The sequence below is a fragment of the Atractosteus spatula genome, chromosome 5 (genome assembly GCF_055471065.1).
Source record: "Atractosteus spatula isolate fAtrSpa1 chromosome 5, fAtrSpa1.hap1, whole genome shotgun sequence".
NCBI classification, from domain to species: domain Eukaryota; kingdom Metazoa; phylum Chordata; class Actinopteri; order Semionotiformes; family Lepisosteidae; genus Atractosteus; species Atractosteus spatula.
This window is the reverse complement of record NC_142710.1, coordinates 38944043-39065938: the sequence shown is the minus strand read 5'-3', so window position 1 is coordinate 39065938 and position 121896 is coordinate 38944043. Positions and strand designations below refer to the sequence as shown.

The 121896-nt window shown below is 36.5% G+C and overlaps 1 protein-coding gene across 4 annotated transcripts; it reads left to right on the top strand.

Annotated features, from left to right (window-relative positions):
* Nucleotides 1-1875: 1875 nt before the first annotated feature.
* afap1l2 (actin filament associated protein 1 like 2) lies at nucleotides 1876-86323 on the top strand. 4 transcript variants are annotated; one of them, XM_088917725.1, is made up of 19 exons: nucleotides 1876-2069; nucleotides 36457-36585; nucleotides 38997-39074; nucleotides 42427-42518; nucleotides 56745-56835; nucleotides 59799-60004; nucleotides 61523-61702; nucleotides 64166-64249; nucleotides 64500-64584; nucleotides 66818-66922; nucleotides 67211-67422; nucleotides 76374-76519; nucleotides 76919-77027; nucleotides 77660-77884; nucleotides 78789-79026; nucleotides 79752-79916; nucleotides 82059-82240; nucleotides 83723-83863; nucleotides 84694-86323. In XM_088917725.1, the coding sequence occupies exons 1-19, from the start codon at nucleotides 2054-2056 to the stop codon at nucleotides 84718-84720; spliced, it is 2511 nt and encodes an 836-aa protein (XP_088773851.1). In that variant the 5' UTR covers nucleotides 1876-2053; the 3' UTR covers nucleotides 84721-86323. The 4 variants fall into 4 exon arrangements, with proteins under 4 accessions (XP_088773851.1, XP_088773849.1, XP_088773850.1 ...); XM_088917723.1 differs by having other exon boundaries at nucleotides 1877-2069; nucleotides 82059-82261; XM_088917724.1 differs by having other exon boundaries at nucleotides 1884-2075.
* Nucleotides 86324-121896: the final 35573 nt, after the last annotated feature.

Sequence of the window (121896 nt, the reverse complement as noted above, 5' to 3'; positions counted from 1 at the left end):
TACTGCTTTCAGAAATTTAAAATGCAATGTGTTCAGAAGCAGAATGGAAAAAAAGATAGGAAAACTTGTTCGACCTTTGGCCTTTTAACCACAAACACAAGTAAAATGGGTTTGCAATTCCAGAGCTTAAATGGGAACAATCTTTGAATGTGTAAAACAAAAGATGTTGCTAGACTATGAGGTAGAGAAAATATCCAAGTTCTGAGATTCAACACAGAAAGACCAATTGGACAGCACTAATCTGTAATTTGAAACAATACATCAATGTTATGTACTGTATTACTATAGCAGACATAATTTACTAAGCACACAAATCCTTTTCTACGGACTGGTGAAATAGAACTTCTGAGCAATACTATCTTTTTAGACATAATATTTAAATACATATGGGTAATGAGGTTGAGGCGAGACCATATAGGGGAACAGTTCAGAACAGATTAGAAACTTCTAATCATTAGAAATCTCCATTATAAGGGATCAGCATTGAGGTTATAAACCATTATGGATGTGAAACAGTGACATCAAGGCCCCCTGTTAGCAGGAGGGTCCAGAATAAATACTCAGATGCTTCTGCACACATGAATGACTGCATTTTAAATAAGAATGGGAGTTTTTGTCTATGGACTACAGGCCAAGAGATGCTCTGTTGTTCCAAGCTTCCACTGATGCCAAAGACTAGAATCAATAGAAAGCTGTTTTATGTGATCTTTGCTGAGTCTGAATTCAAGACTCCAAAGGAGATTACTGTATGTCTAATAATTAGCTTAATGTACATGCCCATGCTCCTCTGTCACTTCCACACTAAAATATTACATTTAAAATATAAGTGAGATTCCTGTCTAACCTCTGTAATTAACACAAGCCAAAAATAGCATATGACGTGACATCATGTTACCTGTTTTTAGTCTGTGGTCATGTAATTATCAGACATCTTCAGCTAGTCTGAAGTCACTGCTTGGAAATCCCAGCTTTATGTATAAAATCTTACATTCAGCATGCAGAAGCTTGTAACTGTGGAAGAGTTCAGACTGAACACTGTATACTGTACATTATGATTCAGACAAATCGTTTTTCAATATTTTTTTTGTGAAATTTGGTGTTAAGCACCTTTTCAGTGTGCAGTGAAGGTTTGTAGTACTGCAATAAATTTGGTTTATAGAATACTTCCACTTGTATTATGTTTGTGTAGCATTCTTACCATGTTTTCTCAAGCTAAAAAAAAATCCCCAAGGGCCATTCATCGAGAAGCCAAGACTTTTTTATTTGGCAGAGAAAGAGAAAGACTCATTTCTGGGAATGTTTTTTTACTAATCAAAACAATTAAAGTACAATAAAAAGTCCTTAAGAAACATTTTTTATTTACAGTATTACGTTCCCTCACCCTCCTTGTTTTTCTGAATGTTTATCCAATCTGAGATACCATCAGATCTCAATATTAAATATACTGTACCAGCTAATAAAAACTTTTGGTACTGGTAACAGCAACAACAATAAAAACAACAATAATACTCTACTTCCTATTATTTGGTAACAGTAAAGTTTACTTTAAATGCATTCAGTACTGTCTAGCTCTCGGTTCCTGTAACACTTTACATTACTTTCGGATACTATTGTATTTTTATGAGGTTCTTGCTAATGCGATATTATCCTGAAGTTCTCTTAGTTAGGTATTGTATCACGTATTATATCGATTACCTCTCACATTAGAGAGAAAAAGAATAAATACAATTGTGATTATAACTTGAGAACTAACTTATCCAAATTAACACTGCAACTGGGAAGAGAGGACTAGCCGACGGACCAGCTGTAGCAGATGCAGAGATGACGCTCAGAGAAGGAGGGGCGGTAAATGTGAAACCCTGAGAAAACACAGCCCAGTGTTAGTGAGGGTTTTCTGAGAGCGAACAGCTATATTGCACAGACAGTACAGCATCAAGCGGTGTTCCAGGACGGACAGTCTGACAGAGACTTCAGGCTTGTTCTAAAAAAAGAGGCAAAAGAAGAAAGCCTTGAACTCTGACTGGAACAGGGATTCTTCTTCGTGTCTGTCCATATGGAGAAGCATAAAGGTAACGGTAAGAAAATGTTAAAAATGTTCCTGTCTTCCCCAAGTTTTAAGAACTTCAATACTCCACCCCCTTGCTAGTTCTGTTTTGAGAATACCACCTCTCACTGCTGTCTACCGTGAAATGTAAAAGATCTTGATCAACTGATAACATTGCGACATAATTACTAATGACCAACAACGGGACAGCACATGAGCTGATTGTTTGATTCATTCGGTGACTGCAGAAGAACGTGAGGATTGTAAAACAAGTCACTAATGTGCGTTTTCAAAAAATGTTCGCTGAATGCAGCCATTCAATATATTACTCTACTGTTGCAGTGCACCGTTTCTGTGGAGAAGAGATGGGTGACTCCTTTCTTGAAAGAGTGATTTAAAATGCTTGTAGAATGCATTGTCACCGGTGCACTTAGACGCTGCTTGTTCTGAATATGTTTCTGGCACGCCCCCATCCCCGTATCTTGTTGACTGCTTTTATTTAGATTCCCTGCAATTCTAGACGTAGGCATATTCATCGTGTATAATTTTAAAGCATCCAAAGTTACTGGGTGGGAAGTGAGTAGAAAGTAAATTGGTGTACTGCACGACAAGAATTGGAATTATTTCTCTAAAAATATTTTTGAGTGCAAATGTTCAGATGTTTCGCATGTATAATCACCCTTTGGAATTTGGAAGCGTGGGAGTGCGTGGTGCATAAGTTTTGTTTCTGTTAAAACTCAAAACGGTATGAGATTCAGATGCAACTGCAATAGCAAATGTCAGCTACGGGGGCAGCTGGTGTAGCCTTTTCTGTTCAGCACATTATAGATCCTTCATGAACAGCAACCGCAAAACATTGCTATCTGTAACTTGATACATACAGTACTGTATGATATTTGCTGAACATGCCACATTTATGGTGCCTATCCCAAAGACATTTTGGTATTTCCCTGGTTTTCATTTTTTTTCTTTAATTTGTTGTGTTTTGTTGCAATAATAAGAATGCTTTTCTTCTGTACTGTCCTTTTATGTTAGTGGTCTTACTTTTTGTTACTGGTCCTGTTAACTTGGTGTGTTTATTCATACTCCCACAAAATTATACTTACAGTAACACCATCAGAGAAGCATTATATTTCATAATAAGATAGCAAGGTTGTTGTCACTATCATATACGGTATTGAAAAAATATTTAGTTTATGTCTGGCCTTTGAATATTTAGTTTATGTCTGGCCTTTGCTTTGAAATGTTACACCATTTTACAGTACATGTTCTGTTGTGATTTGTCCTTCTGCACATGAACAATGCTTTTCTTAGTTCTGCCTGGCTTTGTTGTGTCTGTTGCTCTTTGGAAGGAATATGGTTGATATTGGATGGGTTTTTTTTTTTATTGGACTGGACTTTCAGTATGCATTTAAATCTGGGTACATGTTAGTAATTGTTAAACTTCAGGTAATTGGTAATTATTTACCGATGAATGTAAGAATTAAGGCTGTGAGGGTTGCGATTAGAGTTAAATTACAGATTTGAACACCTTTATGTACAGATTGTCAGTGTGAGGTGTCAACTCTTTTAATGGTTTTACTCATTTTCAGTGAGGAAACCTATACAGTATCTCTTCAGAGATTCAAGGATGATCCATGTTTTTCTATGAGCAGTATATTTAGTGAGGTAATACTCGTCACTGGTTTTACTGTCATCCTTGAAATAGGTAGAACAATTGAATACTTTATGAAGCACTTTCTCATTCATATTCTAAAACAGGAGATGATACAGTATATGGACATAACTTACTAGTTTATCGTGTATCCTTGAATATGATCAAGTGTAACATATAGTACAAGAAACCCTTGCTGCTTCATCTTTAGGTCATTTGTTGTTCAGATACAGTGTCTTGTGAAGGGCAGTGTATGCAATCCATTGTAAATCCTTAAGCAAGAAGGCTTGGCTCAGACCTGACCTTATTGATTGCATTAAGAGAAGACTTAGTAGTTTATCTCGAACTCAGCTCTGGCTGTTAATGGTAATTTATTGGTGCTTTTGAAGACCAGAGGCTTTCCCTTGGATGTTGGAATGAACTTGTATTTAGGGACACAATCCCCAGAAAAAAATTAAGTTAATGCTGAAGGTCTGATTCTTAATATTAAGATGATTAATAACACTGATTCCTTGACAAGGTTATACTGTATATTCTTAGTTATTTTGTCGTAGTTTGAATGTATACAAATAAAAATAAATAATCATTTCATCATTGCTACTGTACATCACTATGATAAATACCAGTTAGAAATTAAGTGTTACTGAAATTTTGCTTTTTTTCAGTTTGCACATTAATATCCTTATTTATTAGATACTGTATTTAGTTATTTCATTGATTAATGAAAATTATTTTTCCGCTTCATTGGGATTAGAGAATAACCTCTGAAAACATGGTTGTCTCTGAAGAAGTCCTTTCTTCCCTAGGAAGGTGGATCAGTCTCACACAGTGGTGATTCATCAAGTCTTGCAACCTGTCTTCAGTTTTAATTTTCAATCACATTTCCCCTCAAGAAAACTCAATCCAAATAACTTGTTTGTTGAAATCTCATATAATGATATTCACCTTGGGTATCCAAAGGTTGTGTATTTCATTGTATCAATGTCATTAATATTTAACTGAAGACTGACAAGAACAAAGACTTTTAGGCAGGAGACAGCAGTCAATAGACAGAAGCATATTTACAGTATAATTAGCATTAAAGGCAGTTGTACCTTTTACTTATTATTATTAAAAGTGAGATGAGATTATTACTATTTACTTGATTTATGTCAAACTTTCTTGATAAATGAAACTATTAGTGATTGAGTCACAAAATATTAGTTTTTTGGTGAGTTTTGTTATTTACTTAGAGGCAGAGCAAAGTCATTTTAATGGTTAAACTTAACTCTAACACCAACCAACATCTGTGTCTACTTGAGAACTACTTGAAGGTGTTGCCAAATGTCTAGTGGAAGGAAAGAGAACTGTTAGCTCTCCTGAAAGTACAAAAAAGTACTGTCACAAATTACTTGAACTTGATACAGTATCTGGGATCTGATCTGTCCAGTTTCCTCTTCTTTGTTTCTAAAATTAAATCCTCCTGGTTGTTCAGGTTATGGTACAAAGAGACTATAAGCACAAACAAAAAAGGGGGTTGCGTTATTCTGAGTTATTTTTAATACGAATTGAAAAACAGAAGCAAACATTCCTTACATTTTTAATATCTACAGATACAGTATACGGTACCATACATCTTAACAGTGATTTAAAATGAGTAGTTTTCTACTTCATTATAGTCCTAAATACAATCTTGGCAAAAAATGCAGGAAGTTCAAGTAATTAACAAAGATTATTTTTAATCATATTCTGGCAGTCAAATCTATAGACCAAATTATTTGTTTTCATTTTGCAGTTTAGAATGCATTTTGACATTTTTTTTGCTTCCAAAAACAATAAAATTTGGAAACATTTGGTATTTACCAAAAAACATTTTAATATTGGGCATTATTTTAATAATAGGAAATTGTTTTGAAACAGAGATCTGTGTTTGGGGAAAGGCTAAGAGTTTGTTGAATTGAAGAAAATAATCAGGCCTAATATTTAAAATGCAAGTTTCTTTCTAGGTTTTGATTAACTTCAGATGGGGTCTGGCTTGCTATTGAATCTTGTCAACATGTAAACTTATATTTGTTTTTGAGAGCTCTTTTCAAATATGTTGTTTAAGTTTAGATACATTTCTCGAGTAAGTGAACTTATCTGGTTGCTATACTTGAAGGCACCTTGAAGAAAGGCAGACTAGCACGCGCAAGCCATAGATGAGTCTCTTGATGATGCTGCTTCTTTTTCCAAACAGATAACAGCATCCTCATGCAGTCAGCGATGGGTTAGAGAGGAGAGACTAATAGGAAACAGGGGGGCAAAAGTATTTGAACTAGGGAGCGACACACGGTGATATCCTCTGCATTAATTCCAGGAAACAGATGACTATAAAAATGATGAAAAGAAACTTTATCCTGGTTTCTGGTGTGGGTCATTTACTTTTCACTCCGAGCAGCGTCCTACAGGTTTCATCAAGCTTTTATGCATTTAAAACTCAGCAGGTTTCGCAGTCTAGCATCTCAAGACTTAAGATGGTGGGATTTTTTTTTCATTTTTACTCCCCCTGGGGGAGAAACAAGCCAAGTTCACAGGCAGTGAAATCCAGCGTGTGGGCAGGGGCCTCATACGTCTTGGGCTTACTACCTCATTACAGGGTTTGTGAAACAATGCTACCATCTTAAAATCTGAGCTTCTCATTAGTCACTCTCGTTAATAGTGTTTCTTTATTTCTGTGTTTGTTTTGCCGGGATTATCCTTCATGTCTTTAAGAACTGTGAAAGGCAAATTGATAGGACAGGTTTTTGAGGGCTTTATTAACATGTAATTCACATGTGGGGCGTACAACATTTTACACATACAGTACAGTACTGTATAACAGTGCCTTAGTTTACCTGTACATGTTGTGTCATATTACAATTTCACTTGATGTAAAGCCACTTTAACAAATCCTAAGTTGGGTCACAGATGTCACAACAATGACTTAGAGTTTCTTTATACCCATTCCCCTTCTCATAACATTATAGTGATGTTTATGCTAGTTAAGGGGGCAGTACAGTGGCACAGTGGTTAGCATTGCTGCCTAGCAACACTTGGGTTCAATTCCCGACCTGAGGTGCTGTCTGTGTGGAGTTTGCATGTTCACCCCGGCTTTGCTTGGGTTTCCTATGGGTGCTCTGGTGTCCTCTTACATTCCAAAAACATACTGGTAGGTTAAATGGCTTCTGGGAAAATGGGTCCTAGTGTGTGAGTGTGTCTGTGTTTGAATCTGTGTGCCTGTCCTGCAATCAACTGGTGTCCCATCCAGGGCGTATCTTGCCCTGCCCCATTGTTTGCCAGAATAGACTCTGGGTCGGCTGCGACACTGAATTGGAAGAAGCAGTTATGTATTATGAAGCAGGAAGAATTATGCCAGTTACAGTATGTGCCATTGTCACTACTATTGCACAAGACTAGCCTGCCAGCTAGCATAGGTGCCTCAGTCCCTGGGTTATGGGTTTCATTTTGGCCTCTTGTACCTGTCTATGTGGAGCTTGAATGTTCTCCCTGTGTCAACATTCTCCCTGTGTCAACTCCCTGTGATTTTTTTGGGTGCTTCTGTTGTCTCCACCTTACAAAAACTTGTTGATTAGATTTGATTGAATTTTTCCTCTTCTCCATGATTATGCAATGCAATGGAGTCGCTTGGGTTGGGGTGCGCAGTCATTGTTTCTCAGTCACACCTTTGAACAACCCTCATTAGGATAAGTGACTTGTAGATAAGAGATGGATTGCCAGGCTAGTGGATAGTTTTTTTCAGTAGTTAAACCCTTTAAATTAAATAGTCATATCTGCAGATTCAAAGTGAAACATTTTATATCATTAGCTCACCAAGAACGTGCATAACAATATTTACATTTTAAATTGTGGGCTTGTTGCTCATTCCGTGGGATCACAAAATACTCTGGGTAGCACATAATTAGGAATACAAATATTTAAAAAAATATTTAAAAATATGCTGAAAACATATGATTTAATAATAATTCTAGGTGGTCAGTATTTTGTGAACTGAGCTAAACTTGCAGATTGATTTGATAAAGCATCTCTTTTAAATCATCATTCAAGAACCTGGGATTTTAATTCATGCAAAAATATAACCACGAGCTGCTTCAGTAATGAAGATTGCCTGGTTGGCATCAACATGAGTCACAGTGACCTGTGTGTGAGGAACGTGGCCTAGAAAATGAGACCTTCCACATCAACAATCAGGCGGTTAGAAAAGAGGAAAGTCCAAAATGCTGGATGGAAGAGACTCACTACACCAGCTCAGGACCATTACACCTGTCTGATTCCTCTGCTTAACCACTTCAGATTCAGTGACTATGGCATGAGAAAATAGGAAGGAAGAAATAATTTGTACATTATGAAATGCTGATGATTCTATTAAGCAGTGATTTGCCTTTGATAGACATCATGGAAAGTAATGTGTAGAGATGTCATGTTGAATGTTATGCTAGCTGTTTCTGTGCATTTTTCAGATCAACTTGTAGGCCCATGGATGTGTGATGCACAATTGCTTTTGGTGCAGATTGAGGACAAATTTACCACAATAGATTGACAAGTCGTAGAGCCAACAGTTATTCTTGAAGGTCAATCTGAAAATGACATTTTTCGTGCTTTCACAGTAATACATGGTCTCTTTGAAGATAATACAGATGTTCCTTATTCTGATATTGATTAAGTCCAATTTATCAATGTCCCTCCCTAAGTATGTATGCCAGAGGTCACCTGATGCAGTCATGTGACCCAACAAATGTGTCATGAGACTCTGCTTTATTCAATGTGTGTACGTGTATGTGTTTTTTTGTGGAGGTGGGAGGGTGGGCTCTTAATAATTTGTAATTATATCCCAGATGTGAACCATCATCTTTTGGAAAACCAAGTCGCACAGTCCAATGAAATCTCATACTTATTGCTCAAAAATACCTGTTCCCCAATACTGTACATGTGATTTGACCATTCTTGAATGCTCAGGGGAATTAAGTCACTGCAATAGTTCACTGTATTCTAAAAATCCTGTGACTTGTGTTCCAGGTAGTTTTGACATGTTCCATTACTATTACCAGCATTCTCCTGGGGCATCCTCTGATGAAATAAAATAAAGTCCAGTTTGAAATATAATGTCTCAGTTTGCATATAATGTTTTACTTTAACTGCAAGTTTCAGTCATTTCAAACATGATGTTTTTCTTCAATTAGGTATTGAAAAGAAGACAAAATATTTTATTCCGTCAAAGTCATTTAAAAACAGCACCAATTTCAAGTCCTCCTTTCAATTTGGCCATATGTTTTGTATAAATTATGTAAAATAAGACTTAACTTCAGGAAACTATTCAGTGGCCAGTCTAAAATCTACAATCTACATACCCGAAGAAGGCTCCACAGCTGCAACGTTATTTTCTTTCTTCTCTTTTCAGCATGGAATAAACCTATTACGTGTTCCTTTGCAGCCTACGCATGCTGATGCAGCTACCCACCTGAGATAAAACCTACAATACTATACATTTGGTACACATGACTTTCCTGCACGTTTGTGAATGCCAACCCCCTATCCCCACTGCAGTGCCTCTCTGTCACTATACTGTACCTTATTTAATTGTTTTCAGTGAAAGTTGTCTGATGCTGGCATTGTACAGGATCATGGCTTATGCTGTCGGCAGGCAATTCACCTTGTGAAATACTCTCTTGCACTGCTTGTGCGCTCTCTGTACAGTAAGTGGGACATAATTAATATAACTTCATGTTCAAGGGCCAGTGCATGGATGATGAACAATAGAGAACAGAGGAATAACCAGTCTTTGGTATTTCAGTACTCAGACTCAGATCTCCAACTTTCTTTTTTCTTTTTTCATTTTAAATTAATGCTTTTTCGGCAAATCATTTGGCTCAGAAGAAGGGAAGGCCCATACTTATTCTCAAGTGCGTATTAGCAGAAATAGTTTGGCACTGTTATAGAAAAACAGGGGCCTTCATCCCTTTTTCTCATGCACAAAGAGCCAAGTTATAAATTAAAGTACTAGGACAAAATAAATATGGGGCAATGTGTGTTGTGGAAATATGAACAAAGGAATTCTGCTACCACACATCAGAAAAGTGCTGTGGTTAAAAGCTTGTATTTCCTTAATGCCTTCTTTGAGCACAGAGAAACCATGATTTTTCAGTGTTCTTGATTTTATCCTAGTATTAAGTAGTAGCTACTGTAGGTTCTCACCCAGGTTTTGCAGAACTAATGCCTTAACTTTATAGCTGTTCCATTTGTCTACCATCCCAATTGTCCACACTCATAAATGACAAAAGTGCTGTTCTTTTATCACATCCAGTTTAGTAAAAAAGCAAGTTTTTTTTCTTTTAAACCTCTGAGACTGAACAATAAAGGCAATACAATGTTTTGCAGATCTGGTATTGATATGTGACAATTTCTGGGATGGCGGAAATTTTGTATTGGTTGTATTTGGTTTAATCAATTTCCCTACGGGATCAATAAAGTCTTATCTATCTATCTAGCTCAGACTTAAAGACTAGCTTAAAACACAGGTACCTGCAAAAAATGAAAAATGTTCTCTAATAAAAGAATACAGTATGTCCCATTGGTTTTTACTTTTGCAGCTTAAGGGAAATAAATTGAGATCTTTTTTATATAACACTATTGAACTTTGTTCCTGTATAGCATTTATATTATTTTAGCATTGTACTCAGTGGTCTTTTTTTAGTATTGTTTTCTTTGTTCAATCCCATGATTCAGCAGTAAGACCTGCTAAGCAGGAGCTCAGGCCTTTTATTTCACTTCCTTGAGGAAGGAACAGGTGTCGATCTGACGACAAAAAAGTCTGTATTTGTGCCAGTAACATTTTATAATTAACATTTTTTTTTAAAAGCTGGTTGTCATACGTTAAATTTTGATATGTAGTCAAATTAATAAAGTGCTTAAGGAAGTCAGTTCCTAATTGTCTAAGTCCCCTTAAAGAAGAACAAGCAGAACTGTTGGTGACTTGATACACAATCAGTTTAATGCCTTATATTTCTATTCCTGGTCTGAAAGTGAAAGTGAATTTTGGGAACTAATACCTGAAAGGTCCCCACTCACTCTTTGGCCTGATTTTATGCAAGTGGGATGCATCTGAAACTACTGAACATGTGATAAATGGCTGTATTTGAAGCCACATCTGCTCATTTGTGCTGAATGGAGCCTGTAAAGTTTTTAACGCCTATAACACAAAGCTTTATGTGTTGGTATTGATTGACTATAATATTTAGACCATAGTTTTTATTCAAAAACCCACTGTCAACAAATTATTTTCATTTAATCTTTTCCGATGATGTTGGTGTTGGTGGCGTAGGGAAAGAAAACTACAGTAATTATCACTCGTACAGTACTTCTTAAAAATTAAATGTCGCTTCAGTTTTAAGGAAGCTGGACCTGTTTTTACGTTTGAATACAAGGATTTTGACAAAGCTGGTTTTACATATGGATATACAAATGCATACTTTTTCAAATGTAAGCATTTTAGAATTATGCAAAAACAGCTCTTGTGTTGCCATCAGTTCTTAGTACACTAAGAAAATAAGTGAGGTATTTATGCTAAATTTGTAATTTAGCATTTACAGACATTTGTGCTGTGTTCTAGAGGTCATGTAAGATCTTTTATTCCCTTAGAGGTGAGTTTCCTTTCCATGAGTGTCGTTATGTGTTACATTGCTTTTGTAAAATATTGGTTGCAGTTTGAAGGGTTTAGCAATTTTTAGACACTCATTGGCAATGCAGACCAGAGCACAAGTGACACCAAGTACTGAGATACACCTACTCTAGAACACAATTGATTTAATTGAGGTCAAAACATCCTGCAAAACCGAAAAGAATGACAAATACATTATTCATGTTTTAGCTTTTTTCTCTTCCTGTCAAGCTGTGAAAAATTCAGAAAAAGAACGAAAGAATGTAAACATTCAAGGATTTCTTTGTTCAGACATTGAAAACTATTCACAGTTGATTGTTGACTTAGACTTACCGCTTGATAATGTCTTGTGTTTAGACAGCAAGTGTTTTTTGTCTGTACGGGTATTAATGGCCACTGACTTGACCGTGTGATAAAGGAAGATGGGACAGTGCCTCGGAAGCAAGAATTTTTTGTATTTTTCTTTCTCAAACACAAGATAAGGTACTGTAATGCAGTGTGTGAATGGGTGTACAGTATGTCTGTTTCACACAGAGGCCTGTCAAAGTGATTCTTCAGATGAGCAGACAGTTAACAAGGAAAGTGCCTCAGTTTCAGTTTTTCTTGTTCTATTCTGTTTTTTGTCTTCCAAGGCAAACATATTTTCAGTATCAACCAAACAGCAGGAGCATGTACTGTTTAAATCAGATGTTTTTTAATAAAGATTTTATAATGCAGACCCTATTATGATGAATTATCAAAGTTTGTACTCCCTGGCAAACATTTTGTGAGTAATTCACTGCCTCTTTACTTGATTGAATGAGAATTTGTTTTAGCCTTGTCCCTGGCTACAAGTAATAAACTGTTATTAATGATGTATATAAAATAACTTGGTACATGCTGGAGGCTGCTGTAGTTTGTTACTGCAACAACAACATTGACATCGACCCTTTGGCAAAGTTTGAGCTTCCCCTGCATTGCTGGCCAGATTCAGATAATAAAACAAGGAAATAAATTATAAATAAGCATAATTTAACTACTTGACAACAAACTTGTTTTTATAAAGGGAGGTCTCAATACTTAAGTTGATGACAAACTAGAGGAAAGGCCACACTTTTACTGAACACTTAAGTGGAAAATGATCAGCCTTGCAACATAAAACCTAAAGCAAGTAACTCAGGCAGTGCACTTGTTAAATTTCTGATCTTTAAATATAAACAGTTTAGCGGATGGAAACGAACACTGGTTTGTTAAAACCACAGAGGATTAGCCTCCGGTTTTACAAAGGACATCTGTTTTTGGAAAATGAAAGTGTTACCAAACCCAGATTATAGATTTTCAGAAATTTAGAAATGTAAAAGTTCTTGTGTTTTTATTACTTGTAGGGCTGCTGTGCTTGTGTTTACATTGCAGCAAGAAAAGCCGCTTATAGCCTCTCCCAACAGCTGCCTGGAAATAGACCTAAAAAGGCATCTTGCTGGGATGACTATGAGGAATGCTGAAAACTTGCCGATTTGAAAAGGTCAGCTGATTGAGATATTGTCAAGAAGAGAGCTGCGTAAGAACACTGCTGGGATCCTGAAATGTTGAATACATCATGATGAGTCACAGTTCAAAACTCCACATCATCGGGCCTATGTTTTTTGTAGCCAGGCACTTTCTTGTGGGCGTTATCTTAGTTTAATTAGTGTATAACCTGTCTGCAAGTTTTCCCAGTGATATCTTCATTCCATTCACTTCTTAAAAAAAGGCCTTCTGAGCAGCTGGTTGCTCACTATTGCTTCAGGGTGAGTTTGGTAATTGCAATCGGTAGCATTAGGCAGATTGTCACAGAATTATTTACTCTAATACTGTGGGCAAAACTGTTTACAGTTTTGCAAGTTTTTCAGGGGGCGCACTTTGATAAAGGCACTTGGTGTTTATTATTTTCACAGTCTTGGCAATGTTTCTAATCCTAATTTAGATGTATGTTTGAGTCATTGAATGCAGGGCAGAACTAAACGATTTCTTTTTTCCCATAATAAATGCTAAACTGCTATGGCAATACAAAGACAGACATTCCCAGAAATAAACACAAGCATACAGTAAGTAAAAATTGGTTGGCTGTTAATGGATGATTAAAGAGTTGATCAGCAGTTTACCCCCAGTGACATGAGGTAGCATTCTGGCTGGACGGTTTCCTAATCCATTGGGGATTATTTAAGGTATTTTGATCTACAGGCTATTATGTCAAAACTGAAACTAATGCTTCATACTTCATCACTGTACCTCTAATAAATTTGCATGAAAGCATGTGCAGATATAAAAGGAGATTACTATAATTTGATGTTTTTCACTCAGTGTGCAGAACAGTCTGAAATGCATTAATATCTGAAATAGCTCAATGTGCTTTACACTGGGAGTCTTATCTTTTTCTGTCCTTATTAGAAAACAAATGTTGGAAGTCATTTGTGTGGCTCACATGTAGTGTTGGCATTTGGCTTGGTTCTGTATTACTAAGTAATATACTGTAATACAGAGTATCATACGCTCAGAGTTTCTCTGTGTGGATACCATATCCAAACTTGGTGGACCTTCGTGACATTGCTCCCAAGTTTTTTTTCTATTTGTAACTGCTGAGCATAAAACCACCTTTACAGTACCTTCATCTGCTGTATCTAACTGCTCCCTCTGGGATTAGGAGGTGCTTATCCTTATCCTCATAGCTTGGTGCATCATTTTCTGGGAGAGCACCCAGAATGTATACAGTACAGTACAGTGCATTCACAATTCTCAAGTATGTAACTGGCACAATAAAAATTGGCATTAACACTCCTCATGCTCTTCCTGCTTCACACTTTGTGTGACTACCAAACTATGGGATAAACTTCGACAAAAACAAATCAGTGCATGAAATCATAAAAAGAATACGTACTGGAACGTTGCCTCTTATGTTATAGCTCCAAATCAATGTTGTTGGTGTTGTGTGAAAGGTTTAGTAGTGTGTTCACTGGGCAGCCTTCCAAGAAGGCAAGATCGTCCATTCAAACTTTGAGGTTAAATAAGGTTTTATCGGGTCAAAGCACTACAGCAAATTAACAGCGAGTAATCAACATCAGGACCCACTTTTTTTTCTTACAATGGATACTGCAGAGTTAGAGATCAGTTAGAAAGGAAAAATAATACTCAAGTATTATCTCAAGCAGACTTACTATAACTTAGAAGACTGGAACAAAGTTACAAGAATTGTATTCCTAAATTATTTTAAAACCTGTTATGCTTACAGCTGTATATACAGTATATTGTATAAACATATGTACAGCATGTGCAAACACAAAATAAAGGAGCTGAAAAGCTTCACGTAAATCTTTTAAGAAGTTTATTTAAAAGACCTGGTGGTGACTTTAATGTTCTCTTTCATATTTTATGTAATCTTTTTTCATAACAATAAGGTGGAGAGAACTTGGTGTAGTAGAAGATTTTATATTAAAACACCCATCTGTTTTCTAACTTCTTAATTCAATACAGGGTCGCAGGGGAGCCAGAGCCTATCCCAGCAAACAACGAGGCAAGGCAGGATTCACCCTGGACCACATGCCAGTCCATAGCAGGGCACACAAAGACACACACACACTCACACCAGGGCCAGTTTTCCTAGGAGCCAATTAACCTTCCAGTCTGTCTTTTCACTGTGGGAGGAAGCTGGAGCTCTTGGAGAAAACCCACATGAACACAGGGAGCACATCCTTTACAAACCCCATGCAGATAGCATCCCGGGTTTGAACTTCAGTGCTGCAATGCAGGAATGCTAACAGCTGCACCACTAGACAGTACCACCGCGTCACTGTGTTGATGATGATCTAGTTATTTCAATCTTTTTCAATCCAGTTCCCATCAAAAACAAAAAATGCAGACTTATTTTAGTTTATTTATGGCCTGCCTTGTACTGTGCATCTAATTGCATTCCTGACTTTCTGCTGATCTTTTATTAAGTAACCATTTAATTGTGCATGAAAGTCATTAATTGAACTGTGCTGGGTATTTTTGTTTCCTCTGCTGCCCTACGCAGGGGATGTCTCAATGACGTTACCCACTTGTTGAAAGCAAAGATTCCCATTACTGAAAGGACTTCATATGGGCTGAATCACATGAATGCTAGCTTTGTTCAAGTACCATAGAGCCTGAGAAACGTACGTCATCGCTCCGAGCTTCAGAACCTTCACCAGATCATTCTTAGAGGAATGCTGCACTCTGATGTGGGTCTGGCCACTGCAATGAAGTGGTCATGTACTGTAGGGACACAGAGTGGTGGTTCCATAGTTAACTCTTGTCTTAGGCAGACAAACCCTGTCCCATATCTACTGAGCTACCACAAAGGAAGGGTGAAGTGAATATTGTAAAATAAAATCAGAAGAATGACAGAATCTATACATGGAAACTGTGAAGCTCAGGTTGTTTCCCCATGATTGCTAATGACGTCTTGCTGTCTGCAATCATCGTCACTGTTGATGATAACCACCTACAATTCATCTCCATAAATTTTATGTGCTGTACTGTGGTAGTACTGTAAATTAACATGGTATTATTTTCTTTGGTTTTTCTTTCCTTCAGTTTGTTTTTATTTGATTTGTTACACATATTTCTTTGCTATCTTATAGACCTTCATCCATAGTCATATCTTTCTGTCACAACTATTTACTGCACCTGTGTTTAGTCATATTTCATACCCTACTTGTGAACCTGAGAGTATATCCATTAGAAATTGGTGAAAAAAACAAGGAAGCGGGACCGAGGGATCTCTTGTTTGAACCCTTACTCATGCCCTTCTATTCTTAACTAGTTTGGATAGTGTTTTATGATTAATGGTAAATCATCCCATTTCCTAACTGCTTTATTATCCAATACAAGATAGCTGGGGAGCCAGAGCCTATCACAGTATGCCAGTCCATCTCAGGGCACTCACAAATACTCACACCACAGTCACTTTTCCTAGAAGCCAGTTAACCTGCCAGTATGTCTTTGGAGTGTGGGGAGGAAACTGAATCACCTGGAGGAAACCCATGCATACGCATGGAGAATATACCAACTTCACAAAGACAGTATTCCAGGAATCGAACCCAGGGCCAGTGCTGTAAGGAGGCAACACTAATCTCTGTGGCACTGTGTAATGGGAAACCAACTTACAATAAACAGAGAGGGGATTCTGTTCTGTGACAAAAAGGGTGACTTTTATTTAATTAAATTTGGCAATCCTGACCTTCTTTTGAAAGACATAAGTTACTTGTTATGTCTTTACAGAAGTTAAAAAAAAACATACACTGCATCCTATGGACTTTTCCATGCCAAGATATCATCAAACACCAAAGCAGTATGAAGCTGGAGGAGGTTCCCTTAAAACATTTTCATCATAATAATTAAAAAATACTGGTAGGAGAAGAAGAAATTATAAGGAAGCAAGTACACTTGTAGAAAGTAAAAAAATACTAACAACAAAAAACAGCTCTGAACCCAGCTGAAGAAGGTGAAAGTCTTCATGAAAATTTATATTTAAAACAAAGAAAAACAATCATTTTTGTTGGAGGGAGCTTGCCTTCAGCATCTGTTCTTGTTTTCCCAGTAGACAGTGCTGAGTTATTGGACAGAGTATAGAGAAGACCAAAGCCCCATGCTGCATTTGCCAGCTTTTATGGGGACCTGATTAAACTGAACTTGCTGGGGCTACAGATTCTGTGCCTTTGAACTTCTCACGTGAAAAACACACTTTGCCTGCAGCAGAGCGTAATTGTGCACAAAGTGGGGAAAAAAAAACACAACGATGAAGGGTACTCTGAGAAGCACTGTAAGTAGCCTTTTCAAAATAAACATTGATGAGGTTAGCTTCATTGCAGGCATTGTTTTGAGCAGCATCTCCAAATTATAGAGGAGCAGTTAGGATGAAAAGAGATACTTACGCATGACCTGCAGGTGGATTTTTTATTTTCAGGTTCTTATTTGGTGAATTCCCATGATAATGTAACATACTATTACTAACCACTATCAAAGCCGTTCAAATCCAAACTTCCTTTTTTGCTTCTCCTCACTAATATTTCCTTGCTCAAGTGGTGGGTTAGAATACACGGCATCTGTGCACGGGGTGTAATGAGGTATTAGTCTTTTCTATAGGTGCAATAGTAGAAGTTGGGTGTTATTTCTTTTTCTCAACTTAACAAGAGAAAGACAACAAATGAGAGGAGCTATTATGCACATTGTGCTATTCTTTGCAGCTTTTTTTGTTACTTCTGCTCTGTAGCCAATACTGGTTGTACTGGGATAAAATAAATTTGAAATACCTTTAATTGGTAATTTAATGTAGCCAATAGCACCTACCCTGCATGTCTTCAAGATGTGAGAAGAACCTGAAGCATCCTGAGAATATAAGTACAGTCTACATAGACAGTCTTCCTAAGCTGGAATTGATCCCAAGACCTTGGAAGTTTGAAGCCTGAAAGAATTGTGAAAAAGTGCTAACTACCAAGCTACATTGCCTGCCAAGGTCCTGCGATCTTTTTAAGAACCACAGCTATAAAGGCAAGGAGAAGCACTTTGTCAATCCTCGGGATAGGAAACAGTTATTAAAAAGTGGCAGAAGAGAGTAGAAAGAACATTTACAGCTATGGAAAAGGCTAAAGGTCATTTTTTGCTATGTGAAGAATGTGACAAAGGGGATCAGTCTTTTCACTTTAGACAATATAATTATTTTTCTTGTGTTTTCTGTACGTGAGTATGTTTATCAGAGTTGACTATAGTTTGAAGACACTGGTTAGTGTGGCTTCCTTTGTGTTTTAATGCTTTAACCTATTGCTTTTTATACCTTTTTAATATTCTGAAATCTAAGTGAAATGCTGAGTTCTTCTGTGTTATTTAAGTTGGTGCCAAGTTTTAGTTCTACTTTAATTATTGTTACTGCAGACATTTAAGTTAAATCTGGACATCAATACTCAAATAGTTTATTTGAAGCCTTCGTTCATGCCTGTTTTTTTACTGATTTTTTGTTTTGTTTTTGTGGTGGTGTTTCTTTTCTTGTAACTTTGTCTTATCTGTTGCCTTGCGGTATCTCAGGCACACAGGATGGTGGAAACTCCGCTGTAATACAACAGCACAGCATGATAAGTATTTGGGCAACACCTCATTTCCAGTGGTGATGCTTAAAATAGCACAGCAGATCAAGAAAACAAATGAATTAAGACTTTCACTTGAGTTTAGGAGGCAGTTACTGTGTGTTCTAAATTGTCAGCATGAGACTGTGTGGGTCCATATTGCTGCAAAATGTCATTGAATCTTCCTCAAATGGGAATTGCCTTCTGCTCTATATTGTTTTATCAAAGCCTTTAATAATAAGTATTAAGGAAATACAAATAAAAAGTGAGCTGAAATTATCTTTTGAACTTCATCATTTTGTACTGGCTTCCTGGCTCTTCACGGGATTCTTAAGGCTGCTGTGCAAACCCCAGTTGTGTCACCTCTATATGTAGTGGTCAAAAGTTGAATGTGGATCTATTAAGGGCCCAAATCGGTGGAAATAGAGTTGAACAACATTCAGGCTGTATTGCGGATGTGGCAGAGGCTCAAAGTGCAGTCTTCTTGTGCCAGTGGTTGCACACACATTTATGGTTTCACATTGTCATGCTGTAACAGAACACCGTGTTGTAGACTCCCAGCTTTTATTTTAATAGCTGTTTTTTGTGGTTCTCTGGCCTGTCATGGTTTATTGTATTGGTTACTTGAGTCTGAGCGTTCCTTAATAATCAAGGATCTGTCCTTGGGAGTCCCTTGACACTTTGCATTTAATGAAATGCCCTCGCATATTTGCTTTTTTGTTGAGCACACTTAGCAAAACTACTGTACCTGTTTCTTGTACCGGTATTTTTAGGGATTTGGTGAGAGATCCCTTTAAAACTTCCAGGACCCGCCCTGGGAGAACCTTGAGAAAACAGGAATATGCTGACTTCTTAAATAGTCAGTAACATTTTTGGAAATAATTATATTGCACTTTTATTATCAAATCATGTAATATGCTGTTGGAATGGCTTTTTATACCACAGACTTTCATTTGTACTTGTGTTAATTACATAGCAATGGTTAAAGCAGATTTTAGCTGTAGCAGTCTTTGTCCAATTGTATTGCACAATGGTATGTTCTACTGTATGTTTCATGTTTTTTGTTTTATTTATAGATTGTATTAATATTTTTCTTTTCAAACGGCTGCTTTATTCTTTCCATCTAAACTGTTTTCCTAAATCTATCTAAATTGTGCATTTTGTGAAGGATTTCATAGTGCTATGCAGTCTGCATTGGATGATTCCCAGGTGCATATTTTGGTTTTGCTACTTTTTGATGCGATAAGAGAAATAATACCTTTTACTGCATATTGTGCTTTCCTTCTCTTTTTATTTCAGAATACTTACAACTTAGATTTCTGCTGTGGTTTGAACAGGTTCCAGAAAACGAGGGATTTTTGTACTTTTAATATATATAGTTTGGATGCAGTGTATGCAGCTCACAGACATTTAGAGCTGTTTGTATGTTAAAACTATTTTATGAAGGATGAAGTAGTAAGTACAGTATGGTACAAGCCAATGGAATACGTCTCCACCTGTTGTGAGACAGATAAGCCTTACCATCGCGATGAGGTGTTGCTTTCTTTGCTTTGCCAGGCCTGAGGTAATGCTTTTCTTACACTTTGAGTGTGGCGACATGAATTCTCATGTAACAGCACTTCATGTTTTAAATGTTTTGAATATATTTCTGTATACACATTATGAAATACATACATGAAAAAATAATATACAGTAATATTAATATGAAGTTGAACATAATGCATAGACAATAACAAATAGCATGATGGCTATAATAGATGAGCAGTAAGGGCATTAATGTACAGGCAAATTAAGAGATATAGTAACTGAATTCCAAGTGTTATTAAAATGTGGAGATTGATTTTATAACAAGCTGTGGTCTTATCAAGTATAAGCATGTAGTCTATTAAAGGGTTTAACCATTGAAATAGTGTGATCTTGTGTCTAGTTTTGTTATGTATTGTTTTCTTTGGTCAGAGCAGTTAAATATTAACTTGGTGTTTTTGATTGTTTAGTGTAGGAGTGAGAGGTCATAAAGTACTGTAAGGGCAGAGAGAGTGGAATTCTGCAATTCATAAAAAAATATTTTTTTTAACTATTTTTTGTTCAAGAACTTTTGGATTGGACACCACAGCCACATGGCATGGAAGTACAGTAATTGTCAGAGGACCCTAATATGCATTGTATACATCTGTGCGATTCAATACATTCAATTTTAAATATTTTGTGTTGTGTAATATGTGTTATATGGCAGTTTCAGTCATAGAAAAAGTGTTGGTACAGATTTGAGTCCAGAAGTTTGTGTCTGTGGAGATAAATAATTTCCTTAATCCTTAATGAGAAGAGATACTGTATGGTATCATCAATTATATTATTCATTTTATACAGTTTGGACATTTTTTTTAATTAGAAATTTTATCAGTGTTTTCTACTAATGGTGGTGGTTGCAGAGGGTTATTGATAATATTAATCTTGGTCTTAATTACATTTTTCAGTTGCAGATATTGCATGCAATGTTTTTCTTCAATGCCATCCTTTTGGCTCCAATCTGAGAAGCAAAGGAGGGTGTTAACCTCAAAAATGTGTCATAAATGTGAGATTCCTTTTTGTCTCAATGGAATAAAAATCAATTATATGTGTTTGTCAGGAAGTCTGGATTAAGACAAATTGGATTATATTTACAAGGTGTCATTGTAAAATCAGTCATTGGATTTATTTTCCAAACAGCCAGCAGTGCTTTTTAAGACGGTTTTTAAAAGAGTGTGATGCTTTATGGATTTGCTGAGAAAGGTTAAACCATAAATCATTATTCCTCGACATTCTGCTTGTTCAGCCTTAATCTAGGGATTATGTTGTTAGTTTGGGTGCATTGAACATTCTGTATTAAGTACTGGAGTTGATTTGTTAAGTAATAATATAAGAAATTTGGTGGATTTAGTCAACCAAATATTTTTTCTTTTTGTAACGTTGCCTGTTTAACTCAGGTTTTTTTTGTTATTCCAGTAAAATTTTATGATGAGAGAATCGAATTTTGATAACTAATTCTTTGTAGGGGTAACACGGACCATTGTGAATAAATAGTTAACCTTAGGAAATATGTTCATCTTGGTGGCCTCTATTTGTCCAATAATAGTAAGTGGCAGGTTCATCCAGCAATTAAGATTGTCTTCAGTGATTTTCAAGAGTGGGTTAAAGTTGAGGTAAAGACTGATTTTCTAGGATATACTATACTATATTTTAGATTTGTATACTGTGGATTTTATTTAGATTATTATTACAAATAATGATGGAGAATGTGGGCATCTTTGTTTGGTGCCCCTGAGCAAAGTGAAGCTTTGTGAGTGTTTAAAAGAAAAACAGAAAGCAGAGTTGTCTGAAGAGACTTCTACTGTTAGTCCACTTTTTGTATGTCAAAATCAACAGCCATTAACCCATGTTGTGCTCTTATTAAGCATCATCAATGTGGCATAGCTACACTTTGAGAACAGAAATGATTTTGCTTTGTTATGTAGCATTGTTAAATGATCAGAGGCAATTGTTATACAGTATATCCCATAAAGCATAGAGAATTATGCTTTTTGAACAAAAAGTCCCTTACACCCAATAAGTGATCCATTTTAAACCAAAAGATGAACATTTTGTCACTTCTGACACCACTGTATAATGTTAGGGGTATCCTTTTAATAAAAATGATGTCATTCTCTCAGTCATCTCATGGTCATGTAAGAAAAAAACTTTTCAGGACAGGACTTAAGTAGATATATGTATCAATATGTGAGATGTCTGTATTTATACTCAATATGAGATGTGAATAAAATGTGGGAGTATGGAGCGAGCCACCCAGCCATGTTTCTAAGGTGATACCTGGGCTTCTTTCAAGAAAGGGCTTGATCAGATCCTTGGATTGATTAACTGCAAACTTCCAAATGGGTTAGATGGAATGATTAGCTTCTCATTTGGGAGAAAATGGCTTAGATGATATAGTATCTCTGTTTTCTTTCTAAAATGCAGTGGCTATCTACAGTATAATTCCAATTTACTAGACCCAAACTGCTCGGTCAAACTTATTTTAGTCTCTTTTTTTTACTGGAAAAGCTCATTAAATGAGGCTGGCATTGCACTCCATCATTGTAAAGATGGGAATAGTATTCTGAACACAAAAAAGTGTTTGTCAAATCTCATGGCTATATTTATGTGTTATATCACAGGGCAGGAGCAACAACAAGAAATGCTAAGAGAGTTGCAAAAAAGTTAACTTTAATCTTTAGAGAAATATACAGTATACCATATATATTAATAGTATTTGTTGGAAAATTTGTAGGTTGAACTGACTTCCAGCTGGGGCACGTGTTCTGACGTTCAGAATGAAGATGGCAATCACTCGTATATGTATAATGACTTACTGTGTGCCTTTGGTCTGTCTGTATTTTTAGCCTTGGCACCCCTTAAGTGAAATGAAGCATTCCAAACAAGTCTTTTGGGATTATTATTGTTATGTTATGTAACATAGCTGGTGTTGTAATGATTTTTTGGCTCAGGGTTTTCTCACACACAGCAAAAAGCCCTACATTTTGAATTTCAATTAAGAACAATCAGAGGGAAATTTATCTTAGTAGCCTACCTTTCTGTTAAGATGTTTCCTCATCTCTGCTGTAATCTTAATGTTCCCAAGTGAGGTCAAAAGAGGAATGCAAGGAAATAGTCCCAGAAGACAAGCATCTGGTTTTGTTTAAAGTGTGACCGCTGTCATGATTTCCAGGGCTCAAGCCGCAGATATCGAAATCTGTATCATATTTACACTGAAAATACAGTTTTTACTTATTGCTTTAATGAAGGCCAAGCACAGGAACTCCAAACTTTTTTTTCTTTCCAGTGGAGCTAAAAGGGTCTTTAACATAATTACATTTTACACTAGATGGAGATCTGCAAAGTTTGCAATTAGGTAACGTCGTCTGACTGTTGTTTGGGGTCGAGTGAGTCACGCTTTTGCAGTTTTGTGGAGCGAGAGAAATTGTTGAGAGAGGCCTGCCAGATCTATTTGGTAAGGGATAATTAGCTATGTGATGCTAATGTCTAGGAAAAACTCATAACAATAATATTCACTGACAGTGTATTAAACAATGCAAAGTCTAAAACGAAAAAGACCATATGTTAGGAAGGGCTGATTTTTTAATTGCTTCACTGTCTTGACTCTGCACGTATCTACTGTTCAATAAGTATTAACATAAATGAAAGGAAATAAAGTATAACTTAGTGACTGGACTGCCTCATGTTTGTCTTGTACAACCAGATCTATTGCTGGAAAATGTTTCTTATGAGTGTTAATCATCACCTACCCATAATGTCATGTGCAGTATGTCCATTTAATTGTCTAGTGTACCTTCAATAGATATTAGCCCTTTGATTAAAAATGTCTGTTACACACTTCTTCATGTTTCTAATTAACTCATTTGCAAATGCAGCAAGGAACTGATTATCCTTAGCTACTAGAATTCTCGTAACTTGAAGTTAACACTGAGCAGCGGTGAGCTGGCTCTTTGTGAGCTATCAGTGGCTCTGTAGCGAGTCTCATTATGACTGCCATAATGACCCATAAAGGTGGTCATATACCCTTTAGCTGTTCCCTAAAGCTGTTAAAATCAATAACACATGAATGTGCACCTTATTCAGATACTGTACTAGTGCTGTTCATGGCAGCAGGTTCCTGCAACATTTATTGATCTGTTTTGTTTCTGAACGGTGAATCTCTCAGTGCTTTGCTGGTAACAGAAGGCTACTAGAAGAACAAGCTGACAGTGTCATTAAATGTTAACAAGACCTTGGTTATATTTGAGAGTTGCAAGTATTATATTTATATCTGTATATATAATAATTTGTTTCAATAATAGTCTTCAGTGGACCTCTTAATGACTGAAGAGAAAGGGAAGCACTCACAAAATATTTTAAAATGACAAAAACTTGGAAAAGTACTATAAGTGATTTATACTATAGTGTATATATAGTATACTATATACAGTTTATAGTATATATAAGTATATATACTTATAGTACTATAAGTCATTTATTTTGCTGTAAAATTGTAATAGTAAAATATTCTAAAAACTGAATTGAATAGTATAGTCTTTGTGTCAAATAAAGCTGGATTGTGCAATTTTTTTTGTGGTTCTGAGAAGAACCATTTTTGAGTGCTAAATGATGAGCAGTACCCAGAAACTGTCCTGCTTTGAGAATTTTCTTTTGTAATAATACATCTACAAAAAAGACCAAACATCTTATTTTCTCAAGCGCCATTAGTAAAACCAAAAGTGTCTGGCCAATGATGAGGCTAAATTTAGTGGTCTAGCGGTAGTTAAGAACATAGGAAAGAAATGAGAGGAGGCCATTTTGCCCATGTAGCCCATTTGGTAGTTTGTAGCTAAAGAATCCAACCAGTTGCATCTTGAAAGAATCCAGGGTGTCGGCTTCAAAACCATGATCTGGTAGCTTGCTCCGATTTTCTCACAACTTCCAGTCAGAAATTGTTGATTAGGTTCAAAATGGTGGTATATTAAGACAGTTAAAAGTACCCTTGGCCTAGTGAGGTGCAGGCCTAGGTAGATGAAACTCATTGGCTTGATTCAGCGAACTATTGAAGTGAGTCAAAGAGGCTGAAAGTATGCAATCATGAGATTCAATTCAAGACCATTCAGTTGCAGCTGCTTGCTACAGAAACAGCATAACAATTACGCTCTGCAGTGTTGTTGTCTAAAAGCCACTTTGTGCAGTGTATTTCAGTAAAGAAAAAAAAAATCATACTGTAAATAAATTGTCCTTTCACACGACGGAGCACAAAGATCTGAATAAAGCACTTAAGCAAGACATTTTGTTTGTTCTGTGGGTGTAAAGTTATTTCCAGTAGTTTCTAAGTGAAGCATTTTTGTTGAACACAAAACGTGCCAGATTCCAAAACATCTGCCCACAGCTTTGAAACCGCTTAGGATGTGTGGGTTAATTTAAAGAAATCCATAAATAATATACAATAATAGGGTGTTTCTTGGTTAGCTAAGAATGATGCATTACTGGTAGGTTTTATTTTCATGTAAGACAGGAATAGTATTCATGCTGTAGCCAAGCTAAGGCAATTTGGGAGAAGATGCAGTTTCCATGTACTGTATATACATTTATCTTGTGCATAAGTAACTTGTGCATAAGACTCCTTGCTCTGTTTTGCTGAAACCATATGTACAGTACATAAATCTAAGAATATCAATTTTCAGATTGCTGAGATATTCTGAGGATATTTGGTATCAAGTAAGAGTATTCACATTGCAGCAATAGTGGCTCAGACTTTCATGTGTGCTTTTGACAGCAGCAGAGTGAGGAAACATTGTGTTCATGAGGAAAGTCTTGATGTCCTGTGTGCTGAAGTTGTGACAGTATGTTGACTGCTTGACCTTACCTTGTATCCAGGTATTTAAATTATGGTGTATTTGGCATGTACAGTACAGTAGTTCTGCATATCACTAACTGATGTTATTGATAAAAAGCAATAAAACATAATTATACATTTGAAAAATCAACATTTTTTTGTGATGTTTTATGTCTATTCAATTTTTAATTATACAGTAATTTAGTACTGCCTTGTCAGCATGTTTACCTGCTGCATGATGTTAAGGATGACACACTTACAGTATGGGAGACATGAAGTACATAATAGCCATGCATCAGTGTGCTTCTTCAGTTTTATTAGTGATAGATACAATAGCTTATAGGCGGATTACAGATTGTGTTTTACAGAAGCACTTTATAGGGGGGTTAGTATTGTGAAAGGTATACTGAGCATAGCTTTTGACATTGAATGGTGGTGTTAAAAAATGAGTGATCACATTAGGAAGGAAGCTGGAAAATATAAAAGAGTGAAAACTTATTTATTAGAACTTTTACACCCTTGGCACTTAAACCATATTTCATTGCAAGGAAAATTATATCACTTGTATTTTATAATTTGATTGTTTTCCATTTTTTTTGTTTTTTGTTTCTTTAAGTAGAAATTCAAGTTCTTCGGTAGGAGGGGTATGGTAGCAAAATAGTCTCAGATATGTTAAGTAGTCTGTCTTATTGTAAATGTTTACATTCTTTTCAGGGTGAAGTATACCTTTTTTTTCTGCAATAGCTCCCAATAAGAATTGTAATTTAAGCCAAAAGCACATCAACATTTTTAATAATAGTAAAATTACCTATTTTCTTTTTTTTTTTAAAAAGGAAGGAAAATTGCACTTTCTCTCATACCACACAGGTGCAAATGTCTGTTGAGTCATACTGTAGTTAATGACCCAGTTTTTCTGTGTCATAGTCCTTACCACTTCCTCTGGGAATGAATGGAGTTTTTGTCTTAAAGCTGTGATGTGTCTATCAGGACTACTGTTCTGACCTAATGCAGCCATTAACAACCTCCAAAGCAACAAAAGCTTTGATGGACGGTTTTGGTTGTTTGTGCTTAAGGCAACCACAGCAATACAAATTGATTCTTATATAGAGTATGATTTCATTTCCCTAGTAGGCTTGGAATGCTGCCAAAACATTTTGGGGGAAATCCTATTCCCTTTTTTAAATGAATAACTCATTTAACATGTTTGAAACAGTACAGTATTTATTTCATGAAATTACTGGTGCCCATGTATTTAGTGCAGACTGAAAAGCATACCATACTGTAACATTTGCTTAAAATTTTTCTTTGCAAGTGATCACCTCCATGTTAAAAAGTTAAAGGTTTTTTTTGACTGCATGTTTCTTTTAAATAAATCTGTTGGAAAGTAGTTTTAAAAGCTGTTATCTGGGAAACAAGGGGAAAATTTACATTTCTAATTGATTTTTTCACGCTCCAGAGCAAAACTGGGACCTGCTCTTCCAAGTAAGTACTGTAATGTTTAAAGATATAAACTTGGCAAAAGATGATGTACAACAGGTATAGCTCTAAATAATTAAATTATATCATTAAAATCATTGGAATTAAAATGATACTTGCTCCATTCAGATATAAAGTATTTGGTCCACATGCAAACATGTGTCAAGGTTGTCCTGTCACCTTTAAAGGTTCACAAAAAAACGTTACACATCACAGAACAGTTTTTAATCCTTGAAGACGTACTATAGTGCACACTTTACTTGGCACTCTCTTACTGCTCACCTAGGTATGGCAGCTGAGCCTGCAGTTGCAGTCGGTGGTGTCTACTGTCTGTTCAAACTAAGAGACTTTCCCTTCAATACAGGAAAAAAGCAATACAATGCCAAAGCTGTTTCCTCAGGTTTTCACTGAGCCAGTGAACAGAGAACTCTGACCCCATTCAGACGTCTGCTACATGATTCTCCAAGACTCTGGTTTAGCATGAATAGAACAGGTTTCCCAGATGTACAACCTCAGTACATGGAGACCATAAATAATTCTAGTACACCCCTGTGGCACTTTTCTTTTTTTAGTTTGGTCAGCAAGCTTTTGAGAACAGACTGTATTCTCCTTAGGAAATGGTTTTAATAAATTATATTGAAACATTTAAATTAAGTTAAATTAGTGCAGGTTAATGGAAAATACACATACCGCATTCAAAATCAATTGTCTTTTTTTCTAAAGCCACTTGTTTTTCAGTAGTTTAGCTTGCGTTTTGGAGTTTATTAAAGGTTTTTGCAGTCCCCTTTTCAAGCTTTAAACAGCTAGAAAATAGCAGAGAAAATCTGAAATATAGCTTGTGGAACATACTCAGGAGAAAAACTAATATAAATAATGAATTAGTTCTCTCATGAAATGGAGAACATTTTTTCTGTGGTGAGTTTTTCAACTGGGTGTAAAAACATATACTAAAATATACTGTACAGTGTACTGTATGTTAATTCTGCCTGGTTTCTGTGTGCTTTATTCAACCCTGGTGCAAGCTTCAGAGACAGCTAGAATTTGAAGTTGCTGCTAAAGTGTAGAAAATAGTGCCTCCCATGTTTTTCAGACAGGAGAGACACTAATTTCTTATCATTGCTGAATGTTTTGGTGAGCATTGACTCGTTACTAATGGTGATTACTGAAAAAAGTGACCTGTCTATCACATAAAAGGGAATAAATTGTCTTATTGACTTTCTGTTTTCCATTAGTTTTAATATCCGGCTGTTATATCCTGGTGGTCATTTTCAACAGTACACAAAAAATAACTTTTGTCTTGGAGCAACCAAAGAAAATTGAATTACCTGGCCAGATTTGCACCATGAACATGTCTGTGATTGCATTTTATAAAAACATATTTACCTTGTTGAAAAACAAACCATTAAAGACTTGAGATAACACCTTTAAAACTTATAGGACTGTAAGTTAATTTTGCAACAGACTGTATTCCTACAGTGTGTGAAGTCAGCTGTAATGGTCATGATCAGAGCCCTTATCTCTGAATATGAAATGGAAACTTCAGATATTTTCAATAGCACAACATGTATATGCAGTAAGTGCTATTGTAAGGGTGCTTCCTTTTATCTAAGATATTTTGCTTTGTTGTGTTACAATATAAGCACATTTAAATTATGCAGAAAGTAAGAATCACATTTTGGTAATGGCAAAAACTTTAGTAAATCCGTCCTCATTTATTCCAGTAGAACAGAATCTGTGCATTTAAAAAGTGAAAAAGAGAAAGAAAAGCCTCTAAATGACTTTGAAAAAACAGTGAGAGAAACAAAGACTGCTTATCATTGTCTGGGGATGGAGCAATATGTGGTGACCTCTTCAAGATCTGTGTAGGCTGTCTTGACAGTCTGGTCAACAGTGTTCCCATTCATAGTCTGACCAGAACAACCCAAGCATCCTGAACTTGAAATCAGAAGTTTTTAAGTCAAACTGAAAAATGGAGCAGTTCAGACAGTTCAGAAGAACAACAAGGCAATGTTTTATGAGATGAAACATGGAAGCATATCCCATCCCCCTTCTCAGTATATTTTTTTTTAGATTTGCTATAATAGAGGCACTCATTTCTATGTGAGACCAGCTTCTAGCCTGTTGTGGTGATGATAAGCTTTGCGACTGGAAAGAAGTTGACTCTTTGGATCTAAGAGTTGCAGAATGCAAGTGATGATTTGAGAAGTTTCAATATACAGTATACCCTGCCTTGCTGCTTTCACAGCATAGAGGTGCTCTGGAACTTTCCGTGCATATTGTATGTGTGCCTACAAGCTTCAAAATAGTTCTCACTCGTTTTTATATTTGTTGTATACTGTACCTTATTAGTATGTGGTTAAATCTGAGTATACTTAACTTCATATAATTATAATTACTTAATTCCCTAGATATCTTGAAGTTATCCAGTAACTATCAAAGAAAGATGAAATGGTTATAGTCTGTATTGCCTTTGAAGGATTTGTTTTATCTATTGTTATTTGCACTGCCTCTTCAGTTTGATTTTATCCTGGCATGCAGCTGTGCGGATGGTTCCCTGCTGTTGCAGGTTTGTCACAATGTTATTTTTTTAACTCTGCTTTAAAAAAGCTACTCAGATACTTTTAAAGCACCGCTTTCCTGTTCAGAATTGAAAAGGGTTTACAAAGAATTGGCAAATAGTGACCTTCAAATAGAAGTTATTTTTAAAAATGGTTTTTCCCAGGATAAGGCTCAACTATCTTTTCGGATATGCAATATGGCCACAGAAAAGCAAGTAAAATTTCTTTTGCAAATTTGTTTGACCTTATTTCAGATGTTATGAGCTGCAAGTTGTTATATAAGCTCCAGGTACAATATATTAAAAGCTATGCACTGGATTTTGATTGGTTTGCACAAAAGATTATATGAAGCTCCATCAATATAAACTGTACCGATTCATCAGTGTAGTCAACGCAAGACCTGCAGCTTGATTGAAGCTGCTAAAGGTTAGATCAGCTTAGTGCTGCACTTTAAGCTAGGAGGATGCAACATCCTCAACAATACTAGAGTTCACCAGTTGCAGAGGACCCCCAAACCACATGTTTTGTTCAGACTGTTCAAACAAAGTGCCTTTGCAAATTGCAAACTGTCCAATCTGTATGATATTTACCTTCTTATACCCTTGATTGAATTTATGAAGAAGACTTGGTTATTTCAATCTAGGCTAAATTTAAGAAGCAGACATCACTTACAGTATTTGTTTCAATTTTTGTTTGACAACTGGTATGCATTTCAGTGAAAAAAGCTGAATAACAGGGCCACATCTTTGAAAAACTGTAAACACAAAGAGGAAAATAATGGCAATTGAACTTTGAATTGTCAGTTTTTCAGGTACCAAATGCTCAAATATTTATTGGACCAATTTAATGTAAAAATGTTATAGTCCGTTTTGAAACTGTGATACTGTGGAAAGCAAGCATAAAGGTGTTTTACAGAATTCTTTTGAGGACTCTGCAAATCTTCTGTGTGTGTTTTGGATGAAGCTTTTATGAGTAGGCTGAGATCTGCTTACTGTAAATATGAGCTCTGTCTTGAGGAGCTCTTTGAATGGCCCACTCAAACAAAACATGAACTAAATTCATATGAAGCAGCACGCCTTCATTCCACTGTACTGTATATGTGTGTCTCGTGATATACTGCAATGTACAGTATATCTTACTAGTGTTTAGTGTCTTTAATAACAATATTAAAGACAATAAACATCCACTGATAATTGAATATTATATGAATTGGCCATCTACAGAACTGTATTTCTCATGACAGATCCAGCATAGACTGAATATTTTACCTGAGTCGTAAGAAAACCATAATGACACAGCTTTACACGTAGACTTATCCTGAAAGTAGAGCATATTATTGTATTTTTAGGATCTTCTAGCTCTCTTCTCTTGTCTCTTGTTTTCATTATCAAATTTTATTCAAGTAGGTTGATTTAATAATTTTTCACCAACCAAGTGTGTGGAATGTACATGTAACACTTTGTATTGTCATATCTCTTGAGAATGTTTACAAGAGTGATTTCTATTGTAGTATTTTCTAGCATTGGTTTTATAATGCTATTTCTTGCCTTCCCATTATTAAATTAAACCAAACTGTGAATATAATAAATAGTAACTATCATAATAAACTTTATTATATATATAGTATTACTGCACATTTAAAGTCAGTCATCTCATGGTGCTTGCAATAGATAAAAAGCATATTACACAACATAACATTAAAGCATTTTAAGAATGTCAAGAAAGCAATGTAGATGCAGATAAAAAAAGCAATTTCTGAAAGTGTTCGTTTTTAGGCTCAACTTAAAAGAACCCAACGTGACTGAGCCCCTGATGTCTTTTGGGCTGGAGTTCCAGAGCTCTGTGCTCAGCAGTACAAGACCCTGTCACCCAAAGATTGTAGTCTGAACAGTGGAACACAGCAAACCAGAACCAACTGAGAAAAGATCACATGGAAGAGAATAAATAGATAACATGTTGGCATGGAGAGCTATATCATGTAGAGTCTAAATGTGAACACAACGATTTAAAATCAAAGTGTAAAGACTTCCAAGACAAGAGTGATTTGATCACTTTCTGACCCTATCAGGATTCTATTTGACGAATTCTGATTCTGGAGTCTTTTAACTAGTTTAGTGTAGTATTAGAGACTCCTGTGTGTCAAGTATTAGAATAATCAGGCCTTGAAGTAAACAGACAGATAGCATAAGGTATAGCCTGGCATTATTTTCAGATGGAAAACCAAATATTTGAAATTACATTCTAAAATTAATCATTAAATCACATTGATTGTTTAGAATTAATATCATTATTAATTGTTTTATTATGAATGCTATTATAAAATTCTTAATTTGGATTAAAATATCAGTTGATAAGGTCACATTATTGATTTTACATAAATGATGGGAGGAAGCCTCAGTCTTGCCACAATTAAGATGTAAATCTTTGTTGCCTCAGCTTTTATGTGAGAAATAGAATCGGAGAATATTGAAACAGCTACGTACATCAGTGTCAGGTTTAGTGCGAGGCATACTAGAGTAGAATAGTTTATTGCCATATGTACAGTACATGTACTATACATTGGAATTCTTAATCGCACTGATCTCTCCGGACATACACAGTACAACAGACAACACAGCACAATGCAGACAACAGGAACAATAAGTATGTTGTGGGTACAGTAGATTTGAGTATCCATATCATTGAAATCCATATCATTTAAGTATTTGACCAAAAGGAAATCTAAATCATGAATAGAAAAGTGCTTGGATCTGAGCTCCAGATGTAATCAACCCAACCTCAGAGCTCAAACCACCAACAGAAATAATATGTTTATGCTCAGCAAGGTAAGATTTCAATTATTAAATGGTATTATTATAATGTAGGTTCCAAGTAAACCATCTGTATAATAAAGATTTCCATTATCAAGTACAGTATAGCACTAAGATCTAAGAGAATTCAGATCCAAATCAGGAGGACAAGAGCCATTTCAGTATTATGTAACTGTAAAAAGCCAGAGGGTACATAACATTTATTTATAGCGAGATGACTGTTTAAGTGCTATGCAAAGCATAATCGAGTATCTTTACAAGAAAATTTCAATATAAACCTGGATTATTTCAGGTTGTCCAGAGCCATTATAGACTTTGCAGGCACTGGCTATTGTGCAACAGCTTCAAAAGTGGCAGGCACTACTCAGAACTCAGAGAGGCATTTATCATCTTAAATAACAAAGGTCAAAGGACAGAGAAACAGAAGCAAAGTAAAACAAAAGGAGCAACAAACAGGAAGTGGGTTTCATACTGTATGTGATCCCAATTCAGTAAGACATGAAGGAGTAGGATGTGAGAAAGAGGAGACCCAGCAAAGTCAGTTACATGCAGAGACAGTGTTGTAGAAGCATGTGAAGTGATAGGAATGTTGTGTTGGATCTTTTCAAATGTACATGTTTAAAAAAGATCCAACATATGGTAAAAGAAAAATGTTAAAAAGATTTTGCCTGAATAAAGTAAGAAAGATAATGTTATAGGGATGTTTGGCAGCCAAGTGTGAAGCACCTATTTTGGACTGTAGTGATTATTTTCAATAATATTAAAAATATATATATACAGTAAATTAATATAAAAATCCATATAGTTCCTGTATCAAGCCAGACATTGCTTCTATGGTTACATTTAAACCAGAAACTCACTACCTGCCTCCAATTTATAAGAATATGCCTGCACAGAGTGCCACTAGTTTTTACAGCAGCCAAGGTATCAAAGGAAATATAGAACAGCTGCCATTTTCCGAGTTATTGGGAACAGATTAGCACTAAAGTGAAAAAATCAGAAAACATAACGCAGTCACCTGATCACCTATAAAGCTTATAGACAATAAAAAGGTCAAATGAAACGGGCAAACTACAAAGTTCAAAGGATTTATTTTAAATGTTTCAAAATATTTATTACAGTTATCCCCAGGTAGCACAGTCGGTAGAGCATCCAACTTTTAATCTGAGAATCTAGGGCTCAAGCCCATGGAGGTCGGTAGTGATGTGGAGTAGTGAGTTAGATTTAGGGCTCTGGACTCTACCTGGAATGTTGGGAACTCAGATCCCTGGAGGGACAATGCTGTTTTAACCTTGAACAAGGTACTAAACTCATATTTCTCCAGTAAAATGGTCAGTTCTATAAATGGACACAAATGTAAGTCACTTTGGATAAAAGCGTCAGGAAAGTAAATCGATAATAATAAGGGAAGCTAATTTTATGTCTATATTGGCCTAATGGATAGAATCCTAACACTCAAAGAGAGACAACAGAGGTACAGCTGACCTACTGTATGACCCTCTTCTCTAAAGTGCTGTGGTCTTAATTATTTTATTTGTTCTTCTATTTTATTTATTTTATTCTTAAGAGACTGTTGTAATAAAAAAGTCCTGTTAAGTAAAGTATATATTCTTGATTATACAGTACAAGCAAGATAGCAAATGTACTGTATATGATCTAGGTAGCAAAAGCATGCTTTTGTAAAAATGCCAAATAGAGTTGACCATCACTGCAAGTTGTGTAGATTCTGATCAGATCAAGACCACCTGCAAATAAAAATTGAAACAAAGATATGATGTGGTTTTTAAAAATCTCCCATGTTTATCATTTAGATAAAGACCCTTCTGAGAACATAAACCACATGAAGACACAATTACACCTCCATGTGCCTTCATCTGAATTTGGTTACACAGTCAAGACAAACAAGTATAATACAGATTTATCTTATAATAAATTAGGAATGCAAAGATTATCTGCAAGTTTGGTTTTCTGTGTTTATGTATTTCCTTTATTGTTTTTTAAGACTCAATAAATGTTTGGTAGAAGATCTCATTTTCTTTTAACTAGAAGGATTTAAATATTTTGGAAGTACTGTACTGTATACTGTACTAAGTAAGCATTCATTTTCAATTTAATAATGAATGTTATTGGCAGGCTCAGTTGTTTGTTAGAGAAAATTTTGTAAAGGAGTTATTTAGTCATGTTGCATATAAATTTAAAAACAATAGCAACTGGGCATATTTATATGTACCCTTTTGATAACTTACCATATGTGCAAAACATATGAAGAATACAAGTTCTGTGTGGAAAGTTATTTACAATAGAGATACATACAGTACCTCTTGCAAGTGAACTGAAGATGTTTCGAAATACTTAAAGGAAAAAATGCCAAACGCAGAAATAGATTCTGTGATACAGTTCAAAACGGCATTTTGCAGTTTTGTTTACTTGTGCAGTGCCACAGAGAATTATAGTCAAATAATGTATATACATATATGTAGTAGAACTGCATTAAGAAAATTGTAAGAAGGTGCTCTAATTGGAAAAATATAGCTTGAGTCCTAAAGCACCAAGATACACAATGAAAAAAATACATTCAACATTGCAACAGTTAATAAGTTGCATGGCTGCAATCCAATGCACTTGTCCAGCAAACATGTTGCTGAGCAAAGAATTCAGCAAGTTAATGTTTATCAGGTACAGTTTATTGTCAATGGTGTAACACTTTTGTTTTTTGATACCCTGGCTTCTTTTAAAAACAGCTGGATGAGATCTTGAGATCAACCTACTAAAAGGGCCAGTTGGGCCAAATGGCCAGCACTGGTTTGTAACCTTTCTTATACTCCAAAGAAATCTAAACTACAAGACACATAAGATTCATAAAAGCATGCTTCTACATATTTACAAAATATGTTTGGGTTGACTTTGAGAACTAAAATATTTTCAAGGCATTATTTTGTACTTTAGGTCTGAAGGCTTGCAATTGAAAACGCATGTTTTGCTGAAGATAGTCTTTCACTTTCCAACTATTTATAGATGTTATTGAGGCCTTGCAATAGGCCGAGCTTATAATCATATCAACATCTGTCTCTTTCCTGTGTTCTCAAACAATATGCTCTCAGTACTTAAAACCTACAGCAGATTGCCTGCATGTGTTGCAGCATTCTTAATTGTGTGATGTACTGTTGTACTGTATGTTAGTGTACTACTCATTCATTACTCATTCATTGGCTGCTCCCAAACACCTGCTTCCTCAGGCTGCCACAAGCTGAACTTGCACATTTCATTCAATGTTGGCCTTTTGTAAAAGATAACTTCTTAAGTATGAGTATGAGTGCTCTACATTATTCAGACCCTAATCTTGAATCTGAATTGATGATGTCAGGATGTGTGCATTTGGACATTGCTGATGGAGAACTTTGGTCTTCCAAATGTTAAATATCAGTCCCATTATCTCTTATGCTTCATTAAACATTTTGATGTTGGCTACATTTATGGCAGCTTTTCTAGATACCTACCCAAAAAGAGGTGAGCAAACATGCTGAGTCTTGCAGATTTTCAAAGTAACAAAACAGCTCCATAGCTGACAGAATTCTCCCATACATCACTCTGTGGTGACCCTACATTACTTCTATCTGGACTTTATCAAGAAGGGATCATTGCAATTCCTGTTCCCAGTTGCACACTTCTGTTAGTCATCCTGCACAAATCAGTAAATCCACATGGCACTAAATGTCATTCGTCAGTGAGTGTATTTCAGTTGCTCCTTTCTCTCTTTTTTTCAGTGCTGAATCAGCTGTTGGCAGAACTTGATGAATTCTTGAAGATTCTTGATCGAGAAAATCTCAGCAGCAATGCCATAGTTCAAAAATGCCTCCTCTCAGAGCTTCTGCAGTCGTATATGTCATCAAATGGTAAGTTTAAAAATATATATACTTGATGCATTCCAGTTTTCTGACTTCCTCGCCAGGGACTTTCCACACATCTTCTGACAATTTGTCTTCTGTATTTAAGCTCTTAGAGTCCTCAGATATATCCGTTCACCTGCAAAATTCAACAGACATGCCCACAGTCTGCAGAGCACATGTGCAGCTGTTCTTTAGTAATACACATGATATCCATCCATCCATGATCTTCCAGTTCAGGGTCAAGGGGGAGCCAGAGATTATCCCAGCAAATAATTGGAGAAAGACAGGATGCACCTTTGGATGGGATGCCAATCCATTGCATTACACACATAGACACAGACTCGTACACCAGGACAGTTTTCCTAAAAGCCATTTAACATATCGGCTTGTCTTTGGACTACGGGTGTAAACTGGAGCACTCGGCAAAAACCCATGCAAAAGCTGGATGAACATATAAACTCCACACAGATAGCAGCCTTGGAATTGAACCCAGGGACCCAGCACTGCGAGGCAGCAATACTAACCACGGCACCACCATGCCACCTGAACAGAGAGTCAGAGACTATTGTGATCATCCACTATAAACACACATCAGCAAAATATTTCACAAAATATTTGTTTTTTTTTTACAGTAGTACAACAGTTTTAGAAGAAATGTATTTAGGTGTTTTAAAAATCATAGTTTTGACATGACATCATATAAAAAGATGGTACGTTCTGCTTCTTGTATTGTATTCCTGTTAGTTCACACACATCACACTTCTGTCATATACTGTACTGTATTTGATGACTTTTGTATATGTTATAATTGACAAATTTATTTTGACAATTTTTAGACTCCTTATACAATAAACAGATATAATATTTATTTATCATATTGAAGAATGGTAGCTGGCACAAGTCCTCTGCTGATCGATTCAAAATCAAACATTACCTACAATAAACCATCTAACTCCAATCTTGTCGTTGGGCCTGATGTCCAGCTACATGATGATGTTTTTCTCTGTCTTTTTGGACTTTTGTACAGATCCACATAAAAATTACCCAAATAGAATTTCCTAACAGAGAAAAAAGACAACTTTCAATTAACAACTCAAAAGAGAACGCTAGTTCTTAAGAAATGTGTATAATGTATGTCTACTGAGCTTCAGATCTGTGTATTGTGATTCATTGGAAGGAATATCTTGTTTACAGTTTGTTGTCTTAGTCCCTCACAAAGTAATTAAATGCTAAGTTTCCAAGTTTGGGGTCTGAACTATAGGGCTTCCTTCTCTGGCTTTCCCAGTATATCATTTTCCCAGAGTACGTTCAGTCATAGTGACGAAAACTTCCTGTAACAGCTGGAGGTTAGAAACAACATTTCCAACCTCCAAATCCTAAATATCAGTTTGCACATAAAAAATAAATCCTTTCTTCTTTCCCTCCCAATAGAGTGTTCAATTTCGTAAAACAGTTTCAAGAAAACGCCTTTGAAATGGAAATCTATTTAGTGATATTTGAAAACACCTACTTACAGTATTTCAAATACAAACCAAAATGTAAAAAAAAATGTTTCTACAATAATATAAAACATTGAATTGAATCATTCATTTTTTTCCATTAAAGGGGAAGTGTAGTGCTATTTTTTATATTTCAAGGTTAAAAAGAATCATCACTGATGAGTGCATTTCAAACCACAATCAAAGTAAAATGTACACAGTGTAAGACCTCTGATTTACATTATGAAATAGAATTTCCAGATATGCACAGTGCCATATTCTGAGATTCAGAATGAGACAAAATGATGTGAAGTGGCACTATCACAGTGTAACCAAGCAGGCTTTTGAATACATCTGTAGAAATATTACTCTCAACTTTGAGACGGTTTTGCTGACAAACACTATTTATTTGTTAACTCTGCATGCAGGTTACGTTGGAACATTTCTGTGGTGAAATGTCTGCTGCACCTGTTCTTATTTGCTCGTACATCACATTACATTAGTCTTTACAGTGACTAGTGAGCAGGAAGGACCGCTCTTTGTCACAATTCTCACAACCTTTCACTCTTGCTGCTGGTAAGACCAGCAGTTTGTGACAACGTGGTGGCTTGCAGTACTTTTACAAAGCTCGCAATTATGTGCTAAATTCAAAATTAGTACAATTTTCTATACCATCAATGAGTTTATTTTGTCACTGACATTTAATAACCAGTCAGAGAAATTGGGACTGCAATTCCCCTTTAATAACAATTCGTAGAAATATAGGGAAGGCTTGGTTTGGATCTGCCGAGAAGGTTGTCTCTAAAGTGCAGGTTTCCAGTTGCTCCTTCAGGCTGTGTGGATATTGTATTGCATTCTCACTGTGCACAAGGCATTTTTATTTTCCTAAGGTAAAATGATATAACCAAATTATATAACCTATGACGATGTTATCTCCAGGTTGTGATGAAGAATACATCTACATGAACAAGGTGGTCATCAGTGGTATTAATCAGGAGAAACACGTGTTTGATGGAGGTATGACATGCTACCTTTTCTACTGCTGCTCTTTGTTTTACATGGCAATTGTGAGAACCTCTGGAAAAGGATTTTTCATCAGAGCAATGCACAACCCATAGGACATCTGTTGTTCATTTTATTAACTTATTCGTTTAAGTCTTTGAAATTGTTTTGTCCCGTCTTTCACGTGAGATGTTAAAGAGTAGGGAGTTTTCCTGGTGTCCGAGCCAAATTTCCCCCCCATTGCCTTTACCATGGCCTCCAAATTGCCCCCATGTATGATTGGCTTGCACTTGCTCAGCGATGGACTGGTGCCCCATCCAGGGTGTACCCTGCCTTGCGCTCATTGCTTGCCAGGTAGGCTCCAGCTTCCTGCGACACCATATGCCATAAAGCAGTTTGGGAAACGACATGACATGACATATTGTTTTGGAGTTGTACTGTACCAAATGAAAGTGGAGTGGGTACTTTGGAAAAAAGAGTTTTCAGGCATAAGTATAACTTTTATACTGTACAATAACAACATTTTATTTTTGTAATCATTTTAAATTAGTTTCTTAGCCAACACTCAAGGCATAAGAAGCTCCTTTTTGCGTTACTGAGACCTGCACCTGTAAAATTACATTCTGAAAATCAGGAGGAATAAAAGCATTTTGGCATTGCTGTCTCACAGCGCTAGGGCCCTGCATGTACTGTATGTGTTTGTGTCTGTGTGTATGCCCTGCGATGGATATGAGCCTGTATTGGAAGAAGCAGTTTGAAAATGGATAGAGAAAAGCATTTTCAAATTTAGCAGGGATCATGCTACCAAACTAGTGTGCTGATCTAGTTATGAGCTAAAGTAAGTCCTGTAATGTACTAGAAGCTGATATTAAGGAAAAATGTGATGGGGTTGGTGCTTCCAATTAAGCCAGTTAAAAAATATGAGATGGCAAATCTGGTATGATGAACAGTCCCACGGACACCGGGATTCACTCACTATATGGATGTTTGGGATAAATAAACTAACAAAATACCCAAGTGAAGGAAAATAAACTCAGACATTGTTCAGTGTTTGAACTGTGAAGCTGCCACTGTCCATGGCAAGCATCTGCATTCTCAGCTGGTTTGTGAGCTACTAGGGAGAGTGAAATCGTGAAGAGTACAATTGCTTAAGGTGCTGTTAATCACAAGCTGGCTGTCGGCTGTGTTCTGTTAAGGGGTGTTAAACGGAGAAGCCCTGCCACATACTTGTTGAAAAAGTTTTGTCAATACCAAACATACCACAAATTTCACATATTTCGTCATGCTTCTTGTTTCTAACATTTGTCAGCAAACTTAAAAAGCTTTAGCTGTATCAAAGTATGTACGTGTGGTTATTTTTATGCCTGTATATTTATTTAGAGCATATACCAGCAAATGCAAACTAACCCAAGTGTAGAGAGAATTGTGTGGTCTCTGCCTTGGTATTCAAGTGGAAACTGATAAATTGACAGTAATGATAGAAGAAGAATGGACTGAGATAGTCACATTCTCTGCCTTCTCTTGCAGCGTCTCAGTTATTTACTGGCCACTTCAGCCCTCCTCTTGTTGAGCAAACGCTTGTTTGCCTGTATACTAAAGTGTGGCTTTTGAGATAATTTGATAATAAATTATGAAAGCTCTGCTGTTTTTCAAAGAAGTAGTCCCTAGTCTGGGACTCGATCTTTCAAATTCAGAACCTCAAAACCCACAGTAATCCTGCTGGGGGAAAAAAGAACACGTTTGAAGACTGGCTTTCGTGAAATGAACAGGGCTGTTACAGACAGTTTTCTTTACATTCTTTTGTGGCTGTTGTTCGTTTGTTTTCAATGTTTATGTAGTACAAATACTTTCCTCTGTGGAGAAGGAGCTTTGTTTTTTAAACAGACATGAAAGGACAGGGGAGCTCCAGGAGGCTTCCTGTCTTCTTTTGTGAGGTCTGTCGAAGTCAGTAAAAATGTAATTTTCTGATACTTGAATATACCACTTTATTCTCTTCTTAATATATTTAAATACAATATTACATTTGCTTTTTGTCATATGATTAGAAAATTAGGTGTCTTTAACATCAAAAATGTTGTGAGATAAGAGACTAAACGGTTCATTAAGTTAGATTCATTAAGTCGTTGTTAAAGAATAACAATGAGATTGTTAAAGTGTACAATGTACACTACATTTTAATAGATAAATGTTTGTCACATTCACACTGAAACAAGAGACAGTAGTGATGTGCAAAGACTTGTAAACCAGCTTGGCCAAGGTGCATAGCAGAATAGCCACCGTGTCACTCACATACTGACTGGAATGGCATTTAAAAAAACAAAAACAAATTGGGTTTCGTTCCATTTTCTCTTAAACTGCAGCCACAAGTTTCCTATAGCCTCAAGTTGTTTACACTTAATGGCTCTGGTAAAAGGTGTCAGATTAACCACAATGGACACATACGTATACCTGTAAGAGACCATTCTACATTTCCATTTGTTTTGTGTCAGTTACAGTGTGCTTGATTATTTTGCATTTTACTGTTGAGTTAATGTAGAATACATTTGTAGTAGTAATAATAATACAGTTGTATTTATGGATGTTTTTAATAACTGAATGTCCAGTGCAATAACCAATACTGTACATGATACACATACTGTAAGAGAAACAACAAGAGACAGGTACAGAAGGTACAGAAGATTAATCAGTAAGAACAATTATACTTCTTTTGCTTGCGTTACTGACGTGAATGGACTTAAGAGCATGCAGGCAGCAGGTCTTTATTTTAAAGATGTGTTCTGTTTTTGCTGTGAAGCAAAGGAAGTGATGTTGAAATTACACTTCTGACTGGACCTCACTTAGAATAGAGGCTGTAGAGGCAATGCAAAGGGTGTCAGCCTTGTCTGAAGCAAATGGCAAATTCAAACAGGATTTAAGAAGCTGAGTCTTTTATGACTGCTGAAGAAAGATTATGTTGTGACTTGATTCAGGTGTTCAGAATCCTTAAAGGCCCTGAGCAAGTCAGGCTTTCAAATCAGTTGTATTATAAGGACTGAGAAACAAAAGTTTAGTTAAACACAAGTTGAACTAAGGGGCATTCACACAGAAAAAATATATTCACACAGAGAGTTGCAGGGTCTGGAACAAGCTCTCTTGTCATGACTCCATGAGATTCTTTAAAATATAGATTGATTGCATTATTGGATCATTAGACCACAAAAGGTAAGGTGGGCTAACGATCTACTCTCATTTCTGCTTTTTAATGTGCCTTGTATTTTTTATAAGGTCTCCTCCATACTGTATGTGAATGTCTGTATGCCTGCATGTTTACATTTATATATACTTTGTCCATTCATTTTTCATTGCAATGCTGCTTTCTGCTCTGCAGATGATTCCAGTGATGCTGTGACAAATGGAAGCATGGGGAAATACATCCCTGCACCCCAGAAGAGTCTTCCAGAACTGCCTCATCCAAAATTAGTGGGTCAAAGTTTTTTCTGTTTTTTTGAGTGAAATATTTTAAAATGTTTCATAATATTCTTTAAAGTCACTCTAAATTTGTTTCTCAGATGAAATAACTGGGATTGTTTCCCCTGAACAACCACAAAACAGTCACAAAAGAGTCATGTGTATCTACTTGAAATGTACTGTATAGTTAAGCATCTGTGTGTATGGCCCTAACAGCAGTAAGGAGTTAACTATAAAAATGTGAGTTTCATTAGAACACTTCTTGTACACATTTGTTTCATCACTGCACAACCACATAATACTGTATTTTATCCAAGATGTTAATTTAAAGGGTGTTGTTTAGTATGGTCTGTTCCAAAGCTGGGAAAATGTTTTACAGTTATGTTACCATGGAAACCAGAAGATAAAACTGAGTAGGCAATAGAAACCAGAACAAAGCAATGTCATTTCCTTCAAAAGCATAAATCTGCATATGTAGGTAATTTTCAGCACTTTGTTGCCATTTCATACAGATCATTAAAGGAATTTCATAATCTGACCGATACTTTAAAACTTTAATCAACTTTGTTTAAACCTCAGTGTTACTGTATGCTTCCATTTTAACTAAGAAAACCATCTATTCAAAAACGTCCCGAAAATGTTAATACTAAGGAAAAAAAAATCCAAATTTATATTTATATTAAAAAAAGACAAAATTATATTAAAGTATTTTTTTAAATGATATAATCAAAGATGAGCAACAGTGTATAATGTGTTAATTAGAAAGGATGAAATATTTTTGCTAATGTTTAATTGATTTAAAGATTCCTTCAGATTAACACCTATGATCCTGAAAATATAATTTGTAATTAAAAAGTTGTTTAACATGACTTTGAACTTCATGCCTCTTTACAAGAATACTGGTTTTGATTTGCAACAGCTGTAATGCAGAAAATTCTGGAAGCTTTCCATTCCCAACTGCATCCGTTCCAGGGCCTAGTACTGATGTCCTCAAATGACAGCAGGCACAATGGCCCTCATTTTCCAAACTCCACAGAATGTTGCATATACACTAAGAACAAGGAGACACCAACCCCCTCCCCCCTTCCTTGTTCATTATGGTCCAAAAATCTTGTTGCTATTTTCAATCTTTCCTTAATTTTGTTGGGCCTCAGATTTTTGATCCGTGAAAATAAGAATGAGAGAAGTTGCAAACAGCACGTTTTCTTTACTTTTCATGAATAATTCATCGACTCTTTTCATGAGCTGAACAGGACAGGGTGGAGTTGAAAGGAGAGTGATGGCACTCAGATCTCTTTTTGTGTGAAGGCCTGAAGGAGTTGTCTTCTTTACAGTAAGGCTCTGGGGTGCATTTAGCTCAGAGGAGCCATTGAGAGCCTCAGAATTTGCTGATCAACAACATCCTGTCCTGCACTGTGCAGATACAGTATGCTGCTGTATTCATCTCTATTAACAGTGCTAAAAAAACAAAGAGCATCCTGTCCATGTTTCCCAGAGGATATGGAATATACAGTACTGCATTACCAAAACATGTTGCGTGGTGGTTGCTGTCTTTACTGTTTTCCAATTTCCAGAAATCAGATGATATCATGGGGCTGCTTGTGTTGAGTAAACTCTAAAGGGCACATTCAGATGACATCATGCTAACAGCCAGAATCCTCCCTTGCATTCCCAAACACTCCTGTTTCCCTCATTTTTGTTTTCATTAACTCAAGATACTGTTGATGCTGTGAAACTGCTTAAGAGCGGAATGGTGTTTAGCTTCATTCTCCCTGTGTTTTAGAAAACTGCATTTTGTCGCAGATTTATTTTAAGAAAGCATAACATAATACGACTTTCAAAAGTGACTTATCCAATTCAGGGTCAATTTTCCCAGAAGCCAATTAGCCTACCAATATGTCCTTGTGCTCTGGTTTCCTTCCAGAGTACCTGAAGGAGACCCATGCGAACACATGGAGAACATACTGTACAAATTCCGAATAGATAGCACCTCAGGAATTGAACCCAGGGCCCCAGCGGTGTAAGGCACCAATGTTAACCACTGTGCTGCCCTTTAAAGAAATAATTATTTACAGTATGTCTTCTGGAAGTCTAATGAATATTCATTCATGCTAGTGAGTTGTAGTAAAGATATCAGGTCAGTCAAATAAACCCAGATGTGGTATGCCAGTAGTTTTAAATAAGTTATTATATTAAAAATGCTCGGGCTGCCACGTTTTTTTTTTGTAGATGAGGTTGTCATATCACAAAGTGCTGTTGGGTACTGTACCATGAAATGTTACTTGGAACTAATAATATACAGTAAAACATGAATATTCTGAATTTCTCCTATTCAAGTGAATCTTTTAGTGACCACTTTTTTCACATTCGGAGTCCAGTAAGCTGATTTGGTAGTAGGAGAATAAATGCAGCCACTCACATGCACATCTTCATTTCACAGATCTACTGTACATCACCCAGCCTGCAGTGGTCTCTGTAGTAAAGGCACAGTTCGGTTAGCAAAGAGCTAACATGTTTATGTGGAAGTACATTATTTGTGTACACTAAACTTACTTTGTTATTACCTGCTATAATAAACTTTATTGTAGTCCGCTAATGCTTCATTTATAATAATAAACACAAGCTGTAAAGAGTAACCAAAATGTGCTCTACTAATAATGTAAAAATAAGCTACAGTATAATATCATAACAGTGATCTAATTTGTTTGCACATGCAGTCAAGTGAATTACAGTACAATGTTTTTTCAAACTTTCAGTATTAAATTTCATTACAGATATACTTTTTATAGTATTTTCTACCAATGAATACTAACATTATTTCTGAAATAGTTATGTTACAGGAAAAACATTACTATGGAAATACATGTTTCACAAAGCCACAGAACCTTATCGTATTTTTCCTAAAAGGTATTAAGTTTCACATTTGCAAATTCACCATTTGCAGAGATCTCAGGGTGCCTAACCCTTTCAAATACAGAGGTTTTACTGTACCTGCTATTTTGCATATTGTTTGAAATTATGCATAAGATATGCTTAACATTCCTGTCAGTACCGGGTACAGTACATGAAGTATCTTTGAAACAATTTATTCTAACATGAGTCATAACATAACAGAGTTATTTTACAGCATCATAATCGACAGTATGTTCATTGTCAGGATCTTGTTTTCAACCTGACCTACTTCACAACTTGTACATCAGCAAGAGCCTGGCTGTAGAATCATCAAATTACATGATAATGTAATACGTTTACAGAATAATAGCTGACAACAACCTTGCTCACCAGCAGGTCACTGAATGTATGGCCATTAACATTTTTCTGCTCCAATAGCCAAATTCAAAAACCTTTTATTTTTAAAAATAAACTGTCCTCTGTGTTTATTATTTTTTTTACACACTGCGCCATGTTATTATTTACTGGTGTGAAAAATATACATCCATCCATTTTCTAACCACTTCTTCCATTTCAGGGTTGCAGGAGAGCTGGAGCTTATCTAGTAAAGCAACAGGCACAAGGCAGGGTACACCCCGGATGGATCACCAATCCATCTCAGGGCACAAACACAGACATGCAGAAACTGACACCTAGAGCCAAATTTCCTATGAGAGGAAATCTGAGCCCTCAGGGAAAAGCATGTGAACATGGGGAGAACATGCAAGCTCCACACACATAGCACCTCAGGTCTGGAATTGAACACAGAGCCCCAACGCTGTGATGCAGCAATAACAACTGGCAACCGACTGCAGCTAAGCAGGTGGCAGGTGTGAGCCTGGCCAGTACCTGGATGGGAGACTTCCTGGAAAAGCTAAGGTTGCAAGTTTAGGATTTGAATCCTAATACGTGAGTACAAACCACAGCTCAAACCTGTTTTTCTTCTGTTTGATTACGGAAATATTCTGACAAGAACAAAGGTCGTTCACTTAGAGTGGCTCTGATCGTGTGTTAGGTTGGCAAAGGTGAAATTAGCGACCTATCAAAAAAGTTGTCATTTCAAAAGTAATGAGACATTGAGTGTGAGATCTGGTGTCATTAAATTAGAATTCCACATCTTAAAATGTTGACTTTTTATTTATTCACTGTTAGTGCTCCTGTTCACATTGCATCACATTTAAATGTTTAGAAATTACACTAACCATACACAGTAGCCCTGTGAACTTGTGTAACCAAAGCAGAATCCTGTTCAGACTGCAGGAAATAAAAAAAAATGTCTGTGTCAGTACTTTAGAAGAATTTAACATAAGGAGTGATTATTTTGTGCATTAAGTAGACGACCTTACCATTATGTGGACAGTATTTTCCAAAACCAGTGGATTTTGAGGTTGTGGTCTGTCAGTTTGCACTAATTCCTGTGGTCTTATCATTCCGCATGAGTGGTTTGTAATTTAGCTTACCAGTGTATACTTTTTTCCTTGCTATGCGAGATTGATAAGCAAAATAGTTAGCATAAAACCAAGCAATGGTTTTATATTCAGTGGGGGATTATAATGCCTGAGGCTTCTGAATGTGAACAAGTACCACTTAACATTAATGAAAAACATTAGCAAATAACTGGGCTTCTGTCTTATCAGTATATGTTTTGGAGGGGGGTTGAATACAATATACTGTACATGTAGACTTGTTTTTGCGACAACACTTTGTGGCAGCTGTTTTCAAAAGGAGTGTTTTGTATTTTTTTTTTCTCATGAGGTGAACATGGATGACTTTCAAAACATTTTGGTTCAGTGCACACTTTGTTGCACTCTATAAAAAAAAAGTTTCCAGAACTATTTTTTTACATCATGAGGATGCTGGCTCAGATGGCTGCTACACATTAACCAGGCGCATTATATCAGTATAGGTGTACACGCTTCCTCCTTTGTGAAAGGCTGTTTGAGATTTGAGGTGACTACTATCCAAAGTGTTATAGTATACTAATGTAATAAATTACACTAATAATTATTTTTCCTACACTTCTGCAGTCTCTTTATAAACTGGTGTCACTTGAATTGTCAATTGTAAAGGAATTGGAAGAAAAGAGATAGGAAAGTCTTCTTTGGGACCAAATAGCTTTGAAAATCATCCTATAAATGTACTGAGGACAATAGATGAATAAACTGAGTAAAGAAAACACATTGGTTACAGTAAGTGAGCTATTGAACAATGAAATGAGGGCTGTATCAACCCATGAATTTTCGCTTCAAGCTGGGAAGTGCTACTTTTCAGTCATGACTCAAATTAAATGTGCTTTTTTTTGGCAGACAAACGTATTTCACCCCTGTTGAAAACGAGAGAGTCCTCTTTTGAAATTGGTCTTTGCAGAAGTGTATTGTCCTGATATTAAACAAAATTATTTTTCTTTTTAGTGTTCTTTCTGTAATTTTATTTTCAGAAAGAAATCCTTTGTGAGTTCATCTTTTTTTAGAAAATAAACTCCCCTACCTCAACAGAAACCTCCCGTTTCTAAGAAACCAGTATTTGTGCAGCTGTTTGTGGACTTCTTGGGAATTTTGTAGAACACGATTCATGGTGTCCCTCTGGATTTGATAAGAAACAGTAGTTTGCATTCGTTTTTTTTTTTGGAGGGGGGGGCGGTGTTTCATAGATGTGTTTTTATTTCTTAACACAAGTTACAGTACAAGTTACAAGATTCTAACCACGTGGTTTCCAAAATTTGCTTTAAAAGTTATAAAAAGGTGTTTTCCACAGGTTGGTAATTGAGGTGTTTGAGTAAATGACATAGACAAGGTACGCACTTTGTGATACATCTGGGAGTTGGTGTTACTTTTTACATGGACTGGCACAGGAAATGGGTACAAAAGCTGCCGTGAGGTTCAAAACCAGTGCTCTTTATTTATAGTGCAGGAAATAAAACTTCCACAAACTAAAATAAAAGACTTAGCTCCTTTTTAGTTGCTAACTGGACTTAAACGAGTCCCTCATTATTAATATTGGTGAGAAACTAAGCTGCTTACTGGCTACTCAGCTCTCAGACACACAAGTCTCTCTCTCTGACAGGATCTCCAAAATGCTTTAGTTTTTTCAACTGACAGGTTCTTGGTCTTTTGGTTGGCCACTTCCTCCAGACATCGTCCTTTTTGCACCTCCCAAATGAACTGACCCAGGGATCCTTTGCTTTCTGCTTTTTGAACAGCCAGCTGACCTCTTGTCTTCCAACATCAGGTCAGGTAACTGGGGGCAGAAGTTCATTTCCCACAGCCCTCTTACAACAGGTAAACAACATTAACTCATGTATAATTTGGAGAATAACGCATATGGTAGAAAAACACATGAAATGCTACAAATGGAAGGAAGCAAATTGGTCTGTTGCAAGCAGCTAATTGATCCAAGGATTTCATCCAGCCATTTTTAGTATCTGTCCTAAAAACTTTACTGCATTATTTATTCAAGACTAACCTTTGTGTTATCTAGTGTCTCTGCTTTCAATGCTAAATGCTCAGGCTAATAGTTTCCACTTCTGTTGATTTTGAATAGTGGAATTTGGATACATGAACTAAGTCTGCTTATAGACTTTTTCCAAAAACAAAAGGATTGGTTCGCATTACTCCTCACAGTGTGAGTGATCTGGGATACCATCTGTGTGGAGTTTACAATTTCTGCCCGAGTTCGCATGGGATTTCTTCAGGTGCTCTGGTTTCCTCCCACAGTCCAAAGACCTACTAGATTAATTGGCTTCTGAGAAAAATTGAGAGTGTGAGTGGGTGAATGTCTGTGTTTGTATCTGTTTGTCTGCCCTGCAGTGGACTGGTGTCCCATCCAAGGTGCACCCTGGTTTGTGCCTCTTACTTGCTGGGATAACCTTCGGCTACTCTGCCACACTGAGTGTGAAGAAGCGCTTAGAAAATAGATGGTTGGAAGTATGACTACTTAATTGAACACCTTTAACATTTCATCCCTTGATTTAAATTATAGATTTTTAATTATAGAGGATATGTGTGAACATCCTGTTTGCTTCATTATTGCTTTTCCACAGTTCCTAGAAGACTAAAATAATGCATTAACATAGATACCAATCTTTACATAGTGTTACGGAATTATATTTTAGTATTTTGCTTCGGTCACCTGCAAATACCTACTGTATAGCACTGTACACTTATCTGATTTTCTCTCCATTAACCAATTCTCAGTCCACAAAGCATGTGCATTAACTTGAATGCATTTCACCTGCAATTTCAAAGTTATCAAAGGTCTTCGGAAAATCTAAATACGCTCTGTATCCATAATCACAGTTCAGATAACTAATAAACTTAGTTGAGCAAGATCCACTTTTTCTAAATCCAATGAATATTTGTTAGAAACCTATTACCACACAGGTGATTAGTTGTAATTATTGTCTCTATAACCTTGCATGTTACAGAAGTAAGACTTTTTAGTTGTTAGTTACTTAATTGCATTTTGTCACCCTTTTTATGGATGGATTCTCCATTAACAAATCAGTCACATTTCAGAGCTTTCTGCTATAATGAAACAATCGGTCTGTTTTCAAAATATAATAAAGTTTAAAATTTTGTACTGGAAAAAAAATACATTTTTTTTGTTTTCTTATATACTGCATTTTGAGCTACAGCACTTTGTGAGACCTTTCCTCTTTCTCAAGGTTCTCGGATTCTTAGATGTGCCTTTCTTTAGTAGCCTTACTACTGCCTATGGTTAGCATACTGAGTATTGCTTAGTCTCATTACAAAAATAAAACTCAGTTTATTTTTTTATTATAAAATAAATGTTGCCCCAAAGTGTCCTTTCCCAGTCTGTTTTTGTTGCGATGGATACTTGGCAGTTGAGACTGGGATTTTCCACTTGTTGAAGGCTTTTCAAAGGCTTCATTTTTATCTTTATTTATGCCTGTCTCCCTATCTGCTTCCTTGGCCTTTCACTTAAAATTCAGGGGGAAAAAAAGTCAGCCTCACTGTGTGAACTGGTGATATCTGAGGTTTTCAAGCGATATGTTTACGAGAGTTTGTGTTTTCAGAGAAAAAAAGTTAAACACATGCACATGTCACTAAACTAAATTGGTTATATCCATGTTGAATTAATAATGTCCATATTTAATGAGAATATAAAGATACAGTCTACATTTTCCAAGCATTAACCACAGACTACCACATACTGTAATTAAATTACCCTTAACTTATGTGGCTCAATCCATTGTTGATTAAATTTGGTAAAAGTTTGAGAAGTGTATGAAGTTTTCCTTGTTTAATTTTCAGAACACTGTAGAAAATATCATCTGTTTTTCTTTTTATAAGTTGTATGGCCTGTGTAATATTATTATTACTTACCTATTGACAGAGAGAAGAATTTATATTTTTGGGATTTCCTGGATGCCTTGACTTTAGCTGTAATTAGTACCAGATGCCTGAATGCAAACTCTTCAGATGTGTGAGGACATGTTACAACTGAACTTATTCAGCTGGATAAGTAGATGCAGCTTAATATTATATGTTTAAGGCAGAAAAGCCACAAAATTATTATTTAAAAATGTTCCTTAATTTGTTAAATGAGATTAAGTACTGACCAGAGACCCACTACAGCATGCGATCATGTCATATTACTTCAAGAGTGGAGAAAGAGAAAGAAAATTTGTCTGTCATACAGTCCCGATCTTATTTATCAACATGAATTTATTCTAGCAATAAAAATGTAGTTAAATGTTGAAGAGAAATTAAAACGATGCATATCATATGTTAACAACTATATCCATAAAATGTTGCATTTCATATACTGTGTGGTGTGAATATACATAAAAGATATATGCAATTACTTGTAAAAGTATCCTTCCTATGGTAGCTCATCTTGTGAAATTACAAAAGTTTTAAAGTTACTTATTTTATTTAAAACATGAATACTCAAACTGGAGACCTCTAAGGATAAAATAACGTACAGTAAAAGTAAACAAAACCTAACCAGAGAAAACTGAAGTAGGTTACTCAAAAGACAACCTTATTCTTAATACACTCCAGCACAGCTCAGGGTCATTCTCCTGCTGGGAAAAAACATGATTTTTTCCCCCAGCTTTGCTTAGCAGATTAAAGGGGATTTTTTGCTCAAATTGGCCTGTACTGTACTTTGCACCATCCATTTCCCCCCATATCTTGACAAGCTTCTCAGTCCCTGTCGATAGGAAGCAGTCCCATAGCATAATGCTGCGAGCACCATGCTTGACAGTAGGGTTGGTGTTAGCTGGGTGAGGCTACAGTATGTGTTGCTAGCGCTAGGCGTAACATTTTGCATTTAGACAGAACATTTTAAAGTTTTCTCTCGTCTGACCACAAAACGCATTGTGCTACATTTGCATTTATTAATGCTTTGTTGCTAACTCTGTGCATCCATTTGTAATGGCATCCTTTTTGCCACTCTGCCAGCTTTGACTTAAGAGCATTTTCTCCTTGAACTATGTTTTTTCAAAGCTGTTCATCGCCTTCTCTTGGTTTCTCTTATGTCCTCGGTCTTCATTGTTGAATTTTTTCTTGAAATTCACTATCTAAATGAAAGATGTTACAGGTATAATTATTTAGGAACATGAGAATCACTAACATGCAGACAGAGGCCACTCAACTAATTGTGTGGCTCATTAAGGTTACCTTGCTTATGTACATTTAGTTTTGCCACATACTGTACAGTATTTACACTAACATGACAATTACATGACAGTTTTGTTTTCATATCCTTCATATTCATTATCTATTAGTTTTTCATTTTGGTTTGTGTTTTGAATGTGTCGAGTGGGTTGTGTGTAAAACATTGTTACTTTCAAGTGTCATGTCTACAACATAATGTGAAAAATGTGCAAGGGTCTGAAGTACTGTATTATATTGTGTATAGTTTTGTAAAACAATGTATATATAACATTGTGTAGATTTCTTAGAACAGCATACTGGTTCTGCAATCTTGATATTTGGTGTGCAATTGAAATCACTGTAGCTAAAAAGTCCTGGAAAATGTGTCTCATCAACTGTCAGACTTAATAACTTGTATTGTTAACCGCCTTGGGGCAACCTTGTTGTGAAATGCGCTATATAAAAAGAAATTGAATTGAATTGAATTCCCAACCTTCTAGTGCCAGACATGCAGTTGATCTAAGACACTATAGGAGAACTAACAGAAGCCACAAATAGTGAAATAAATGTAGTCTTTTTGGAATTTAACTTTGTATGGTATAATATTGAATGGTAATATGATCATGTTTTTTTCAGATTGTAAGAGTTCCAAGTGGTGTGACACAAATTCTTGAATTCAACTTTACTCTGAATGGTTCTTGTTTTCACCTTATCCATACTCAAATAATGTATTATTTTCTCTTAAAAACAAATTATAAGTCATCTTTATAAATCCTTTGACACTCCGTTGTGGTGAGCCTTATCCTTTATTATTCAAGATGATTAAAGAGGCTTCATTTGCTTTATAATATCCTGTACCAGTTGATGGGCTGAAGATCATTTGTTTATAACCTCTACACATGCTTAAAAGGAGACTAGACGTCAGCCTACTTCTGCATTTGATAATTTTGGTTTGACTATATGAGCAAAAAATGAATGAATGACAGCAAAGTAAAAAAATAAAAAGAAATAAATGCATAAAGTTGGTCCAAGCCTCAAACATCTGTCACAAAAACCTTCAAAGTTATTTGTCCAAAAGGGTTAGCTTTTTGTATATAAGGAAATATGGGTGGATGCTGCAGATTGGTGGTGGTGGAGGGGAGTCCCCATTACCTGTAAAGCGCTTTGAGTGGAGTGTCCAGAAAAGCGCTATATAAGTGTAAGCAATTATTATTATTATTATTATTATTATTATTATTATTATCAAAAACTGACTTCATTCATGCATGGTTTTCTAAAAAAAACTTTGTTGTGCAAACTTCTAGCAATCATTCTAATTAAAGAGGAAAGGACTAAAAACATCAGTGATCTAGAGACTCTTCTTGTGTCAGTTCCACACAAAGCATACAGTATGCAATAATGATTTGAGCACTGGTTTCTATGTCATTTTCCCCATGCTTAATAAAGGAACAAACACATTTCAAGCATAAAGGCACATTGAGATGTTTAAAATATTTTTCTTTTTTTCTATTTTACTGTTTTGCCCACTGCAAGTGTGTACCCTGAATCTCCAATGAACTTGAATGTTGACAATGCGTACAAACAGCTAATTAGTCCCGATAACAGCCTAATGGGGTTAGAACAGTAGAAAGGAGAAGAAAAGGGCATGAACTTATCTGAAAATCACTTGTGGCATACACAAGGCAATCTTGGCAATCTCTCAAGTAAAATATCGATTTCTAGTGAGTAAGCAAATATGAAGAGGGGGGCATTAGATAATCATAACCAGAATAATTTTTTTTCTGCTCTCTTGGCAGTTGACAACATGTTCTGCAGCTTGATCATTGCTGAGTGATGCACATACTGTATATCTATAATTATATGGCAACTGAAGTGAAACACCTCTATTACCGTCTGGAACAGTGGGCCCACTAACAAAATTCTGTCTCGGAGGCAAAGTAAAGTACACACGCTACCTTGACACACAGAGGCAGTGGTTTGCACTTTTCTAATTTTCCTTTCTGGGCTGGGGTGCACTGTCTCATGTGAGAAACAGTTAAGCCTAGAAATCATACAAAAAGAATCTAGTCACTGGAACCTGAAAACACTTTTTCCACGTAAAATTCTTAACTCTTTTGTCTGCTGGTAGAGTATACTGTAACTATGCTCTTGAAATATGGTGGAAAACCTTAAACCAGTAGGCTGTTTGGGAAATATATATTTTGTATTGTCACTAGTTAATTCCTTTTGCAACTACTGTATATCACGGATTTACTGTACGGCTTTTTATGGTTTTGAGACTAGGTTTCAACTGTAGGTTTACACTGCATATTGTACATAAAAGGGAAATACAGAAGACTACTTATTGCATGAGAATAGTCTGTCACTTAATCTGGGATCTGCTGATTCAGGCCTTTTTCTTCTGCCTAAGGCTGCACACAGTGGGTGATAGAGCTCTCTCTTGTACAGCTCCATGTCTGTGGAACTCGTTGCCCAAATCCATTAGGAGTCATTTTAAAAACTCACTCAAAGACTTTCTTTTCCCTGTAGCTTTGAATGTTTAATTTAGTTTTATCGGGTCAATTTGCTGTGCTCTGTTTCCTCTTTCTTTTTATTTGTTATATATATTCCACAAACCTTTAGCACTGTGTTTTAACAAAAAAACTTATAAAATTGTTCATATTAATAATAAAATTAAGACATTTGCAGTAATGTACAGAAAATGTAGACCTTTTGGCAAAGTTGATCATCTACAGTATACAGAATATAGTATTCATTTACATTCCAGGAAAAATTCATTTTTAGACATGGCAATATGATTTGTATAATTTTGGAACTGTAGATAAGATTGTGTAATACGTATTATAAGATGATTCCCTCCCTCCACCTTAAGTTTCAAGATATTTTACATGTGTAATGTGAGTACTGGACAGCATGATGCTATGTGAGCAGCCTCACAACTCTGGGGTCCTGGGTTCAAATCAAGCACCTCTCTGAGGTAATTGATTCTGTTCATCCTGTGTTCATGTGGGTTTTTGCTGGGTGCTACATGTGCTTCACTCTCTCAAGGCTATTGCAAGTTAGGTTTGATTGGCTTCTGTAACTGGTGTCCATCACCATGACAAAAGGTAACTGGGGTTTCTGCCTCATTATTTGCCAATGAGCAGAGTGATTTTGATACCTCTCTCCCTTATGACCAAATCTGGCTATGGGGCTACATAGATGCATATACTGTAATGTTTGTGCAAGGTCTTCTGAACTAAACCTCATCTTTTTACCAGCAGCTGCTTATGGCCTTGATAATCATCACGACCTGGGTGGAGCCCCATGTACAGTATAGTCTTAATGCAATAATACTCAGTAGCATTGCAGTATAAAACACGCGTTTCCTATAATGCTTACTGTTCTGTAAGATTTATAGGTAGATTCAAACAACTGGCTAACTTGACTGTCACTTCAAATACCTCTGAGTGCCACTAAAGGCTACCTAATGGAATTGTCTGAAGAATATTTAAGTAATCGACACGCTTTCTGGGTATTTATTTTAAAAATACCCCATAATCTTATACACATAATTTTATTTTATTTTTTTTTAATTCTGCCTGCATTTCTCAGTCTACTCCTATCTTGAGAAGGACCCTGTTTTTGAAAAATTGTTTTTGTTAAATTGTTGCTCTTCCATTATTACATAGTCCATAACCTCTCATCCTAGCGTTAATCCCGCATCAGCAGGGTCCGCTTGTCGGCACGCCCGTCTCCATTTGGTGGTTTGAACCAAATCTTTGAGCTGATGTTGCCATTAAACACGACCGAGAATACTTCAACTGGCGCATTGCTCCGCCTGCCGTCGGAGTGGGGGGGGAGGAGAACAAAGGAATGTAGCCAATTCATAGAGGGGGATTATTAGGAGGCATGGGAAATTTGGCCAGGACACCGAGGTTACACCCCTACTCTTTTCGAGAAACACCCTGGGATTTTTAATGACCACAGAGAGTCAGGACGTCTCATCTGAAAGACGGCACTTGTTTTACAGTATAGTGTCCCCGTCATTATACTGGGGCATTAGGACCCACATGGACTGCAGGGTGAGCGCCCCCTGCTGGCCTCACTAACACCTCTTCCAGCAGCAACCTTAGTTTTTCCCAGGAGGTCTCCCATCCAGGTACTGACCAGGCTCACACCTGCTTAACTTCAGTGGGCTGCCAATTGTAAATTGCAGGGTGACATGGCTGCTGGCTATTACATAGTCTTTAACCATACTAGTTAAACCAGTATCCCTGTTAATTTTAGTTTGAATTGCCAGTAAAGCTAACATTGTTCTAACAAGTTAAGTTACATATGATTCTTCCCTCTCTTCTGCTGGGGAACAGGGTAGGAAAAGGTAATTAAATGTCATTTACTGTAAACGTAAGATACAGTATATATTAAAAGTTACAAATGAGAGGAGATCACTTGACCTATTTTGCTTGCTTGGTTCCCAGTAGCTCATCAGTCCCATAATATCAACATGCTGCTTCGTGAAGGGCCTCAGTAATTAGGCTTCACCAATAGGGCAGGACATTTTTGATCTTCCAGGGTTCATCTAGACAACGAGAGTGTCAGATCAGGTTGATATGATGTTTTAGCAAGTCCGGATCTTCAGACGAAACTGTTGTTCAGAACTGGGCATTTAATACTGAAATAATGGTTTGTTTTGTCCCTCCAGTGTATAGATAAAGATCCACTTCCACTGCCAAAGGTTGACTCTCCCGAGGGTTACTATGAAGAAGCTCAGCCTTATGACACAGCAACCAACGGTATGTTACTGAACCATTTTATTGAATAACTGACCTTTTTCGTGTGGATTAATGTATAGTACTGGGAGAAAATTTTGCAAGAACTACTCTTAGTTCACCTAGACAGCCATTTTAATTGTTGCTGAGCTGTTGGAGCAAATTGGAGCACTATTGTAATATAATCTCCAAAAAGGTGTTCATTTTCTTTCTACAAGGAGGCTTCAACATGTGTAGAACAACAAAAATGTGGTGTTTGTTGTGAGAAACCACAGGCAGTTCATCATATCAGCCAATCTGACCTGAGCCACAGAAGTAAAATGGCAAAACAGGGTTTCACATAATAGGGTTTGGTGGACAAAGTGAGGGACTACTATAACTTCTTAAACCTTGCTAAGCGCCATGTCTTTAAAACTTAAGATGTTTCCAAATAGGTGTGAAAGGATCAATTCTATAAAATATTTTCTTTTTAATGGAGACTGAAATACATACACTGTACAGTATATATCAGGATTTGTTATGCCTGTCAGACAAACTGATATGTTTTCAATGTTGCAGTGATTTTACATATGAATAGGTATTGGATATAAATTAAATATATATTGGATATGTTGGATAAAATTAAATACAGATTTTTACGCTTCCAGTAATGCCCAGTAATGTAATTCTCCTCTATTTCATGGTTTAGACACTGACAACTCATGTTGAAGGTGGGCATCAATTAAACCCAAAGAAAATGATTATTCAGACCAAAACTGGACAGCCCAGACAGATGGATTACTCGGTGGAATTCATCATTAGTCTTTGCATTCTGCCCAAATAATGATTATGTCTAAAGAAAAAGTAGTGAGAGGCTTCTCCAGATGACCTCTGCAACAAACACAACACAACAAAATTACAGTGCCACATTTAGATATTATGCCCACATACATTTTAATGATATACTTCATTTTAGCTAAAAGTGGTGCCCTCCTACAGTACATACCACCATGTCTCTACTGTACATCTTTAACACACCTCATTCAGGCACCTTAGCTTTAGACTTTCTGTACGTTTTATTCTTTCTATATGCATAGAGGGTGGCCACAACAAAGGACTAAACTGAAATGCCTTCTGTTGTTGCAGGGTGTTGGTACGTTGCCATAGCACATGCTATAGCAATGAGGAAATCTTGTTTTTTTAAGTTTAGAATTGCCAATTTTTTGCTATTCCACCCAGTTTGGATTTACTAATTGTGTATCATTTCTCAGAGAAGAGCTACGAACCTGCAACCTCACCAGGTTGCATTAGGGGAAAATGTGGAAGTACAGTATAAACAGAATAACCTGGCCTACCTGCCATTGGGCCATTTATTTTTAATTCACATAGTCTGTCCAGCCCTGTTCAGCACTGTTTGGCAGAGAGGTGCATGCTTCAGTGACGCACTGCAAATCTCAAATGTCCAGGAAGGCCCCAGGGTCATTGTGTCACCGGGAGCCAGGGGAACCCCAGACTAATCCCACCCTATCCCTGGCAGCTATCAGCCAATTGCATACCACAGCCTGGGAGAATCCCAGTCTCAGTCAACTAGTGACATAATCAAAGTTCGAACCTTGCGATCATAGAGCCCAACCTATGTTCAGGCAAACACCTTTACTTGTTGAGCCACTCAGGTGCTGTGCTCGGCATTATTTTTTAAATGACGGAATGATGTGAATTACTGTAACATTGTGTCTAGTATAGATATAAATAAGGGGTTCAATGAAAGTCAAGCAGTTTCAGGAAATATGATCCACAGAAGAAACCTGAACCTTGAAGATATCAAGAGTGGGTAGCATTTACAAAAGGCCACATTTACTAAAGGGACTGTTGTTCCAAAATGTTCTGTCAACAAAGGGACATTTTCAGTCCTTCTGAGTATGTATTGTATATCTGCTAGTTTATGTTCAACATACAGTATGATTATTTTCAAGTTTTGTCTTGCAAATGATTTGTTCCTGCATCTTGACTGTTACAAGTACAGATTCTGGCTTCTCCTGCAGGGAATGCCCCATGTTATGTTTTGAACTGAGATTACTTCATTGTAGTAAAGGATGCCTGGTGCCACATTGAGATATGCCATTTTTGGTAGTTCCGTGATGATTAACATAATGTTTAGTCAACAGCCCAAGGTTGGAAAAAAGTGTTCACCTCAATAAAGCTCTCAGCTAGTTGAAACATTGTGATTTGAGTTGTTGAATGTAACCTGAGTAAATATACAATCACTCCTCTTTTATTCCTGTAATACTTCACAGCAGAGCTCAGAGGCACTAGGAGGGGCAAAGCATATAGTACCATTTGAAGTCTTAGTGCTTATCAGTGTCATGCCTTGGCAGACTTTTCAATCCCTCTTCTTTTCTTCTTGTTTTATCTGTTACTTACAGTACGCCCCCTGTCTTCTTACATCTTTCCTGTTCTCTGTCCCTGTAGATTTTGGTTGTTTTGGTAAACTTATCATCACAGGAGCCAGGACACATATAGAAGCTGCTGAGGGTGTAATTTATGCTACAATCACAAGGGGTATCTTTTTTTTTTAAATCTGCATCTTGAATTTCATACCAGACTCACCTAACTGTGTGGTAGGCAATATGTGACCTTAACATAAGTGACACTTTTTCCCACATACAACCCTTGAAGTCTTGCTAAAATAGCCAATTTGAGTTCAATAAAATCATGTGTAAATCTTATATTTCCAAGTCCTGTAAATATGTCATTTTTAGACTCTTGGTGTTTGATTTCTGCATACAGATGGACCATGCATGTGTTTGTTTCTGTTCAGGGTGCTTGATTAAATTACAGTATGAGGAACATAATGCATGTGGTATCATTCACCATTGCTTGAGAAATTTGAGGTTATCATTGCTTGAGACATATTGCATTTCTGTTTTTTTGCCAACAGCATGTGACCAATGTCTCAAAATGAGAACCCAGGTTGAGAGTTATCTTAAATACTGTTCTGTGTGTTGCAGAGGACTGTGATGCTGTCAGCAGCTCCTATGAATCATATGATGAAGAAGAGGTGACCAAAGGCAAGTCGGCGACCCATCAGTGGCCCTCTCCTGAGGCTTCCATTGAGTTGATGAAGGATGCCCGTATCTGTGCCTTCCTGTGGAGGAAGAAGTGGCTGGGCCAGTGGGCGAAACAGCTGTGCGTCATCAAGGAGCATCGGCTGATGGTGGGTGTTGGAAATCTGAAGCCGTCATACTCTACCTGGTCCTATGACATTTAGACAGGGTTTTTTTTTTCCGGAGGCCTAAACCAGTTTGCAGCTCATGTCACATATCTCACGCCCTTCCTTTTCCTGTTATATCATTTGCTGCTTTCCATCCCCACACCATCCCCTCTCTCTGCTGCTTGCCTCAGCTGAAGGCTTCCTTCCACCTGCCCTCTTAAGGGGGACAGTCATACCTCAGCGCAGTGATTCTGAGCCAAAGAATGTCCACTGGCAAATACAGACATGCCTAGTGTAAATCGCCAAAGACGTCAACTTATGAGGTATTGTCTGTACCTTCTAAAATCATGTTTACATAGTAATACCTGTTTAGTATCAGACGGATGGCTGAGAGCAGTTGCTCCCCACTGCATACAGACACATGCAATATTGCAGCCATGAAAATGCACTTCAGTTAAACTGGAAATGCTTGCTCAAGAAGGTTTGTTATGCTGGAAAGGTACTGTATGGCTTTTTCTCCAGTGATCATGTCTACCTTCAGTGTCGACAGTGTAAGGAATGCTTATCTTTCTTTGAGATCCCATTCATTGTCGATGGCTGTATTTAAATACACCAACATGAGTATAATGGAATTTAGGTTAGTACTTTCAGGTCAATTTTGATTTGACTTAATTATATACAGCAATCTAATATATAACACCTCCCCCACCCCCCCTTACAAACACACATAAAGGGTGGTATTTTTCTGCTTTGTTTCTATAGTTCCTTCACCAGTGGTATTGCTATTAACTTTCTGCATTGTCATTTCTGTTTGGCCCTTTGTTATTCCTAAGACCCGAAATATTAAATAATGGCGGGCATGTCTGCCTTATTTTGTGATAGCCTTTCTGTCCCATAAGTGATATTTTGGTGTCAGGACTGCTTATTTTAATATGAAAAGGTCCTACAGTATGTAACTTTTGACATACTGTATACTTACTTGACTGTTACCCCTTAAACAGGGACTAAAAATGAACTTTTTTTAGCTAATTAGTAGTTGCCTGATGAATATGTGTTATGCATTTCCTTAGAAGATTAATTATATGTGTTTGCGGTTTTGTATCATCACATGTGGAGCCCTGTACTCCAGGTGCTACTGGTCTGAGCAAGGATTATGTCATTAGCTGACTGAGACCAGGATTTCTCATCTGCATAAGTAGCTGAGCTCCGCCAGAGCTGCATGGTTTTGAGCTGCTTAGCTTATCTTAAGCTTGTTGCACAACAGTGATCCTTGGGACTTTCAGGGTGCCTGTGAGTTTGATCTAATTCTCCTGCAGGGAAGAAGTTTGGTGTGGGTCAGAAGATAAACGACACATTCTCCCCATGTTGTGCAAGAGCTGAAGTTCTGAACTGAGAGAGTGAAAAATAGAAAACCTTATTCCTTCTTACAGACATAAAAAATAGGAAGGCTGGGGGGTTAGGGTTTGGAAAATTGAGGATATTGCTCTCCATGGTCATTTAATTATGTTTTTCTTGCCCCAGTGTTATAAGAGCTCAAAGGACCAGAATCCACAGTTAGATGTGAACCTGGTGGGTTGCAGCGTCATTTACAAAGAGAAGCAAGTGAAAAAGAAGGAGCATAAGTTGAAGATTATCCCCATGAGTGGAGAGGTGATTGTGCTGGGCCTGCAGAGCAAAGAGCAGACAGAGCAGTGGCTTAAGGTAAGATACTACAGTAGGTTATTATTGTCTGTGTGAGATCTCATCACACATATTAGTTGTTGCAAACAATAGGAAGCCATCTGGCCTATCTTCAGCATTCATGGTATTTTATACTATAGGTGCCTTGTTAATTTCATGTTTTTTTCTTTTTTTATGCTGGTAATTCACATGCATATTGTTTTCCAACTTTTTTCCACCGTGGGGCATTCCAAATAAAAATTGTGAGACATCCCTTTTCTACTTAATAATCAATTAAATGAAATCTTAATTGGAAATTTGATCATCTCTTGATGCACAGAGTCTACCAATGCAGGTATTAAGAGTAGCAGCACTGGATGCAAAGTGTTCCCTATTGCGAACAAAACATTGGAGATGGTTCTGTTCTTTTCTTCTTTCTTCTGGCTTCCACGGAACAGCTTGTCAAGCTTGATGCCACATGATTTGCAATGTTTTGCCATTTGGGAGAGTTTTAAGTCTCACACCCCACATTAATTTTGATTTTATATACTGTATAGTATTTTAGTATGTTGTAGCTTAATGGCTAAATGAGCTACTCATAGTTGTTACTCTTTGTAAGGACTCCAAATTATATTTTACTTGCATTGTTTCTGAAACTGTTGTCTGTATTATGTACTGTAGGTGCAGTGTGATATATGTAGATATTTTTGATACAACATTAGAAAACTATGTTTTTCTTAGTGTGTGGCTGTGTTGTATTGAGTTTCATGAATGCATTGACATAGTACTGTATGTGAGGAAGCTGGTTTTAGGAAGGAGGATAAACTTTTGGCAAGTTATACAGTAGGCAAAAATTGCATTAGTGGGCATAAACTGTGCCAGCTTTTGTAAAATGATAAGTTAATAATTCAACATTCTGGCCTTTAGTAGCAATATGAAGTTGTTTTCTTACCTCTTGCACGACACTGAGCTGCACATCAAACGTGAGTCATTTCAGTGCCTGAGATTGTTCCCAAACTGCTGTTTTGATCAGTGCTTCATTGCCAGGCATGTGTGGGAGCTAAAGACTGCTGTCAACAGCACCTCTTTGATACATTTTTCACAAACACTCTCTTTAAACAAAAGTGGATTGAACTCACGCATTAATCATAATGATTTTATGTGAGGAACTTTGAAAAATGAAAGGCTCCTTGTGGCCTTTGTGCCGTGTGGGAGAGGCTATGGGGACGTGGTATGAAATGTGAGGAAGGAGGATGGGAAAGGAGTAGGGATGAGGAACTCCTTGTTAACTGTCAGATGTACTTTGAACTGTGAATAAACAAAAGCCCCGATCCCCTGTGTCCTGTCTTCAGGAATAAGCTGTATGGCATAGGCGCCAAGTTTCCAAAAATGAATGGGAATGCTTTGTGCAGCCTGCAAAAAATAAATCCCTGATCATTTTTTTCCTCTGTAAGTGTATTGCCGTGTTGGTTGTTTCGGGGTCATTTTAATGGATTTTCAGATGATAAAAGTCATGGCTTTAAAGTAAATTTTGACTGCTGTTTTTTTTTTAATTTGAGCAAATTATCTTTCATTATGTCTAAATTATGGCTGGAATACATTACTATAATTCATCTACAGACATTTGTCAAGTTTCTTACTATTTTATATTTTTGCACCTTAACTAAGGGGTTCATGGTAGCACCCGATTTCTCACACTTTGTGGGTGTTCAAACATTTTGTGGGTGCTGCCCATTTTATTCACTTTTATGCATGCTTTAAAATACAAACACTAATCCATTTACTGTATTACCAATATCTGTCCTGAACAATTCAATGTTTGGCATAATGTGAGTGGGAACTTAAGTATAATGGAAAACAAGGCCAGCTTCCAGGTTGTAGAAGATAAAATTACTACATTTAAAAGGCTACATTTAAACATTTAATTCAAAATTCCTGCAGATCCATACTGTGTATAGAAGACCACATAAAAATGAAAATATTGTTATTGTTGTTATTCATTTCCTTAGCAGACACACCTATCTGGGATGTTTTACAACACATCATAAAAATGGTCTATTGTACTAATTATTATTAAAATCCCTGTACAGCTTTTTTGTTAATAGTGTTTAAACAATTAATAACCTCAGTCTCAGGACAAAATTGCTTTTATAAAATATGCAGTAGCTATCATGGTGAGATAACTCCACTCCAGGGATCAGGAAGAAAATAGTATTACAAACACAGCTGCCATCTTAAATTATTTAATTTTATGCAGATATTTTATATTATGGGACAACGTGCAGAGCCGTTTACTCCAATGCAGAAAGTGCTCGACTTACTGTAACAAAATTAAGAAATTGTTGCAAAACATGCAGATCAATCACACATCCCTACTGTATATTGCACCCTTTGCAACCATTGAATTTTTCATTCTGCACTGGAGCAAAATATCTTTGAAAACCTGGACTTTTTAGAGTTTAGACTTAAATTGTGTGATAATGTTTGTCTCAATCATTCCAACAGGTAATTCAGGAAATCAGTGCAAAACAAGCAGAGTTTGATGTTTCCCACAGTATCTCTGATTCCCCTCGACTCATTTGCACTAAGGTAAGAATCTGATTTTAGTCTGAAGTATAAACTTAGCTTTCCTGTCATAGTATGTTACAGAAAAAATGCAAAATGCAAAATGCCAGAGGAATGAATACTCCATTTATTTGGCATTTTGCATATGACTTACCTGATCTAGATGGATCGATGTTTATTGTGGCAGACTGTGGAAGGAACAGGGACTTTGAAAACTCAGAATGATGCCTTCTGACTGCAAAGGTGCCTGACACTGTGTTCCTTCTGCTGCCAGGTTGAGCTCAATGAAAGGCATTCGATTGCATCGGAGAGTGGAAGCAGCACTGACAGCCATGCTGAAACACCAGAAACTAAAGATGGTAAAAAGTATTAAAATGTTTATTGGAATACATATTGCTTAAGTTTCTTTATAAAAATAAAATTGGTACAAAGCTGCATTTACTGTATGGTGAAATAGCTGTTTTTTGGTAAGAAATAATTATTGATTTTTAATCATCAAACACACAGACAAATTTGAAAAATCAAAAGGGGAAGCACCCCCCCCCCCACACACACACACACACAAACACTCTGGCCTGCACTACACAGCCGAAGCACCACAAAGCTAAGATGATTAAAGCTTTATAGAAACACCATGCAGTAAGTCTTTGACTATTTCAGCAGCTGCAATCCAAGCCTTTAATAATAATTCCTTACACTTATAAAGCGCTTTGAGTGGAGTGTCCAGAAAAGTCCTTTACAGGTAATGGGGACTCCACCACCACCAATGTGCAGGACCTCCTGTGCGATGGCAGCCATAGTGCACCAGTACGCTCACCACACACCAGCTATCAGTGGGGTACAGAGTGATGAAGCCAGTTTATAGATGGTGATTATTAAGAGGCCATGATTGGAAAAGGCCAATGGGAAATTTGGCTGACGCCGGGGTGACACTCCTGCTTTTCTTGAGAAACACCCTGGGATTTTTAATGACCACAGAGAGTCAGGACCTCGGTTTTACATCTCCTCCGAAGGACGGCGTCTTTTTATAGTATAGTGTCCCCGTCACTATACTGGGGCATTAGGACCCCTATAGGCTGCAGGGTGAGTGCCCCCTGTTGGTCCCACTAACACCTCTTCCAGTAGCAACCTTTGTTTTTCCCAGGAGGTCTCCCATCCAGGTACTGAGCAGGCTCACACTTGCTTAGCTTAAGTGGGTTGTTAGTTGTAAGCTGCAGGGTGATATGGCTGCTGGCTTTATACTGAATTTGCTTATGTCAGGTGTCTACAATAAAACATTGGTGGCATTTTCCTTATAGTATCTGCATGTGTTAGTTATAACTGTTAATTCCTCTGATGCTCAGTCTATATATAAAATATGATAAAACCTGTGAGTAAAAAGTGATAAGGTGTAATTTATTGGGACAGTTTTATTCTTATACATAGTTACCATATTTGGAAAATTTGCACTCCAATGATCTGCATCTGTCCTTGAATCTGTCCTGGTAGAAGCTTTCTGTCTCTTATGTATGCCAAGTTATCTTGTTGGTTGGGCTAGTGATCATAGTCTACAAGGCTGAGGATTTGCCCATCTTCAAGAGGTTTGAGAGGTTCATCTGTCTTCCAGCAGGCCATTTTGTGTGAATAACTAGTGTCAGGTGATTTTCTACCTTGTCACAGTATGGGCAAAAAAATGATCTGTAACATTAAAGATTTGCTAGTTATCATGAGGTCCCATAATGCAACTGATACAAAATAGCCAAAAAGCTTCTGCCAAGAAGAATCTTTTGAGCTGCTGCAATGAGGATGTTTTGGAACAGGGAGATTTTATTAACAATTTATGTAATCCAATAAATGATCATGGGTATCTGCTTATTTAATTAATGAATTGCCCTTACTCTTTTAAACTCTCTTGCATACAATTAGTTATATATATACAGTATACTGTATACAGTATATGGGTATATACTGTATACAGTATACAGTATTATGCTAAGGGGCACCCTCTGGTGGCAAGGAAGACACACACACTCTCTGGATCACGTTTGCACAAAAACCTGCAGTGAACAAAATTAGGAAACAGCAATTTCCTCGGCCTCTGTAGTGTACAGTCAAGGGTAACCACAATACGACTATATAATGTTCAGTCCTACAGTCTTTTGCAAAGTTGCAGTTCGAAATTAATTTGCCTACTAGGCCTGGGTGTAGGATGAAGTTGAAGTCCATGTGCTGTATACTACTGTATGCTGAGAGCTGTTATGAAAGCCTATAACAACCTATACAGTATAAACATAAAAATAAATATACACTCATCCAGCCATGCATACAAACTAAACTGTTGTGTGAATCTGATAATGTCAATTTTTTCTACAGGTTATGAAAGTTATCTTTCAATATGAGAGTCTTCCCAGGACAAGTTTTACAGGTTTTTTTCTGCTCTGTTGTACAGTATTTTTTGCATTCTGTTACACCCAGCTTAACATTCACACAGCTATTCTTTTAGTTTTAGCTGTTCTTTTTAAACATGACATTACAGTATACATGTATACAATACATAACGTACAGTGTCTATATAAGATGTACCTATGCTTTTATCTGTGACTCTTCTTACAGTTAAGAAAAAGTCTGGGGCAGGCCTGAAGCTGAGTAACCTCATGAACATTGGAAAAAAGAAACCCCCTTTACTGGATAGTCCAGAGAAAGCTGTTGACACCTCTGGTAAAAAATAATTTTGTATTCTAAGAAGATGAGTAGCTTGGTAGATGGGTTAGAGGATCATGTCTGCCTTTTTCCATCATTCTCACATAATACAAGAGCTGTTGGTATGAGCTGTGATATAAAGTAAGCATTAGCGTTCCACTTGTGGGTATAAAAAGGGAAATTGGGAAAAAAAGATTCAAAACCAGATTCAGCTTGTTTTCTATTAGGATGATGTGTTTCAGGGTATTGGGTGAAGTGAGAAGATCTAGTGTGCCGTTGCTGACGTTGCTGTGTTGTGTCCTTCAGGATATCTCAATGTGCTAGTGAACAGTCAGTGGCGGTCCCGCTGGTGCCAGATTAAAAATGGGCAGCTGTGGTTCTACCAGGACAAGAGTAAGAACAAGGTAGCACACCAGCCTGTGACCCTGGAAGGCTGCATGGTTGTCCCTGACCCCTGCCCAGAGCACCTGTACTCCTTCAGGATCCAGCAGGACGGGGAGCAGTTAGCCACGCTAGAGGTGAGTTTGTACACAAATAAAACGGCTCAGTGTTTTGACACACCAGTGCAGGGCTGTGCCTCTTATTCATGTGTTTTATCACCAGAAGTCAGAGAGAATGCTTTACGTTACCGCTGAACTGTTTTTCCCTGCAGCAGTAATTTCACTTGTGAAACAGTACTGTATGTGTTAAGCTTACCAGTTTTCATCAAGCCTTGTGTTATTCAAGGACTGAATACATAAAATTCTCAATTATAAATGCACATAAAATAATATTTTTGCTAAAACTTTTTAATATGTCTAAGGGACATTATAAACAACTTACAATTGTGCAGGTATATTGTATATATGGTAAGGTAAATGCTTGTACAGTGCCTTTATGATATTATTACTACAATAAGACAGCTCTTATTACCAGAACTAAGGTTGAAATGAGTCCTGTCACCGAGGTTTTTTGACATGATTGCAGGGTTTGTCCTTGTTGACAGTTGACAGTTACAGGAAGCTTCTTTTCAGCGGCCAAATAGTAGCTTCTCCTTCTTAACATTTAATGTCCAGGCAGTTTGTTTTCTGTTGTCAAATAATGTCTGTCCCCATGGGCCTTATTGTAGGTCATTCTGGTATGTATTTAATCTGAATTAATTCTGGAGTCTAGATTGCCCTTGAATTTTTCCTCTGCTGGCATTTTTAGTTTTCTTTGCTGAAAGCTCTTGTGTATTACAAGACAGTCCTCTCAAAATAAAGGACAGCTGAGGTTACGGTAGTTTGCTAATTAAGAAGCAAGATTATTGATTAGCCACTTGACCTCCTGGGTCAGTCACAGGTTAAATGAAGATGGAATCATTTAGTCACTTTTGTCGTGGGACTTAAATTTTGTTTATGGACCAAAGAAGAAAAGGGCCTTAATAATATAAAACTGACTATATAATTTATAGTCTTCTTTAAGTCCTTATTAAAACGAGGATTTTTTGTTTGCTATACAGAAACTTCTTATCAAAACTTCAGTATAAAGCAAGCTTGTGTTTTATTAAATTTATCAGCAAAAAAGGTGAATGCTATAAATGTCCTTGGTATTAGTGCCACAGTGTATGATAGATATATGACTTTGTTTACGTCTTAGGCTTCACAGAATGGATGAATGCTGTAAAGGGATGCCTGTAATAATGTTAGTGATGTTTAGGTAATAGCCAGACTTATAAAGAAATCATGGGCGGCAAATTGGTGGATCAGTGATTAGCATTGCTGTCTCACAGCGCTGGGGCCCTGGGTTCAATTCCTGGGGTGCTATCTGCGTGGAGTTTATACTGTATGTTCTCCCTGCGTTCACTTGGGTTTCCTCCAGGTGCTCTGATTTCCTCCCACAGTCCAAAAATATACTGAAAAAATAATGGACTTCAGGGAAAAGTGGCCCTAGGAATGCATGTGTGTGTCTGTGTCCAGGGTGTATAGTACCCTGCCTTGCACCCATTGCTTGCTGGGATAGGCTCTAGCTCCCCTGCAATCATGAATTGGAAGAAGTGGTTAGAAGATGGATGGATAAAGGAATCATATCAAGCTGTAACTAATGGCTTCAAAATCCAGGCTTTCTTTATATTACTTTTGTACTTATTAATTAATACCACACCAGCCTAGTGTACATCAGGCCATTTCTCAAAAGCTGCAATCTACCTGACATTTAGAATAACACTGGAATGCCTGGGCCAGGCCATTGAAATCCTGTACACTTCTCGTTTCTCTCGGCTCATTTCACAATTCTGGTTCTAATACAGAAGTACACTCATTGTGATTTTAATGCCTGCAGCATTCTTTTCTACAGAAATCTGCAGACATAATGTTTATTGCGTTGTATCATTTTTATTTAGAATCATTCAAACGACATTTGGTACTGCATCATCATGTCATTATAACAAGTAATTTCTGTCCGTTTGGCATTCTTACAGACAGATCTTTCAGTTAAACCTTCTCAGCCTCTCTAGTGTTAGAGAGGAAAAATGGCATCTGGCCTCAGCTAAATTGTGCAATCTCATTAGCCTTAAGTATGCAATTTAGAATGAAAAATGGATAGGCATCCTGCAAACTGAGTTGAAATTGCACAAGCAAGCATCTTTAAGGTCCGTTAGATGTTAGAGCATCCTACTTAATATGCCTAAATGGCTGGCATGATACCAGGAAGGAAACAAATACTTAGGGGGCAATGAGTGATATCCTCAGTTAATTAAAAATGCTACTGCTGCCATCCTGTGATAGACCTTCGCCATTGCAAAAACCTTTGTAAAGCAGTGTGCTATTATTTGATATTGCTGTACAGTATTTATGTTCTTATGTTTACATCGCCCATTTCTGCAGTTCATCTTTTACTGTTTTTCTTTTTGTTTGTTAATCTGTCTGTTAGGTAAATTTAGAAAAAATACACATTAGTAGATAACACTAGATCTGCCATTTTGCCATATGCATTTTTTTTTGTTAGAATTTACAACTTTATGTCAAAAGTTGTGAGAACTGTTCAGCGTAACCATTCACAGAGAAAAAGAAGATATTTCTACTTCTAGTTTAATCCACTGGGTTGCTGTAAAAGACCTTTTGTTTTATTCTTTATCAAGGATTTCACTAGTGTATTGGAATACCCACAAACCAATTTCTATTAAAGTCTGCAAGCTAAATCTCCATTTGAGGTTGCACAGTGGCTCAGTGTTAAGCATTGCTGTCTTGCAGTTTCAGGGAAAATTGGCCCTGCTTTGAGAGTGTGTGTGTGTGCTTTCCCTATGACCCTGTTTTCATGAAACATATAATGGAAAAAGTAAAATAGAAATAACTTCAAATTCAGCAGCATTCTCATGTCTGTGGTTTATATTATACAGATGCAGCCATTCAAAATGCGCGGGCGATACCGCATTATTTTGCGGTGCGCTTTATGCGGTCTACCGCGAGTTACCGTAAATTCTCCTATAATACTGCAATTAAAATAATAGTATCCGGAATTTCCGCAAGGTGGAGCTAATAAAGCTCAACCTCTCATGTTTGAGCTGTCGCCATCAAAGTCTTTAACGAAGATATTACTAATAGTATTAATAATGAATGACCTTGGACAAGCTGTAAACTCAAAGTATTGCCCTGGTCCACATTCTTTTTTTCATTGACCGTCTTTGTAAAAGTAACACCACAGCATTTCGCAATCACGCATTTGTTTCCAATCATGCAAAGTACAGTAATTTTTGAGAATCGATTCACCATGCCTTTCACATGCTCATAAAAGAGATTGATTTAGGAACATAAACATATTACCGTATGCAAACTGTACTGTATACAGTATGTATATGTATATTTAATGTCTTAACTGTGCCCGTTTAAGTATTGAATATTTATATGGAATTTTACCACTGAAGGGAAATCTTAGTACCTGAGCATAAAAAGAATAGGAGCATATTGTAACGTGTGTGAAGGCCATAAACGATATTAATTTTGGAACTTAAACAAACAGTATATGGCTGGTCTCGGTACTTTAAAGAAAACATACACACCAGTTTTCCATTTCTCCCTAAACATTTTAAGCATCGAAGTCTTTAACTAACGTGATACTGGAGTCAACAAGCATACTTTTAGAATTTGATTAAAAGGGAATATAATATGGAATCGCGTATCTAAATAAATTAATAATGATATAATTATATTCATGTACCACAACACAAGAATAGTACACACTGTACATTGTCTGTTGGTAATGTTTCTGTAGTGCTTTTTCAGCACTCTGCATGTGACCTTGCCGGTGGCGCTGTGGGTTAGGTTCCTGACTTCACGTCACACGGTCTGTGATCGAATCCCACTGGAGCCATGAATTTTTTTTAACAAACATTTCTTTGAAAAAATGAAACGTTTCCTGAGTCAGAGATTAAATAAAACCTCACTCGCACCAAACAAATTTATATTTCTAAATATCACAACATGATCGAATTTGTCATTTTAATAACAATGAATAGTCACCTAGGCGTTACAATATAAACATTTATATTGATTTAAATCGCATTTATTATTTATTTTTATTTATTTTTCTTGGGATCTTGGGATCAAACATGGAAGATTAGATTGTAATTGTTTTTATTTTTTAAATACATTTTAGAAAAGTGTAATCTATACTAAAAAGCTGTACACCACCTGCTATAAAGATACATATTGTGATACTTTCGGGTTCGGATAGGACAGACACAAGAACTCAGACTTGCGTAGTTAAAGCAAGTTAAAGCCTTGATTTTATATATCACCTTTAAAAGTGGCATCTCAAAGCAAAGTAAATACCCAACACTGATTGTACCCATCTGTCATGCTAATAAAGCACCTCGAATTGAATTGAGAGAGAGGGGGGGAGGGCGAGCGAGAGACCCAGGACAGACAGGCAAATAAGATACACTCCACAGACATTCACAACAGCGACATATCATAAAACGTTTGCACATATAGTTAAGTTATTACTTGGTTTTCAAAGTGCAATGAAATACAATATTGTTGTTGTTGCTGTTATTGTTGTTTTTATCCTGTAAAGCGTTTTGAGAAGCCACCTTTAAAGGCGATATATAAAAGCACTGATTCTTATGGAATGTGTTCCGCCGGGGATTCAAAAATTTTTTTAGTTTTTTTAATCGCGTATCTAAGGAAATAGCAGTATAACCTTGTTCATGCACAAACAGTGGCATGTTACATTATTAATTTGGGTGTCTCCTCTTGCCAGAAAGCTCTAAATTGCATTTTGAGTGCGGTTTTTGACTTTTTTTAAATTGCAACCCATAAATAAAGCTGATACTGTTTAGACTTATATTAGGATTTAGACTTATATTAGGATTATATACTTTGTGAAAAGTGATAGTCTTTTAACCTTTTCTGTGAATTCGCTTGTTATCTAACAAATGCATACTTTTAGAGTTTGATTAACAGGGAATATAATATGGAATTGCGTATCTAAACAAATTAATAACGATATAATTATATTCATGTACTGTCTGGTGGAATAAACTGAAGAGGTTAGTTAATGCGACACGGAATTATTAAGAATTATCACCTCTTTTTACAATTTAGAACAAATGAGAACATTCCACTCAGTGGTCGATGCATTGTTATCTCAATCACCTGCTAATCCGTTTTACACCACTGGACGACAGGAGAATGTGACTGTACTGTATCTGTACAGAATGTGTGTTTCAATCAATACAGTAATTGATTAAAATCGCAATTGCGTGTTTAATTAAATGCCTTTTTTGATTCACAATCTGAAAAAGAAAACCGCGGTAAAGTCACCTTGAATTTAAAAAAACGATTTTGGCACGCCTGTAGCATTTTCACGAAACCTCCTAGAGTTGTGAGAACACTTGCTTTGTGTATAAAGTACATTGTGAATGTTTTCACAGCCTTCACTTTGTCGTTTTTATGCCATTTTTTTGACCACGCACAAATATTCCTATGTCCGTATCTTCGCAAGGGAATCAGTGCGAATTTTAATACTAATTAAATGACCGCGGGCACTTTCCACCCCCTCTACATTCTCAGAGTAGAACAGACTAACCTTCTCATGAAAGACGGTCCACCCCCCGCCCCCCACGGACAGGAAAAGTGCCCACAGGCACTTAAACTTAATATGGTCAGTAACAGTAAACAGTAACATGGTCAGAAGGAGCACGTACAAACGTTTCCGAAATAACCACATGTAAGACTCTGATGCTTAAAATGTTTAGGGAGAAAGTGGAATACTGGTGTGTATTTTTTCTTTAAACTACCAATACCAGCCATATACAGTCTGTAACGTAGGGATTTCTAGATGTCTTTATTTAGTGGTTACATTAGTGACAAAGGCTAAACTTTTAGCTTCAGTAACGCGTACGCTGTATGGCATACATGTTTGTTTTGGGTTTTGCTTGTTCACATATCTCCCCTTTTTATAAAACGACATGGTTGAAAACTGTTCCAGAGCCACTGTTGTTTCATCAGTGAAAAGTACATCATGAAATGCCTCTCCCTGTTCAATCCACTGGAAAAAAGAAAAGGAGCATAAAACGTCTGATGGTCATAAACGATATTCATTTAGGAACAGCATCAGAGATATGTTTTTAACTGCACTGCATCGGAGAGAATACCATAGTGTGTTTTTTTTTTACTCTCTGGCGGAAACTGGCTTCCATAAGAATCAGTATGGCTCAGAGATTAAATAAAACTTCACTCGCACCAAACAAATGTATATTTCTAAATATCACAACATGATCGAATTTAAGTCATTTTAATAACAATGAATAGTCACCTATGCGTTACAATATATACATTTATATTGATTTAAATCGCGTTTAAATCACCTTTATTTAAAACCCATAAATAAAGCTGATACTGTTTAGACTTTTAATTATTTAAAACTGTATTACAGCAGCACAATGCACAATGCAACGTAAACCACTATCTTTGTCTTCTGTGTAATAATGTTCACCTCTCTCTCCAGCAAATTAACAATAGTAATAATGAACTTTATTGTATATGGCGCCTTTACAGGTTAAAAACAATAACAACAATACTGTTAGGCTGGGCAAACGATTTTTTTTTTTTAAGAAATACAAAATGAGATATAATGATGTGTTCCGGCTTAGACATTAACGAAGAGCATAACACGTGGGCGGTGTAGAGGTCGGCTCTGGCTTTCCCATCTACTGTATACACTGCAAGTACAACCCCCCTTTCTGCGGGAGTGCTGGCTGTGACGAATTAAACCGGTTTCACAGGTATTTTCAAAGTAGAAGGGGGCGAGATTTCCAGCGAAAGACACCTCCCCCCCTCAAAAACCCAGTAAGTACAGTACTTACTAGTTAAGAAAGCTAGGCTCCTCAATGAAATCGCTTTAACATGCTAATGCGTTGGTGTAACAGTCCGGGCGTGGCAAGCTTCTAATGTCAACCCGACAACGGCGAAAGGAACCCTTCTTTCATTGGAAGACAGTGAACATATTTTAGCCCTAAATTAATTAATAGCAAACATAAAAGACATTTTTCCAAGAAAGTTTAGCCTTTGTCACTAATGAAACCACTAAATAAAGACATAAATATAGAAATCTTAAGATTTTTAAAATACTTGACTTTGCTAAAATTTATTTGAAAATAAAAACGATTACAAATGCCAGGGGAGAGAGAGAACAGTGGAGGGATGTTGGTTTTGCATAAGGGGCGGGGCTATGGAAATGAGGTCTATTTGGGAATGTGGAGTTACATGTTCTGGCTGTTTGTGAATTATCGTTGTTGAGTATGGAGTGTTGAAGTATTGATTTTGTGTAATGCTTTATGTTGAAAATTGAGGTGGATTTTGTTTATGATAAAGAGGATAAACTGGGATGGGAGGAGAGTTTGGTTTTGCATAAGGGGCGGGATTGTGATAATTGGATGAATTTGCGAGAGCATAATGGTTTGATATATTTGATTTTGTATTGTGGTTGTTATCTATGTTTTTGGTTGGTATTATGTTTATATGGTTGTTTTTGTTGGTTGGTTGTTATTATGGTTATTAATAATACGATCTATAGTTGAAATCTGAGCCTAAATAAAAAGAAAAAGCATTTTCAGAGAGCAATTACGCTCTGTTTATGTAGAATAAGTTATTAGGTTTATGAGCAGTCTAATTACTTATTCGTTTAAAACGCTATATAAAATAAAGTTTATTATTAATTTGCTGGACAGAGCGGTGAAAATTATTATGCATAAGACAAAGATAACGATCCTGATCAGTTTAGAAATCTGTGTACGCTGTAAGGTTTTTACTTCTTAAACTTTTAAAATACACATTTCAAATAGAAAGAAATCCTCTTCCTGGTACAGTACTGTATGTATAGCAAACCAGCACGTCTTTTTTCTCCAATCAGAGGGGTGTCAGATGGTGTCAGCCAATCACCATTCTGAAGCCCTACCATAATCTCTGGTATGGGGAGACCCCAGAATTATGTCCCATAGTTTAGATAGATGATAGATACTTTTATTGATCCCGTGAGGGAAATAAAGTAAATCATTTTCATTTTAGGAAATTATTAAACGCTCGGTTAAAAGCAAAGGAGATTGTCTGTTATAGTGGACATAAAAACAAGAGTTCGCTGGCATTATATCCTAGAAGACACAGACCGGCGCCAGACCGGGAGAATGCCCGCAGCGTAAAAGAAAATGCCTGATGAACTAGGGATTGGACAGTTTCCAAGTGCTTGTACAATCGATGGAAATGTTCAAATAAATGTGCAAAAGAAATAAACAAAATAATCATTTATTTCTTTATCATATTGACTAGCTAATGTCCTCTCTTTGCTAGTTAGTGGCTGTGTTTCTGTGTTGGGTAGCAACGGGTGGCTGTTCTCAGGCGGAAGATGTAAACAGCTTAATTTTCGTGTTAAATAATTTTTTAAAATTAAAATTCATTCTATACAGCAATCGCATATTTGGGTACCTTATTTGGGTAACTTTCATGCTTAAAATGTTTAGGGAGAAATGGAAGACTGGTGTGTATTTTTTCTTTAAACTACCAAGACCAGCCATACACAGTACAGTTTACGTACATACAGTAATGTTTATGTTCCTAAATTAATATCGTTTATGACCTTCAGATGTGTTATGCTCCTCTTCTTTTTATGCTCAGCTACTAAAATTTCCCTTTAGTGGTAAAATTCCATATAAATATTCAAAACTAAGCAGATTAAAATGTGCACAGTAAAGACATTAAATGATTAAATCTTTTCACTACCAACCAATGCACCACGAGTGCCCCTGTCGGTCATTTTGGCCAGCCAATCACTTACCGCGGTGCCCTCCAGTGCCCCATGGTGGCTTGTGGGTAGGTTACTGTACCGCGGGTTTGTACCGCGCATTTTGAATGGCTGCATCTGTAGCTTGGCTTTTTGAAAGTCTTACAAACATTTCTCATAGTAATTAAGTAATTACACAGCTCTTAAATAACTGAGCACCCCTTCTTTTCTGTAGGCAAAATCTTCAGCAGAGATGGGACACTGGCTTGGCCTGCTGTTGTCACAGTCTGGGTCCAAAACGGATCCAGAGGAGCTCACTTATGATTATGTCGACTCTGAGAGGATATCCTGCATTGTTAATGCAGCAAAGACATCTATGTAGTAAGTCTGCTGTTCAGCTGACATTGCTCATTTGGAATTCTAACAAAGGGAAAAATGTAGTGTCTGTGCAGAGGTTAATTTCTTTAGCAGAACCCAAACTGACTTTAAGCTAATTCCAGACAGCAGAGAAAATTAGTAAAAAAAAGTCACAACATTTCATAACATCTCTTTATTATGGTATGGATAAATAATAGAAAATGTTGAGGCTCTGAAGTAATACGAAGTAGAGTGAATGTCTATTTTGAATCTACCTGTGAAGATTTTATAAAAGATAGTTAAAGATAACTATCTTTAAAAAAAGATAGTTATGCCAATGATGTAGTTTCAGTACACTGCACTACACTACACTACACTACAGTATGTGATTAAGCCCTCTTAACCTGTTTGGTGTCTTTTCAGTCTCATGCAGAGAAGATACTCTGAACCTAATGCTTACACAGACAATCTACCTGCCATTCCTAACGAACCAGATGACATTTATGATGATGTGGCTGTACCAGAACAGGAGGTAATATGTTTTCCATTTCCAATACTAACATTTTTTTAGCTGAACTCGTTATATACTTAACACCTAGGAAACATGTTGAACTTACCATACTCTGCAGTTATATAAATATATAAGGTAACTTTATTTGGTCTAGGAAATATTTCAATTTTTTTCTGACACATCATTTCGGCTGTGGAGCCTTGTTTGGGTGTGTGTTCCACAGCTAAAACAGTGTCTTTCTTGTTTGTGTGCAATTAATTGTAAGAAAATACATCTGCCATATGAATAATTTTCATACGTCGGAGGATACAAGAGGAAACTTGTGGAAGTGCAATTAAAACTGAGAACAGGAAGGCACATCTTTACCAATCAGTCGCTTCCTTCAAGAAATAGCTGGTTGAGATCCTTGTATCAGTCAAGTTACTAACTACCTAATGGACCAGATTGACCAAATGTTTTCCTTTCTTGTGTCATCTCTTTCTGTTGTCATCTTTTACAGTATGGCAGAGCACTGTTAAAATCTACAGATTTTGATTTCTGCTGCAGTACTTTATATTGAATAAACACAGAAGTCTGTAGACTTAATTTATGTTCATGTGCTGATTAAAGCATTGTTTGCTTGGATTTTCTTTATGGCATTCACTGTCTGCCAGGAGCCCATCAGTGAAGTCACGAGTGCTGAGCAGGATGCTGACAGAGTCTACCTGGACCTCATACCTGTGAAGTCTTTCCTCCATACCTCCTGTGGCAGAGCCTCACCTCTGGGCTCTCCAGTAATGGCCAGAGAGCCTAGTCTCCCAGAGAGGCCACCAGAGAAGCCCCAGGAACCCAAGAACACAGAGGATGTAGACCGTAAACCTGAAGAAAAGACAAGCATGGTGAGTTTTTAAGACCATGGTAATATCTATGCCAAAGCTTTCTAAAGTAACAGATAATAAAAACTTGGAGTTTTCTGCATTTAGATCTGTATGATTAGTATGATTATCATTTTTAAATAGGTGATCACTGATATGAAGCCTGAAAAACTAACCAACGTTGATATCAAAGTCTGCATGAACAGATAGACTGAGGAATAGAATACTCCTAATTTCACTTGTAATCAGCACTTGTACCAAAAGCAGGTTGGGGAGACTAGATAAAAAAATCACCTACTATACATCACCTTCTCCTGGAGCAGAATGAATTACAGTATAATCTTAGTGTTAAGCTCTATCTTTACAAAAGAACATACAGAGGTTTGTAAACTTGCTCAGAGAAACTCACACTGATAAGCGAGTATCAAGAGTTGATACATGAAACTGGAGAGACAGGATATTGTCTTTTCCTCATGGTTTCCACTGGACCATGTAAGCGAAGCTGCTAGTTGTGCATTGACACCAGCCAAGATAAGGATAAAAATAAAATAAGCTGGTATTTGTCTGAGACAATGGTAAGGTTATATGTTGTTACTGAAAAGTGTTATAAAATGTCATAAAACATGATGGCCTTATAAAAACTAAATCAGCATTGATTCTTAATAAACTGAAAGGCTTTAGTGTCTTATCCTTATTCCCTTTTCTGTTCTGTTTTTTTTTGTTCTATTTTACATAATTACTGTACACATCTTGTTTTCTCTGGGTATTCTTCTTGTTATTCTACAGGCAGGTTTGTTTACTTCTGGGTGGAAAAGCTTTTTCTTTGTGCCTCTAGCATTCTATTTCCCAAGCATAACCATCCCTTATCGATCAGATTCTAATCCTATCCAGATCTTATCAGATTATGTTTTCTTTTATGTATAAACAGGATTTGCAAGCTAGGAATGATCCTGAAACATCGCAAAGCAGGAACACCATTAAAACCAGCGCTGCTGTCCCGGCTGTGGAGAATGAAAGGTCTTCTCCAATAGCCACCATAAAAATACAATCACAGCACCAGAAAATCACCTTTCCAAGTAATGAACCCCAGAGGACTCCTGTGCCTAGCCCTCAGCCTGTGAAAATAACCATGGAGACTCCAGAAAAACCCAGGCTGACAGTAGCAGGTATATGTGACAAGGGGTTGTAAAATTATACTTTATATTGGACAATAAACCAACTTTTAGTAGAGTAAAATAGAACAGGCTACGAGATCACACAGCCCCAGTCAATTAATATATCACTGTATCAGTACTTTATAAATAGATCATATTTGCCAAACATTTATGAATGACACTTGCAACCTCTTATCTCAGGTTACACTGTCTGTTAGCACTTATTGTTTTTCTTTTGCTTGAGAGTTAAAAGAATAACAGACATTAGTGAGGCTTTTTAACTGGATCTCTCAGAAAGGCCATTTCATTGACAAAGCCTGGCAAAGGAGAAATGTGTCTCATTGTCTCTCTAAAAATACTTGTAATTTGTGGACATGATATTGTGGTTAGAGGCAATTCCACACCGGGGAGCCTTCTGTGTGAAGTTTGCATGTTCTCCCTGTATTCACACGGAATTTTGTCCAGGTGCACCAGTTTCCTTACACCATCCTGTTCTGGCCAGGTTAATTGATGTGTCTACGTTGTCCCTATGCACTTGCATATGCAAACCCTGATTTTAATTATGAATATACTTTTACTTGGTATTAATTACTTGATTACTTTTTAAGTTTAAAGCTGTATATTAACTATGTTGTCTGTCCTCATTGGATTTATCAAGGCTTGTGCTCTAGTGCTCACCACGGAAAGGTACTAATGATAACACATACACATACAGTATATTTCAATTGAACTAACAGGTTCCATCGAGACCAAGCTGGGAAAAAACCGCACTGAAGCCGAGGTCCGCCGCTTCACAGATGAGAGAGACAGGCTAGAGAGGGACAAAGAACAGATCCGCAGCAAACTGGCACAGCTGCGCATGCAAAAACGGGAGCTGAAGGACGCCATGTCAGCCTCTGCAGGTACCTCCTCTTCCGAGGCGCAGGCCTGAGCTTCTCAGGAGGAACTGGAAGGTCCTTCTTGTCCCTTATATAAGACTGTCTCCATTGCTGTATACGATACAGTGTGACTAGTGCGTTATCGTACTGTGGAGCAACAGCTTCTTCTGCCCTGTTAGTGCGGCTTTTGCAGTGACGAAAAGGATCATCTTATGATAAGCAACTGCCAAGCCACCATGCTGCCTCACAGCTCTTCAATCCTTGGTCTGACTCCAGTGAGGAGCTGCTTTTGTGAAAAGTGTGCACATTCTTCCCATGTTTGAGTGAGATGGCATTGTTCCAGTTTCCTCTGACCTTCCAAAGACATGCTGGATGGCATACAGTAATTGGTGTCTCTAAATTGCCCCATGTCTTTCTGTGCATCTGTCTGTGTGTGCGCACTCCCTGTTATAGGTTGGCATCCCGAACAATATGTCTTTCCTTGCACCTTGTGCTTTGAGACATGCATCATTTCTCTTCACCGGGAATAAGGGGCTTTCTGATAATTCTGTATGTCATGTTGTACTGGTCTTTTGTATCCCCTCAATTATTTGAAACTACAGTATTTACTAGTGAAAAACAAACCACATTGAGTGGCACTTGAGTCCTTTTTTATGTCTCAAGACTGTAAGATGTTTTTAATCCCTTTGACTCACTGGACAGATTGTATTCAGATAATATTACAGGGATAATAACTGTGGTTTCCTTGTTCTGGAAAGTAGAGTTTGAAAAATAAATCTGGAAAGACTGTGAAACATCATCATGCTTTTTTCTCAGAATAGGCAGTGTTGCAATGGAGATAATCTCACTAAATCTAGGCCCTGTGTTTCAGAAATTTTAAACATAGCTCATTTTTAAACTGTGTGACTGAAGTCTTTGATCCATTAAAAAGAGTTCACCACTTACATACTGTACACAAGTTGTAAGAAGGCCTCAGTAGTCTAAATAACATTAAGAATTATGTTTTGCAAGATGTGTTGTAAATTTGTTTTCACCAGCTTTTAAGGAACAAAGAGATCAAATATTATCACTCACTTACAAATCGACAAGCAAGCTGTTATACAGTCTGTAACATTTCTTATATCCTGTGTGATGATAAAATAATCAATTCTGTTTTTTTAAAAGTTAGCTATAACAACATTTTTTTAAATATTCAAAAAGTATGTAATGTTACAAATTAAAAGCTAAAAGAGAATTGTTAATCTGTAATAGTATATATATATATGTATTAATTTAAGACCTAAGTAAGACCATTTGTTTAATTTCTAAATTAAAGTGTCCAGTTGCTAAAAAGAAATAGTTTTACAGTTTTGTTACTGATTCTTTGTCAGTGTGTTCCCACATCAGCTGAAGGCAGCGCCAATGTGCTGGGTGAGCCGAGACAACTGATATCAATTGGCAGTTATAAAACAGATGGCCATAAGATAAAATATACAGTATAGTGTCTTGCTGTAGTAATCAGACATTTGCACAGTTTTAAGATCTAGCTGCCTTAAGACATGCAGTATTTACAATTGACAATTGGCAGTATTGAAGTAGCAATTAAGATTTACTACTGTATTATAGTGAGGTTCCTTAGTCAACTATGAAATTTCAAGCAAATGCTCAACCATGAGAACTAAGGACAAATCAAAGTTAGTGAGGGATAATATTATTAAAAGGCACAGATCAGGACAGGGGAACAGAAACTATTCAAAATCATGAAAAAATAGTGTATTTTGGTTAATCTGATGGTATTGTAGTGTACAGTATTTAATAAATACAGACTTCATCAAAAATATTTTTTGTCATATAATAAGAGTCAGGTTTTTGGATTAGAATTCAACCATTGTTTTTCTTTATTTCTCTTTCCAGTTTGGAATCTCCAATCTTTAAACAACACACCCTTATGACTACAGCCCTTGTACCAGGGATGATAAGAACCATGCACACTTGTCTCATAAATAGTTTGCTGTCCACATAGTTGATAGTTTCATGTTAATCAAGGAGAAAAAAATGTTATTTATTAGTAACTGGGATGATATTATTGACTGTGCTGCCTGTTATCATTTGGAGAAAAAAGGAGACCAGAATGTTTTCAGTGGGGCAGTGGCCCAGCAGTGATGTGTGCTCCTGTTTGTGGTAAAGAACCTGCAGACTCGGCGATGCTGGAGAAGAGGCTTAAGGAGTTGGAGGAAGAGTGCAAGCAGGAGGAGAGGAGACGGGTTGACCTGGAGCTCAGTCTGGTGGACGTGAAAGAGAACCTGAAGAAAGCAGAGTCAGGGCCGTTCATTCTCGGCACCGCAGTGGACAGCGTCCTCTTAGACACGGTGGGCTCCAGTGTCACACTGGTGTGCAATGCAAAGAAGTATTTGTTCCATTCTTTCTTCTTCCATTCCTTCTTCCATTCACTTTGCTTTTTTTAAAGTAGTTTAAAGTTATTGAATCACTTTAGGTTTTAAAAGGTATTAGTTGCATTAGTGCTCAGTACTTTTTACATTACTTTTAATGTGTGCATGCACAGTACTGTGAAATCAACCCAGTACTAGTCATATACAGTGTATTGATACAGAGTAACTAAATACACACAACCCTAAGCTTTACAATCTACAGTATAGCTAATTGGGCACATAAAATAAACAATATTTACATTTCACATTATGAGCAGATTGGTTTACTTATTGTTTGAGTTGTACCGTTCCTTTGGATAACAAAGTACTGAGCTCGAGTCATATAATTTCCTAAACATACTGTACAAGGCGCTTAGTGTTTGATTGAAAATATCCAAAATGAGTTTATTACAAATGCTATTTCAATTAAAAAAAACCTAAACACATGAACAGCAAAAGATGCAATCCCATTCTAAGGAAATTACCTGGTTGCTAAAGCATGACTGAAGAAGTCCTGTGAGTGAGAGATGTTGTCTCTGGAGTGTGGTATTCTGCAGCTAGTCCATAAAAACCAGGATACTGTGTTTTGGAGAAAGACCGAATCCTGTCAGGCAGATGGTAACCACGCCTGTTCTGTTCTATTCATCCGATACATTTGCATAATTGTTTTCACACTGTAGTGACCTCAACACGAATAGTCCCTGGAAGAAATAAGCAATCCACCAGCAGGGTGGCATTAGTAGAGAGAGTGGTGGTTGCTCACCAATGGATGCCTTTTTGTTTTTGACAAAATTGTTTGATGGCTGAAAACAATGTTTATGGGGACATACAGTATGATGTACATTATGTTGATCTATGCATTGTTCAAGCCAATTGGTCAGTGGGAATGTGATGAAGTTTGAAGGAATCTCTTTCCACTTAAGTTCACCTCTGCAGATTGACAAGTTAATGCTTAAGCCAATTTGTTTCCATTCCTTAAGGCAAAGCAGGTTCATTTTCATTGATGAAAATTCAAGACCACACACAGCTAGGGTTACAATGGCAAAACTCTGAGACATCATTGCTGAGATCTGTATGCATCCAGCTTTTTCTCCTGACGTGAATCCAATAGAGCATCAGTGGGACCAGCTTGCCCAGGCCATTATCAGGAGGCAGTGGTGTTTAATGGGTTTTTTTTTGATGGCAGTGTTTCATATTTAATTTTGAAAATGTTTCATTTTTTTTAATCTGCATGTTTTCTCACATTTTTTTAATGTAGTAATTTTGCTAGTATGCACTGTATATGTTATTTTTATGGTCATGTACTGTATGTAAAATGTTTCTCTAATTTGTTAGATCATAGATTATACATACTGTACATTGAAGCTAACATTTATTCTGTTCAAATACACAGCAAGTTAACAGCTGATTTCCTTGTCTTAGGCAAAACCCATTGTATGCACATCAGCACCTGCAGCACCATGCAATGGAGAAACTTCACCGGTGAACTCCGCCACAGCTTTAAAGAACAGACCCTTATCAATCATGGTGCCAAGCAAAGGGAATGTCTTACAGAAAGCAAAGGTAAGGCTCTTGGACTTAATGTGCAAAAACATCTCTGCTGCCTCAAAGCCTATTAAGCTTACATACTGTAACGTAGATTTGATTTTTCCTTTAATAAATCAGTGTGCATCATAGTATCACTGTACAGTACTTCTTAACACAGCCTTAATGAATTGGTAGAACCGCAAGATGTACTGTATCTCAGATGGTTACCACTTGTTTGTTGCTCTCTCTGCTCATGTCTACCTAGAACTGTAAGATCAGACGCTTCCTGTTAAGGAAACTAGGGGGAATTGTCCTTACCAGTGTAAAATTACGGTGGTAGTTTCAGTAAAAAATCCTGATTATATAATGTCACAACATTTAACATGGAATACCATGATAGATATGCTGTAGAATTATCTTTTTATTGTTTACTATGGTATAGTTGTGGTTATCACCAAGACAGTGTGTAACCTTTTCAAATAATGTTATAGTTTTTGCAGAATTAAAGTATAGCTAAAAGTATACTTAAACATGATTTATTATGGTTTATCAGATAATTATCATACTAATTATTACTTGGGTATGTACCGTATATTGCTGCTTGTGTACTGGATTGAAAGACATCTGATCACCTCGGTGTTTTTTAAACTTAAAATGCAGCTTGAATACTTGTCTTTTACCACAAGATAATTTATATCGCTTTGGATGCAATGGGTTTAGTTTTTTCATTACAGACTAGAACGATGTGTTGAACAAATATTTCTTCATGAATGTTTCCATAAATCAGGTGACTTCCAGAAATTCAGGTGAGGTTTGTTCGGCCCCAATGGCAAGATTGTTTACATGTTCCACTTTTTCTGTCACAGGAATGGGAAAAGAAAGCTACCAGCTAGAACCGAGTATCTGCTTGGAATGAACTTTGTTTTTGACTGGAATAGTCACCTTGTAATCAGCGCTCCCAGAGACTTCAGCTAAGGAAGCCAGCGCTTAATTTACCTTCAGCCCAAGCTTGTGTCTCCACAGACAATTATGGGATCCAACGTCCACGTTGTAAAAAGAGGGAGACTGGATCATCTCTTTTGCCACTGAACAGTACTGCCAGCCACTCTTTAGCATGATGTCAGCGTTAATCTAACACACTTGTTTTTGTGGACAAGAATACTACTGTATATATGTTTACTGCAGAGATGAGAGATTGTTTACTGCAGAGATTTAAAACTGAAAAAAGGGAATAAAAAATAGTAAACTGTTACAAAATGAAATGTTATAATAAACACAATGCACATTACAGGTTACAAGATGCAAGCTGCATCTAGGGAAAGCGCATTAATTTCACAGTATTCTAATGGAGACCCAGTGGGCTTTAGTCTATGTACAGTACATATTAAATGACCAAAGGCTTGCTTGTACTTAATTCTACTGAGAAAGCAGTTATTACAGTAGGTATTGACATTGGCTGACCCTCTGGCAGCCTTTTCCTTTAAAGGTGTCAAAGTACTCAACCTATATTATTTACCCAAAACTAAGGAGATGTTTTTATCTTTTTTTCTGATAATGGACATGCCTAATATGCATTACAGTTTTCTTAATGGCTCAAAATATCACCATAGCAAATCCTCTCCAAGACAGTCCAGGCTTTATTCCTGGTATTTGTAAATAAGAAGAGTCCTTTCGTACAGTATCTGTAAGCACAAGATCAGTCATTTAAAATTAACAGTAAAATGAGATGTACAGTTAGCAGAGATGAATGTGAGACAGACAGCAGATAAAACGGGGATAATAGTTATTACTCATAGAAATGAAGAACTATGTTAATTTTAACTGTGTTGTCATTAATAGTTTCTTTCCACGGGTCTTCCACATACAAAAAAGGATTTATAGTTATTTTTCATTTGAAAAAATGAATGTAAAAATATTTTTAAGTATGACTAATACATGCCTTTTTGTCAGGTCATAAAAGGTAAGATTTTTTCCAGTATTTTTGCACATGCCCAAGTAGTGTATATTCTTAACATGGAGGGCAAGCCAGTGATGTCAGGGTACATATTCAGTGACTTGTGGGTGCAGTTTTCTTTGTGGGCAAACCAGATGAACATTTTCCCTCCTAATCAATTTGTTATGGAGTAAATGATTTGCCTGCAGGGAAACTAATCACCAAAATCTAAAACATATTTATAAAAATGTTGTCATAAGAGAGCAAAGGGATATAATTTGAGTAGAAGACAATCTGCCCTCTTCTGCTGTAGTGAAGTGTCTTCTCCATGACATTTTTTTGCCACTGATAGTTATGCTTTGGTTTTTCTCTAAACGGCCCGCTATTTGCTAGTAAAAAAAAATCCTACTGGAACTGTGAGTGACATTGTATATTTCTATGTTTGTCTGTAACAGGGTTGTATATACATGTAAGCATATCTATAGTGCAAACAGTTTCTTTGGCTTCCTCATGTATGCCTCTTCCGGTAGTCCAGGATTACTTAAATAAAGAAGATTATCAGATCTCCTTTCTTTATAGTAGATCTATTCATGGGGTATACATACGTGCCATAATAGCATTATTAGCATGACATTACAAGATTATCATTTTTCTTGTTTTTCTGATGTTTTTGCATTTTTGCAATCCCTATTGCATGTGACACTGAGTGAAACGTGATATTGGGCTGCTAATCGGAGTATCCATATTTAGCTAAAAGGCTGGTACTGTACTATACTGTACTGTATATACACTTGTGTGGGACATCCTTTCCAGGAGACATCATATTTTTTACAAGATTCAAATTCAATTCAAAATACTTTATACAGCCTGTCACACAATGTCCTGAGCAAGGCCAAAGTAGGTCCGTTTTATCTCAAACTGACTCTGCCGCAAAAGCACCCAAGCAAACAAGTGTAGTCTATTTACACTGCTCCCAGTCCCCCACACCAGAAAACAACCCCCCCCCCAAAAAAAAAACAAAAACTAATTCTTCAAATAAAGGTAAATTTTCTCTCTCCCTCTCCCTCTTAAATTGCTTGTAAGCCCCTCCCCCTCTGGAACAAACCATTTCTCTAATTCAAAGTGGTTTGTCCCTTTTCCATAAATAACCCTTGAGAACGGGGGTTAGGTTTGGCCTTTTGAGGCCACCATAGGCTGACTCACCCCAGAAGTAGACACCAAACAAACAGTGAGTAACATCCATTTTGAGAGCACTCTCCATTCACACCACAATACTCACTCATACCTATGTTTAAGTATTTGAATGTATGTGAAATTAGGTATGTTTATGTATGTGAATGTATATGAAATTAAGTAATAGCAGTTACTAGGCAAGCCCTGAGTGTGCTAAACTATGCACTAGCACTGTGCTAGACATCTTCATTTTTACACAAAAGATATTATCCTGTCACCAAGTACTTTAGAGTAATAACTCTTTTTCTCCATTATCTATTTCAGTTTATGACTTCCAAAACTGTCTCCAAACTTACATTTATAAAAACAATGTTTAATTGATGCCTCAAAAAGCAAATACTGTGTGAAATGCTTCATCTTTCAACTTTTTTAATTCTATTGCTGGTTGTCACTACTCAAGACTGTAAACGCTGAATATTCTTTTGTATCTTGAATGGGAGACAGCTGTATGGCAATGGTTATTAAATTACTACTGAAGGACAGTTTGTCAAGTATGGGTAACTCCCTGCAATATTAAAACAAAAAAAGGTATGTACAGTAGTAATGTTCCATTGATGAAAGGTAATACAGTAAGTATCTAGCCAAGATTTATGCAAGGGCCTATTCATTTAGTAAGTGCTAAGGTATACAGTACAGTGGATATAAAAAGGGTGTTGTAGGTTTTTTAATTTCAATTATTTTTCCTAATAATTATCTGTTTGTTTATCTCTTCAATTTTGTTGGTTGCAAGGTCACATTAAAGATGGGAAAATATCTGACATGATTTATCTTGATTTCTGGCTTTACATCACAAAAATGTGCAATTTCAATAAGGGTGTGTAGACTTTTTATATCCACTGTATATGGCTGTATACACTGCATTGGGCTACAATGGAATGTTGTCTATGTTGCCCTAAAAGCAACAGATTCAAAGAAAGCAATTATATGTTTCATATTCTTGAAACGCCAAACGCATTCAATATATATATATATCATATATATATTATCAAATAAGGTCAACATTAATGATGTATTCCTGACTCCTAGCCTACTATAAGCCTGCAACCATGCTCATTGAGTACAGAATTCAGCCTAAAATTCCAATTACACAACAAATGTCAAAAATAGAATTTCACAATTGTTGATGCACTCTACTTGGTTGGGTGAGATTCAGGCTAATATTTGCATTCTGTGAGAACATTTTAACCTAAATGAGTGAAGGATTGTGCAAAGTCTTTGCACACAGTCTTAACCCTAACCCTAACCTTAGCCATATCAAAAGCTAGGGTTAGGGTTAGGAACCCCACAAAACGTAGACAATTATTGATGTCATGGCTGTGTTTTAGAACAAAGAAGGAATTTAGGAAATGTGATATGTTAGTGTTATCTTACCTATTTGAGGTACAATGAAATGTTGTCTATGTTGCCCTAAAAGCAAAAGATTCAAAAAAAGCAATTATATGTTTCAAACTCTTGCATTTGGGGTTGAATGCCAAAATGCCGATATATTAAAAAATAATGCCAATATGTATGGGCTATTCCTGACACTTAGCCTACAACGAGCCTGGAACCATGCTCATTGAGTGCAGAATTCAGCCTAAAATTACAGTTACACAACACAAGTCAAAACTAGAATTTCTCAATTGTTGATGCACTTTACTTGGTTGGGTGAGATTGCTAAGACATTTCAGGCTAATGTTTGTGTCACACAATGGCCTGAGGAAGGCCAAAGTAGGTCTGTTTTATAACAGAATGGCTCCGCTGCAAAAGCACTCAAGTAAAATAAGTACAGTTTATTTATAGTGCTCCCAGTCCCCCATACCAGAAAATAAAACCTCAAAAAGAAACAAAACTAGTTCTTAAAATAAAGATAAATCCCAATTTTGTCACTGCTCTCTCTTGTGCTCTCTCTCTCTGTTTTCAGTCACACTACCTGACATACCAACAACCAACTATCGACTTAAGCTGAGGAGCCAGCTTAAATAGCTTGTAAGCCCCTCTCCCTCTGGACACAGCGGTCCCCCCGGGTTCCAGTTAGTGTGTAATTACGCATCGATGAAAAACTGGAGGTTTAAAAAAGAGAATTAGCTCACTAATGGTTTTATGTGGAGGCTGTAAACATTTTCACAAGTTGTGGTCTTTAAAATGCATTTGGTTTGAAGGCTTTCTGCGTTTCCCTTGCGAAGATATGAACAAAAGAATATTCAAGCATGGTAAAAAATTGGCTTAAAAACGACCTAGTGTAGGCTGTGAAAACAATCTGTACTTTGTACACACAGCAAGTGTTTTCGTTACTCTAGAAGGTTTCGTGAAAAAGCTACAGGCGTGCCAAAATCATTTTCGAACTTCAAGCTAACTTTACCTTAGTGTGGGCACCGCATTGTTATCTCAATCACCTGCTAATTCGTTTTATACCATGGGAAGACAGGAGAATGTGATTGTACTGTATCTGTACGGAATGTGTGTTGTGTTTAAAAAATTGTGAAAAAAAGTGTTTAAAATGTTTAATTAAAAAAAACTTGCAGCTTACTCAAAGATTCTTAGATGATCAGAGGAAGGGTATTGCATGTCTAATGGTCTAACAAAAACTACAGTATGCTCAAACCAGTTTTTATTTTTCGGGACAGCCAGCCAGCCTGAACCACACAGACACCAGCTAGCCTGCTAGAGCGCCACAATATACACTCAACCACATCACAGATCACAGATCAGTCCCAGTGTATGAGATATTGCTGTTTGATCTTTGATCTGAGCTTTAATAGACAGCATATCTCTATTAATATAACTATCGAGTGGTGTTAAATGCAACTGTTTTTGTATAAATGACACTATTCTAAAATGTACAGTATTTAAAAAATAAAAACAATTACAATCTAATCTTTCCACGTTTGATCCCATGAGGAAGTACTAACACTCCTGCTTTGTTTAATGATGGTATGAAAAATAAATCTAGTGTTAAACTTATGCTTAAAGTGAATTAAGGGAATTAGAATGTAAAGATAACGATTTACATTGCATTGTCAGATTGTGAATCAATAAAGGCATTTAATTAAACACGTGTTTGTGATTTTAAACAAAATGGGGAAAATGGGGTTAGACCATGCAATACACTTCCTCATGATCAATAGAATTGTTGAGTAAGCTGAAAGTTTTTTTATACATAGCATTCAGAAATGCAATCGAGAATAGTTCTGTGGCGTATGCATAGATGAAACTTTTCTAAAATGTATAACAAAATTAAAGACGATTAAAATCTGTAATCTGTAATCTTTCCACGTGTAATGTCATTAGAAAGTACAATAAGTTCCTGCTTAGTCTAATGATGGTATCAAAAAAGAAACCTGTGCTTAATGATAATTAAGGGACTTAGAAGTCAAAGAAAATTATTTACATGTTTAATTTTAAACACTAAGTGATGAATGCAGACGCAATTGGTGCTTTACAGCCATTGTGCAATACTGAGCTCCACGCTTCCTCCCTCCCGGTGCCGCCTCCCCCTCTCACGAAGCGCAGTGGGTGGCACGCTGTTTTCAGAGCCTCTGATTGGGGGAAAAAAAGACCTGCTGATCTGTTCTACATACCAGGAAGACAACAGAATATGATTTTTTCTATTCGAAACGTGTGTTGTTTTTATGAAGTTTGTGTATTTTAAACTTTACGCATAAAAAGTGGTTATTAACTATCGAAACCTGTTTTTATAGCTTTTAAAGTCGTGCAGTGTCTAAGCAGGAACACATCATTATATCTCGTTTTTTATTAATTTTTTTAAGGATTAAAAAAATCGTTTGCCCAGCCTAATTTTAAAGACCTCTACTTGTGAAACTTTTTGCAGCCTGTACATAAAACTATATACACAATACTGCTGACAGCAGGAAAATTCCTATACTTTACTCAGCAGCTTATTAAAAACAGCACCCATGGTATAAAAACCATTTTTTTTACACAAAAGACTGACACAGCTAAGCGTTTTTCTAAGAAAACATTTGTCAGTGTGTCCATGGGAGTGGGCTTGCTTAACCATTTCTGACAAGTATTTTGTTTCAGTGAAGTATATTTGGCACTCAGCTGAGTGGAAGGTTGCATTCATTCTTTGAAGAAATTCTGAGCCCTAACCCTAACCTTGCAAACCAATAGCTAGGGTTAGGGTTAGGATTCCTGCAAAACATAGATACTTTTTGATGGCATGGTTGTGTTGTAGGGCAGAAATGATATTTAGGAAAAGTGTTGTTTCAGTGATATCTGCCAATATTTTTTCTTCCATTTTTAGCTGCACTGAATTGCTTACTCTTAGTCCCTTTAGCCAATATCCACCTGGAAGTTCCACCCCTTAAACATTGTTACTGTATATCTCTGCAGCAAAACATAGCAGGAGCCTGGTTCAGGTCTTAAATTGAAGCTACCCCCTTTGCTTTGAATGTGAAAAGTCAAATTTCTTATTTCTTAATGTGTCCACTCAGCAGACAAACATGAAAAAAAACAGCAGGCGGAAATGTTGTTTTGCTCTTCAGAGGTCAGAATTTTCAATTCTTGGCCAGAAAATGTCCTGGGAATGATTTGAAAACCTTGTTCTAGGTGACTACTAGCTTGGATAAAAATCTGGGACAAATTGATCAATTAGAGAAAATTCTACATCATGTTTTGTGAAGACTGGATCTGGAATGAAATTTCACACACATAATAAAATATCATGAAATAAAATATTGAAAATAAAAATAAAAAACATTGCAATTGCTATCAAAACTTTTAGACACTGCTAGAGAGCCTTTATCTACTGTCATGCAATGAAAAAAAACCTTACTGCTACCTGTCCTGCTTCAAACATCTACTACAAAGTCAGTAACATTCAAAAGCCTCCAGGTCTGGAGATAAGCTAGTGTGGGCTAGATACTCAAAAGCAAGTACATCACTCATAGGAATTAAATTGATATCAACTGGGGTTGAGGTAACAATTGAATTCTCGAGCCGTAATGCAGAATGTTGAATACTCATCCAATCTTTGGATTCAGATCTCCCACGGACACAAAGGAACAGTGGCAGGCTTGTTGCTGTGTCCAATTGGCGTTCTCTGACCTGGTGCCAGGCAGTGGCCAGTGCGGCTGGAGTTGTGGGAGAAGGAGGAAGAGATTTCTGCAGCAACGCGTTGCTGATGCTCTCTGAAGACCGGCTAGTTAGTGTTGGCTGAACTAGCAAGAGTTTGTGCACAAGAGAAAAGTCACTGTGGGTCTAAGCAGGTCACACTCTTTAGACGGGAAGAAGACCGGTTCGTTCCCGATGTAGCTCTAGTCCTGAATCCTGAGATTCAGCTGTCCGCAGTCCCTACCGTAGTTCACTTGTTGATCAGGTGAGCGTTTGCGGTAGGTTCACGAGGCTTGCTGCTGGGCTAACCTCGGGTGGATCCTTTGGTTACGCGCTGGCGACCTCCATTCTCGAATCTTAGAACAAAGGAAAGTCCTGGCACTCGGACACACTGGCCGTTACAAGGTTCTCCGCGTTGAGTCTGAGAATGTCCAGGAGGAGCACAGAGGAGCCCTGTGCTGCCTGTTTTACCTGGAGGAACTATGGTCGTTCATTGGTTGAAAGTTCCGTGGGCATTCGAGACCCACATGGGGTTACCCTGCCCTACTAGTTCCTGATTGGCTGATCTAGGTGGAGGATGAGTAACCATGCACTCTGACCTTGGGGTTGTAAACAACTTGGGATGAGACTCTCCCTTGGAATCTCTCAGACAGTAAGGCACCAGAGATGACCATATATTAGGGTTGCTAGAGAATCTCAGCTTTGGGAGTGGATCCTTATCAGGAAGCTCTATCAGCTAGAAAAACACCTTAAATGTGAACCAAATGGAATGGCTTCTCTGTATCAAGCACCACTTGAAATGAGGGAGAGTGAGACTGGCAAGGGAGCAGCAAATTATATTCCTGTATTTTAATAAGCCTTGCCGCTACACTAGTTAAGCCTGAAAACACACTGATTGAGATGACCTTCCAAAACATTTCCAGCAGTAGAATATTTGTCCAAATACAGAATTTTACTCTTGTTGGTACGTTCTCTTTAGTGTGTTGGGCTTACTTAACCATTTCTGACAAATTTTGTTTCAGTGAAGTATATTTTGCATTCAATTGAGTGGAAGGTTGCATTCTTTCTTTGAGGAAGTTCTGAGCCCTAACCCTAACCTTATAAACCCATAGCTAGGGTTAGGGTTAGGATTCCTGAAAAACATAGATACTTTTAATGGCATGGTTGTGTTCTAGGGCATTTTCTTTGGTTTGGCAAGATTAAGTGTTTTAAAGCTAATAAATTGATGCCCTGAGTTCTATTTTCCACTCAATTGAGTGGAAGGTTGCATTGATTCTTCGGAGAGAATCTGAAGCCCTAACCCGAAGCAGCCAAACCCTTAGCTAGGGTTAGGGTTAGGATTCTTGAAAACATAGAGGATGTTTGAGGGTAAGGATGTGTTCTAGGACAGAAAGGATATTTAGGAAAAGTGATATTTCAATGTTATTTTCACATTTGTTTTCTTGCCTATATGGCTCTATGCACTGCATTGCCCAAAATGGGAATGATGACTTAATTACCCTAAAAGCAAAAGTTTGAAAGAAATTGCTTCGGTTTTTCAAACTGTTGCATTTGGCATTTAATGCACTGGCATTTTAACAGTTACTGATCATACGTATTGGCTATTCCTGACTCTTAACCTATTTAAGCCTGAAACAATGCTTATCGAGAACAACATACAACATTTCTTATGGCAGAATACTTGTCAAGAAATAAAATTGTAGCACAGTTCATATATTTTCCCTGGTTTGGCAAGATTGTTGAGTGTTTTAAGCTAATATATTGATGCCCTGAGTTCTATTTTCCACTCAAATGAGGTAAAAGTTGCATTGATTCTTCGGAGACAATCTGAAGCCCTAACCCTAACCACCCAAACCCAAAGCTAGGGTTAGGGTTAGGATTCTAGAAAATATAGAGGATGTTTGATGGCATGGTTGTGTTCTAGGACAGAAAGGATATTTAGGAAAAGTGATATTTCAATGCTATCTTCACATTTATTTCCTTGCCTATATGGCTCTATGCACTGCATTGCCCTAAATGGGAATGATGACTTAATTACCCTAAAAGCAAAAGTTTGAAAGTAAGGGCTTCAGCTTTTCAAACTGTTGCACTTGGCATTTAATGCACTGGCATTTTAACAGTTTCAGATCATTCGTATTGGCTATTCCTGACTCTTAACCTATTTAAGCCTGAATCAATGCTTATCGAGAACACCATTCAACACGAAATTTCTCATGACAGAATACTTGTCAAAAAATAAAATTGTAGCACAGTTCATCCATTTCCCCTGGTTTGGCAAGATTGTTGAGTGTTTTAAAGCTAATATACTGATGCCCTGAGTTCTATTTTCCACTCAAATGAGGTGAAGGTTGCATTGATTCTTCGGAGACAATCTGAAGCCCTAACCATCCAAACCCTTAGCTAGGGTTAGGGTTAGGATTCTTGAAAACATAGAGGATGTTTGATGGCATGGTTGTGTTCTAGGACAGAAAGGATATTTAGGAAAAGTGATATTTCAATGCTATCTTCACATTTGTTTTCTTGCCTATATGGCTCTATGCACTGCATTGCCCTAAATGGGAATGATGACTTAATTACCCTAAAAGCAAAAGTTTGAAAGAAAGGGCTTCAGCTTTTCAAACTGTTGCACTTGGCATTTAATGCACTGGCATTTTAGCAGTTACAGATCATATGTATTGGCCATTCCTGACTCTTAACCTATTTAAGCCTGAAACAGTGCTTATCGATTACACCATTCAACACGAAATTTCGCATGAGAGAATACTTGTCAAAAAATAAAATTGTAGCACAGTTCATACATTTTCCCTGGTTTGGCAAGATTGTTGAGTGTCTTAATTTAATATATTGATGGCCTGAGTTCTATTTTCCACTCAAATGAGTGGAAGGTTGCATTGATTCTTCGGAGACAATCTGAAGCCCTAACCCTAACCACCCAAACCCGTAGCTAGGGTTAGGGTTAGGATTCTAGAAAACATAGAGGATGTTTGATGGCATAGTTGTGTTCTAGGACAGAAAGGATATTTAGGAAAAGTGATATTTCAATGTTATCTTCACATTTGTATTCTTGCCTATATGGCTCTATGCACTGCTTAGCTCTAAATGGGAATGATGACTTAATTACCCTAAAAGCAAAAGATTGAAAGAAATTGCTTCAGTTTTTCATACTGTTGCATTTGGCATTTAATGCACTGGCATTTTAACAGTTACTGATCATATGTATTGGCTATTCCTGACTCTTAACCTATTTAAGAATGAAACAATGCTTATCGAGAACTCCATTCAACACGAAATTTCTCATCACAGAATACTTGTCAAAAAATAAAATTGTAGCACAGTTCAGACATTTTCCCTGGTTTGGTAAGATTGTTGAGTGTTTTAAAGCTAATATACTGATGCCCTGAGTTCTATTTTCCACTCAAATGAGGTGAAAAGTGGATTGATTCTTTGGAGACAATCTGAAGCCCTAACCCTAAGAAGCCAAACTCTTAGCTTGGGTTAGCGTTAGGATTCTAGAAAACATAGAGGATGTTTGATGGCATGGTTGTGTTCTAGGACAGAAAGGATATTTAGGAAAAGTGATATTTCAATGCTATCTTCAAGTTTATTTTCTTGCCTATATGGCTCTATGCACTGCATTGCCAAAAAAGGGACTGATGACTTAATTACCCTAAAAGCAAAAGTTTGAAAGAAAGGGCTTCAGCTTTTCACACTGTTGCATTTGGCATTTAATGCACTGGCATTTTAACAGTTACAGCTAATATGTATTGGCTATTGCTGATTCTTAATCTATTTAAGCCTGAAACAATGATTATCGAGAACACCATTCAACACAAAATTGATCATGACAGAATCCTTGTCAAAAAATAAAATTGTAGCACAGTTCATACATTTTCCCTGGTTTGGCAAGATTGTTGAGTGTTTTAAAGCTAATATATTGATGCCCTGAGTTCTATTTTCCACTCAAATGAGTGGAAGGTTGCATTGATTCTAAGGAGACAATCTGAAGCCCTAACCCTAACCACCCAAACCCTTAGCTAGGGTTAGGGTTAGGATTCTAGAAAACATAGAGGATGTTTGATGGCATGGTTGTGTTCTAGGACAGAAAGGATATTTAGGAAAAGTGATATTTAAATGCTATCTTCACATTTATTTTCTTGCCTATATGGCTCTATGCACTGCATTGCCCTAAATGGGAATGATGACTTAATTACCCTAAATGCAAAAGTTTGAAAGTAAGGGTTTCAGCTTTTCAAACTGTTGCATTTGGCATTTAATGCACTGGCATTTTAACAGTTACAGCTAATATGTATTGGCTATTCCTGATTCTTTATCTATTTAAGCCTGAAACAATGCTTATCGAGAACACCATTCAACACGAAATTTCACATGAGAGAATACTTGTCAAAAAATAAAATTGTAGCACAGTTCATATATTTTCCCTGGTTTGGCAAGATTGTTGAGTGTTTTAAAGCTAATATATTGATGCCCTGAGTTCTATTTTCCACTCAAATGAGGTGAAAGTTGGATTGATTCTTTGGAGACAATCTGAAGCCCTAACCCTAAGCAGCAGAACTCTTAGGTTGGGTAAGGGTTAGGATTCTAGAAAACATAGAGGATGTTTGATAGCATGGTTGTGTTCTAGGACAGAAAGGATATTTAGGAAAAGTGATATTTCAATGCTATCTTCACGTTTATTTTCTTGCCTATATGGCTCTGTGCACTGCATTGCCCTAAAAGGGACTGATGACTTAAATACCCTAAAAGCAAAAGTTTGAAAGAAAGGGCTTCAGCTTTTCAAACTGTTGCATTTGGCATTTAATGCACTGGCATTTCAACAGTTAGAGCTAATATGTGTTTTCTATTCCTGACTCTTAACCTATTTAAGCCTGAAAGAATGTTTATCGAGAACACCATTCTTCAAAAAATTTCTCATGACAGAATACTTGTCAAAAAATAAAATTGTAGCACAGTTCATACATTTTCCCTGGTTTGGCAAGATTGTTGAGTGTTTTAAAGCTAATATATTGATGCCCTGAGTTCTATTTTCCACTCAAATAATTGGAAGGTTGCATTGATTTTTCAGAGATAATCTGAAGCCCTAACCCTAACCACCCAAACCGTTAGCTAGGGTTAGGGTTAGGATTCAAGAAAACATAGAGGATGTTTGATGGCATGGTTATGTTCTAGGACAGAAAGGATATTTAGGAAAAGAGATATTTCAATGCTATCTTCACATTTCTTTTCGTGCCTATATGGCTCTACGCACTAAATTGCCCTAAATGGGAATGATGACTTAATTACCCTACAAGCAACAGTTCGGATGAACATGATTTAACTTTTAAACTCTTGCCATACGGTTTGAAATCATAGGCATATTAACAGATAAAGCCTAAATGTTTTAGTTGTTTCGGACTTTTAAGCCACTTAAGCCTGAACGTTCATTCATTCAGAATCCATTCAACACAAAATTTCCAATGAAAGAATACCTTTCAACAATTAGGTTGACCATTCCTGACACACTAATTTGGTTTTGACACTGTTGTATTGTCTTTTCAGACTTATACTTTGAGTCAGAGAAGCAAATTTTCCAGTCAAATGAGTGGAATATTGAGATAATTGACTTTGAGAAATATTTGAGCCCTAACCCTAACTAGCAAAACCCGAAGCTAGGGTTAGGGTTTTATTCCCATAAAATGTAGACAGTTTTTGATGGCATGGCTGTGTTTTAGGGCTGAAAGGATACTTAGGAATATAGTTCTTTCAATGTTTTCTCAACATTTTTTTCTGACCTATATGGCTGTATACAGTGTTTTGCCCCAAAAAGGAATGGTGTCTGAACTGATCTACAAGCAACAGTAAGAAAGAACCTGATTTAACTTTTAAACTCTTGCCGTGGGCTTTGAAATCACAGGCATATTAACAGATAAAGCCAAAATGTATTAGTTGTTTCGGACTTTTAGGCCACTTAAGCCTAAACGTTCATTCATTCAGCACTCCGTTCAACACAAAATTTCCAATGAAAGAATACCTTTCAACAATTACGTTGACCAATACTGACACACTAATTTGGTTTTGGCACTGTTGTATTGTCTTTTCAGTCTCATTCTTTGATTCAGAGAAGAAAATTTTCCAGTCAAATAAGTGGAATATTGAGATAATTGTCCTTGAGGAATATTTGAACCCTAACCCTAACTAGCAAAACCTGAAGCTAGGGTTAGGGTTTTACAGTATTCCCATACAATGTAGACAGCACTTTTTGATGGCATGGCTGTGTTTTCGGGCTGAAAGGATACTTAGAAATATAGTTCTTTCAATGTTTTCTCAACATTTTTTTCTGACCTATATGGCTGTATACAGTGCTTTCCCCAAAATGGAATGGTGTCTGAACTGATCTACAAGCAACAGTTAGAAAGAACCTGATTTAACTTTAAAATTCTTGCCGTGGGCTTTGAAATCACAGGCATATTAACAGATAAAGCCAGAATGTATTAGTTGTTTAGGACTTTTAGGCCACTTAAGCCTAAACGTTCATTCATTCAGAATCCGTTCAACACAAAATTTCCAATGAAAGAATACCTTTCAACAATTAAGTTGACCATTCCTGACACACTAATTTGGTTTTGGCACTGTTGTATTGTCTTTTAAGATTCATACTTTGATTCAGAGAAGCAAATTTTCCAGTCAAATGAGTGCAATATTGAGATAATTGTCTTTGAGAAATATTTTAACCCTAACTAGCAAAACCCGAAGCTAGGGTTAGGGTTTTATTCCCATAAAATGTAGACATTTTTTGATGGCATGGCTGTGTTTTCGGGCTGAAAGGATACTTAGGAATATTGTTCTTTCAATGTTTTCTCAACATTTTTTTCTGACCTATATGGCTGTATACAGTGCTTTCCCCAAAAAGGAATGGTGTCTGAATTGATCTACAAGCAACAGTAAGAAAGACCCTGATTTAACTTTTAAACTCTTGCCGTGGGCTTTGAAATCACAGGCATATTAACAGATAAAGCCAAAATGTATTAGTTGTTTTGGACTTTTAGGCCACTTAAGCCTAAACGTTCATTCATTCAGAATCCGTTCAACACAAAATTTCCAATGAAACAATACCTTTCAACAATTAAGTTGACCATTCATGACACACTAATTTGGTTTTGGCACTGTTGTATAGTCTTTTCAGACTCATACTTTGATTCAGAGAAGCAAATTTTCCAGTCAAATGAGTGGAATATTGAGATAATTGAATTTGAGAAATATTTGAACCCTAACCCTAACTAGCAAAACCCGAAGCTAGGGTTAGGGTTTTATTCCCATACAATGTAGACAGTTTTTGATGGCATGGCTGTGTTTTGGGGCTGAAAGGATACTTAGGAATATAGTTCTTTCAATGTTTTCTCAACATTTTTTCTGACCTATATGGCTGTATACAGTTCTTGGCCCCAAAAAGGAATGGTGTCTGAACTGATCTACAAGCAACAGTAAGAAAGAACCTGATTTAACTTTTAAACTCTTGCCGTGGGCTTTGAAATCACAGGCATATTAACAGATAAAGCCAAAATGTATTAGTTGTTTTGGACTTTTAGGCCACTTAAACCTAAACGTTCATTCATTCAGAATCCGTTAAACACAAAATTTCCAATGAAAGAATACCTTTCAACAATTAAGTTGACCATTCCTGACACACTAATTTGGTTTTGGCACTGTTGTATTGTCTTTTCAGATTCATACTTTAATTCAGAGAAGCAAATTTTCCAGTCAAATGAGTGGAATATTGAGATAATTGTCTTTGAGAAATATTTGAACCCTAACTAGCAAAACCCGAAGCTAGGGTTAGGGTTTTATTCCCATAAAATGTAGACAGTTTTTGATGGCATGGCTGTGTTTTCGGACTGAAAGGATACTTAGGAATATAGTTCTTTCAATATTTTCTCAGCATTTTTTTCTGACCTATATGGCTGTATACAGTGCTTTGCCCCAAAAAGGAATGGTGTCTGAACTGATCTACAAGCAACAGTAAGAAAGAACCTGATGTAACTTTTAAACTCTTGCCGTGGGCTTTGAAATCACAGGCATATTAACAGATAAAGCCAAAATGTTTTAGTTGTTTCAGACTTTTAGGCCAGTTAAGCCTAAACGTACATTCATTCAGCACTCCGTTCAACATTAAATTTCCAATGAAAGAATAGCTTTCAACAATTAAGTTGACAATTCCTGACACACTAATTTGGTTTTGGCACTGTTGTATTGTCTTTTCAGACTCATACTTTGTTACAGAGAAGCAAATTTTCCAGTCAAATGAGTGGAATATTGAGATAATTGTCTTTGAGAAATATTTGAACCCTAACACTAACTAGCAAAAGCCGAAGCTAGTTTTAGGGTTTTATTCCCATAAAATGTAGACAGTTTTTGATGGCATGGCTGTGTTTTAGGGCTGAAAGGATACTTAGGAATATAGTTCTTTCAATGTTTTCTCAACATTTTTTTCTGACCTATATGGCTGTATACAGTGCTCTGTCCGAAATAGGAATGGTGTCTGAACTGATCTACAAGCAACAGTAAGAAAGAACCTGATTTAACTTTTAAACTCTTGCCATGGGCTTTGAAATCACAGGCATATTAACAGATAAAGCCAAAATGTATTAGTTGTTTTGGACTTTTAGGCCACTTAAGCCTAAACGTTCATTCATTCAGAATCCGTTCAACACAAAATTTCCAATGAAATAATACCTTTCAACAATTAAGTTGACCATTCCTGACACACTAATTTGGTTTTGGCACTGTTGTATTGTCTTTTAAGATTCATACTTTGATTCAGAGAAGCAAATTTTCCAGTCAAATGAGTGCAATATTGAGATAATTGTCTTTGAGAAATATTTTAACCCTAACTAGCAAAACCCGAAGCTAGGGTTAGGGTTTTATTCCCATAAAATGTAGACATTTTTTGATGGCATGGCTGTGTTTTCGGGCTGAAAGGATACTTAGGAATATTGTTCTTTCAATGTTTTCTCAACATTTTTTTCTGACCTATATGGCTGTATACAGTGCTTTCCCCAAAAAGGAATGGTGTCTGAACTGATCTACAAGCAACAGTAAGAAAGACCCTGATTTAACTTTTAAACTCTTGCCGTGGGCTTTGAAATCACAGGCATATTAACAGATAAAGCCAAAATGTATTAGTTGTTTTGGACTTTTAGGCCACTTAAGCCTAAACGTTCATTCATTCAGAATCCGTTCAACACAAAATTTCCAATGAAACAATACCTTTCAACAATTAAGTTGACCATTCATGACACACTAATTTGGTTTTGGCACTGTTGTATAGTCTTTTCAGACTCATACTTTGATTCAGAGAAGCAAATTTTCCAGTCAAATGAGTGGAATATTGAGATAATTGAATTTGAGAAATATTTGAACCCTAACCCTAACTAGCAAAACCCGAAGCTAGGGTTAGGGTTTTATTCCCATACAATGTAGACAGTTTTTGATGGCATGGCTGTGTTTTGGGGCTGAAAGGATACTTAGGAATATAGTTCTTTCAATGTTTTCTCAACATTTTTTCTGACCTATATGGCTGTATACAGTTCTTGGCCCCAAAAAGGAATGGTGTCTGAACTGATCTACAAGCAACAGTAAGAAAGAACCTGATTTAACTTTTAAACTCTTGCCGTGGGCTTTGAAATCACAGGCATATTAACAGATAAAGCCAAAATGTATTAGTTGTTTTGGACTTTTAGGCCACTTAAACCTAAACGTTCATTCATTCAGAATCCGTTAAACACAAAATTTCCAATGAAAGAATACCTTTCAACAATTAAGTTGACCATTCCTGACACACTAATTTGGTTTTGGCACTGTTGTATTGTCTTTTCAGATTCATACTTTAATTCAGAGAAGCAAATTTTCCAGTCAAATGAGTGGAATATTGAGATAATTGTCTTTGAGAAATATTTGAACCCTAACTAGCAAAACCCGAAGCTAGGGTTAGGGTTTTATTCCCATAAAATGTAGACAGTTTTTGATGGCATGGCTGTGTTTTCGGACTGAAAGGATACTTAGGAATATAGTTCTTTCAATATTTTCTCAGCATTTTTTTCTGACCTATATGGCTGTATACAGTGCTTTGCCCCAAAAAGGAATGGTGTCTGAACTGATCTACAAGCAACAGTAAGAAAGAACCTGATGTAACTTTTAAACTCTTGCCGTGGGCTTTGAAATCACAGGCATATTAACAGATAAAGCCAAAATGTTTTAGTTGTTTCAGACTTTTAGGCCAGTTAAGCCTAAACGTACATTCATTCAGCACTCCGTTCAACATTAAATTTCCAATGAAAGAATAGCTTTCAACAATTAAGTTGACAATTCCTGACACACTAATTTGGTTTTGGCACTGTTGTATTGTCTTTTCAGACTCATACTTTGTTACAGAGAAGCAAATTTTCCAGTCAAATGAGTGGAATATTGAGATAATTGTCTTTGAGAAATATTTGAACCCTAACACTAACTAGCAAAAGCCGAAGCTAGTTTTAGGGTTTTATTCCCATAAAATGTAGACAGTTTTTGATGGCATGGCTGTGTTTTAGGGCTGAAAGGATACTTAGGAATATAGTTCTTTCAATGTTTTCTAAACATTTTTTTCTGACCTATATGGCTGTATACAGTGCTCTGTCCGAAATAGGAATGGTGTCTGAACTGATCTACAAGCAACAGTAAGAAAGAACCTGATTTAACTTTTAAACTCTTGCCATGGGCTTTGAAATCACAGGCATATTAACAGATAAAGCCAAAATGTATTAGTTGTTTTGGACTTTTAGGCCACTTAAGCCTAAACGTTCATTCATTCAGAATCCGTTCAACACAAAATTTCCAATGAAATAATACCTTTCAACAATTAAGTTGACCATTCCTGACACACTAATTTGGTTTTGGCACTGTTGTATTGTCTTTTAAGATTCATACTTTGATTCAGAGAAGCAAATTTTCCAGTCAAATGAGTGCAATATTGAGATAATTGTCTTTGAGAAATATTTTAACCCTAACTAGCAAAACCCGAAGCTAGGGTTAGGGTTTTATTCCCATAAAATGTAGACATTTTTTGATGGCATGGCTGTGTTTTCGGGCTGAAAGGATACTTAGGAATATTGTTCTTTCAATGTTTTCTCAACATTTTTTTCTGACCTATATGGCTGTATACAGTGCTTTCCCCAAAAAGGAATGGTGTCTGAACTGATCTACAAGCAACAGTAAGAAAGACCCTGATTTAACTTTTAAACTCTTGCCGTGGGCTTTGAAATCACAGGCATATTAACAGATAAAGCCAAAATGTATTAGTTGTTTTGGACTTTTAGGCCACTTAAGCCTAAACGTTCATTCATTCAGAATCCGTTCAACACAAAGATTCCAATGAAACAATACCTTTCAACAATTAAGTTGACCATTCATGACACACTAATTTGGTTTTGGCACTGTTGTATAGTCTTTTCAGACTCATACTTTGATTCAGAGAAGCAAATTTTCCAGTCAAATGAGTGGAATATTGAGATAATTGAATTTGAGAAATATTTGAACCCTAACCCTAACTAGCAAAACCCGAAGCTAGGGTTAGGGTTTTATTCCCATACAATGTAGACAGTTTTTGATGGCATAGCTGTGTTTTGGGGCTGAAAGGATACTTAGGAAAATAGTTCTTTCAATGTTTTCTCAACATTTTTTCTGACCTATATGGCTGTATACAGTTCTTGGCCCCAAAAAGGAATGGTGTCTGAACTGATCTACAAGCAACAGTAAGAAAGAACCTGATTTAACTTTTAAACTCTTGCCGTGGGCTTTGAAATCACAGGCATATTAACAGATAAAGCCAAAATGTATTAGTTGTTTTGGACTTTTAGGCCACTTAAACCTAAACGTTCATTCATTCAGAATCCGTTAAACACAAAATTTCCAATGAAAGAATACCTTTCAACAATTAAGTTGACCATTCCTGACACACTAATTTGGTTTTGGCACTGTTGTATTGTCTTTTCAGATTCATACTTTAATTCAGAGAAGCAAATTTTCCAGTCAAATGAGTGGAATATTGAGATAATTGTCTTTGAGAAATATTTGAACCCTAACTAGCAAAACCCGAAGCTAGGGTTAGGGTTTTATTCCCATAAAATGTAGACAGTTTTTGATGGCATGGCTGTGTTTTCGGACTGAAAGGATACTTAGGAATATAGTTCTTTCAATATTTTCTCAGCATTTTTTTCTGACCTATATGGCTGTATACAGTGCTTTGCCCCAAAAAGGAATGGTGTCTGAACTGATCTACAAGCAACAGTAAGAAAGAACCTGATTTAACTTTTAAACTCTTGCCGTGGGCTTTGAAATCACAGGCATATTAACAGATAAAGCCAAAATGTTTTAGTTGTTTCAGACTTTTAGGCCAGTTAAGCCTAAACGTACATTCATTCAGCACTCCGTTCAACATTAAATTTCCAATGAAAGAATAGCTTTCAACAATTAAGTTGACAATTCCTGACACACTAATTTGGTTTTGGCACTGTTGTATTGTCTTTTCAGACTCATACTTTGTTACAGAGAAGCAAATTTTCCAGTCAAATGAGTGGAATATTGAGATAATTGTCTTTGAGAAATATTTGAACCCTAACACTAACTAGCAAAAGCCGAAGCTAGTTTTAGGGTTTTATTCCCATAAAATGTAGACAGTTTTTGATGGCATGGCTGTGTTTTAGGGCTGAAAGGATACTTAGGAATATAGTTCTTTCAATGTTTTCTCAACATTTTTTTCTGACCTATATGGCTGTATACAGTGCTCTGTCCGAAATAGGAATGGTGTCTGAACTGATCTACAAGCAACAGTAAGAAAGACCCTGATTTAACTTTTAAACTCTTGCCATGGGCTTTGAAATCACAGGCATATTAACAGATAAAGCCAAAATGTATTAGTTGTTTCAGACTTTTAGGCCACTTAAGCCTAAACGTTCATTCATTCAGCACTCCGTTCAACAAAAAATTTCCAATGAAAGATTACCTTTCAACAATTACGTTGACCATTCCTGACACACTAATTTGGTTTTGGCACTGTTGTATTGTCTATTCAGATTCATACTTTGATTCAGAGAAGCAAATTTTCCAGTCAAATGAGTAGAATATTGAGATAATTGACTTTCAGAAATATTTGAACCCTAACCCTAACTAGCAAAACCCGATGCTAGGGTTAGGGTTTTATTCCCATACAATGTAGACAGTTTTTGAGGGCATGGCTGTGTTTTAGGGCTGAAAGGATACTTAGGAATATAGTTCTTTCAATGTTTTCTCAACATTTTTTTCTGACCTATAGGGCTGTATACAGTTCTTTGCCCCAAAAAGGAATGGTGTCTGAACTGATCTACAAGCAACAGTAAGAAAGACCCTGATTTAACTTTTAAACTCTTGCCATGGGCTTTGAAATCACAGGCATATTAACAGATAAAGCCAAAATGTATTAGTTGTTTCAGACTTTTAGGCCACTTAAGCCTAAACGTTCATTCATTCAGCACTCCGTTCAACAAAAAATTTCCAATGAAAGATTACCTTTCAACAATTACGTTGACCATTCCTGACACACTAATTTGGTTTTGGCACTGTTGTATTGTCTATTCAGATTCATACTTTGATTCAGAGAAGCAAATTTTCCAGTCAAATGAGTAGAATATTGAGATAATTGACTTTCAGAAATATTTGAACACTAACCCTAACTAGCAAAACCCGAAGCTAGGGTTAGGGTTTTATTCCCATACATTGTAGACAGTTTTTAAAGGCCTGGATGTGTTTTAGGGCTGAAAGAATACTTAGGAATATAGTTCTTTCAATGTTTTCTCAACATTTTTTCTGACCTATATGGCTGTATACAGTGCTTTCCCCAAAATGGAATGGTGTATGAACTGATCTACAAGCAACAGTAAGAAAGACCCTGATTTAACTTTTAATCTCTTGCCATGGGCTTTGAAATCACAGGCATATTAACAGATAAAGCCAAAATGTATTAGTTGTTTCGGACTTTTAGGCCACTTAAGCCTAAACGTTCATTCATTCAGAATCCGTTCAACACAAAATTTCCAATGAAAGAATACCTTTCAACAATTAAGTTGACCATTCCTGACACACTAATTTGGTTTTGGCACTGTTGCATTGTCTTTTCAGACTTATACTTTGATTCAGAGAAGCAAATTTTCCAGTCAAATGAGTGCAATATTGAGATAATTGTCTTTGAGAAATATTTGAACCCTAACTAGCAAAACCCGAAGCTAGGGTTAGGGTTTTATTCCCATACAATGTAGACAGTTTTTGATGGCATGGCTGTGTTTTAGGGCTGAAAGGATACTTAGGAATATAGTTCTTTCAATGTTTTCTCAACATTTTTTTCTGACCTATATGGCTGTATACAGTGCTTTCCCCAAAATGGAATGGTGTATGAACTGATCTACAAGCAACAGTAAGAAAGAACCTGATTTAACTTTTAAACACTTGCCGTGGGCTTTGAAATCACAGGCATATTAACAGATTAAGCCAAAATGTATTAGTTGTTTTGGACTTTTAGGCCACTTAAGCCTAAACGTTCATTCATTCAGAATCCGTTCAACACAAAATTTCCAATGAAAGAATACCTTTCAACAATTACGTTGACCAATACTGACACACTAATTTGGTTTTGGCACTGTTGTATTGTCTTTTCAGACTCATTCTTTGATTCAGAGAAGCAAATTTTTCAGTCAAATGAGTAGAATATTGAGATAATTGACTTTGAGAAATATTTGAACCCTAACCCTAAGTAGCAAAACCTGAAGCTAGGGTTAGGGTTTTATTCCCTACAATTTCGACAGCACTTTTTGATGGCATGGCTGTGTTTTCGGGCTGAAAGGATACTTAGGAATATAGTTCTTTCAATGTTTTCTCAACATTTTTTTTGACCTATATGGCTGTATACAGTTCTTTGCCCCAAAAAGGAATGGTGTCTGAACTGATCTACAAGCAACAGTAAGAAAGACCCTGATTTAACTTTTAAACTCTTACCATGGGCTTTGAAATCACAGGCATATTAACAGATAAAGCCAAAATGTATTAGTTGTTTCAGACTTTTAGGCCACTTAAGCCTAAACGTTCATTCATTCAGCACTCCGTTCAACACAAAATTTCCAATGAAAGAATACCTTTCAACAATTACGTTGACCAATACTGACACACTAATTTGGTTTTGGCACTGTTGTATTGTCTTTTCAGACTCATTCTTTGATTCAGAGAAGAAAATTTTCCAGTCAAATGAGTGGAATATTGAGATAATTGTCTTTGAGGAATATTTGAACCCTAACCCTAACTAGCAAAACCTGAAGCTAGGGTTAGGGTTTTATTCCCATACAATGTCGACAGCACTTTTTGATGGCATGGCTGTGTTTTCGGGCTGAAAGGATACTTAGGAATATAGTTCTTTCAATGTTTTCTCAACATTTTTTTCTGACCTATATGGCTGTATACAGTGCTTTCCCCAAAATGGAATGGTGTATGAACTGATCTACAAGCAACAGTAAGAAAGACCCTGATTTAACTTTTAATCTCTTGCCATGGGCTTTGAAATCACAGGCATATTAACAGATAAAGCCAAAATGTATTAGTTGTTTCGGACTTTTAGGCCACTTAAGCCTAAACGTTCATTCATTCAGAATCCGTTCAACACAAAATTTCCAATGAAAGAATACCTTTCAACAATTAAGTTGACCATTCCTGACACACTAATTTGGTTTTGGCACTGTTGCATTGTCTTTTCAGACTTATACTTTGATTCAGAGAAGCAAATTTTCCAGTCAAATGAGTGCAATATTGAGATAATTGTCTTTGAGAAATATTTGAACCCTAACTAGCAAAACCCGAAGCTAGGGTTAGGGTTTTATTCCCGTACAATGTAGACAGTTTTTGATGGCATGGCTGTGTTTTCGGGCTGAAAGGATACTTAGGAATATAGTTCTTTCAATGTTTTCTCAACATTTTTTTCTGATCTATATGGCTGTATACAGTGCTTTGCCCCAAAAAGGAATGGTGTCTGAACTGATCTACAAGCAACAGTAAGAAAGAACCTGATTTAGCTTTTAAACTCTTGCCGTGGGCTTTGAAATCACAGGCATATTAACAGATAAAGCCAAAATGTATTAGTTGTTTTGGACTTTTAGGCCACTTAAGTCTAAACGTTCATTCATTCAGAATCCGTTCAACACAAAATTTCCAATGAAAGAATACCTTTCAACAATTAAGTTGACCATTCCTGACACACTAATTTGGTTTTGGCACTGTTGTATTGTCTTTTCAGATTCATACTTTGATTCAGAGAAGCAAATTTTCCAGTCAAATGAGTAGAATATTGAGATAATTGACTTTGAGAAATATTTGAACCCAAACCCTAAGTAGCAAAACCCGAAGCTAGGGTTAGGGTTTTATTCCCATACAATGTAGACAGTTTTTGATGGCATGGCTGTGTTTTAGGGCTGAAAGGATACTTAGGAATATAGTTCTTTCAATGTTTTCTCAACATTTATTTCTGACCTATATGGCTGTATACAGTGCTTTCCCCAAAATGGAATGGTGTATGAACTGATCTACAAGCAACAGTAAGAAAGAACCTGATTTAACTTTTAAACACTTGCCGTGGGCTTTGAAATCACAGGCATATTAACAGATTAAGCCAAAATGTATTAGTTGTTTTGGACTTTTAGGCCACTTAAGCCTAAACGTTCATTCATTCAGAATCCGTTCAACACAAAATTTCCAATGAAAGAATACCTTTCAACAATTAAGTTGACCATTCCTGACACACTAATTTGGTTTTGGCACTGTTGTATTGTCTTTTCAGACTCATACTTTGATTCAGAGAAGCAAATTTTCCAGTCAAATGAGTGCAATATTGAGATAATTGTCTTTGAGAAATATTTGAACCCTAACTAGCAAAACCCGAAGCTAGGGTTAGGGTTTTATTCCCATAAAATGTAGACATTTTTTGATGGCATGGCTGTGTTTTAGGGCTGAAAGGATACTTAGGAAAATAGTTCTTTCAATGTTTTCTCAACATTTTTTCTGACCTATATGGCTGTATACAGTTCTTGGCCCCAAAAAGGAATGGTGTCTGAACTGATCTACAAGCAACAGTAAGAAAGAACCTGATTTAACTTTTAAACTCTTGCCGTGGGCTTTGAAATCACAGGCATATTAACAGATAAAGCCAAAATGTATTAGTTGTTTTGGACTTTTAGGCCACTTAAACCTAAACGTTCAATCATTCAGAATCCGTTAAACACAAAATTTCCAATGAAAGAATACCTTTCAACAATTAAGTTGACCATTCCTGACACACTAATTTGGTTTTGGCACTGTTGTATTGTCTTTTCAGATTCATACTTTAATTCAGAGAAGCAAATTTTCCAGTCAAATGAGTGGAATATTGAGATAATTGTCTTTGAGAAATATTTGAACCCTAACACTAACTAGCAAAAGCCGAAGCTAGTTTTAGGGTTTTATTCCCATAAAATGTAGACAGTTTTTGATGGCATGGCTGTGTTTTAGGGCTGAAAGGATACTTAGGAATATAGTTCTTTCAATGTTTTCTCAACATTTTTTTCTGACCTATATGGCTGTATACAGTGCTCTGTCCGAAATAGGAATGGTGTCTGAACTGATCTACAAGCAACAGTAAGAAAGAACCTGATTTAACTTTTAAACTCTTGCCATGGGCTTTGAAATCACAGGCATATTAACAGATAAAGCCAAAATGTATTAGTTGTTTTGGACTTTTAGGCCACTTAAGCCTAAACGTTCATTCATTCAGAATCCGTTCAACACAAAATTTCCAATGAAATAATACCTTTCAACAATTAAGTTGACCATTCCTGACACACTAATTTGGTTTTGGCACTGTTGTATTGTCTTTTAAGATTCATACTTTGATTCAGAGAAGCAAATTTTCCAGTCAAATGAGTGCAATATTGAGATAATTGTCTTTGAGAAATATTTTAACCCTAACTAGCAAAACCCGAAGCTAGGGTTAGGGTTTTATTCCCATAAAATGTAGACATTTTTTGATGGCATGGCTGTGTTTTCGGGCTGAAAGGATACTTAGGAATATTGTTCTTTCAATGTTTTCTCAACATTTTTTTCTGACCTATATGGCTGTATACAGTGCTTTCCCCAAAAAGGAATGGTGTCTGAACTGATCTACAAGCAACAGTAAGAAAGACCCTGATTTAACTTTTAAACTCTTGCCGTGGGCTTTGAAATCACAGGCATATTAACAGATAAAGCCAAAATGTATTAGTTGTTTTGGACTTTTAGGCCACTTAAGCCTAAACGTTCATTCATTCAGAATCCGTTCAACACAAAATTTCCAATGAAACAATACCTTTCAACAATTAAGTTGACCATTCATGACACACTAATTTGGTTTTGGCACTGTTGTATAGTCTTTTCAGACTCATACTTTGATTCAGAGAAGCAAATTTTCCAGTCAAATGAGTGGAATATTGAGATAATTGAATTTGAGAAATATTTGAACCCTAACCCTAACTAGCAAAACCCGAAGCTAGGGTTAGGGTTTTATTCCCATACAATGTAGACAGTTTTTGAAGGCATGGCTGTGTTTTGGGGCTGAAAGGATACTTAGGAATATAGTTCTTTCAATGTTTTCTCAACATTTTTTCTGACCTATATGGCTGTATACAGTTCTTGGCCCCAAAAAGGAATGGTGTCTGAACTGATCTACAAGCAACAGTAAGAAAGAACCTGATTTAACTTTTAAACTCTTGCCGTGGGCTTTGAAATCACAGGCATATTAACAGATAAAGCCAAAATGTATTAGTTGTTTTGGACTTTTAGGCCACTTAAACCTAAACGTTCATTCATTCAGAATCCGTTAAACACAAAATTTCCAATGAAAGAATACCTTTCAACAATTAAGTTGACCATTCCTGACACACTAATTTGGTTTTGGCACTGTTGTATTGTCTTTTCAGATTCATACTTTAATTCAGAGAAGCAAATTTTCCAGTCAAATGAGTGGAATATTGAGATAATTGTCTTTGAGAAATATTTGAACCCTAACTAGCAAAACCCGAAGCTAGGGTTAGGGTTTTATTCCCATAAAATGTAGACAGTTTTTGATGGCATGGCTGTGTTTTCGGACTGAAAGGATACTTAGGAATATAGTTCTTTCAATATTTTCTCAGCATTTTTTTCTGACCTATATGGCTGTATACAGTGCTTTGCCCCAAAAAGGAATGGTGTCTGAACTGATCTACAAGCAACAGTAAGAAAGAACCTGATGTAACTTTTAAACTCTTGCCGTGGGCTTTGAAATCACAGGCATATTAACAGATAAAGCCAAAATGTTTTAGTTGTTTCAGACTTTTAGGCCAGTTAAGCCTAAACGTACATTCATTCAGCACTCCGTTCAACATTAAATTTCCAATGAAAGAATAGCTTTCAACAATTAAGTTGACAATTCCTGACACACTAATTTGGTTTTGGCACTGTTGTATTGTCTTTTCAGACTCATACTTTGTTACAGAGAAGCAAATTTTCCAGTCAAATGAGTGGAATATTGAGATAATTGTCTTTGAGAAATATTTGAACCCTAACACTAACTAGCAAAAGCCGAAGCTAGTTTTAGGGTTTTATTCCCATAAAATGTAGACAGTTTTTGATGGCATGGCTGTGTTTTAGGGCTGAAAGGATACTTAGGAATATAGTTCTTTCAATGTTTTCTAAACATTTTTTTCTGACCTATATGGCTGTATACAGTGCTCTGTCCGAAATAGGAATGGTGTCTGAACTGATCTACAAGCAACAGTAAGAAAGAACCTGATTTAACTTTTAAACTCTTGCCATGGGCTTTGAAATCACAGGCATATTAACAGATAAAGCCAAAATGTATTAGTTGTTTTGGACTTTTAGGCCACTTAAGCCTAAACGTTCATTCATTCAGAATCCGTTCAACACAAAATTTCCAATGAAATAATACCTTTCAACAATTAAGTTGACCATTCCTGACACACTAATTTGGTTTTGGCACTGTTGTATTGTCTTTTAAGATTCATACTTTGATTCAGAGAAGCAAATTTTCCAGTCAAATGAGTGCAATATTGAGATAATTGTCTTTGAGAAATATTTTAACCCTAACTAGCAAAACCCGAAGCTAGGGTTAGGGTTTTATTCCCATAAAATGTAGACATTTTTTGATGGCATGGCTGTGTTTTCGGGCTGAAAGGATACTTAGGAATATTGTTCTTTCAATGTTTTCTCAACATTTTTTTCTGACCTATATGGCTGTATACAGTGCTTTCCCCAAAAAGGAATGGTGTCTGAACTGATCTACAAGCAACAGTAAGAAAGACCCTGATTTAACTTTTAAACTCTTGCCGTGGGCTTTGAAATCACAGGCATATTAACAGATAAAGCCAAAATGTATTAGTTGTTTTGGACTTTTAGGCCACTTAAGCCTAAACGTTCATTCATTCAGAATCCGTTCAACACAAAATTTCCAATGAAACAATACCTTTCAACAATTAAGTTGACCATTCATGACACACTAATTTGGTTTTGGCACTGTTGTATAGTCTTTTCAGACTCATACTTTGATTCAGAGAAGCAAATTTTCCAGTCAAATGAGTGGAATATTGAGATAATTGAATTTGAGAAATATTTGAACCCTAACCCTAACTAGCAAAACCCGAAGCTAGGGTTAGGGTTTTATTCCCATACAATGTAGACAGTTTTTGATGGCATAGCTGTGTTTTGGGGCTGAAAGGATACTTAGGAAAATAGTTCTTTCAATGTTTTCTCAACATTTTTTCTGACCTATATGGCTGTATACAGTTCTTGGCCCCAAAAAGGAATGGTGTCTGAACTGATCTACAAGCAACAGTAAGAAAGAACCTGATTTAACTTTTAAACTCTTGCCGTGGGCTTTGAAATCACAGGCATATTAACAGATAAAGCCAAAATGTATTAGTTGTTTTGGACTTTTAGGCCACTTAAACCTAAACGTTCATTCATTCAGAATCCGTTAAACACAAAATTTCCAATGAAAGAATACCTTTCAACAATTAAGTTGACCATTCCTGACACACTAATTTGGTTTTGGCACTGTTGTATTGTCTTTTCAGATTCATACTTTAATTCAGAGAAGCAAATTTTCCAGTCAAATGAGTGGAATATTGAGATAATTGTCTTTGAGAAATATTTGAACCCTAACTAGCAAAACCCGAAGCTAGGGTTAGGGTTTTATTCCCATAAAATGTAGACAGTTTTTGATGGCATGGCTGTGTTTTCGGACTGAAAGGATACTTAGGAATATAGTTCTTTCAATATTTTCTCAGCATTTTTTTCTGACCTATATGGCTGTATACAGTGCTTTGCCCCAAAAAGGAATGGTGTCTGAACTGATCTACAAGCAACAGTAAGAAAGAACCTGATTTAACTTTTAAACTCTTGCCGTGGGCTTTGAAATCACAGGCATATTAACAGATAAAGCCAAAATGTTTTAGTTGTTTCAGACTTTTAGGCCAGTTAAGCCTAAACGTACATTCATTCAGCACTCCGTTCAACATTAAATTTCCAATGAAAGAATAGCTTTCAACAATTAAGTTGACAATTCCTGACACACTAATTTGGTTTTGGCACTGTTGTATTGTCTTTTCAGACTCATACTTTGTTACAGAGAAGCAAATTTTCCAGTCAAATGAGTGGAATATTGAGATAATTGTCTTTGAGAAATATTTGAACCCTAACACTAACTAGCAAAAGCCGAAGCTAGTTTTAGGGTTTTATTCCCATAAAATGTAGACAGTTTTTGATGGCATGGCTGTGTTTTAGGGCTGAAAGGATACTTAGGAATATAGTTCTTTCAATGTTTTCTCAACATTTTTTTCTGACCTATATGGCTGTATACAGTGCTCTGTCCGAAATAGGAATGGTGTCTGAACTGATCTACAAGCAACAGTAAGAAAGACCCTGATTTAACTTTTAAACTCTTGCCATGGGCTTTGAAATCACAGGCATATTAACAGATAAAGCCAAAATGTATTAGTTGTTTCAGACTTTTAGGCCACTTAAGCCTAAACGTTCATTCATTCAGCACTCCGTTCAACAAAAAATTTCCAATGAAAGATTACCTTTCAACAATTACGTTGACCATTCCTGACACACTAATTTGGTTTTGGCACTGTTGTATTGTCTATTCAGATTCATACTTTGATTCAGAGAAGCAAATTTTCCAGTCAAATGAGTAGAATATTGAGATAATTGACTTTCAGAAATATTTGAACCCTAACCCTAACTAGCAAAACCCGATGCTAGGGTTAGGGTTTTATTCCCATACAATGTAGACAGTTTTTGAGGGCATGGCTGTGTTTTAGGGCTGAAAGGATACTTAGGAATATAGTTCTTTCAATGTTTTCTCAACATTTTTTTCTGACCTATAGGGCTGTATACAGTTCTTTGCCCCAAAAAGGAATGGTGTCTGAACTGATCTACAAGCAACAGTAAGAAAGACCCTGATTTAACTTTTAAACTCTTGCCATGGGCTTTGAAATCACAGGCATATTAACAGATAAAGCCAAAATGTATTAGTTGTTTCAGACTTTTAGGCCACTTAAGCCTAAACGTTCATTCATTCAGCACTCCGTTCAACAAAAAATTTCCAATGAAAGATTACCTTTCAACAATTACGTTGACCATTCCTGACACACTAATTTGGTTTTGGCACTGTTGTATTGTCTATTCAGATTCATACTTTGATTCAGAGAAGCAAATTTTCCAGTCAAATGAGTAGAATATTGAGATAATTGACTTTCAGAAATATTTGAACACTAACCCTAACTAGCAAAACCCGAAGCTAGGGTTAGGGTTTTATTCCCATACATTGTAGACAGTTTTTAAAGGCCTGGATGTGTTTTAGGGCTGAAAGAATACTTAGGAATATAGTTCTTTCAATGTTTTCTCAACATTTTTTCTGACCTATATGGCTGTATACAGTGCTTTCCCCAAAATGGAATGGTGTATGAACTGATCTACAAGCAACAGTAAGAAAGACCCTGATTTAACTTTTAATCTCTTGCCATGGGCTTTGAAATCACAGGCATATTAACAGATAAAGCCAAAATGTATTAGTTGTTTCGGACTTTTAGGCCACTTAAGCCTAAACGTTCATTCATTCAGAATCCGTTCAACACAAAATTTCCAATGAAAGAATACCTTTCAACAATTAAGTTGACCATTCCTGACACACTAATTTGGTTTTGGCACTGTTGCATTGTCTTTTCAGACTTATACTTTGATTCAGAGAAGCAAATTTTCCAGTCAAATGAGTGCAATATTGAGATAATTGTCTTTGAGAAATATTTGAACCCTAACTAGCAAAACCCGAAGCTAGGGTTAGGGTTTTATTCCCATACAATGTAGACAGTTTTTGATGGCATGGCTGTGTTTTAGGGCTGAAAGGATACTTAGGAATATAGTTCTTTCAATGTTTTCTCAACATTTTTTTCTGACCTATATGGCTGTATACAGTGCTTTCCCCAAAATGGAATGGTGTATGAACTGATCTACAAGCAACAGTAAGAAAGAACCTGATTTAACTTTTAAACACTTGCCGTGGGCTTTGAAATCACAGGCATATTAACAGATTAAGCCAAAATGTATTAGTTGTTTTGGACTTTTAGGCCACTTAAGCCTAAACGTTCATTCATTCAGAATCCGTTCAACACAAAATTTCCAATGAAAGAATACCTTTCAACAATTACGTTGACCAATACTGACACACTAATTTGGTTTTGGCACTGTTGTATTGTCTTTTCAGACTCATTCTTTGATTCAGAGAAGCAAATTTTTCAGTCAAATGAGTAGAATATTGAGATAATTGACTTTGAGAAATATTTGAACCCTAACCCTAAGTAGCAAAACCTGAAGCTAGGGTTAGGGTTTTATTCCCTACAATTTCGACAGCACTTTTTGATGGCATGGCTGTGTTTTCGGGCTGAAAGGATACTTAGGAATATAGTTCTTTCAATGTTTTCTCAACATTTTTTTTGACCTATATGGCTGTATACAGTTCTTTGCCCCAAAAAGGAATGGTGTCTGAACTGATCTACAAGCAACAGTAAGAAAGACCCTGATTTAACTTTTAAACTCTTACCATGGGCTTTGAAATCACAGGCATATTAACAGATAAAGCCAAAATGTATTAGTTGTTTCAGACTTTTAGGCCACTTAAGCCTAAACGTTCATTCATTCAGCACTCCGTTCAACACAAAATTTCCAATGAAAGAATACCTTTCAACAATTACGTTGACCAATACTGACACACTAATTTGGTTTTGGCACTGTTGTATTGTCTTTTCAGACTCATTCTTTGATTCAGAGAAGAAAATTTTCCAGTCAAATGAGTGGAATATTGAGATAATTGTCTTTGAGGAATATTTGAACCCTAACCCTAACTAGCAAAACCTGAAGCTAGGGTTAGGGTTTTATTCCCATACAATGTCGACAGCACTTTTTGATGGCATGGCTGTGTTTTCGGGCTGAAAGGATACTTAGGAATATAGTTCTTTCAATGTTTTCTCAACATTTTTTTCTGACCTATATGGCTGTATACAGTGCTTTCCCCAAAATGGAATGGTGTATGAACTGATCTACAAGCAACAGTAAGAAAGACCCTGATTTAACTTTTAATCTCTTGCCATGGGCTTTGAAATCACAGGCATATTAACAGATAAAGCCAAAATGTATTAGTTGTTTCGGACTTTTAGGCCACTTAAGCCTAAACGTTCATTCATTCAGAATCCGTTCAACACAAAATTTCCAATGAAAGAATACCTTTCAACAATTAAGTTGACCATTCCTGACACACTAATTTGGTTTTGGCACTGTTGCATTGTCTTTTCAGACTTATACTTTGATTCAGAGAAGCAAATTTTCCAGTCAAATGAGTGCAATATTGAGATAATTGTCTTTGAGAAATATTTGAACCCTAACTAGCAAAACCCGAAGCTAGGGTTAGGGTTTTATTCCCGTACAATGTAGACAGTTTTTGATGGCATGGCTGTGTTTTCGGGCTGAAAGGATACTTAGGAATATAGTTCTTTCAATGTTTTCTCAACATTTTTTTCTGATCTATATGGCTGTATACAGTGCTTTGCCCCAAAAAGGAATGGTGTCTGAACTGATCTACAAGCAACAGTAAGAAAGAACCTGATTTAGCTTTTAAACTCTTGCCGTGGGCTTTGAAATCACAGGCATATTAACAGATAAAGCCAAAATGTATTAGTTGTTTTGGACTTTTAGGCCACTTAAGTCTAAACGTTCATTCATTCAGAATCCGTTCAACACAAAATTTCCAATGAAAGAATACCTTTCAACAATTAAGTTGACCATTCCTGACACACTAATTTGGTTTTGGCACTGTTGTATTGTCTTTTCAGATTCATACTTTGATTCAGAGAAGCAAATTTTCCAGTCAAATGAGTAGAATATTGAGATAATTGACTTTGAGAAATATTTGAACCCAAACCCTAAGTAGCAAAACCCGAAGCTAGGGTTAGGGTTTTATTCCCATACAATGTAGACAGTTTTTGATGGCATGGCTGTGTTTTAGGGCTGAAAGGATACTTAGGAATATAGTTCTTTCAATGTTTTCTCAACATTTATTTCTGACCTATATGGCTGTATACAGTGCTTTCCCCAAAATGGAATGGTGTATGAACTGATCTACAAGCAACAGTAAGAAAGAACCTGATTTAACTTTTAAACACTTGCCGTGGGCTTTGAAATCACAGGCATATTAACAGATTAAGCCAAAATGTATTAGTTGTTTTGGACTTTTAGGCCACTTAAGCCTAAACGTTCATTCATTCAGAATCCGTTCAACACAAAATTTCCAATGAAAGAATACCTTTCAACAATTAAGTTGACCATTCCTGACACACTAATTTGGTTTTGGCACTGTTGTATTGTCTTTTCAGACTCATACTTTGATTCAGAGAAGCAAATTTTCCAGTCAAATGAGTGCAATATTGAGATAATTGTCTTTGAGAAATATTTGAACCCTAACTAGCAAAACCCGAAGCTAGGGTTAGGGTTTTATTCCCATAAAATGTAGACATTTTTTGATGGCATGGCTGTGTTTTAGGGCTGAAAGGATACTTAGGAAAATAGTTCTTTCAATGTTTTCTCAACATTTTTTCTGACCTATATGGCTGTATACAGTTCTTGGCCCCAAAAAGGAATGGTGTCTGAACTGATCTACAAGCAACAGTAAGAAAGAACCTGATTTAACTTTTAAACTCTTGCCGTGGGCTTTGAAATCACAGGCATATTAACAGATAAAGCCAAAATGTATTAGTTGTTTTGGACTTTTAGGCCACTTAAACCTAAACGTTCAATCATTCAGAATCCGTTAAACACAAAATTTCCAATGAAAGAATACCTTTCAACAATTAAGTTGACCATTCCTGACACACTAATTTGGTTTTGGCACTGTTGTATTGTCTTTTCAGATTCATACTTTAATTCAGAGAAGCAAATTTTCCAGTCAAATGAGTGGAATATTGAGATAATTGTCTTTGAGAAATATTTGAACCCTAACTAGCAAAACCCGAAGCTAGGGTTAGGGTTTTATTCCCATAAAATGTAGACAGTTTTTGATGGCATGGCTGTGTTTTCGGACTGAAAGGATACTTAGGAATATAGTTCTTTCAATATTTTCTCAGCATTTTTTTCTGACCTATATGGCTGTATACAGTGCTTTGCCCCAAAAAGGAATGGTGTCTGAACTGATCTACAAGCAACAGTAAGAAAGAACCTGATTTAACTTTTAAACTCTTGCCGTGGGCTTTGAAATCACAGGCATATTAACAGATAAAGCCAAAATGTTTTAGTTGTTTCAGACTTTTAGGCCAGTTAAGCCTAAACGTACATTCATTCAGCACTCCGTTCAACATTAAATTTCCAATGAAAGAATAGCTTTCAACAATTAAGTTGACAATTCCTGACACACTAATTTGGTTTTGGCACTGTTGTATTGTCTTTTCAGACTCATACTTTGTTACAGAGAAGCAAATTTTCCAGTCAAATGAGTGGAATATTGAGATAATTGTCTTTGAGAAATATTTGAACCCTAACACTAACTAGCAAAAGCCGAAGCTAGTTTTAGGGTTTTATTCCCATAAAATGTAGACAGTTTTTGATGGCATGGCTGTGTTTTAGGGCTGAAAGGATACTTAGGAATATAGTTCTTTCAATGTTTTCTCAACATTTTTTTCTGACCTATATGGCTGTATACAGTGCTCTGTCCGAAATAGGAATGGTGTCTGAACTGATCTACAAGCAACAGTAAGAAAGACCCTGATTTAACTTTTAAACTCTTGCCATGGGCTTTGAAATCACAGGCATATTAACAGATAAAGCCAAAATGTATTAGTTGTTTCAGACTTTTAGGCCACTTAAGCCTAAACGTTCATTCATTCAGCACTCCGTTCAACAAAAAATTTCCAATGAAAGATTACCTTTCAACAATTACGTTGACCATTCCTGACACACTAATTTGGTTTTGGCACTGTTGTATTGTCTATTCAGATTCATACTTTGATTCAGAGAAGCAAATTTTCCAGTCAAATGAGTAGAATATTGAGATAATTGACTTTCAGAAATATTTGAACCCTAACCCTAACTAGCAAAACCCGATGCTAGGGTTAGGGTTTTATTCCCATACAATGTAGACAGTTTTTGAGGGCATGGCTGTGTTTTAGGGCTGAAAGGATACTTAGGAATATAGTTCTTTCAATGTTTTCTCAACATTTTTTTCTGACCTATAGGGCTGTATACAGTTCTTTGCCCCAAAAAGGAATGGTGTCTGAACTGATCTACAAGCAACAGTAAGAAAGACCCTGATTTAACTTTTAAACTCTTGCCATGGGCTTTGAAATCACAGGCATATTAACAGATAAAGCCAAAATGTATTTGTTGTTTCAGACTTTTAGGCCACTTAAGCCTAAACGTTCATTCATTCAGCACTCCGTTCAACAAAAAATTTCCAATGAAAGATTACCTTTCAACAATTACGTTGACCATTCCTGACACACTAATTTGGTTTTGGCACTGTTGTATTGTCTATTCAGATTCATACTTTGATTCAGAGAAGCAAATTTTCCAGTCAAATGAGTAGAATATTGAGATAATTGACTTTCAGAAATATTTGAACACTAACCCTAACTAGCAAAACCCGAAGCTAGGGTTAGGGTTTTATTCCCATACATTGTAGACAGTTTTTAAAGGCCTGGATGTGTTTTAGGGCTGAAAGAATACTTAGGAATATAGTTCTTTCAATGTTTTCTCAACATTTTTTCTGACCTATATGGCTGTATACAGTGCTTTCCCCAAAATGGAATGGTGTATGAACTGATCTACAAGCAACAGTAAGAAAGACCCTGATTTAACTTTTAATCTCTTGCCATGGGCTTTGAAATCACAGGCATATTAACAGATAAAGCCAAAATGTATTAGTTGTTTCGGACTTTTAGGCCACTTAAGCCTAAACGTTCATTCATTCAGAATCCGTTCAACACAGAATTTCCAATGAAAGAATACCTTTCAACAATTAAGTTGACCATTCCTGACACACTAATTTGGTTTTGGCACTGTTGCATTGTCTTTTCAGACTTATACTTTGATTCAGAGAAGCAAATTTTCCAGTCAAATGAGTGCAATATTGAGATAATTGTCTTTGAGAAATATTTGAACCCTAACTAGCAAAACCCGAAGCTAGGGTTAGGGATTTATTCCCATACAATGTAGACAGTTTTTGATGGCATGGCTGTGTTTTAGGGCTGAAAGGATACTTAGGAATATAGTTCTTTCAATGTTTTCTCAACATTTTTTTCTGACCTATATGGCTGTATACAGTGCTTTCCCCAAAATGGAATGGTGTATGAACTGATCTACAAGCAACAGTAAGAAAGAACCTGATTTAACTTTTAAACACTTGCCGTGGGCTTTGAAATCACAGGCATATTAACAGATTAAGCCAAAATGTATTAGTTGTTTTGGACTTTTAGGCCACTTAAGCCTAAACGTTCATTCATTCAGAATCCGTTCAACACAAAATTTCCAATGAAAGAATACCTTTCAACAATTACGTTGACCAATACTGACACACTAATTTGGTTTTGGCACTGTTGTATTGTCTTTTCAGACTCATTCTTTGATTCAGAGAAGCAAATTTTCCAGTCAAATGAGTAGAATATTGAGATAATTGACTTTGAGAAATATTTGAACCCTAACCCTAAGTAGCAAAACCTGAAGCTAGGGTTAGGGTTTTATTCCCTACAATTTCGACAGCACTTTTTGATGGCATGGCTGTGTTTTCGGGCTGAAAGGATACTTAGGAATATAGTTCTTTCAATGTTTTCTCAACATTTTTTTTGACCTATATGGCTGTATACAGTTCTTTGCCCCAAGAAGGAATGGTGTCTGAACTGATCTACAAGCAACAGTAAGAAAGACCCTGATTTAACTTTTAAACTCTTACCATGGGCTTTGAAATCACAGGCATATTAACAGATAAAGCCAAAATGTATTAGTTGTTTCAGACTTTTAGGCCACTTAAGCCTAAACGTTCATTCATTCAGCACTCCGTTCAACACAAAATTTCCAATGAAAGAATACCTTTCAACAATTACGTTGACCAATACTGACACACTAATTTGGTTTTGGCACTGTTGTATTGTCTTTTCAGACTCATTCTTTGATTCAGAGAAGAAAATTTTCCAGTCAAATGAGTGGA

What these genes read in the sequence shown, in the direction of transcription:
- afap1l2 (XM_088917722.1), top strand. Translation starts at nt 2,054, where the DNA reads ATGGAGAAGCATAAAGGTAACG. An exon ending in GAAAGCTGTTGACACCTCTG is followed by an intron (nt 66,923 to 67,210) that starts GTAAAAAATAAT and finishes TGTGTCCTTCAG; the next exon opens with GATATCTCAATGTGCTAGTG. An exon ending in ATGTCTTACAGAAAGCAAAG is followed by an intron (nt 83,864 to 84,693) that starts GTAAGGCTCTTG and finishes TTTCTGTCACAG; the next exon opens with GAATGGGAAAAGAAAGCTAC.